The following is a 144,179-nucleotide window of genomic DNA, read 5'->3' on the forward strand; positions in this document are numbered from 1 at the left end:
CAAGGTGTCGAAAGCGTTCCACAGGGATGCTGGCCCATGTTGTCTCCAATATTTCCTACAGTTTTGTCAAGTTGGTTGGATGTCCTTTGGGTGGTAGACCATTCTTGATACACATGGGAACCTACTACCATGCCCCGTTCAAAGGGCACTTAAATCTTTTGTCGTAACCATTCATCCTCTGAATGGGACACATTCACAATCCATGTCTCAAGGCATAAAAATCATTATTGAACCTGTTTCCTCCCATTCATCTACACGGACTGAAGTGGATTTAAGAAGTGGCATCAATAAGGGATCATAGCTTTCACCTGGATTCACCTGGTCAGTCTGTCATGGAACGAGCAAGTGTTCCTAATGTTTTGTACACTCAGTGTATGTAGATGCATTGTTTGTCGATGAACAATAGTCATATAATAAATAATCAAAAAGGACAAGTAACATGCATGGATAGAATAACAATAAGTGCTTATTTATTGAATTCTAAAAATACATTTGTTAAGAAAGGGGTATTCCACATAAAAAACAATCCAAAATTTTCTCACTAACATTATTTTGTACCAAAATGTTTATTTATTTTTCTCCTAACCAACTGGAAGATAACCCCTGATAGTGTTTCGTTATGAACATTATAAAAACACAATAGGAGAACATAGTGCCAAACTAACTAGCCATCAAAGAGAGCATATGTAAACAATATTTTTCCGAGAGTATTAGTTTAAACTGGACTGCGATGACAGATCAATGTCTATTGACAGACGCTGGTCTATACAGAGTGTAATGCTTTAAAATTACAAAAGGAACAAAAATAAGAGCTTAAGAATAACATTAACTTCACATTAACTCTAAAATCTAACATTACTTGGAACAAAAAATGAAAACCTACAGTATCTTAGTGTCTGAGTGGTCTGCAACTAAAATAGTACTAGAAGAGGATATTTAAGACTGAGATTTAAGAAAGCTGGCCAACTACCAAAGAAACACCGATATCTCACACATCGACCTCATCCACACATGCCCAAACACTCACACATTGAGGTACGCAAATAACTACAACTTAGCCAGCCTTGGACATCCTTTTCGCAAGAATCAGATACATTTGCTCAGTTTGCACTATACACTTGAGCTAACTTGATTCTACCATTTTAAACATGACGCTGATGACAGGAACCAGAAATGCTGTGGATTGAATATCCTATTTAGAATTTGTTGCAAACCTTATTCTTAGGAGAATGAATGCAGTGCAATCAAACCCACATTGCAGTATTTACACTCCTATGCAAACATACCTTTTCTTACTTTCTATAAATTTACAGAATGGTTTGTACACTGTGGAGCCATCTGCATCCTTAACTCCTCCCACATGGCTCAGCGTTAGTTTACAAGTGCTCGCCAATGGCTTCAAAAGTATTGCAAGTAAATAAAATAATCTCAAAACCTAGTTACAAATACAAGTACAACGTTATTGTTCTAAAATAACAAACAAGTAATAAATGTTTATATTAATATAAAAGCATAAAACAAGACATCATGAGAGAACACCAAGAGAACATAGGGACACTCGACTACCGCCTCCTCCCACGTCCTCGTCCCCTCCCTCTCCCCCGTTTGGGGGTTGTTGTGACCTTAGTTGAAGCCTTCTCCGTTTCCTCGGTCTCATCCACTGTTATCTGTTCTCCCTCCCCTGAATCCAGCTCCTCCTCCACTTTAACCAGAATGGTATCTTCCAGAAATGGGACGTCCTCCTCCCCTTCCACTTTGTCTTCCTCTACAACTCTCTCCTCTGTCTCATGTTGTTTTTCTATTTGGACCACCTCCTCCTCTACCTCCTGGACACCTGTGCAGGTAGAACCAGTAGCATTGCTGGTATTGTTGCTCTGCTGTTGCTCTATGGCCTCCTCTAGTCGGAGGCGGTACTGCTCAGCCTCCTGCTCCTTCTGTAGGAGCTGTGTGCGGTACTCCTGGGCCTTCCGGTTGGCCTCCTGCAACTGCTTCTGGAGCTGCTCCCGGCTGCTGTCCCCTGACTTCGCTTTCTGAGAACGATGGACACACACAGTAAGAGGAGAGAAACTATTTCAGAATATTATGCCAAGCAACAAACATGGGGACCATTGCTGACCTTTTCTTTGGGTCTGGTTAGGATGACTGCAGGCTCTATTCTCCTCTTGCGTGCCAGAGAGGGATAAGGCTCCTGTTCCACCACCTCCTCTGTGATCTGACCAGCCGGGACTGCCACCACTACAGAAACAAAACATAAGCTCATGAATGCCTTCATTGTAATGGCTTGAAAAAGACTGACATGAGCACAATGTTAACTAAATAAATATACATTCAGTGGCCAGTTTATTGGGTACACCCATCTAGTTCTAAAGGTTCTACAGCTGCAACATCGAGAGCATCCTGACCGGTTGCATCACTGCCTGGTACGGCAATTGCTCGGCCTCCGACCGCAAGTCACTTCAGAGGGTAGTGCGTATGGCCCAATACATCACTGGGGCAAAGCTGCCTGCCATCCAGGACCACTACACCAGGCGGTGCCAGAGGAAGGCCCGAAAAATTGTCAAAGACCCCAGCCACACCCGGACGGTTCTCTCTACTACCGCATGGCAAGCGGTATCGGAGTGCCAAGTCTAGGACAAAAATGCATCTCAACAGTTTTCACCCCCAAGCCATAAGACTCCTGAACAGGTAACCAAATGGTTACCCGGAGTATTTGCATCGTGTGCCCTGCTGCTACTCTCTGTTCATCATATATGCATAGTCACTTTAACTATACGTTCATGTACATACTACCTCAGTTGGCCCGACCAACCAGGGCTCCTGCACATTGGCTAACCGGGCTATCTGCATTGTGTCCCACCACCCTCCCGTTTTACGCTACTGCTACTCTGTTCATCATATATGCATAGTCACTTTAACCATACCTACATGTACATACTACCTCAATAAGCCTGACTAACCGGTGTCTGTATATATCCTTGCTACTCTTATTTTCAAATGTCTTTGTACTGTTTTATTTCTTTACTTACCCACACACACACTTTTTTTGCACTATTGGTTAGAGCCTGTAAGTAAGCATTTCACTGTAAGGTTGTACAACACCTGTTGTATTCGGCGCACGTGACAAATAAACTTGAATTTGATAGGTCACTCATTTTGCCCATTCTAACAGTCTACAGCTGCAACATTAACTGAATGCCCCGATGCCTGTCTATCTGCATTTTATAGCAAGCCACGGCCACGTGACTCAATGTCTGTAGGAACCATTTGTGAACGGGTGGTGTGCCTAATAAACTGGCTACCAAGTGTATAAATGGCTATATATGGCTGTGGTTTCCTACTTACTTTGCTGCCCCTGCATAGTGACAAAGAACTGCTGTCCAAGTCCCGCTGGCTGCAGGTTGCCGTGTTGGTCCGTCACTATGGTGATGACCCTCTGACCTCCATCACCCACTACATGCTGAATGGCCGAGTCCACAGAATCTGCAGCGATCGCATCCTCAGATTTGCCTGTGGGAAAGATAGAGTTACTTACCATTGCAGTCTAAGAACTATAATACAGATCGTGTTAGCCCTAACGCACAGAGAGTTATCATAATTTTATAGAATATGATTTGATCAAAGTACTATTAATTGTAACATGAGTAGCTCAGAGTAATTTGTAGTGTTATCCTCATGGTTATGCATAGACATCACTTACCTGCATTGTTACCCATGGGACCGGAGGCTTCTGCCAGGGCTGCCAGTGTTGCCAGGACTGAGGTGGTAGAGACAGAGTCTCCTGAGATAATAAGACAATGCAAAACCTCAATCAAGTCATCCCATTTAGAAGTGTCTTTGGTGAGGTCAGGTGGTAACTAAGATTCCCCCATTTATATCAATTATAAATGTCAGTGAGTTATATTATATTTGATGTACCTCTACTTAAATTTGTACCTAACTTACTGTAACCAGTGCTCCAGTTGCCCATACCTGACTTGGCGGTGGTGTTGACGAGGTCAGAGAGGTTCACGACCCCAGCAGAGGAAATTATGAACTGGGGCTCTGGGTTCATGTTCACTTGGTTCTGCATGCCATCCTGTGTACATACACAAAACACACCTTGAAGATGTTATTTAACAATAACAACAGTTCAACCTTCAGGGTCTCAACACGCGCTACATAAACCAGCGATAAGAACACATACTTGCATGTGTTTAGATTCCCTTCTTATACAGACAAGGGCATTTTCGTGAAAACAAATGAACATCAGAGCCATATAAATACAAAACACACACACACAGTCCCTTCACCTGTAACAGTATCATGAGCTCAGTATTGCTGGTGTCCATGGCAATGTCAAAGGGCGTCTTGTCAAACTTGCTGAGGGAGTGGACGTCTGCTCCATATTTGAGCAGCAGCTCTGCCACCTCTCTGTGACCGTGCTGAGCCGCCCAGTGCAGGGCTGTCATCTTCAGCATGTCCTTAGCGTTGATGTCCGCTCCGCTCTGCTAGGGAGTACAGCACGCCCCACAGTGGTGGAAAAGAGAAAGTGAGATGGGTAGCCTAGATTCCAAAATGAGGGTGGTGAACATTCAACATGAATAAAATAATCAGTCACTTTACTAAAAATAGAACTGTTATGTTTTTCATATAAACTGCTGAATACTGTCAGCTTTACATTTGGTTGCCCTTACACTGACTAGCAGCTCCACTATATTGGAGTGGCCCTCTGTGGCCGCCATGTGGAGTGGGGTCCTGTCCACTTTGGTCCGGGCATCCCTGCTAACACCTGCTCGAAGGAGCACCTCAGCAGTGGAGTGGTGTCCGTACTGAGCCGCTAGATGGAGCGGGGATGTCCCCAGCTAGAACACACCGTTTGGTTTATGAGGACCCAGTCCCTACAACACTGTGTCTGGATTGTGTGAAAGAAGCCAGCACTGCAACATAGGTAGATTTGTGATGTACCGCAAGAGATCTGAGGAACAATATCTCTGTTTCAGGCTACATGAGGTGAGTAGATGTGAGTATCCCTACAGTGAGACCCTTACCCAATCAGTGGTGAAGGGAGCTCCATTGACCATGAGGGTCCTGACATCATCATCCAGCCCTGCCCGTGCAGCCTCCAGCAGCCGCTTCCCCAGGTCAACCAGTGACATCTACTGGGAGACAGAAAGAGTGCTTTTGTGTAAGTGTCAAAACAGTAAGACACCCTCTTGAGTGAATATAAGCCAGGCATTGCTAAAAAGTCTAGAGAATGTTTTTTTGCTGCCAAAATACTATTGTTTATGCTCTGCGAAACATGTTGCATCAATGTGTTTTATTGGTGTAATGTTGACGGTTGTATTGAAGGAAAAATTGCAGTACTAGGAAATATTCCGTTTTTGTAAATGTGAAGCAATCGTAGTCAGAACACATGTGAAATTGTGGCAGCAATAAGAATCATCTTGGCAAAAGTGAAATTATTTATTTTACTAAAATACAAGTGTCAAGTCACATGCTAGCTGAAGAAACACTGACTGAATGATCGCACAGTTCATTTAGCTGGGCTTGAACTTTTCTCGACAGCTAGTAATACATCTAATAAAGTAACAATCAACACTATATGCTTTGATACTTGGTTGGTGTTATGTTCCGGTGGAAGTCGAATATGAAACTACGGATGTCAAAGAAGTGGGCACCAAATCTGGCTACTTCCACATCCGCACTATTATTGCTAGCTAGCTAACGTTAGTTACTAGCATTCAGAACTGAAGGTGGCTTTGATTTCCACAAGACACATAATCAATAACATCTTAATAGTATTTCGCGTTAGCGTTTGTGGTATTTAGCTGCATTGCAAGATAGCTAGCTAGATAGACATCTAACAATGTCAATTACTTAGTTTTACAAGTAGCTAGCTCGTTAGCTTAACGTTAGATAGCTCGCTAAGTTGCAGAGCATTTCTACACGGTTTGTTATTTAGCTACAGCTAACTATGGATTCGACTTTCAAGTGTTGCTTACCTTAGAAAGTCGTTCGCTAAAAGTGCAACTCTTCTAAGTTGTGCCGCTGAATGTGTGTTTATTACACTTTCGTAACTTTGCTAGACAGCTAAACAAATATCATAATATTTATATTTTTTGCAGAATCAAATATGGCGGCCAGGCACACCGGAAGTGGTAATAGTATGTAGTGTGCAGCAAAAATGTTCCACAAATGTTCCCACGCTCGAACATGATGACAAAATACATTAGTATAACTTTAAAAAAGATATACTATTATGTCATGTAGTTATTGCCTAACCAAAGATACTGAATATAGCTAGATGTTTCAAATTCAAACCATCTAGTGAAACAAGTAGTCTGATCTAATATAGTGAACTACATTTCCCATAAACATTTGCGCACTGGAACATTCCTTCTGGCGTCACGTCCCTTAGCGTCCATCGTTTCCTGTTGAAGTGTAAATGGAGACATGACACAGTTGTTTTGGGATTATAAGAAACAATATATAGAAATCCACTGAATTAAAAACTGCTGTAGTGATATTTAAATTTAAGTAACTTTAACTCAGGCTCGGTGCAGTCGCTGGCCGCGATGGAGGCGGTCCCCCGTATGCCAATGATCTGGCTGGATCTGAAAGAGGCAGGGGAGTTCGAGTTCAGCCCGTCGGTGAGGCAGGTGAGATGGGTGGGGGAGTGGAGCAACAGGGCACTGCCGGGCGGTTGAGATCGGAAGTCAAGCAGACAAGGATTACGGAAGATAATCATACGTATCGAGCACATCTAGACAGTTATTAGCCTGACGCATCAAGTAAAGGTAGTTAACTAGCTCGTATCTGTTTAGCTGTGTCAGCCATGACAATCGCCTTTGTTTACAGTTAGCTAGCTAAGTTGATAATTAGTTAGCTATTTACGTCAACATGTAGTTAATGTGTCAGATACCCCAGTCACAACAAATAAACAAGCAATAGTAGAACTAGCGGTCTTGGTTTCTGTGCAGGCATGATAGTCTAGCTAGTTAGTCTATAAAATGATGTCATTGTCACATGCACCCTGGAATATTTTGCTTTGATGTAGAGGCAAGTCTGGTAGATTGGAATCCTATATGTTCACACCTTTGTCAGTGGTCATTAAAGGGGGGACATGGTAAAAAAAATAACCAAGACATTCAGAAATTAGTGCTGGAATGAGTTCAAATTAGAGAACAGCACTGTAACGTTAGGTGAAGGGTCATAGTGGAGCCAGGATGTGATCCGGCCAGGGAAAACTCTGCCATTGTCATCATAACATACTTCTGAGGAAATTCTCCCACACACCCACTACAATTGCGTCTTATGCCTTACGATCCAATCTCCTTTCTTCCTCCTCCACCTCATGCTCCAGATATTACTGGAGGACCTTTGCCCTCTCTGGTCCTTCTTTTTTGCTGCCTTAGTCCCAGATCACTTTTCTAGCAACGTTTGTCAATGAAGGTTACGATTTTTATCATAGCAGTGACAGATTGTTTATCTGGAAAGAAAATTAAGGATAACAGTCCATGGAAAAGTAATGGAAAGGAGGAGAAAGAGAGCTGGGAGATGAATGGAGAGAGAATAATAGAGTTTCTTTGTTTAGGCTAGCAGTGCAGCTGGAGTTTTGTAACAGGACAATCTCTGTCCTGTTGAAGCACAATACTGATAGACAACCGTGTGTTATTTATTTGGCTATGGCAGACATATATATTTTGTTTCAGGCGGATATTATGTTGGAGATGTGTGTGGCTTGTAATAAGGACTAATAATGGTCTCCTTTACCTCCAGACTGTGGCTCCAGTGAGTCTGACTATAAGTAGCTGCTTATTAGAGAGGCTCATCACTGACTGGAGAATACATACCACAGCAGGGCATGATGGGATTGCTCCAGAGCCATTTGGAGGCCAAATCCTCCCAGTCCAGCCAAAAGGGTCACAGACAATAATGACAAGGGAATGTTGATAAGATTCAGGATTCAATGTTAAGACAGATTGATCATGTATTCGTCATCCAGGTTCAAATTTAGCAGATTACATGTGATGCAGGTACAGTGCATTTGGAAAGTATTCAGACCCCTTGACTTTTCCCACATTTTGTTAAGTTAGCCTTACTCTAAAATGGATCAAATATTTTTTCACTCAATACCCCAAAATTACAAAGCAAAAACAGTTTGACATTTTTGCAAATTTATGAAAAAAAACTGTATTCAGACCCTTTACTCGGTACTTTGTTGAAGAACCTTTGGCAGCGATTACAGCCTCAAGTCTTTTTGGGTATGACGCTACAAGCTTGGCACACCTGTATCTGGGGAGTTTCTCCCATTCTTCTCTGCCAAGCCTCTCAAGATCTGTCAGGTTGGATGGGGAGCGTCGCTGCACAAGTATTTTCAGGTCTCTCCAGAGATGTTTGATCAGGTTGAAGTCCGGGTTCTGGCTGGGCCATGAAAGGACATTCAGAAACTTGTCTCAAAGCCACTCCTCCATTGTCTTGGCTGTGTGCTTAGGGTTGTTGGCCTGTTGGATGGTGAACCTTCGCCCCAGCCGGAGATCCTGAGCGCTCTGGAGCAGGTTTTCATCAAGGATCTCTCTGTACTTTGCTCAGTTCATCTTTCCCTCGGTCCTGACTAGTCTCCCAGTCCCTGCTGCTGAAAAACATCCCCACAGCATGATTCTGCCACCACCATGCTCAACGGTAGGGACGATGCCAGGTATCCTCCAGACGTGACGCTTGGCATTCAGGGCAAAAAGTTCAGTCTAGGTTTCATCAGACTAGATAATCTTGTTTGTCATGGTCTGAGAGTTCTTTAGGTGCTTTTTTGCAAACTCCAAGTGGGCTGTCGTGCCTTTTACTGAGGAGTGGCTTCCGTCTGGCCACTCTACCATAAAGGCCAGATTGTTGGAGTGCTGCAGAGATGGTTGTCCTTCTGGAAGGTTCTCCCATCTCCACAGAGGAACTCTGGAGCTGTGTCAGAGTGGCCATCGGGTTCTTGGTCAGCTCCCTGTCCAAGGCCCTTCTCCCCTGATTTCTCAGTTTGGCCGGGCGGACAGCGTTAGGAAGAGTCTCGGTGGTTTCAAACTTCATCCATTTAAGAATGATGGAAACAACTGTTCTTGGGGACCTTCAAGGCTGCAGAAAGGTTTTGGTACCCTTCCCCAGATCTGTGCTTTGACACAATCTTGTCTCAGCTCTCCTTACCATTCCTTCAACCTCATGGCTTGGTTTTTGCTCTAAAGTGCATTGTCAACTGTGGGACCTTATATAGACAGATGTGTGCCTTTCCAAATCATGTCCAATCAATTGAATTTACCACAGGTGGACTCCAAGTTGTAGAAACATCTCAAGGATGATCAATGGAAACAGGATGCACCTGGGCTCAATTTCAAGTCTCATAGCAAAGGGTTTGAATACTTATGTAAACAAGGTATGTTTTTATTTTTATAAATTTGCAAAAAATTCAAAAAACCTGTTTTTGCTTTGTCATTGTGGGGTATTGTGTGTAGATTGGTGAGGAAAGTTTTTAAAATTTTTATTTTGTTATAATTTAGGGTAAGGTTGTAACTTAAAATGTGGGAAAGGTTAAGGGGTCTGACACTTTCCGAATGCACAATATATATACAAAAGTATGTGGAAGCCCCTTCAAATAAGTGAATTTGACTATTTCAGACAAACAGGCTTATAAAATCGAGCACACTGCCATGCAATCTCCATAGACAAACATTGGCAATAGAATGGCTTTACTGAAGAGCTCAGTGACTTTAAACGAAGCACCGTCATAGGATGCCACCTTTCCAACAAGTCATTTTTTCAAATTTCTCTCCTGCTTGAGCTGCCCTGGTCAACTGTAATTGCTGTTATTGTGAAGAGAAAATGTCAAGGAGCAACAACGGCTCAGTCGCGAGGTGGTAGGCCACACAAGCTCACAGAACGGGACCGCCGAGTGCTGAAGTGCATAAAATCGTCTGTCCTCAGTTGCATCACTCACTACCGAGTTCCAAACTGCCTCTGTAAGCAAAGTCAGCACACTAATGCTCTTGTGGCTGAATGGAAGCAAGTCCCCGCAGCAATGTTCCAACATCTAGTGGAATGCCTTCCCAGAATAGTGGAGGCTGTTATAGCAGCAAAGGGGGGACCAACTCCATATTAATGCCCTTGATTTTGGAATGAGATGTATGACGAGCAGGTTTCCACATACATTTGGTCATGTAGCGTACATGAGTCAGTACTATTCAAATTTTGTTCACCACTAACCAGATTTTAATAAGTGTTTAATAATCCGTCTGAAAAAAATCTCTAAATTGATGACATCCTTCCAAAACTATACATCATTCATTATTAACATTTATCTACAGTACTGCTGTGTATGTATCATGGCATTGGTCACCTTTGACCTCAATGGAAATAGAAACACAGTAGGGTAAATCCATTTAAATTCAATCACTTTTTGACAGCATTCCTTTTGGTTTAAACAAAACTTTCCATACGTTTGCCCATGGAAGAGGTGGTCAGAAAGTTTTTTTTTTTTTTACCCGAATGCCAAAACATAAAAGATAAAGATAAAACTGTTCAAAGTACTCATGTTGCATACCCAACCATACCATGAGAGCCATTGTCTTCATCACTGGAAAATATAAACAGTTGAGTTTGATATCATTTAAAAGCTTACAAACAGGGTTGTCAAATTATTTCATATTTTCTAGATATAAAAACAGATTTGAACCTTTAACGTTAATTATCTAACTGCTTAAACGCAGGTATTGTTTTTCATATTCACATGTTGTAATTTAGACCCTACTTTCCATTGTCTGTTTTGGTGTTGTGCCTGTCATCAGTTGACACAACATGCTCTTAAGTACAAGGTGAGTGGCATTTGAATCATAGAAATACAATTCATAGAATGGACCTATCCCTTCAGACCACTGCAATTTATCTGGAACAGTGGTTACACCATTGAAATTGAATACAAATTTGAACTTCTAATTACTGCCACAAAGATGGCCGCCGGTCCACCCACCATTGAATCTCGACTTAAATGGTCATGTTTATTCTAGCATCTATACTTCCCTAAAACAGGAAGCACCAGTGACTCGGGCAATAAGAAAGTGGTCAGATGAAGCAGATGCTAAGTTACGGGACTGTTTTGCTAGCACAGACTGGAATGTTATCTGGGATTCTTCCAATGGCATTGAGGAGATCAAATCAAATTTTATTTGTCACATACACATGGTTGGCAATGTTAATGCGAGTGTAGCGAAATGCTTGTGCTTCTAGTTCCGACAATGCAGTAATAACCAACGAGTAATCTAACCTAACAATTCCACAACTACTACCTTGTACACACAATTTTGTACATAAAGATATACAGTGCCTTGCGAAAGTATTCGGCCCCCTTGAACTTTGCGACCTTTTGCCACATTTCAGGCTTCAAACTTAAAGATATAAAACTGTATTTTTTTTGTGAAGAATCAACAACAAGTGGGACACAATCATGAAGTGGAACGACATTTTATTGGATATTTCAAACTTTTTTAACAAATCAAAAACTGAAAAATTGGGCGTGCAAAATTATTCAGCCCCTTTACTTTCAGTGCAGCAAACTCTCTCCAGACGTTCAGTGAGGATCTCTGAATGATCCAATATTGACCTAAATAACTAATGATGATAAATACATGCTATGAGACTTGAAATTGAGCTTAGGTGCATCCTGTTTCCATTGACCATCCTTGAGATGTTTCTACAACTTGATTGGAGTCCACCTGTGGTAAATTCAATTGATTGGACATGATTTGGAAAGACACACACCTGTCTATATAAGGTCCCACAGTTGACAGTGCATGTCAGAGCAAAAACCAAGCCATGAGGTCGAAGGAATTCTCCGTAGAGCTCCGAGACAGGATTGTGTTGAGGCACAGATCTGGGAAAGGGTACCAAAACCTGTTTGCAGCATTGAAGGTCCCCAAGAACACAGTGGCCTCCACCATTCTTAAGTTGAAGAAGTTTGGAACCACCAAGACTCTTCCTAGAGCTGGCCAAACTGAGCAATCTGGGGAGAAAGGCCTTGGTCAGGGAGGTGACCAAGAACCCGATGGTCACTCTGACAGAGCCCCAGAGATCTTCTGTGGAGTTGGGAGAACCTTCAACCAATCAGGCCTTTACGGAAGCCACTCCTCAGTAAAAAACACATGACACGACATCGGCTGGAGCGACCTGGGGGGCCTGTCCAGAGCAGCAAAACACACAGTACAGAGACGTGGTTCAGTCTTTGTTGACCATGGCAATGATGCGCATGGCTCCCCTTCCCCTGTGGTCCTTGTATGCAGACACCATTAGATGCGTTGAAACGTTGACTGGTGTTCTAGTGTATTTGGCAGTGTGAACAGGGCAGCTAGAGTGGAAAGGGGGAGGAATGGAGCAAGCTTGAATAGAGTTGGTCCTGGAAGTCACCAATGGCCCTAGTGTGACACTCAGACACAGGATGATCAAACAGACTTTCCCTAACTGACTCCTGGTTTGGTGCAGGTCAGCCACCGGATCTGTATGAGCATGTGTCCCAATCAACAATCATGACGATAACACAACATTGATAACAACAACCGTCATCATGATTGTTACAAAGATCCTCATCATCCCTGTCATAATCTAAACATTGACAGGAATTTCATCAGTGATGCAATGAACAATCAGACAGGGAAAATCAAGACATTTGGGCTTTCAATCGTCTTAATCCATCTGGTCCACCCGTCCCCAAACAACCATCTCCAGATTAGGGGGTCGACCGATTAGTCGGAATGGCCGATTAATTAGGGCCGGTTTCAAGTTTCCATAACAATCGGAAATCTGTATTTTTGGGCGCCGATTTGCCAATTTTTTAAAATGTATTTTTTTTACATCTTTATTTAATTAACTAGGCAAGTCAGTTAAGAAAACATTCTCATTTTCAATGACGGCCTAGGAACAGTGGGTTAAACTGCAGGGGCAGAACAACATATTTTCACCTTGTCAGCTCGGGGGATCCAATCTTGCAACCTTACAGTTAACTTGTCCAACGCAATAACGACCTGCCTCTCTCTCGTTGCACTCCACAAGGAGACTGCCTGTTACCCGAATGCAGTAAGCCAAGGTAAGTTGCAAGCTAGCATTAAACTTATCTTATAAAAAACAATCAATCATAATCACTAGTTAACTAGTGGTTGATGATATTACTAGATATTATCTAGCGTCTCCTGCGTTGCATATAATCTGACTGAGCATACAAGCATATAAAGTATCTAAGTATCCGACTGAGCGGTGTTAGGCAGAAGCAGGCACGTAAACATTCATTCAAACAGCACGTTCGTACGTTTTGCCAGCAGCTCTTCGTTGTGCGTCAAGCATTGCGCTGTTTATGACTTCAAGCCTATCAACTCCCGAGATGAGGCTGGTGTAACCGAAGTGAAATGGCTAGCTAGTTAGCGCGCGCTAATAGCGTTTCAAACGTCACTCGCTCTGAGCCTTGCAGTGGTTGTTTCCCTTGCTCTGCATGGGTAACGCTGCTTTCGAGGGTGGCTGTTGTCGTTGTGTTCCTGGTTCGAGCCCAGGGAGGAGCGAGGAGAGGGACGGAAGCTATACTGTTACACTGGCAATACTAAAGTGCCTAGAAGAACATCCAATAGTCAAAGGTTAATGAAATACAAATGGTATAGAGGGAAATAGTCCTATAATTCCTATAATAACTACAACCTAAATCTTCTTACCTGGGAATATTGAAGACTCATGTTAAAAGGAACCACCAGCTTTCATATGATTTCATGTTCTGAACAAGGAACTGAAACATTAGCTTTCTTATATAGCACATATTGCACTTTTACTTTCTTCTCCAAAACTTTGTTTTTGCATTATTTAAACGAAATTGAACATGTTTCATTATTTACTTGAGGCTAAATTGATGTTATTGATGTATTATATTAAGTTAAAATAAGTGTTAATTCAGTATTGTTGTAATTGTCATTATTACAAATAAAAAACATTTTTAATCGTCTGATTAATCGGTATCGGCTTTTTTGGCCCTCCAATAATCGGTATTGGTATCGGCGTTGAAAAATCATAATCGGTCGACCTCTACTCCAGATATCTCCATGATTACCTGCCGGCTGTGGGAACCTCCACATCCTGGTCAGTTTGTGGGGTCTCTCATCTCTCCGCTGTCAGAAGATTCAGGCTCGGATCCAGACGGCACTGCTGCTCTTCTTCTCAACATCTACAGGAGAATAAAGTGGGGTCTTTTGACGACCAAATAAAACAAGAGACTAGATTTAGGCCGGGATTCTATTCACAGAGCAGCGAGCTGGGAAGCTGACGATGCGGCTTTTATTGGCATTTTCCCACACGTTCTCCATCTATCATTCACAGTAAAAGCTGTGCATGTTGGCTCAATCGGGAATAACCTTTGTATGTCAACCGCGCTATAACCAGAGGAGGCTGGTGGGAGGAGCTGTAGGAGGCCAGGCTCATTGTAATGGATTAAATGGAACGGTATCAAACACATAAAATATATGGAAACCACATATTAGACTCCGTTCCATAATTCCATTTCAGCCATTACAATGAGCCCATCCTCCTATATCTCCTCCCACCAGCCTTCTGTGGCTATAACGCAGATTTAACATGGACCTAACGTGGATTGGAACAAATCCCAGCTTTCAGCTAACAAAGACCAACAAAATAAATAAAACACTGTCTGCGAGATTCAGATCAATTTCCTTTGTCCACACAATAGATGCAGATCTAGTCGTTTTTTATTACATGGATTAATTGGATTGGATTATGGATTAATTATGACTGTCAGTGCTAAATTTGTGCTGGATCCTGCTGGAACAATGAGATGGTGGGGATGCAGGGCAGCATGTTGAAGTTACTTAGGATGGCATATAGTTCCAAAATGCTGTGGTAGCCATGCTGGTTAAGTGTGCCTTGAATTCTAAATAAATCACAGACCGTGTCACCAGCAAAGCAACATCACACCACGGTGGGAGCCACAAATGCGGAGATCATCCGTTCACCTACTCTGTGTCTCACAAAGACACAGTGGTTGGAACCAAAAATCTCAAGTTTGGACTCATCAGACCAAAGGGCAGATTTCCACCGGTCAAATAGGGCTATCTTCTGTAAACCACCCCTACCTTGTCACAACAAAACAGATTGGCTCAAACGTATTAAGAAGGACAGAAATTCCACAAATTAACTTTTAACAAGGCACACCTGTTAATTGAAATGCATTCCAGGTGACTACCTCATGAAGCTGGTTGAGAAAATTCCAAGAGTGTGCAAAGCTGTCATCAAGTCAAAGGGTGTCTATTTGAAGTATATAAATATAAAATATATTTTCATTTGTTTAACACTTTTTTTGTGGTTACTACATGATTCCATGTGTGTTATTTCATAGTGTTGATGTCTTCACTATTATTCTACAATGTAGAAAATAGTAAAAAATAAAGAAAAACCCTTGAATAAGTAGTTGTGCCCAAACTTTTGACTGGTACTGTAAATCTATTTCTGATTGAATGAATATACCTTATTGGTTAAGTAAAGGTTATTTGCTGAGCTCCCAATGGCCCCTCTTATCTGCTTTCCCTCTGTCCTTTCAGTTCATCCTGAAGAACTATGGGGAGAATCCAGACAGCTATAATGAACAACTGAAGAAGCTCGAGACACTGAGACAGGTATGAACTGGGACTGAGCGTGCTATGCAAATGTCATATGATGTGATTTATTTGTTATGTCGGCCATATACTATACTGTACTGTCTTTCTATCCTATAATAAGTAAGTGTTTGTGGCAGGGTGCGGTGAATGTGACGCGGGATTTTGAGGGCTGCAGCATTTTGAGGAAGTACTTTGGGCAGCTGCACTACCTCCAGAGCCGTGTGCCTCTGGGGCCTGGGCAGGAAGCAGCAGTACCCATCTCATGGTATGAGGCAATGAAGTACACATAGGAGCCCTATATTTACACACTTACCCATGAGATCCTTATCATACACACAGTTGCTTTCATAAACTCTTCCACAGACAGCTACGGAACGACCGGAAGAACACAAGCTAACACTTTTTATTTGGATAGTCCATCTGTAGATGCTCGACAGACTATCAGTAACATTTCAACTATCTACTAACCCTACCATTAACCCTCATCCTAACCCTAAACTTAACCCTAGCCCCAACCTTAACTCTACCCTAACCCTTATTCTAAACCCTCCCTAATTGGAACCTTAGCAAGCAGTTGCTTATCTGCAGATATCTCTAGAGCATCTACAGATGGACAATCTTAACAATCCAAATAAAGTGTGAGCACACACACACACACTTTCATAAGCTCTCCCTACCATACGTGTAGACACAGACCACACCCTCAGGTATGCAATACAGTGTGTCGCCAATTTCATTCTCTCTTACCAGGACAGAAATATTCTCTGGAGAAACAGTTACTGTGAAACAAAGATGAACGATAGTAAAAAGGTTTGGATCACCTTAAATACAGTTTTGTGCAAACTCAGTTCCATCATTCATTGAATCAGATGGCTCACTCATCACAAAACCCACTGATATTGCCAACTTCTTTAATAATGTTTTCATTGACAAGATCAGCAAACTTTGACATGCAAACAACAAATTCTGAACCTACACATCCATGCATAACTGACCAAATTATGAACGACAAGCATTGTAATTCTGTAAAGTGAGTGTGGCAGTGGTGAAACAAATATTGTTGTCTATCAACAATGACAAACCACCTGGTTCTGACAACTTGGATGGAAAATTACTGAGGATGATAGTGGATGATATTGCCACTCATATTTGCCATCTTTTCAATCTAAGCCTACAGGAAAGTGTGTGTAGTCAGACCTGGAGGGAAGCAAAAGTCATTCTGCTCCCCAAGACTATCAAAGCACCCTGCTCAAACAGCCGACCAATCAGTCTGTTACCAACCCGTAGTAAACTTTTGGACAAAATAGTGTTTGACCAGATACAATGCTATTTCACAGTAAACAAATGAACAGCAGATTTTCAAAACGCTTATAGGGGTGGGCATTCAACATGTACGCCACTTACACAAATGACTGATGATTGGCTAACAAAATAATAATGAATAAATAAAAAGATTGTGGGACCTGTTTTGTTGGTCTTCAGTGCAACTTTTGACATTATCTATAATAAACTGCTGCTGGAAAGGCATATGTGTAATGTAATGTTCCCTCAATTTTCTTCAGCCACTGAGCAAATTTCAGGTCTGCTTAACGTGACCTTTGAACGTTGTGAAGATTCTGTGCCACTTCCAGCGTGCGTTTACTGTGAACCCGGAGGCTTTACCCGCTTTAAGTTACAGTTTTAGAGGTGGCCATGTAGGCTACTGTGGCTATTTGATCATAATGTAGGCCTACCAGAGTGGCCAACATCAAAACAATTGAGAAAATTCATCCCATAACATTTTAACGTGGAAACAGCTGTTCTATCATTCAGCCTAACGTAGCAACCAATGTGCGGTGTTCAATGTAGGCCTACATTCCATGAGACTTTTGGAAAAAAAACATGCAGGGCTTGACATTAACCTGTTTATCCACTTGTCCTTCAGACAAGGAGGTGACTGAAAATGTTGTTGTATTGTTTGATGCAAGAAACCACTTTACAAAATAAAATGCATTATTATTCCCATACCATTATTACAGAGAATAAGACAAATTATTCTTCCCTTTGCCTAATGGCTATTTAGCTTATTCAAGCCTGTCTCAAAATACAACACTGCCCCTTTAAGACATAAAACAAAACGCTCTTTGCCTGACTCGCTTTTCAAAGACGTTGAGAGATGTATATGTTTTGTGCTCTTGTAGGAAGCAATCACTCCCCTATTGCTGACTATAACTGGGCTAATAACTCACTAAATAGCAAAGGATATGAACAAAATGTGCACAGCAGCTCTTACCTTGACTTCAAATTAAGCGCTGCAAACACAGTTCAGTTCAATGTAAATGGCACATATCCATATATGGCAATGAGCTATTTGCATATAGGCCTACTGCACCTCTGATTGTTTATACCGCACCAGGCTGAGTAGTACGTGTCAATGTAATAGAATCCTACTCTGATGCGTTCTGCCTACATCAAAATCTCTTGCATAGTTTGTTTTGTTTCGGTAATATTGCATTGATTTGATCACAATTGCCACAGTAAATGCAAACGTTGATAGTGTTAACAGGGAAAACTCTAGAACACTGGTCATCAACCTTATCTGAGTCAAGATCACTGAGTCAAAATGCAAGCCGAGATCTACTGCTCAGATTTTTTTTAACATGACTTTAAAAAAACGTAAGCCTATGCAACAATCAATTAATAATAGTTCTGTAGCAATGAGGTTTGTGCAGTAAGTCATAGGTCCAATACATTATCACTGCATATTGGCTTTGCTTCAATTGCCTTGCCAATGCATTGTTGTTTGGGCATTTTTTGGGGGATGGTGCCTGCATCTGATGGTCAGTCTCAGTGGAGGGAGAGAGCAGCAGACTGAGGATCTGCCTCTCAACATCCCTCCACTCTCCCTTTCCTCCACTAACACTGACCTGAAAGGGACACCATCTTCCAGCTAGCGAAACTCGACACGCACCGGATTATTTCTGCCTCATGCACAAAGTCATGTTGAACAGAAAAAGTGAAATATTCCTTGATATTAAAAAAGACCCAAGCCGCTAATAATAATGACAGCAACACAAGCCTATAGATACACTTTCCTACTTATTCATTACTGCTGCAGTGCTTGTTGTAGCGCTGAGTGGATATAGGAATAACGCGCATTTTATGCCTTATAAAAGTGTTGACAGTGCTGAGTAAGAACTTAAACATGAACTCAGTCATCAGCATCTCTTTGCTGTATTCGTTGACAGTCTCTCTCTCTCATCGTTTTAAACGTTTAGAAATCTCACAGTATCAACTTTCTGCAGCTTTATTTTTTGCCACGCTACGTTACGGCAGACACAGTCATCTGAGCCATCTGATTGGCCAGGGGTAGGCCTATAGTGCACTTAATTTGCTCTTTGGGCCCGCAGGGAAAGCAGGGACTTATAATTGGCCCAGAACAGGGCAGCACGGCTGGCTCTTAAATGTACACGAAGAGTTAACATTATGTCAGTCTCACCTGGCTCAAAGTAGAGGACAGATTGACTTCTTCACAACTTGTATTTGCGAGAAGCATTGACATGTTATATGCACCAAGCTGTCCGTTTAAGCTATTAGCACACAGCTCGGACATCCATGCATACCTCACAAGACATGCCACCAGAGGTCTCTTCACAGTCCCCAAGTCCAGAACAGATTATGGGAGGCGCACAGTACTACATAGAGCCATGGCTATATTGAACTCTATTCCACATCAAGTAACTCATGCGATCAGTAAAATCTGATTTAAAAGAAAACGGATAAAATACACCTTATGGAACAGCCGGGAATGTGAAGAGACACACACACTATAACATACTCACTATACACATACACATGTATTTTGTGTTGTAGATATGTGGTTGTAGAGTAGTGGCCCGAGGGAACACACTTATTAATGTGTTGGGGATCCATAATACATACAAATACAGACAGGCCCATACATGTAGACACACACCACACCCTCATGTATGCAAAACAGTGTGTCAACAAGTTCATTCTCTCTTATCAGGACAGAAATATTTTCTGGAAAAACCGTCACTCATGATGACATCAGCTATGAGCAAGCCTGCATCCTCTACAACCTGGGTGAGTTGAACCATTGAGTGGTGAAGTGTAAAACTGACCTTCGATCCGCACTGAGGGCCTAACCAGCTGTCAAACAGCTATTTCCTGATTGCCATGATGTTGTCTTCTCTGTAGGTGCTCTCCACTCCATGTTGGGAGCCATGGATAACAGGGTGTCCGAAGAGGTGAGCAGAAGCAACACGTTAACCTCTCTCTCCATGACATCTCACACGGACATTGTGTTGTCCTCCTCTTTCTATCACTTACCTCCTCACTCCCTTCTGTCTCCCTTCCTCCCCTCTCTGTCTCTCCCTCTAGGGGATGAAGGTGTCATGTACACACTTCCAGTGCTCCGCGGGGGCCTTCTCCTACCTGAGGGACCACTTCAGCCACAACTTCAGCGTGGACATGAGTCACCAGATCCTTAACCTCAACATCAACCTCATGCTGGTAACTATCGCACACACACGTGCGCACATGCATGTGTTCTCACAAGCATGAACACACACACTTCATCGTTATTATTTGTCTCCATTCAGGGTCAGGCGCAGGAGTGTCTCCTGGAGAAGTCCATGCTGGACAACAGGAAGAGTTTCCTTGTAGCCCGCATCAGTGCTCAGGTAAATTTCCCTTCTCTCAACACAAGACGTAGTAGCAGGGCACGATTACACCCTCTAGACCTCAGTTGCTGTAGAGCACTGTTGTTCTCAATAGGCATCAAAGGGGGGACTAACTGAACTTATCCAATAAGAAAATGCTAATTATGTTCTGTTGCAAAACGTTTCGGTACGGTGTGCCCTAATGAGTATGACCCAGGTGCGCGACTGTTCTGTTGTTGGCCTGGTCTAGGTGGTGGACTACTATAAGGAGGCGTGCAGGGCTCTGGAGAACTCTGACACAGCCTCCATGCTGGGTAAGATCCAGAAGGACTGGAAGAAACTGGTGCAAATGAAGATCTACTACTTTGCTTCCATCGCTCACGTGAGTTTGAGACAGGACAGTGAGTTGTGAGGGAGTGTATTGCGAATGTGTTCTCAATTTGGTTAACGGATACTCTGTTATTGAATAACATATATTTTTTCAGCTGCATATGGGGAAGCAGGCTGAGGAACAACAGAAATATGGAGAGCGGGTATGTCACCTTCTTGACTATCCCTACTCCCCCCGTGTATATTCCTCTGCATACCTCCATTCCTCTACATACTAATGTCTCTCCTTATACACCTGTTTTTCTAAAGCTGGCTTACCTGCAGAGCTCCTTGGACAAACTCAGTGAAGCCATCAAGTTGGCCAAGGTACAGTCACCTTCCAATTGACTCTTGTGTGTAACCTTTTTCATTTGCCATTCTGAAATGGATTCTTTTGCATCTGTTATCAAGCTTACAATAACAAAGGAACTGTCTTTATGCTCCTTCCCCTCAATCCCCTCTTCTCTCATTCTCTCTTGTTTGAACAGGGTCAGCCGGACAGTGTGCAGGAGGCCTTGAAGTTCACCATGGACGTGATAGGGGGAAAGTAAGCAGCTATATTCCCTACTGTATATTCACTTATGATTGTGGGTAGGTTGGTACAATCTTTACCCTTTGAGATTGGTAGACAGTCAGACACATTCTTTCTGCTCCGTCTTCTCCTTTTATTTTGATATTCCTTATCCCATGTCCCTTGTAGGTTCAACTCTGCCAAGAAAGACAATGACTTCATCTACCATGAGACTGTGCCCTCGTTGGAGACTCTTGCTTCCGTCAAAGGTCACATTGAACCCTGACCTCTGACCTATCCTCACACACAACCTCTCCTGCATTTCATATACTATATTTGGATTTTCATTGTCATCATGTCCTCTCTAGGTGCCCCCCTGGTGAAGGCCTTGCCTGTGAACCCAACTGATCCCAGTGTCACAGGACCAGACCTGTTTGCCAAGCTGGTGCCCATGGCTGCCCATGAGGCCTCCTCTCTCTACAGTGAAGAGAAGGCCAAGTTGCTACGGGACATCATGGCCAAGATGGACAGCAGGAATGAGACTCTAGAGTGAGTAGGAGAGTCGGAGGGGCTGTGTGTGTATTTGTGTCGTCTAGGTACACCTTTTACGATTTAATATAGTGACTTTGTGTGGTTACTGATGTAGCTCTGGGTTTACAGGCAGTTTATGGACTCTCTGGGTCTGGAGCCAGACTCAGTAGATAACCTGGACATGTACAGTCACATCCCCCCCGTACTGATGGAGAAGTGTGCTGCGCTCAGTGTCAGACCAGACACCGTCAAGAGCCTCATTCAGTCCATGCAGGGTGAGTGGTTGGGCCTGGGACACACACATACACATGTCACACATACAGTGGGGCAAAAAAACGTATTTAGTCAGCCACCAATTGTGCATGTTCTCCCACTTAAAAAGATGAGAGGCCTGTAATTTTCATCATAGGTACACTTCAACTATGACAGACAAAATGAGGGAAAAAAATCCAGAAAATCACATTGTAAGATTTTTAATGAATTTATTTGAAAATTATGGTGGAAAATAAGTAGTATTATTATTATTATTATTATTATTATGCCTTTCGATACTATCCCTATGTCTCTCTCCCTCAGTCTTGTCTGGTGTATTCACGGATGTGGAGGCGTCTCTGAGGGAGATCCGGGACGTGCTGGAGGAGGACGAGGCCGGGGTGCGGGCGCTGCAAGAGGCGGTGGGAGGAGGCCCCGCGGCAGAGCTGCACCCCCAGGCACATGCCCAGACCCTGGCTGAGATCCGCAGAGACCTGGAGAAGTACATGGAGGCCCATGAGAAGGCCAGCTTCACCAACACCGAGCTGCACAGAGCCATGAACCTTCACATCAGTAACCTGAGGCTGCTGGGGGGACCACTGGATGCCCTGAGAGACGCCCTGCCGAGGCCCCAACTCAACCAGGGTGGGTATAGGAAAGTGGAAAAGAGTTGTGGTGTTTATGGTGTCATTTGGAGTGTGTTTCTAAATGTGTGTGTGTGTGTGTGTGTGTTCCTACAGAGGAGGTGGCGGGGCTGCAGTGCATGAAGAGGATCCTGGGTAAGGTGCAGGAGATGAGGGACCAGAGGAGCACCCTGGAAAAACAGCTGCGTGACCTCATCCAGCAGGACGACATCACTTCCTCCCTTGTCACTACCGAGCGCACTGACATGAAGGTACAAGACATTTTGTGTGGGTTTGATCTTCAGGAAATTCTAGACTAACGCATGCCTCTAAACACACTATATGTAACATTTGCCTCTCTCTCTCTATCTCTCTATCTCTCTCTCTATCTCCATCTCCATCTCTATCTCTATCTCTCTCTCTCTCTCTCATCCCTATAGAGGTTGTTTGAGGAGCAATTGAAGAAGTATGAGCAGGTGAAGGTGTACATCGACCAAAACCTGTCTGCCCAGGAGAACATCCTCAAGGCGCTGACGGAAGCCAACGTGCAATACGCCTCGGTCCGCAAGGGCCTCACCGAGACGGAACACAAGTGAGCAAGGTCTTGGGAAGGGTTTTAGTGGGACACCAGTAGTATTTGTCAAAGGACGCTGTTCCAGTCCAAGGCCATAGGGACGGGGCCAATAAAGAGAATCAGAACACACATACAAATCGGAGCAGACAAATGGAAACACTAGAAACATAAGCATTAGCCTCATGTCACTGTTACTGAAGAAGTTATCTCACCTCTCTCTTCTCCTCCTTCCTTTCTCTCGCTCCAACTCTCAGGTGGAACGGCACAGTGCAGACCCTGGTGGCGTCCTATGAGGCTTACGAGGACCTGATGAAGAAGTCCCAGGAGGGGAAGGAGTTCTACGAGGACCTGGAGACCAAGTCCTCCCGCCTGCTGGAGAGAGCTAAAACTCTGTGTCAGGGCAGGGAGGAGGAGAGGAAGGCCGTGCTGGACAGGGAGACCCAGAAGAACCCCCCTTCTCGGCCCACTGCAGCCAAACCGTCCCTGGGGTCCAAGGGGGGCTCAGACGTGGACTCTGCCTGTTCTAGTCTTGAGGATGCTGAGCTAGCCCAGATCAACGCTGCTATACTGAGCCTGGGAGGAGACCTGCCTGACGAGCTTCGTAGTCTACCCCCCGACCACCCCTCCCTGCACTCTGCCCTTCGTCCGGGACCTGAGGCTTTCCTTCCTGGTGCCAATCTGGGTGGCAATGCTTCGTTACCCTGGCCAGGGGCACCTGGGGCACCGCTCTATACCCCTCAGTTGCCCCCAAACCTTCGCCCGCACCATTTCCCTGGCCCGCTCCCCGCCCAGGGTTTCCCTCGCGGACCCTTCACTCAGCTACCCCCCCAGCAGACCCCTGTTTCTGGCTATGGCCCTCCCCAGCCGCAAGCCCCCCAAACTGGGGGAGTCCGTGCCCCTTTCCGTCCCTCCACTACTACAGTAGATAGTATCCAGACCCCCATCCTCAGTTATAACTCAGCCCCACGCCACCCTGTACCACATACTGTCTCTGCAGGCTACGCTGTTCCCCCACAGATGGGTGTGTACCCACAGTACATGACCCAGCCTGGGGTGCCCATGCAAGCGCCCAGCCAGGTACCACACCAACATCCACAGCAGCAGTACCAACACCCTCCTGGGCAGCTGCCCCCTGGCTACCAGTCTGCCCCCAGGGCTATGCCCGGACCCCGACCCCAGGCCCAGCAGGGTTACCCACAGTACATGCCCCCCCAGCACCAGCCCCGGCCACCCATGCCCCCCCAGTATCAACAACCATATCCTGGTCAGGCCCAGCCACAACCCCAGCTTGGCTACCAGCCCCAGTTACCACAAGGCTATCAGCCTCAACACCCTCAGCAGGGCTACCCACCCCAACAGCCCCAACACATGATCCCAAGGGGCCCTCACCCACAGATGCCCCCCACTGCCCAGCCTATGCCCCCTGTCTCCCAACCATACATGCAACCTGCCAACCAACAGATGCCCCCGCACCCTCATCAGCAGATACTACCTTCCCAACAACAACAAATGCATCCCAACGCCCAGCAAATGCACCCTCATCCACATATGCACCCTGGCCCTCATCAGCAGATGCCCGCTAACAGCCAGCTAATGCCCCCAGTTTCCCAGGCTTACCTGCCCCCCACCAGCCAGCCCATGCCCCCTGGCCTGCACCAGCAGATGCCCCCTGCTTCCCTGCCCCATCATGTCCACCTCCCTCAGGCTTACCTGCCCAGGGGCCCCCTCCCACCTCAGGGGCCTCAGATGCCCCACCCTGGTCAACCCCCCCAACATGTCTACCAGCCCCAGTTACCACAGGGCTACCAACCTCCTATAATGCCTCATTCAGCCCCCCAACAGTCCCAGGCTCCCCAAACTGTAGCCCCCATGACCCCCACCATGTACGCTACTCCTTCAGGGGTGAACGGCCCTCCCGGAGCCCCACCACAGCCCACCTCTATGGGCCAACCTCGGCCTCCTCCCCAGCACATGATTCCACCAACTGCTGGAGCTCCTCCAGTGGCCCTCCCACCTAATGTCATCCTTCCCTCGCCCTCACCTTCTCCTTCTCCCTCCCCAGGCCCCTCTTCCCTAGGCCTGGTCCCCCAGAGGCCCTCCCCAGCCCCCACCCCTGGCGGTCCACCCTCTCTCCCTTCCTCCTCATCCCCCTCCCTCTTCCCGCGCCAGAACTCCATCACAGACGACCTGCTCTCCTCCAGCCCAGAGAGCCAGCCCGGTGGCCCCAAGGCCCCCGCCAACGTCCTCCAACCCACCAAGGCTGACCCTCAGGACGGGGAGCGCCGCAAGAAGAGCTCCGAGGGCATCCGGCTGATCCAGGGCGACCCGTACCAAGCCCCCGAACGCGTAGCCCGCCTCTGCGGCGAACTCGAACGCTTCCGGTTGGCCGTGGAGTCTCTGGAGCGCCCGTCGGTGGACGAAGGTGGCCTGTCGCCGCTGGATGCCCGCTGGAAGGAGCTCCAGGAGGGGCAGGAGAGGGACGCCAGGCAACTGTCCATCGCCATTGCCCGCTGCTACACCATGAAGAACCGTCACCAGGACGTGATGCCCTACGACTGTAACCGCGTGCTGCTGCGCTCTGGCAAGGACGACTACATCAACGGCAGCTTCGTGGAGGAGCTGTCGCCCTACTGCCCGCGCCTCATCGCCACGCAGGCGCCGCTGTCGGGCACGGCCGCCGACTTCTGGCTCATGGTGTGGGAGCAGAAGGTTTCGCTGGTGGTCATGCTGGTCTCAGAGCAGGAGTTAGATAAGGTATGAACACACACTCAGAGGAGAAGGAATGGGTCATTCTAGGGGTCGCTCATAAAGGCTTACTACTGTGGCTGGTAGATGTACCACCTGATGTTTGTTTGTTTTACCCAAGAAGGAATGAAAGGTAGGTAAGGAATTGGATAATGCAGAACTTTGATGAGATGGTTTATTTACTTCCAGACTAAACGTTTGTGAAAACACATTTATTATTTCATTGGAAGTTATCGGTCCATATTTTGATTGACACATTGTCATTTATTGAGAGAACCCCAACTCCTAGTTGTTTCTTGACTGTGTTTCCGTAGGGAAAGGTTTTGCGATATTTCCCGACAGAACGCGGCCAGCAGCTTGCTCAGGGACCAATCACAGTCACCCTGACTACGCAGAAGACCACGCCCACCCACGTGGAGCGAATGATTGGCCTGCAATATCGTGACCAGAGCCTCAAACGCACCGTCATACACCTACAGTTCACCTCCTGGCCTGAGCTGTGAGTCCACACAGTAACAACTGAATAACCACTGTATGCATGAAAATTAATATCTGGCTATCGAATACCATTTCACTTCTTCTCTCTCTCCCCCTCCTCCCCCTCCTCCCCCTCCCAGGGGTCTTCCTGAGAGCAAGAGCAATCTAATCTGCTTCATCCAGGAGGTTCATGGATACTACCTGCACCAGAGGCCCTTATACACACCTATTGTTGTGCACTGCAGGTAACATTATTTTATTAAGTTCACCAAACATCATGATGATTAATCAAAACCACGTGTATGTGAGTATTGCCACGAACCCGGTCTCTCTCCGTGACCTCAGCTCTGGCGTGGGGCGTACCGGCGCCCTCTGTCTGCTGTATGCAGCGGTACAGGAGCTGGAGGCAGGGAACAGCATCCCTGACCTACCTCTACTGGTCAAGAAGATGAGGCAGCAGAGGAAGAACATGTTGCAGGAGAAGGTTAGAGACACACACCTAACGACCTCATGCTTTACAAGGGGTTGAATGTGCAGTCTCGTAAGAGTGACGTCACATAGGCAAGTTCTCTAGTAAAGCTCAAGCCCAGTGCATTGAGTCAGTGTTGTTTGTTGGTGTGATGGCTCAAGTTGTCTCCTCTCTCTGGTGTCTGTCCACAGCTGCACCTGAAGTTCTGTTACGAGGCGGTGCTGAAACACGCTGAGCAGGTCCTCCAGAGACACGGCTACCTCCCTACTGCCCCCTGCAGCAAAACACCCAGCACTGCTGCCACCAAGGTGAGCCCAGTTTCTCACTGAGACAGTTTATGATCCTTTTGGCATTCAGGCTTTAGAGTCTCAGGCATCTGAATGGATGGTGAGTAGTGGTGATTGAAGTCGTAAATATGCTCCGATTGAAAATGTAGTTGGAAAAACAATTTTATTTGCACTCGATGTAAGCTAAAATTGAGAGGCCCTATAGATGGGTTAGCTGACAACGTCACGAAAACTATGTGCACGCTTCAATGGGGCAGAAGTATATGAGTTGTTGTGATTCTGGATGGCCAGATAGCTAGCAACAATGACAAGAAACTGCCATGTGGGGAGTTGTTTCAGCTTGTTTTATCTTGTTTTCACTGATTTCATGTCAATATGGCAAAAAAAATCGCTAGCTAACCAACATCTGTAATGATGTATTTGAGAGACATTGTGCACATTTGAGTGTTCATTGTGCACATTTATGTTTTCAATAAACATTGGAGACAAAATATAGTTTACATGTTGTCAACAATCTAAGCCAAACCTGTCTGTTTTGTCCCATAGTTGCGCATGTTTCGCTGCTGTTGCTTGACAACCAACCCGTCTATGCGACACTACTACTCACTCCTGTCTAAATATTGTCTGGTTGTCTTTTCCCTGTAGCCTTACTCTCGCCAGGAGTCGCAACAGGACATAGTTCTGGGAGGAGACATGACCATCAGCTCCATTCAGGCCACCATCGCCAAACTCAGCATCCGACCTCCCAGTGCCACTGACCCAGCCATGGACCCTGTCCTCGACAGTGGCGCTTCCTCTGGTCTGGAGGACCAACCCTTCAACCCCTCCACCGACCTGCCCTTGGATGGAGAGCCAGCCACCGCCCCGGCCCGGGACCCCTCTACCAGCAGTCCCCTACTCTCCTCCCCAGAGAATGTTCAGTCCCCATCACCCAATGGTGTGGATGCCACCGCCCCTTCCTCTCCCCCCACAGCCAATAACCATGCAGTCCCAGAGGTGACCCCTGATCCAGCCCCTCCCTCTGGCCCGGCCCCAAACTCCCTGGAGCTGCTGGCCTCTCTGACTCCCGAGGCCTTCTCCATGGAGGGTGGTGGGTGCAAGGGGAAGCACCGTGTCACTAAGCAGAGCTTCCTGCAGCCTGCCGAGGGCCAGGGCCTCCACCAGGGGCCCAGCGAGGAGGGAGGAGACGACCCCCTGAGCAGCCTAGACCCGCTCTGGAGCCTCAACAAGAACTGAAACACAGGAGCCACGATGCCCTCTTTCTTTCTCACTTCATAGCCGTGTCAAACTGACCTGTAGCCTTTAGTACTAGTTCTTCTTGATTCTCTGATTCTTAGTTAATGAACCAAAATGACTAGAATGGTGGAAACTCCAAGAATCACAACTAGAAGTGCTTAGTGGTAGGGGCAAGGGGTTGGTTTGAACCTGGGCCTTTCTGTTGCTTCAGGGGTCATACATTCCGCCTCCCATCACTGGTGGCCTGGCTGTGCTTCTGGGACCAAATCATGGAGCACTCGTCTTTTCTTTCCTTCGCTTTGTCTGTGTTTCTACCTGTACCAGATGGGACTGTTCTTCACTCCATGCTTCATAGCTGGCCACTTGGCATCACTACAATCCCAGCACGCCCTCCTAGCAGCAGTTTCTATGGTCCCCTCGTACAGCTGATCGCTCCAGGCACGGGGTTGGCTTGGGCTCTTCATGTGGACTAAGATGATGACGGTAGTGACTGATATGGTTGCACTAAGGTGACGCAGACAGAGGCCAAAGGGTGGGGGAGGAGCCTGCAGACGAAGGCGTCGTTATGGTAACCGCATGCATACATGAATCGGCAACGTCTTAAGATGTTTTTCTTGTCTTTCATTAACACTGTAAATATATCTTGAATAAATGTAGACTACCCTCATGTTATTACGTTGTCATGGTTTTTACTACTGTATTTAAAATACACACCCACAGCTTATGGAATATTTGAATTGATGTATGGTTTATTTCTCAAGTGAGTATCCACTTTTCTACAAAAATCAGACTGCAGACCACACGACAAGGTGTCAAAGCCTCTTTATTTGGAAATTAGTACAAAGTTTTGCTCCCGTGTTAAAAATAGTCCAGAACATTTGCTACCGCCACTACAGTCTGTGTACCAAAGCCAACCGAAGGGCGGAGGGGGGCAGAGCAGGCCTATGATTCCACAAAAACAATATTTACACCAGTTTCTCTCTGCCCCTCCCCCTGTCAACTATTTTGTAGGACCAAAAGGAACAGATCAAGGGGACATGGGCTGTGTTCCAATTATCTTAAATGCTTCCCTTCTCATCTCCTTTCATCACTACTGATAGTACAGTGGCAGAACGCTGGGAAAAATGTAAGACAGGTCCTGTTCCATAAACGTTCTAATGTTTGGAGCATAGTGCTCGCAACACCAGAGTTGTGCAGTTTAATTCCTGCATAGGCCACATATTGTGACTGAATGTGTGTGAACTGCTGCAATGGATGGATGTCTGTTAAATAACTATAACATTATTTGCAAGCAAGGAGATAAGGAAAGGCAGCTTAAAAGGACTTGGAACACAACCATATTTTACTGCCCAACACAGGCAGCACTGCCCAACACAGGCAGCAGCAACATTCATTCCTTAGAGACCCAAGAGTCATCATCATCAACCCCCACCCCCCACCACACTGCCAGAAAGAGACCATTTGGTCAGGAAGTAAAAAATGATCTTCAAATTATAAGTGAATCTACACACTCTAAAGCATTTACCTATTATTTACACAAAATAAATTAGAAATGTTACAATAGAACATGGGAGCATAACTCCAGTCCGTCTGAGTTTTTGTTTGTCTTCAATTCATGTTATTGATAAACCAGGAGACGTCGCAACACTTGAGGACTAAAGCTGTCCACCCTGCATTCACAAGTCTGATGTGTTTCTGAATGTCTTTCTATACATTGTGTTTCAAAGTGCCTGGTGTGTGTGTGCGCGCATTTCAGAGGGTTAAGAGTTAGTGCACAAGTTAGTGTGTTATATTTCTGTATGTAGAAGTTGAGGGGATTTGCTTTTCAATATCAAGCGTCACGGACCTACATTCAGCTATGGGTTTAAGTAACCAAGTAGGCTAATGTCAAGCCCATTACACGCTCTCTGCATTGCGTGTGTCTGCAGGCTAGCGCTACGGTCACTCAGAGCTAAGGGGCTGGAAGAAAGGTTGAGTTAGTAGAGGGGGTCCAAGCTAGAGGGTACCATCAAACTCCTCATATTCCTAGTCTGAGGCCCTCGCTGACTCCTTTGCTCACTTGAAAAGACTAGCTGGGCCAAGGTGGAGTTATCACCACATTACTGGTACACTACCCATCCTCACCTGTTATGCCTGATAGGGTTCTCAAACTCACAAGCAGAGAATTACAGAGATAAGAAATAAGGGAAAGTAAAGAGACCGTTTCATTGTATTGGGAAAAAACAGACAGAGAAACTCAGTTGTAAGATGTTTTTCAAGAGGAAGCCATTTTAGGCATTTAAAAAGTAACGTGATTTCCTCAATAGAACCTTTAGTCAGAGAACAAGACATACAAAGGTAGCATGACAATGTTACTAACGTAAAACAGTGCAATTGAATATATTCACAATCTCAAATGATCTGACATTTCTCCTGGGCCCAGTCAACATGGGAAGAGAGCAGCAAATGTAGAGCTACCACAACTTCAGATGCACATCTCAAATTCAAGCAGAAAGTGTAGAGGTATAGAGCCTCCTACAGCTAAAAGGGCTCTTAGGGGCCCAGATGGGTCCTCTTGCAGCAACAGTAGCCCTAAAGTCAGAGCCTGAGGCTTGGTAAGGCAAGGAACCTCTCCCCCTCAATCTCCAACTACAAGAAAACACTTCAGTTCCAAAATATTCATCATAACCAATGTTTAAAAAAAATAAAAACATCTACCCCTACATTTATGACATCTGCACATTATATTATGCACATCTCAAATTGTTACTTTAAAATGTATCACTAATAAATAGATTTAAACATAAAAACAACCCCCTCTCAAGGTGCATTTCATTACAGTAATCGTATCCAGTTCTCTCGCACACACACACAATAATGAAGGATTTTTGTCAGCAGTGTTTTCACCATAAAAGGGACTGTTTCTTTCCCAGGACACAAAACACACACATGCTAGTAACTGCTTAGCTTAGCCCAACAGCCCTCAGACCTCATGACATGAGCCTGCCACACTGATTGGCTGGCGTGGTATCAAACACTCCTCCAATGACAGCATCATAGAGTGCAGTGACAGACTGATTGTTGGATGGTAACCCCTTGGATACAACCCCCCTGAGCTACTAACAAGGTCAAGGGTCATCTTTCTGGTCAGACAGACCTCACCCTGTGGCAGGTTGACCACTTGTAAGTCTGTCTGTCTGTACATCTGTCTCTCCAACCAGACATTAGCTTTATAAAAAACGTTATGTATTGCTATAGAAATCCCCTCCCACCTAATCGGGTGAAGTGCTAACGATCTAAATTAGCCAATCACGTCAACTCTTTCCAAGAAGATTGTCCAACTGCAGCGTAGTGTAGGGCCAAAATGAGTTGCGTTTGCAGGTATCCCCATTGTCAGTACGGACCATTTCATCTACTCCTCCAGGCCACTGTGTGGCGCCTGCCCTAGTTCTGCTACTGCTCAGTCCAGCTTCTCCAGCACTGAGGGTACATAGACCAGGCTGAGCTCGGAGCCAAAGTCGCAGACAATGGCGGCATTGTTCAGCACCACGAGCTGGCGGACCCCCTGGCCGTCGCTGCTCTGGCCCAGGTAGACCGTCTGGAGGAGGTCCCCGAAGTTCAGGTCCCAGAAGGACACACAGCCCTGGCCCCCTGTCACCAGGAGAGACTCAGAGATCACCCCCAGACTAGCACCACAGCCCACCTCCTAGGGGAGAGGAAAAGAAAGGAAAATTGGGATTGAAGCAGACGAAGAGGCATAAACTATCGTTGAAAAACAGGAGACAAGTTTACACACACACCCACCCACCTGCTGTATGGAGTAGAGCTTGATACCCGTGCTGCGGTCCCAGATGCAGATGAGGTCGTCAAGGCCGCTGCTGATCACGCACGATGTGGTGCACACCAGCGAGGTCACGTCGCCGCGGTGACCGTACACGTGGCTCACCCGGCTGCCCGTCAGCACATCCCACAGACAGATTGCTCCGTCCTGCCCCCCACTGGCCAGAACCATGGTCTGCAACACAACAATGACAATGACTGATACTTCACATATTCATTAAGTACAAACAGAAAAAAGTGGACCGCTCTGGGGAGGGACTACCTGGAGTTGTTCATAAGAAATCCACATTTTCCATTGCAAAATGTTTTGCTACGATGTACCCTCCTAGTAAGGGGGGCTTACACTCAAACGGATTAGTGTAAAAAATATCAGAATTGGGCTGCCTGTGCCTTAGTGACTCATGCACACCCAGCAAGACTGGTACACAAGGTTCGGAAAAGGTGGTATTTTAGGAGCAAGGTGAGCCCATTGCTACATTGCATAACTATCCCTCTGGGGAAATTATTCAACGGAGCAGGTTTTGAGTTGGAATGCACTTCGCTCCGCAGGTAGTATAACTTTTTCATTACATTTCATTATAGTACAACGGTTGATTTGTCTAATCTTAGCAATTTCTTCTTAGCTAGCTACATAGCCGTCCTTGTATCAGAGATAATTGCATAATTATCGTATTTCGTCGCCCTAACGTAGCCTTCACTGCTATTCGCCCAGCAGCTAGCAAACGCCCACAGATTAGCATCACTGTAGTGCTATTACACTATTACACTCAACTGAACGACTTGATTAGTTTAGTGTTAGCTAGCTACATAGCTGTCTTTGTATCCAAGATAATTGTGTAGTTTAGAGTGTGTAGTCTTGGAGTGATTATCTTAATTTACCGAGGTTCGCTAGCCAGCTATTTGTCGTCCTTAACGTAGGAGACTCTGCTAGCTAGCCAACAGCTAACAGCTAGCCAACGTCTACTGAATAGCACTCAACAACCCGGTCGCAGTCACAGGTAGTATCACATTTTCATTTCATTTCATTACAGTACAACGGTTTGATTTGTTTGATCGTAGCTAGCTACATAGCTAGCTACATAGCCGTCTTTGTATCAAAGATAATTGTGTAGTCTAGAGCGATTTTCTAGGTTAGCTAGCCAGCTATTGTCGTTCTTTTAACGCAACGTAACGTAAACAACACTGCTAGCTAGCCAGCTAGCCCCCGAATAGCAGCACTGCAGAAACTATTACACTCAACGGAACGACTTGATTAGTGTAGTGTCAACAACGCAGCTACTGCCAGCTAGCCTACTTCAGCAGTACTGTATCATTTTAATCATTTTAGTCAATAAGATTCTTGCTACGTAAGCTTAACTTTCTGAACATTCGAGACGTGTAGTCCACTTGTCATTCCAATCTCCTTTGCATTAGCGTAGCCTCTTCTGTAGCCTGTCAACTATGTGTCTGTCTATCCCTGTTCTCTCCTCTCTGCACAGACCATACAAACGCTCCACACCGCGTGGCCGCGGCCACCCTAATCTGGTGGTCCCAGCGCGCACGACCCACGTGGAGTTCCAGGTCTCCGGTAGCCTCTGGAACAGCCGATCTGCGGCCAACAAGGCAGAGTTCATCTCAGCCTATGCCTCCCTCCAGTCCCTCGACTTCTTGGCACTGACGGAAACATGGATCACCACAGACAACACTGCTACTCCTACTGCTCTCTCTTCGTCCGCCCACGTGTTCTCGCACACCCCGAGAGCTTCTGGTCAGCGGGGTCGTGGCACCGGGATCCTCATCTCTCCCAAGTGGTCATTCTCTCTTTCTCCCTCACCCATCTGTCTATCGCCTCCTTTGAATTCCATGCTGTCACAGTTACCAGCCCTTTCAAGCTTAACATCCTTATCATTTATCGCCCTCCAGGTTCCCTCGGAGAGTTCATCAATGAGCTTGATACCTTGATAAGCTCCTTTCCTGAGGACGGCTCACCTCTCACAGTGCTGGGCGACTTTAACCTCCCCACGTCTACCTTTGACTCATTCCTCTCTGCCTCCTTCTTTCCACTCCTCTCCTCTTTTGACCTCACCCTCTCACCTTCCCCCCCTATCTCACAAGGCAGGCAATACGCTCGACCTCATCTTTACTAGATGCTGTTCTTCCACTAACCTCATTGCAACTCCCCTCCAAGTCTCCGACCACTACTTTGTATCCTTTTCCCTCTCGCTCTCATCTAACACCTCCCACACGGCCCCTACTCGGATGGTATCGCGCCGTCCCAACCTTCGCTCTCTCTCCCCCGCTACTCTCTCCTCTTCCATCCTATCATCTCTTCCCTCTGCTCATACCTTCTCCAACCTATCTCCTGATTCTGCCTCCTCAACCCTCCTCTCCTCCCTTTCTGCATCCTTTGACTCTCTATGTCCCCTATCCTCCAGGCCGGCGCGGTCCTCCCCTCCCGCCCCGTGGCTCGACGACTCATTGCGAGCTCACAGAACAGGGCTCCGGGCAGCTGAGCGGAAATGGAGGAAAACTCGCCTCCCTGCGGACCTGGCATCCTTTCACTCCCTCCTCTCTACATTTTCCTCCTCTGTCTCTGCTGCTAAAGCCATTTTCTACCACTCTAAATTCCAAGAATCTGCCTCTAACCCTAGGAAGCTCTTTCCCACCTTCTCCTCACTCCTGAATCCTCCTCCCCCTCCCCCCCTCCTCCCTCTCTGCAGATGACTTCGTCAACCATTTTGAAAAGAAGGTCGACGACATCCGATCCTCGTTTGCTAAGTCAAACGGCACCGCTGGTTCTGCTCACACTGCCCTACCCTGTGCTCTGACCTCTTTCTCCCCTCTCTCTCCAGATGAAATCTCGCGTCTTGTGACGGCCGGCCGCCCCAACAACCTGCCCGCTTGACCCTATCCCCTCCTCTCTTCTCCAGACCATTTCCGGAGACCTTCTCCCCTACCTCACCTCGCTCATCAACTCATCCCTGACCGCTGGCTACGTCCCTTCCGTCCTCAAGAGAGCGAGAGTTGCACCCCTTCTGAAAAAACCTACACTCAATCCCTCCGATGTCAACAACTACAGACCAGTATCCCTTCTTTCTTTTCTCTCCAAAACTCTTGAACGTGCCGTCCTTGGCCAGCTCTCCCGCTATCTCTCTCTGAATGACCTTCTTGATCCAAATCAGTCAGGTTTCAAGACTAGTCATTCAACTGAGACTGCTCTTCTCTGTATCACGGAGGCGCTCCGCACTGCTAAAGCTAACTCTCTCTCCTCTGCTCTCATCCTTCTAGACCTATCGGCTGCCTTCGATACTGTGAACCATCAGATCCTCCTCTCCACCCTCTCCGAGTTGGGCATCTCCGGCGCGGCCCACGCTTGGATTGCGTCCTACCTGACAGGTCGCTCCTACCAGGTGGCGTGGCGAGAATCTGTCTCCTCACCACGCGCTCTCACCACTGGTGTCCCCCAGGGCTCTGTTCTAGGCCCTCTCCTATTCTCGCTATACACCAAGTCACTTGGCTCTGTCATAACCTCACATGGTCTCTCCTATCATTGCTATGCAGACGACACACAATTAATCTTCTCCTTTCCCCCTTCTGATGACCAGGTGGCGAATTGCATCTCTGCATGTCTGGCAGACATATCAGTGTGGATGACGGATCACCACCTCAAGCTGAACCTCGGCAAGACGGAGCTGCTCTTCCTCCTGGGGAAGGACTGCCCGTTCCATGATCTCGCCATCACGGTTGACAACTCCATTGTGTCCTCCTCCCAGAGCGCTAAGAACCTTGGCGTGATCCTGGACAACACCCTGTCGTTCTCAACTAACATCAAGGCGGTGGCCCGTTCCTGTAGGTTCATGCTCTACAACATCCGCAGAGTACGACCCTGCCTCACACAGGAAGCGGCGCAGGTCCTAATCCAGGCACTTGTCATCTCCCGTCTGGACTACTGCAACTCGCTGTTGGCTGGGCTCCCTGCCTGTGTCATTAAACCCCTACAACTCATCCAGAACGCCGCAGCCCGTCTGGTGTTCAACCTTCCCAAGTTCTCTCACGTCACCCCGCTCCTCCGCTCTCTCCACTGGCTTCCAGTTGAAGCTCGCATCTGCTACAAGACCATGGTGCTTGCCTACGGAGCTGTGAGGGGAACAGCACCTCAGTACCTCCAGGCTCTGATCAGGCCCTACACCCAAACAAGGGCACTGCGTTCATCCACCTCTGGCCTGCTCGCCTCCCTACCACTGAGGAAGTACAGTTCCCGCTCAGCCCAGTCAAAACTGTTCGCTGCTCTGGCCCCCCAATGGTGGAACTCCCTCACGACGCCAGGACAGCGGAGTCAATCACCACCTTCCGGAGACACCTGAAACCCCACCTCTTTAAGGAATACCTAGGATAGGATAAGTATTTCTTCTCACCCCCCCCCCTTTAAGATTTAGATGCACTATTGTAAAGTGACTATTCTACTGGATGTCATAAGGTGAATGCACCAATTTGTAAGTCGCTCTGGATAAGAGCGTCTGCTAAATGACTTAAATGTAAATGTAAATGAATGCAGTTAGACAAGAGTTTAGCCATTGGAACACAGCTTTGGGTTACAAGGCTGTACCATCGGATGGGGGGGGAATACAGACTGTACCATTGACTAACCTGGTCTATGTAGATGGCAGTGATTCCCCCAGAGTGGCCCTGGAGCGTGAAGAGACAGCATGAGTCCTCCAGTCGATATACCTGACACACACAGAAGGGTTTCAGTGTGTGTGAGTGAGTGTACATTTCATTCTGTTTTAGGTTGGTGAATAATATAAACAAGAGTCCACATGTGTGTGTGTTTCTGTGTGCGTTTGTGTTCTCACTCACCCTGACCGTGTGATCCTGGCTGCCAGTGACCACTCTACCGGCAGCGGCTCGCAGCACCGTGATGGGTTTCTGGTGGGCACACTGCACCGAGCGCGTCAGCTGGCATGAGATCACATCCTCACTGCTGTAGCAGGGCGAGGGCGGTATGTTACTACGCCCGGGAGGACCTGGCACGCGCACACACACACACGTCTACAGTTAAAACGCTCCAAAAGTCGAGACGTCACAAAATGTCAAAAGTAACCATAGCCGGAGACACCTTACTTGATAATTAGTTAACTACCCAGTTGATAGCTACCGTAGTACTGCCCGGTCAATAACGTCTCCAAGAATGACCAGGTGACTCCAGTTGTTAACATTTTACCGATCGACTTTCCAAGCATATTAGACATACACTGAGTGTACAAAACATTATGAACACCTTCCTAATATTGAGTTGCACCCCCTGTTGCCCTCAGAACAGCCTCAACTCGTTGGGGCATGGACTCTACAAGGTGTCGAAAGTGTTCCACAGGGATGCTGGCCCATGTTGCCTAATGCTTCACACAGTTGTGTCATGTTGGCTGGATGTCCTTTGGGTGGTGGACCATTCTTGATACACACAGGAAACTGTTAAGCGTTGCAGTTCTTGACACACTCAAACCGGTGCACCTGGCACCTACTACCATACCCCGTTCAAATGCACTTAAATATTTTGTCTTGCCCATTCACCCTCGGAATGGCACACACACAATCCATGTCTCAATTGTCTCAAGGCTTAAAAATCCATCTTTAACCTGTCTCCTCCCCTTCATCTGCACTGATTGAAGTGGATTTAACAAGTGACATCAATAAGGGAGCATAGCTTTCACCTGGTCAGTCTATGTCAAGAGAAAAGCAGGTTCCTAATGTTTTGTGCACTCGGTGTATATTGACATCATTGGGTCGTTTGACAGTGTGTGTGAAGCTCACCTCTGTACTGCAGTAAGCCCAGAGGCTTGTTGATGTCGACAGTGAAGAAGTCTAGAGAGCCGTCGAGTCTGGCCGCCACGATCCTGTTGTTGAGGAAGGCCAGGGCCGTGATCCCCGAGACGCCGTCTTCATTACTGCAGCGTAACGAGCCCTCCACTGCATCCCACAGCTAACCACATAACACATTAGTGCACTTCCCCTGGCTTTTTCTCACTTTCCCTTTGCCAATTTCTCCTACTCTGACTCTCTCTCCTCTTGCAAATATTGTTTCCTGCTTTCTCATTATGACTAACTCCTCTCTTTCCCCTTCTCATCTCATCCACTCCCTCTGCACCCATCCCATTCTTTCTTTCTGTTCTACAAGGGAGCATCATAGTGACGGGGTAGGGGCTAGGGGGGGGTCGATTTAGGATTGGGTCTCACCTCCAGTTTGCCGCTGCTCCTCCCAGCAGCAATGAGGTTCCCCCGAAGCTCCATGGCCCACACGGCGCTTTCCCAGTCCGGGGTCCCCTGGCCCTGTGGAACAGTGGGCTGGATGTACCCCAGGCTGCGTCTCCTCTGGGGAGGGGGTCCCGATGGGGGGGAGGGGGAGGGGTAGGAGGCAGTGAGGCCCGGCGAGGGAGGCTCGTGCTCTAGGTAGGCTCTCTCCACCAGCCCACCGAAGTCAAAGCCATCCCTGGGCGGGGTGAGGAGGAGGTGGGAGGGGGGCTGGGAGTCAAAGTTGGTGTCGATGAGGGGGGTGAGGTCGGGTTGGTCCTCAAAGAGGGCCGGGCGTGGGGTGGTCCGCCGCCTGAGGGGATAGCCCTCATCCTCATCGAAAACCCCGCCCCCTGGTTCTGTCCCGCCTCCCAGATTTTCAGGTTCGGCCACACCCACGGCGTCCCAGCCATCCCGTTGTTCCCAGCAGCCACTGCTGCTACTCCGCCGCAGCCTGACAGAGAGACAGTTTAGTGTTCAGACCAGGAGGCTGGATATGCATATAGGAGAACAGGAGGGAAGACTATGTTGGAAGAAATAAAGGACATGGGAATGGGAAGAAGGGTGAACACAGACAAGAAGTTAATATTGTACATTTATTATTAAAATAATACAAGTTGTACTCCGAAGAGGTGGATGGTGCCAGGCTAAAAAATATAAACATGCATGAATACAAGCATGAACTGTCCATAGGTGTGTGTATGTAATCCTGTATTGGCCAAGGTGACCTTGTGTACATGGCACGTGTGCGTGTCTTACCCATGTTTAGGAATGACAGTGAGGCAGTCTCCAGTCTGAGCGTCCCACACACGGATCTGTCCTGCCAGACAACAACTGGCCAACAGCATGCCATCACTCGCCAGACACTCTATATCCTGGGAGGGGAGAAAGAAAGAAAGAGAGACAGAGAGAGGAAGGAAGAGAGAGAGGAGAGATACTTGTAAATAATCATGCAAATGAACAATGGTGTGTGTGTGTGTGTGTGTGCCCAGTCTTTCACCATGCTGTGTCCACGCAGCAGCAGGGGGGAGATCTCGCTGATGGGTGGCGAGTAGCCGTAGTCGTCGCAGGGCAGGTCACCGCGGCGACGGCGTCCATGGGCCACTCCGTTCTGGCCGTAGTTGCGGGGACAGAGGACCCGGTAGAGACAGAAGAGCAGCAGCACCAGCAGAACCCCTGCCGCCAGGCCCAGAGCTGCTACCCTAGAGAGAGAGAGGGGGTTAATAACCTGTTTGCTGCCTTCTCCATACATGCCAATAAAGCTGGTTTGGATTGCATTGAGAGAGAGCGAGTTAAGAGACAGAGAGAGAGTACCAATGACTGGGAGACCAAGTCATCTCATGACCCGCACAGAGCATCTTACAACGAAAAGACTTGAACCTTGAGAGAGGCGTGAACTACGCAATGACGTACCGACATAAATCCTCAGCTCATCAGAATGACATTCCATAACATGACCGACTGTTTATTGTCCCCCCATGAGGAAAGCCTGGAAAGCATAGCCGTATGTAATGGGTCCAGTGTGTCCCTCTAGTGGAGACGGTTGCAAAGGTAGAAGCCTAAAAAGCACCTGTCGTGTAGAATGAGTCACTGCCATGCCGCACGGGTGTGACCAGCTCGACGTGCAATACCAGTCCTGAAACCACGGCAGAGTCTGATTGGTCCAGCACACGTCCTCTCTCAAACATGCTCATGCATGGAGTCAGCGTGTACATACTGACTTTATTGTCCCCTTAGGGAAAGATTATACCCATGTGGTGTGCACAAACTGGCTGCACATAGCACATGTTCAAGCCAACCACACCACTTCAGCGGAAGTATGCTAATGTGCACCGTTAAGAGCCAGGAACAAAATGGTTGTTTTTCCTCACCTTATGGTTGCACTTCCATTCACACTACAACAGAAAGCAGCCATTTGAGGCTTGAAATTATGTTAGAAAATGATCATACTAATGTAATTCCATCACCGCCACAGGCCTAACATAATAAAATAGTGTCTAACATTGATTGGCAACCAGTTTATTTGTTTATGATTACCGGTATTATAAAACAGGCTGAGGGAGATTCTCTGACGGTTGCCTCAACGAAGTCTGTCCCAAAACAATATGATTTGCTGGTTTTATGCATTAAATGTTCAAATAGCTCTTTGTTGACTGTTACTGGGTGCTATCGTCCTCCATCAGCACCGGCCTGTACCCTACCTGCACTAAGCTCTCTCCTGGCCCCTTACATCCAGACCGGACACGTCGTGTGCGCGAGCATTGAAAAAGAAATGTAGAAATCCGTGTTACTCAATTATTGCACCCACACTGCTCGCTCGCGCGCGCCAACGAGCGTCTGCGTTGCCAAGGGCTAAAATAGAACTCCTTTCTTTTGCTGACGCAGATCGCACTGCAAGTCCTGCCTCTCCCATCTCCTCATTGGTTTATAGAAGCAGGTACCCACGTGCCATCGCCTTATTGGTTATATGCACGTGGGTGATTGAAAGAAGAACTGTTTTGCAGGTTATCTTGGTAACGCTATGAAAGTTTACCATATAAGTTCAAAGATGAAAAAGCCTGGAAGGAGGAGAGATGACTAGAAACGATATGGTTGACCGTTTTATGTGTAAAGGACCTTGTGCATTTAAGGTAAAATAACTACTCAATGTTTATATCCCAGGACAAATTAGCTAGCAACAGCAAGCTAGCTAAATAGGACAAATTAGCTGGCATGTGAAAGCTAGCTAAATAGGACAAATTAGCTAGCATGTGAAAGCTAGCTAAATAGGACAAATTAGCTAGCATGTGAAAGCTAGCTAGCTAAATTGCCCTACATGATTAATGCTTTTTGACCTGTCCCCAAATTAATGTAATTGGTTCAGAGTTTGCTTTGATATTTTGTGATCGCGTTTGGTGTGGGGGGACAAAATAAATGTATGCACGATGGCGCACGATGGCGCACGCGCGCAGCCGGTTTGGGTTCCGTGTTACACTAAGTCTGAATTTATCCTGCAAGGTGACCTAAACTGGGACATGCTTAAACCACCTGACCAAGTCCAAAAGCAATGGGACTCCGTAAATCTTTCTCACATTATCACCAATCCCACAAGGCATGACTCCAAACACCCAGAAAAGGCTACTCTCCTCAATGTTATCCTCACAAATAATCCTGATAGTTATCAGTCTGGTGTTTTCTGTAATGACCTTAGCGATCACTGTTTTACAGCCTGTGTTCGTAATGGCTGCTCAGTGAAACGACCTGTCCTGATTTGTCATAGATGCTAAAAAACTTTAATGAGCAAGCCTTCCTTCATGAATTGGTCTTTGTAAAATGGTATAGAATCAGATTGATCCCCTCTGTTGGAACTTATTATTTTTTATTTAATTTTCAGTGGTATTGTTAACCTTTTTGGGATAGGGGGCAGCATTTTCACTTTTGGATGAATAGCGTGCCCAGATTGAACTGCCTCCTACTCTGTCCCAGATGCTAATATATGCATATTATTGTTAGTATTGGATAGAACACACTCAGAAGTTTCTAAAACTGTTTGAATGATGTCTGTGAGTATAACAAAACTCATATGGCAGGCGAAAATCTGAGAAAAATCCAACCAGGAAGTGGGAAATCTGAGGTTTGTAGTTTTTCAACTCAGCCCTCATTGAAGATACAGGGTGATATTAGTTATGTTTCACTTCCCAAGGCTTCCACTAAATGTCAACAGTATTTAAAACCTGTTTTGACGATTCTACTCTAAAGGAGGGGCTCATAAGGGCTCTTTGATTGAGTGGTCTGGCAGAGTGCCACAGCATCGGTCTGGCAGAGTGCCACAGCATCGGTCTGGCACGCTCACGTGAAAGGTAGCTACGTTTCACTTCATTTGTACAGACAAAGGAATTGTCCGGTTGGAACATTAATTCAGTTTTATGTTAAAAACATCCTAAAGACTGGTTCCATACTTAGTTTGGCATGTTTCTACGGGCTGTAATGGGACTTTTTAAACTTTTTGTCCAACGTTCGGCGCGACCTGAACACGCTTTTGGATTTGTTTACCAAACGCCCTAACAAAAGAAGATATTTGGACATAACTGATGGACATTATCGAACAAATCAAAACATTTATGGTGCAACTGGGATTCCTGGGAGTGCATTCTGATGAAGATCATCAAAGGTAAGTGAATATTTAAAATGCTATTTCTGAGTAATGTTGACAACCCAATATGGCGGCTATCTTTTTGGCTGCTTTGTAGTCTAAAGGCTGTACTCAGATTATTGCATGGTTTGCTTTCTCCGTAAAGATTTTTTGAAATCTGACACAGCGGTTGCATTAAGGAGAAGTTTATCTAAAATTCCATGTATAATAGTTGTATCGGCGGCAGGGTAGCCTAGTGGTTAGAGCATTGGACTAGTAACCGAAAGGTTGCAAGTTCAAATCCCCGAGCTGACAAGGTACAAAATCTGTCGTTCTGCCCCTGAACAGGCAGTTAACCCACTGTTCCTAGGCCGTCATTGAAAATAAGAATTTGTTCTTAACTGACTTGGACTAGTAAAATACATTTTAAAAAATCTTTATCAATGTTTATTATGAGTATTTCTGTAAATTGATGTGGCTCTCTGCAATATCACCGCATGTTTTAGAACTACTGAACATAACGCGCCAATGTAAACTCAGATTTTTTAAATAAATATGAACTTTATCAAACAAAACACACATGTATTGTGTAACATGAAGTCATATGAATGTCATCTGATGAAGATCAAAGGTTAGTGATTCATTTTATCTCTATTTCTGCTATTTCTGCTTTTTGTGACTCCTCTCTTTGGCTGGGAAAAAATGGCTGTGTTTTTCTGTGGCTTGGTAGTGACCTAACATAATCGTTTGTGGTGCTTTCGCTGTAAATCCTTTTTGAAATCAAACACTGTGGCTGAATTAACAAGAATGTTATCTTTAAAATGGTGTAAAATACTTGTATGCTTGAGGAATTATAATTATGAGATTTTTGTTGTTTTGAATTTGGCACCCTGCACTTTCACTGACTGTTGCGGGGCGGAACCCCAGTCCTAGACAGGTTAAGGATGCTGCCCCTATCATCGCAAAGCCTATCTCCAACATTTTTAAACAGTCTCTCCTTTCTGGAGAGGTTCCCACTGCTTGGAAGGCAGCCACAGTTCATCCTTTATTTAAAGGGGAGATCAAGCTGATCCTAACTGTTATAGGCCTATTTCTATTTTGCCCTTGTCAATAATCAACTGACTGGCTTTCTTGATAGCTATATTATTATCTCTAGTATGCAATCTGGTTCCCGCTCAGGTTATGGATGTGTCACTGCAACCTTAAAGGTCCTCAATGTTGTCACCATTGCCCTTGATTCTAAGAAATAGTGTGCTGCTATTTTTATTGACTTTGCCAAAGCTTTTGATACGGTAGACCATTCCATTCTTGTGGGCCGGCTAAGGAGTATTGGTGTCTCTGAGGGTCTTTGGCCTGGTTTGCTAACTACCTCTCTCAAAGAGTGCAGTGTATAAAGACAGAACATCTGCTGTCTCAGTCACTGCCTGTCACCAAGGGAGTGCCCCAAGGCTCAATCCTAGGCCCACGCTCTTCTCAATTTACATCAACAACATAGCTCAGGCAGTAGGAAGCTCTCTCATCCATTTACATGCAGATGATACAGTCTTATACTCAGCTGGCCCCTCCCTCAATTTTGTGTTAAATGCTCTACAACAAAGCTTTCTTAGTGTCTAACAAGCTTTCTCTACCCACAGGGGTTGTCTGTTAGGAGAATGTCCTTCTCCCCACAGGTGTGATTACTACCTCTGAGGGTTTAGAGCTTGAGGTAGTCACCTCATACAAGTACTTGGGAGTATGGCTAGACGGTGCACTGTCCTTCTCTCAGCACATATCAAAGCTGCAGGCTAAAGTTAAATCTAGACTTGGTTTCCTCTATCGTAATCGCTCCTCTTTCACCCGAGCTGCCAAACTAACCTTGATTCAGATGACCATCCTACCCATGCTAGATTTTCGGAGACATAATTTATAGATCAGCAGGTAAGGGTGCTCTCGAGCGGCTAGATGTTCTTAACCATTCAGACATCAGATTTGCCACCAATGCTCCTTATAGGACACATCACTATACTCTTCTGTAAACTGGTCATCTCTGTCTACCCATTGCAAGACCCACTGGTTGATGCTTATTTATAAAACCCTCTTAGGCCTCACTCTCCCTATCTGAGATATCTACTGCAGCCCTCATTCTCCACATACAACACCTGTTCTGCCAGTCACATTCTGTTAAAGGTCCCCAAAGCACACACATCCTGGGTCGCTCCTGCTAGCGATGGGAACAAGCTGCAACAAACACTCAAGCTGGACAGTTTTATCTCAATCTCTTCATTCAAAGACTCAATCATGACAGCTGTGGCTGCTTTGTATGATGTATTCTTGACCTTTGTGCTGTTGACTTTGCCCAATAATGTTTGTACCGTGTTTTTGTGCTGCTACCATGTTGTTGTCATGCTGTGTTGTCATGTTTTGCTGTTATGATGTTGTCTTAGGTCTCTCTTTATGTAGTGTTGTGTGTCTCTTGTGATATGTGTTTTGTCCTATTTTTATATTTTTAATCCCGGGCCCCCGTCCCGCAGGGGTCCTTTTGCCTTTTGGTAGGCCGTCATTGTAAATAAGAATTTGTTCTTAACTGACTTGCGTAGTTAAATAAAGGTTAAATAAAATAGAAGCAAGAGTTTCAAAGGATTCTGTCCTTGATTGGACAACCATAGAGATACGATAGATTGTACTTTATTCTGGGAGAACCATCCAGGCCCCTCCTCCTTGACTTGACCTAAAGATTCTAATAGATAAATCTCCATCTGTGCCTGGCCTGTGTTCCAGAGATGAACTTCACCACTGTGGCCTTTATCTCAAATATGAACCGTGAACACGGATCTGGGTTTCACAGATGACCATGACCTGATGAATATGATTCAAACCTTCCACTTCAAATGAAAAACCTCCCTGGCGTTACACATCACAGTGGACACAGTTCCAATGTTGGATCCATTTTAATATGCTATTGGTCAAGGACGTAGTATACTGCAGGAAAAACACTGGTGGTCTGAAGCAACACAGCACCCCCTCTGCCCAATTCTGTTTGTTCTAATAGAAACATTAACGTTGGCACTACTGCCTGTTGCTTTGAGGAACCTTTGCCCCCTACTACCAACAACATAGAACTAGGGAAAACAACAGTTGAGAGACTGTTTCAGTCCCAAAACCACACCAAACATCATCCACTCCACCATGACATCGTCAACCCACGGACGTCAACCCACGGACATCTTAAGAGTAACCTGACAGCCAATCAGATGAGACGGTAGACAGGAACAAAGTCTGTGAGTCAGTGAGGGGGTTCATTTTGCATGGCCCTGTGCCCCAGATGGGTGGGGGCACCGATGCAAAACGAACCTCGCCCAATATCCAGTCAACTCAACTATAGAGATAAGAGAAAAAACGATTTTCTCTTTCTTCCTACCGTTTTTGAGATAACCATTGACACAGTGACAGACTGTTTGGCTTACAAGGTTAGAAAGAGGAAGAAAAGAGAGGTGTGGGACTAGCGTTGCAAATCCTGGTTGGACAGTTCTGGATTTCCTGCTTACTCCTTCCTGATTCTGAGATTCTTCCAACCAGGATTTGGGGAAAACCATTGAATTTATTGAAAGTTTCCGGAATTTTGCAACCCTACAATGCAAACATATTCTGTATGAGATGTGGGTTTGGACTGTGTGGATTATCACTGAATCTCTTGGCCTTGACACCATAATCGTTCACTATAACATTGATCTTTCGCCTGCACAGGAGCATTAGCATGGACTTTGAAGTGGTGTGCACTGTGCATGGGGGTGTGTGTGTGTGTGTGTGTGTGTGTGTGTGTGTGTGTGTGTGTGTGTGTGTGTGTGTGTGTGCGTGCGTGCGTGCGTGCGTGCGTGCGTGCGTGCGTGCGTGCGTGCGTGCGTGCGTGCGTGCGTGCGTGCGTGTAAAAAACATGAAGTGCATGGATTGTAGTAGGGGGAATGTTAGTCAATCTGTAGTTTGAAGGCGTTGGAAATAGAGGTTGGTGTGTGTGAGAGTGTGTCGGTACTGACTTGTAGAGCGTGAGGTCTGCGGGTAGGTCGTTAGTTTTGAGGCTGGGCAGCGGGGGGTGACGTGTGTCCTGGGGGTGGCGCGTCTCAATGGCCTCCCGGGGGCTCAGGTGAAGCGTGACGGGAATGACAGGCAGGATGCTGATGTATCTGTGGGACAGAAAGGTAACAAAATGACATTTCCTACATTAATCAATTAATTTGACCTTTCTTCCCTTCCATAATCCAAAAGCATGGCAAGTAGGGTCAACAGTGGCACAAACACTATGCACATACACGTGCACTCACACCCAATAAACACACACAGTAACTCATTCCAACTCCCCTGACCTACCTCTTGGCCAGAGTAATATTATAGTAGCTGAAGAGCGAGGGCCAGTGTCTGAAAGACAGCCTCCTCCAGCCCTCCTCATCCTCCGCCCCCCAGCTGATCTGGGGCACCAGGGGTGGGGCCTGGGCCTGGTGGGGTACTCCTTCCCTGGGGGCCCCGTGGTGACCCTGGGACTGGTTCTCTGGAAGTGGGGTGGGTTCAGCGGGGGCAGGGAGGACACTGAGGGTGCTGGCAGGGTCCCCTCCTGGTCCAGGGAAGACCGAGGCTACTCCCAGGTGGGGGGGCAGACCCCCGGCCCCGCCCTCCCCCAGGGGGCTCTGCTCAGACACCTGGGCTGCCAGGTAGGTACGGAGGCCAGCGGGGTCCGTGTAGGCCAGGATGCCAATCCAGATCACTGTACCCACCTACAACAATACAGGGATAGAGGGACATGTCAATGCATACAGAGAACTACTTCAAGGAAGTACTGAAAACGTTCACACAGTCATACAGAGACAGACAAATACTGACAGGCGAGACAGAAGGTAACACACACAGACACGACGGCCCAACAGGCAGACTCTCTGTGAAAAGGCCTTGAGACAGTCACCCTCAAGGCTTTTTTACACTGCATGTTCTTAGCCCAGTGCTAACTCACCCTCCTTTCACACAAGCATTTGTTAACACTGGCCTATGTGAAACTGGGGTCGGAAGATTCCGGTAACTTTCCCCAAATTCCCAGAAAATCCAGTTGGGAAGATTCCCGGAATCAGATGGGAATAAGCAGGAAAAATCAGGAATCTTCCAATCCTAATTTCTGAAAAGCCTGTGCATTTAATCGTGCAAAATAATCGTGCAACCCTAACTTAAACTGTCTTTTCAGGAAGTGCCTCTAGCCAGTCTCACCATGATGAAGCGCTGGGCCAGACGTGTGCGGGCCAGGAAGTAGACCACACGGAGCCTCTTGGGCAGACGCAGGTTCCTGAAGGCGGGCGTCTGCAGGGTGATGGTGTAGGGCGAGGGCCGTGGGGGAGGAGGCGCCTCCCGAGGGCGCAGGGGGCCCGGTTTGGGAGGGGGCATCCCCGCCTCGGCCGGTAGACGGCGGTTCAGATCGGCCAACTGTGTGTGTGAGAGGACAGTTTTAGGGTGCGCGGGTATGTGGGAGTGTGTAACATGTTTGAGAGTACATGTGTATGGTACATGTGTATGGATTAGTGTTAGAGTATGCATGTATCTATGACTGTAACAGAGGAACAAGGTGGATAAGAGGAACAAAGGTGGATAAAGAGAGACTGTCAATATTTTACTGAGCACTATAGACTGAGGAAATGACTCATGGATCAAGAGACCTCGCCATCACGTGGCAAATGTGTGTGTGTGTGTGTGTGTGTGTCTATGACCTCACCTCCATGCTGTAAATTACTAAGGAAAGCACTGTTGACAGTGTGTGTGTGTGTGTGTGTGTGTGTGTGTGTGTGTGTGTGTGTGTGTGTGTGTGTGTGTGTGTGTTCACCTCCATGCGTCGGATGTCAATGGAAAGAACTGTGGTGAAGAAAAACATCTGAAGGAAGAAGTCAGACACCAGCCCCACCACAGCAAACAGACAGAACTCCTGGAAACACAGAAATAAACAGCAGGCCACTCATAACATACACAGTAGAAGTGTGTGTGTGCATGTTCTGTGGCAGTACGACCTACTCTGTCTATGTGAATGAAAGTGTGCGTCGACCTGTGTTCATACGCCAGTGTGTGATAGATGTGTGTGTGTGTTACCTGGATAGCAGGCACCAGGGTGAAATATCCTATGAGGATGATGCACAACTCTGTGGCCATGTTCTTCATGATAGACCAGCTCTCATTACTAAGGCCTGGAGAGGGACAACACAATACCACATTAACAAATGCTTGGATTTCACGCACACACACATTTTGTTCTTATATCCTCGTGGGGATCTAAAATCAAATCCTATTTTCCCTATCCCTAAAACTTACCATAACCCTAAACCATAACTCCTTACACAAATTATTTTTTCATGGTACTTTTTTACCCCTTTTTCTCCCCAATTTTGTGATATCGTAGTTAAAGTTTTGTCTCATCGCTACAACTCCCGTACGGACTCGGGAGAGGCGAAGGTCGAGAGCTTGTGAAAAGCCGGGTGTATGTGTCGAAAAATGACCCGCAAATTTTTGTTTTTCTAGTTAAGCTTTATTTTGACATATTGCATGTGTATTTTCAAGAATGTTAAATATTTACAATTCTGTAGTTTGAATTTGGCACCCTGCAATTTCACTGGATGTCCGTCCCATCTAGCCTAGAGAGGTTAAACCGCTGCGCCTTACAGGAGGCCCCCTTGCACTAATTCTAACCTTATAATAGCCTTTGTCCTCATGGGAAATGTCCCTACAAGGGAGAAATTGCCTTGCTTTTATTTTACCATCCTCTTGGGGACTTTTGGGGATTGTAGGTCCCCACAAGGATAGAAGAACCAGCCCACACACACTCTTACCCTGAGCGATGCGTAGTTTGACCTCCAGGTCAACAGGGGTAGACACCACAGACTTGGTGAGAACCAGGACGTTCTCCAGCCCTATCACCACCACCAGATAGGGGAAGATCTCACTGACAGAGAGAGAGACACAAGCAGAGATAACATGATTACAAAGCTGTTTATTCGTGGATCAGGTGATAGATGCACGTTTGGATGTTAGAGTGGGAGAGAGGTCAGGTTTTTCAATTTGATAGTCGCACAAATAAAAAACAGGTTAAAAATAGAAAAGGGGATATTTAGTAGACAAGAGTACAGATGAAAGAGAGAAGGGACGATTGAAGACAGACAAGGTTTGACAGACAGTAAACCAGAGATATGCTATCATTACACGTGAAGATAAGGGTTGGAGGTCAGTACGTAACAAAACTACACCACAGAAGATTAAGACCAAACACACGTGTTATTACTTCAACAGACTTTATTGTGTGGCCATTGTGTCAATATGCACGACAGTGGGTATGTAGGTCTGTGTGCGTGTGGACCCTGGAATCTTTTTATTTATTTATTTTTTATTTCACCTTTATTTAACCAGGTAGGCAAGTTGAGAACAAGTTCTCATTTACAAGTGCGACCTGGCCAAGATAAAGCAAAGCAGTTCGACAGATACAACGACACAGAGTTACACATGAAGTAAAACAAACATACAGTCAATAATACAGTATAAACAAGTCTATCTTGATTGATGGTTGGTGAGATTTGGATGGTGTGAGATGGTCACGCCATCCTCTACATTCCAATAAGCTGGGTGTGATTGGCCAGGTACGCCACATCAATATCTATCCCCGCCCTCTTAAGAATCCCTCCTCCCCTTTGAGTCCACATATGTTGCCCTTGGTAACACAGTCCCCTGTCACTCACTGTACATTAATGTCTGCAGTCCCACAGTAGTCCATACAGATCAATGAGCAGGAGAGGGTCAGGGGCTTTTAGGATATATGTAGAGTGTGTGTGTGTGTGTTTCTTACCCTCCATTGAGTGTGGGCGTCAGGCCGAACAGGGTGCAGAGCCCCACAGACATAAGCAGAGAGCTGAGCACTGTTACCACGGCAGCCAGCGCCAAGCCCCATTTTGACTTCACCATGTCAATCTTACCTGGAGAGAGTAAGAAGTAGAGTTAGCATAGACAGAGTTTACACACACTGGGATGAAAGAGTTAGCATAGACAGAGTTTACACACACTGGGATGAAAGAGTTAGCATAGACAGAGGCTACACACACTGGGAGGAAAGAGTTAGCATAGACAGAGTCTAGATACATTGGGAGGAAAGAGTTAGCATAGACAGAGTTTACACACACTGGGAGGAAAGAGTTAGCATAGACAGAGGCTACACACACTGGGAGGAAAGAGTTAACATAGACAGAGTCTACATACACTGGGGGGAAAGAGTTAACATAGAGTCTACACACACTGGGAGGAAAGAGTTAACATAGACAGAGTCTACATACACTGGGAGGAAAGAGTTAACATAGACAGAGTCTACATACACTGGGATGAAAGCGTTAGCATAGACAGAGGCTACACACACTGGGAGGAAAGAGTTAGCATAGACAGAGTCTACACACACTGGGAGGAAAGAGTTAACATAGAGTCTACATACACTGGGAGGAAAGAGTTAGCATAGACAGAGTCTACATACACTGGGATGAAAGAGTTAGCATAGACAGAGGCTACACACACTGGGAGGAAAGAGTTAGCATAGACAGAGTCTACACACACTGGGAGGAAAGAGTTAACATAGACAGAGTCTACACACACTGGGAGGAAAGAGTTAGCATAGACAGAGGCTACACACACTGAGAGGAAGTAGTTAGCATAGACAGAGTCTACACACACTGGGAGGAAAGAGTTAACATAGACAGAGTCTAGATACATTGGGAGGAAAGAGTTAGCATAGACAGAGTCTACATAGACTGGGAGGAAAGCATTAACAGAGTCTACATAGACTGGGAGGAAAGAGTTAACATAGGACTCTGTCTAACACCCACACTACAAAGAAGAATGTCTCTCAGCATGAGAGTTTATGCAGCTTTTAGTTGAAATGAGGTTTGTGCACTGTACATATTGCATGTGTGTGTATGTGTGTGCATGCCAGCATATTGTTGGTGTTGGCACACATTGGTGAGTCTTATCATGGTAGATTATTATGGTGGACTACAGTGTTTCTGTGTAGGAGATTATCCCTGGACGAGACAGGACCAGCCTTGGCTATGACTCAGTCACACACACACACACAAATCTGGACCTTGGCTCTGTGGCCTTGACTGGGCACCTGGGAACAATATCCCAGTGAAAACGAGACGCCCACAAAGCAAGACATCCGACTTCAGCATTTCTTTTGAAACCAACCCCCCCCCCCCCGGCTTTAGTAATGGGACACATTACTTCAAAGAAGAATGGATGGAAAGAAGGATGCATCTTTAACTAAATGAAACTAAGCCAACTCTTTCAGATCAGTGCAGATGAAGGGAAGCTCTTTAGACTATTGAGATGCCCCCGTGGCGCCCAGACTCAGAGACTTACGTGTGGAGAAGTAGATGTAGGCGAAAAGTATGATGTAGGTGGTGACCAGGGGGATGAGCTCGGCCATGCCTATCTCCTCCTTGAAGTGCACGTGCACCATGTGGTCCTCGCGTAGGCTGCAGTTCACCGAGGGGTGTAGCTGGCGGAGACGCGCCCGCAGGCTAGACAGGAACCTGGCGTCGTAGCTGCCCAGGACCATGGTGATGGTGTAGGTGACCACCCTCTTCCTGCTGTACAGACTCACCCCTGTGTGTTTCACCGGGACGCCAAACAGCAGGTCTAACACACACACACACACACACACACACACACACACACACACACACACACACACACACACACACACACACACACACACACACACACACACACACACACACACACACACACACACACACACACACACACACTTAGCATTGAACAATATCAGCATTACCAGTCTGCCTGACATTAGTTGGGGCCAGAGTTTGCGAGCAGTGAGGAGCGTGCCCAATTTGACTGGAGCACGGAGCGAGATTCCCAAAAGGCTGGAGCGTCAGCCATCTTGCCCACTCTAATTTCGCTCCAAAAAAGTAGCGCTCACTTCAGGAGCTCAGGGCATGTCCATCCCAGCATGCATTTGCAGTCTACTTGTGTGCTGCTATAGCCCCATGCTTTAGCTACAGCCACGGAGTTCACTAAATGTTTTTTTATAAAGAAACTGATAAAACACACAGGTGCAAAATCAAGTTGACTTACAAAGATGAAGACCAAGAGAAGGAGTTTGTTGATGTAGTGTCTACAACTAGAGAATCATTGTGGAATCTGAAAAGATAGGTATCCCGAAAGCATAACCGTATACTACATCCACATGCTAAAAGAAAGGAACAAGGTTTGTAACTAACTAACTGTGTCATTGTAGCAAAGTATTTATGAACAAAAAAATCTGATCCCTTAATAGAGATAAATTAGGCCACAAATATTTTGGCCCAATAGGCCTGGTACATTCCCACTTTCAAGGAGTTTTCTGTTTTGATTGGGTTAATTTGCCTAAAAACCTTTAGGCCTACCTATAGAACATTTTTAAAACAACTCTACATCTCAGCTCAGCCTGGCAAGAGTGGCCAAAAGGGTGTTTAGCTTCCCCAGTTGCTCTGCAAGTGTGGAGAGGATATTCTCCGCTGCTGGCTCGCTCTCCAGGCTCCATCACATGAGCCTGAAGCCACAGACTGGCGTGTATTCAAAACATTTATTAAAAAGCACTGGAGACAGACTAATAAGGCATTTTTCATTTAGTTTGCATCTAAGTAAGTCACAGCCTAAATGCCAAATTTATAGACTACAATGATTTAATACAACTAAATGTTGCTTAAATGCTGAGCACGATGTTCCTACCAGCCTGTGGGGTTGCATTCACAAATGCTTCACAATGTATTTCTTTGTAGGCTGCAGCCTTGAACTAATTGAAATAATAGCCTAAATAATTAGTTCCTTCTTAGGCTCCATGTCTGGCTCCTGACCTGTTTAGAGTGTTTGTATGCGGTTTAATCTGACATGTAGCCTATTTGGAATGATGTTCACTTCTTACATTCATCTTCACATGTTTATTCAAACAGCTTTCAGTCAAATCCCTATGGTTTGGTTTCAACACTTAAAAAACAATTGGTACACCATAGTGTCCCCAAAGCTAATCACTAAGCTGAGGAGCCTGGGACTAAACACCTCCCTCTGCAACTGGATCCTGGACTTCCTGACGGGCCGCCTCCAGGTGGTGAAGGTAGGTAACAACACATCTGATCCACGCTGATCATCAACACGAGGGCCCCTCAGGGATGCGTGCTCAGTCCCCTCCTGTACTCCCTGTTCACCCATGACTGCATGGCCAGGCACGACTCCAACACCATCAATAAGTTTGCAGACGACAGATGTAGGCCTGATCACCGACAACGATGAGACAGCCTATAGGGAGGAAGTCAGAGACCTGACCGTGTGGTGCCAGGATAACAACCTATCCCTCAATGTGATCAAGACAAAGGAGATGATCGTGAACTACAAGAAAAGGAGGGCAGAGCGCGTCCCCATTTTCATCAAGCAGTACCGGAGTGCCAAGTCTTGGTCCAAAAGGCTTCTTAACAGCTGCTACCCCCAAGTCAAATGTCTACCCAGACTATTTGCTTTGAACCCCTCACCACTACCACCTTTACGCTGCTCCTACTCTCTGTTTATTATCTACGCATAGTCACTTTACCTCTACCTACATGTACATATTACCCCAATTACCTCGACTAACCAATTACCTCGACTAACCAATTACCTCGACTAACCTGACTAACCTGTATATAGGCCGTCACTGTAAATAAGACTTTGTTCTTAACTGACTTGCCTAGTTAAATAAAAAGGTTAAATAAAATACAAATAAGTAAAATATAGCCTCGCTACTATTATTTTATTGTTGCTCTTTAAATTATTTGTTATTTTTCACTCACTAGCAAATACTTGAACACTTGTTTTTCTTAAAACTGCATTGTTGGTTAAGGGCTTGTAAGTAAGCATTTCACTGTAATCTGTTGTATTCAGCGCATGTGACAAAAACTATTTGATTTGATTTGTAGATCCAGGTAGTCACAAAAATAGACGGGTGTTGGTTAAATTGTGATTTTAATGAATGGAGCGAATTTGGCGCGGGTCTTTAGTGGAAACGACATGGAACGCAAGCACCACTCCATTAGTGATGAGCGGCTCTGCTCACACGCTCTGGTTGGGGCTCAATGAGCATTAGCCAAATGCTCATTGAAATGCTCTGCCCTCCATTTATCTCACCCCTCCCGTCCCTTCCTCCCCTCTCTACCTCTCAGTGTGGCGGAGGTGTGCAGTCCTTTCGGTTCGTGCTGGTGGACGGTCTTCAGCAGGTCGGGGTCAGAGTCAAACAGCTCCCGCTGGTTCTGCCAGTAGTTGCCGGGGGAGACCAGCAGACAACCGTGCTCCGGCAGCACTGTCTGCATACGCCGTAACCCCGGCAACAGGTCCGTCACCTGCAGGCAGAGCGCCTCCAGGCTCCTGACCCCAGAACTGCAAAGAGACGAAAGGTAAGTCCGGTCAAGTCAAGGTGCATTTCAAAACGGTAGAGAAAGCTCGAGGTGGGGGAGAGACATCGGATGTGTGTGTGTAGTTTCCCATACCCGTCGTTGTGTACATGGTTGCGGATCTCCTCCAGCAGGCTGAATACGCGGCCCAGTGGGGAGCGGAACACGTCCACAGGGACCAGCGTACTGTCCCAGGGAGACACAGCTGCCTTCACCAGGACCTGCTGGATGTAGGCCACCGGAGGACCCCGATACTGGAGGAACAGAGCCATAGAGGGTTTTGAAAAACATGGCAGAGAAGCGGATGAGTTTGTTATTTTACAGTCCCTTTTTCAGCTGGTATTTCAAACACTCAATTCAATTGGTAACAACCTGGTACCAAATGGTACTTAGTGGTGTTAGGTTTCTTTTTTAAAGATCATGATAATACAAATGTACCATGTAAACAGTCAAGCCATGTGGGTACTGTAAGTGGGGTGATCTTTTGACCATGAGTCTTACCCAGTCAGGCCGCTCGCCGAGGTCTCCCTGGGGCTCATGGGAAGGGACAGTATAATCTCGGACCCGTGTGGTGAACTCCACCGGCCCGGTCCCCGGCAGAGGCAGCCGCAGCAGGGGGTAACTGAGAGAGGGGGGAGAGAGCGATGACTTGGGAGAACATGGGAGTGGAGAATAAGTGACAGTGTAGTCTGAATATTAATTACAGGCTTGAGTATTGTGAATTATTATCCCAGCACTAAAATACACACCCTCTACCAAAATGATAATTTCCTTACAGTTAACAAAAATAAACGCAACATGCAACAATTTCAAAGATTTTACTGAGTTACAGTTCAAATAAGTAAATCAGTCAATTGAAAAAAAAAATATTAGGCCCTAATCTATGGATTTCACATGACTGGGAATACAGATATGCATCTGTTGGTCACAGATACCTTAAAAGCAACGGTAGGGGCGTGGATCAGAAAACCAATCAGTATCTGGTGTGACCATTATTTGCCTCATGTAGCAAGACATCTCTTTAGCATAGAGTTGATCAAGCTGTTGCAAAGTTGCTGGATATTGGCGGGAACTGGTACAAGCTGTCGTACACATCGTTCCAGAGCATCCCAAACATGCTCAATAGGCGACATATCTGGAGAGTATGCAGGTCATGGAAGAACTGGGACATTTTCAGCATCCAGGAATTGTGTACAGATCCTTGCGACATGGGGCTGTGCATTATCATACTGAAAAATTAGGTGATTGCGTCGGATGAATGGCACAATAATGGGCCTCAGGATCTTGTCACGGCATCTCTGTGCATTCAAATCGCCATCGATAAAATGCGATTGTGTTCATAGTCTGTAGCTTATGCCTGCCTATACCATAACCCCACTGCCACCATGGGGAATTATGTTCACAACAGCAAACCACTCGCCCACACGAAGCCATCTGCTGGTACAGCACAAGGTGCACCTGTGTAATGATCGTGCGGTCAATTAGCTTCTTGATATACCACACCTGTTAGGTGGATGGATTATATTGGCAAAGGCGAAATGCTCACTAACAGGGATGTAAACAAATGTGTGCACCAAATTTGAGAGAATTTCAGGGATCTTTTATTTTAACACATGAAACCAACACTACATGTTGCGTTTATATTTTTTGTTCAGTATAATAATACATGTATGTGTATATAAGCATCCCTGAGTGTGCAAGTGTGTGAATGTCTGTGTAAGTGAAAAAAATAAGTCGGTGCCACTGCCTCCCCTGTCCTTTGTTGGCAGATTTAGCATTAACTAGAGACCGACCACCCGTTTCCCTGGGAAGTGGTTGGCTCTTACGAAACACACTGAGATTTACAAGATTTAGTAGACCGATACACTCGCATGTGCACAATTGCAAGCCCCACACACTGACACAGGAACGAACACACACACATACACACACTTAATGAGAAAAGGATTGAAGGGGTTTAGCGCGTAATATGTATGCCGATACCATATCCACTCATGAATGTGTGTTTGTAAAACATGAGTCTACTAATGCTCACTAATTCCACACTAATGCAAGAGTAAGTAACTACAACCTTTCATCCCAGGTTGTCATCGTCTTCACTCAACCATTCTCCTAGAAATGAACACTTTCTAGTGCCCATTTGCCCTGTGAACAAACTCATTTTAAATGAGGGGGAAAAACTAAGAAAACCAATAAGTGCATTAAGTTCAAGGGCGCCTCCAAAATTCATGGAAAGCTACGAGGGTACTGAGGCTAAGACAAACAGCCAGAGTGACAGTGCTGCATTTGTCTGTCTCTGTTAGGCCATTGGGTACACTTTACCACGACTGGAAATGATGGCGACAGCCTGGCAATACTGTAGCAAAGGGATGAATGTAGGTACAAATTTGGAGGACGCCAACCATAACCAGTTAAAATCTCTTAAAATCTTATTACCCCTCGTGAGGAGACTACCCCACTGTGAAGGGTATAGGCCTTGCTCTGTTGCCTTTGAAGTTGAAGCCCACTTCCATAGACGAGCAAAAGCATTTCAAACCTCTTGAATAATTAACTAAAGATTCCAACAGGGCATTGGGAAATTGATTTTCAGGTGAGGACTGAACACACTGAAACGTTTATGGGTGTTCTATACACTAAACACTGTCAATACTGACTCAGTATCCCTGACCTGCCCCACATCAAAATGTGCAGTTTGCATAGTTCCAAAGTATAGTACAATAAATACAATATTTTTGGTCACATACACATATTTAGCAGATGTTATTGCAGGTGTAGCGAAATGCTTGTTTTTTTTTAATAGTGACGTGACTGACAGTGTTGCTCAGTATCTAAGTGCTTGAACACTCTTTCATCCTGGTTCTTTGGCAGCCTGTCAGGCCACGGGATACAGATTTCTCTTTGAGGACACTACACCCTCTCTCCCTCTCCCTCTCTCTAAGGTCACTGTACTGCCACAAAGGGCTTTTGTTTTGCAGCAGGAGCCCCCACCTCCTGGGAGGCAGATGGAGGGCCAGGAACACACAGATAGGCCTATTCTCCAGGGGTCACTTTCTCACAGCCCTCTGCTGTGTCTCTCTTTTTAACTCTGCTTCCACCCCTTTAATTCCCTGCACTCAGTGCAGCCGCCAGCCAGCCGTGCTTTTGGCAGTGCACTGCTGCCTCCACGGTTCCATGCTGTACCGTATTCGTTCCATCCTGTCCTGACTTCTCATCTGTGACCTTTCAACTGTGACGGGGTTGACCTCTAATGTGGAACTCTGAGGTGGAAAAGTGTGTGTTCTGTTCCGAGTGCTGATTTATGTGTATGGCTATGGCCATTTCATTTAGTTGACTGGGTTTTGCTGGGCCTGCTCCTTTTTCTCCCACCTCTGTTGTTGACCTCTTTTTTGTTCATCCATCTGCTTCTCTTCTATTTTACTGACCTACCATCTCACCTCTGCCCATGTGGATAGAAAAAATACATACAATCCTTTCAAAAACCTGCCAAAAACATGTTCAGAGAAACCAGTACAAGAACTCTCACATATAATCTCTTGAAGATGCACACGCCCATCCCCAGAACCCGCTTCCCTCATAGACACTCCCCTTCCTCAGACGTACCAGCAGGCGAGAATACTGGCAGAGGTGAAGAGGATGATGGGCACCGGATAGGAAGCGCAAAGCAGCCCATGGCGGTAAAACGCCGCCGAGATCTTCTCTCGCAGCCGCTCTCTCACCGTCATCCTGGGGGGCGGGGTCAGCTGCCGGCCATCGGGAGGGCGAGCGAGGACGGAGTGCCGTGGGGCATCCAGGGACCTAGGGAACCACAGAGACGAGAGGTGTGGGTTAACACAAACTCAGATACCATGGTTGGGGTCAATTCAAATGGAATGCAGTCAATTCAGGAAGTGATTTGAATTGAAAATTAACAAATGGAAAAAGCTTTGAATTAAAGCATAGAACATAGGTGCCCTTTTTAAAATTATTGACCTGGAATGTCAGTTTACTTCCTGAATTGACTGCCTTCATTTTGAATTGACCTCAACCCTGGAGGATACTCGGCACTCACCACATAATCAGCTGCTGCTGAATGTAGCCTGTGTTCATGTTGCTTTGGACGAGTCTGCCTTATTACCAATTTATTACACAAAACACCTCAAACCTATATATGGTCACACACTGCAGAAACCAAAGAGAAGCCCTAACTAACTCCCTGTCCCATCAGAAACACCATAGATATCACGTCCACATTTCCCATCCCTAACACCACCACAAGATATTTGGTCTTACCGGTACATCCCAAGTACAACCTATATTTAGCGACAACCTTACCAGATTGGGTAGGTTACATCACAGTATCTTCTACCCCCCACCCTCAGACAAATGCAGCCCTGCCACAGCATCTATCTAGCTAGTCTAGTTACTGTCCCAGACAAACTCAGCCCTGCCACAGCATCTATCTAGCTAGTCTAGTTACTGTCCCAGACAAACTCAGCCCTGCCACAGCATCTATCTAGCTAGTCTAGTTACTGTCCCAGACAAACTCAGCCCTGCCACAGCTTCTATCTAGCTAGTCTAGTTACTGTCCCAGACAAACTCAGCCCTGCCACAGCATCTATCTAGCTAGTCTAGTTACTATCCCAGACAAACTCAGCCCTGCCACAGCATCTATCTAGCTAGTCTAGTTACTGTCCCAGACAAACTCAGCCCTGCCACAGCATCTATCTAGCTAGTCTAGTTACTGTCCCAGACAAACTCAGCCCTGCCACAGCATCTATCTAGCTAGTCTAGTTACTATCCCAGACAAACTCAGCCCTGCCACAGCATGTATCTAGCTAGTGTAGTTATTATCCCAGACAAAGTCAGCTCTGTCCCAGTTGCCTTTCTTTAAATCGGAAAAGGTGCCTTTCTGTCCCAGTACCTGTTCAGGGGGAAGTCTGGCTGCCTCTCACGCTCTCTCGTGCCTGTTTGGCCTAAGTCCTCCAAAAGCACCGGATTTTAAAGGTTTCACGGAGATCCCTGGCTTAAAACAACAGTGCCCTATTTCAGGCACCACAGTCAAAGTGTGACTGACTGGCTCAGCTCTACCCCCTGAGTACTCTGGAAACATTCCTGGGGGAATTTAGCCTACCTCTGGAGGGGCTTGATCTTCCACTATAAATACTCTATATACAGTAAACACAGCAGGCAGCAACACACACACATACCAACAAATGGCTAGAGGGTAAACCGACGGTTGAATTTAATCAGAGGCCTCGAGTGCCGTGACTCACCCCATTTCTACGTTGCTCTACATTTTGACCTGATATCTAGCCTGTAGGTCCCATTATGCCCTGTTCGTCCATCTCCTCAGTCCTTCCCTGGTGTTGTGGTGCAGGAAATCGAGGCCTGAGTTGGCAGGTGCTCAACAACATCTCCGTCAGTGAGTTAATCCGGGATAGGAAACGCCACAACGAGGCTCACAGGTCTACGCCCCCACACTCTCTACCTCTTTTTCCCTAGTCTCTCCATCCTGCAGCTACATGGGTGAGGCAGACTTAACAGGTCTGTACACACGTCAGGCAGGCAGTCAAGTCAGTCTGCACATGACAGTGAGTTTATTTTTATTTTACCTTTATTTAACTAGGCAAGTCAGTTAAGAACTAATTCTTATTGTCAATGACGGCCTAGGAACAGTGGGGTAACTGCCTTGTTCAGGGGCAGAAGGACAGATTTTTACCTTGTCAGCTCGGAGATTCGATCTTGCAACTTTCTGGTTACTAGTCCAATGCTCTAACCACTAGGCGACCTGCCGCCCCAGTCGTCAGTGCATACCTCAGACTAAGGCATTTTAAGACAAAGAAAACGACTGACCCAGCCAGCAATACCACAGAGACTTTATGATGCCAAGTCTTGAGACATGTGCCACTATGGATTCCAGTAGCCCAGCTCAGGGAGGGGGCAGCAGTTTACCTTCAGTAGGCCTACCTGCTTAACCACGCATACAGCAAACAATACAGCTTCTGACAAAACAGAGCATGTCATTATGTTCCAAAAGCACTTTTGCAAGAACATCAACAAGAACAGGGACAAAAATGCCTCCCAAAACTATCAACCTCTTTTTACATAGTAGCCTGTGTACTACATGTTTTTCTAGTTGCAAGTTCCCAGGAAATGGAAATAAGATTATAATTTAAATGGTGCGTACCGGTAGGCTACATTTTCCCAAAGATTTGCACACGCTTCTCTCAGAAACATGTTTGTTAGCTCATGGAGGAATTGGTAACAGAGTTACACAAGGCTAGGCTTAAGATTTCATCATATGCTGCTCGGAAGAAGAGTGTGCCTGAAGAATAATAAATAATAAATGCTTACCTCCTAACGATGCTTCCTAAAATCCCCATTTTGAAGGCATCGCTGGATCCTATACAGTCCATTGCCATGATCCACACCTGTGTAAAGGGTCTTAAAACCCAATGTAAAAAAGCTAAGACTCCTGGCAAGTAGCACCATAAATGCAGGGATTTTAGGCTGCATTGAGAAGCAGCATGATTGTATTTCAGCTCCCTTCTCCCATAGTGAACTGAGCACTTGCTCCTCAACTCTAATGCCCCATAACTGTACAGACCATTCTTGAGTCAATGTCAGCTGGGACTAATGCCTGAAGGCTTTATTGCGACAACTCATTTACAGCCACCCATTTACAAACACACAGGGAGCAAATTGGCCCAGTCAATCAGTAACCACTATTATGTCATCGAAAATGGCAAAAACCCGGTCCAAAAACTACAATGAAAACGTTGAGTGACCCGTCACAAAGGCTTTAGTGATGAGACACAATGAACATTTAAATGAGAAAAATCAGTGGGCCTATGTGTATTGTGCACAAAAAAAACCTTAACATTCACATACTGAGTTGAATTAAATATCAGCTTTTTTTTAATGAAAATTGTATGTAACGTGAATGTGTGGGCGTGTGTGGTTTGAACATGCATGAAACATACAGTAGGTGAATGAATGTGAGAAGTACAAAAATGTGAAAGTACACAGAGTGTCAATAAGTCTATATTTGACTTTGAGTTTCGAATTTGGACGGCAGATGGTTTGACTTCAACTAACCAAGTTTTAAGCAAAGATATAAAAATATAAAAATAGATTGATTGTCTTTGCGACTACACTTGAAGAAACTTTCAAAAGTTAACATTTTCCATATTGACTGACCTTCATGTCTTAAAGTAATGATGGACTGTCATTTCTCTTTGTTTATTTGAGCTGTTCTTGCCATAATATGGCCTTGGTCTTTTACCAAATAGGGCTTTCTTCTGTATACCATACCTTGTCAAGACACAACAGATAGGCTCAAACGCATTAAGAAATTCCACAAATGAACTTTTAACAAAGCACACCTGCTCATTTAAACGCATTCCATTCCAGCTGACTACCTCATGAAGCTGGTTGAGAGAATGCCAAGAGTGTGCATAGCTGTCAAAGGCAAAGGGTGGCTACTTTGGAGAATTTGAAATATACAATATATTTTGGATTTGTTCAACACTTTTTTGGTTAATTCATGAGTCCATGTGTTTTTTAATAGTTTGGATGTCTTCACTATTATTACACAATGTAGAAAATAGTTTTAAAAAATAAAGAAAAACACTTGAATGAGTAGGTGTCCACCCCAAATGTGTTACTAGTACTGTGTATACACACACACACACACACACATACACACATACATACACACAGTTGAAATCAGAAGTTTACATACACTTAGCTTGGAGTCATTAAAACTTGTTTTTCAACCACTCCACAAATTTCTTGTTAACTTCTCTAGGGTAGGGGGCAGCATTGGGAATTTTGGATGAAAAGCGTGCCCAAATGAAACTGCCTGCTACTCAGCCATAAAAGCTATAATATGCATATAATTTGTAGATTTGGATAGAAAACACTGAAGTTTCTAAAACTGTTTGAATGATGTCTGTGAGTATAACAGAACTCATATGGCAGGCAAAAACCTGACTAAAAATCCAACCAGGAAGTGGGAAATCTGAGGTTAGTAGTTTTTCAACTCTTGGCCTATCAAATACACAGTGTCTATGGGGTCATATTGCACTTCCACTAGATCTCAACAGTCTTTAGAACCTTGTTTGATGCTTCTACTGTGAAGTGAGGGGGGCGAATGAGAGGGGATTGAGTCAGAGGTCTGGCAGATTGCCACAAGCTCAGTCTCGTGCACTCACGTGATAGTTAGCTCTGTTCCATTGCAATTCTACAAACATAGGAATTCTACGGTTGGAACATTATTGAAGATTTATGTTAAAAACATCCTAAAGATTGATTCTATACATCGTTTGACATGTTTCTACGGACTGTAATGGAACTTTTTGACTTTTCGTCTGCTCCTAGTGATCGCGTCGTGAGTTTGGATTGTGTACCGAACGCACAAACAAAAAGGAGGTATATCGAACAAAACAAACATTTATTGTGGAACTGGGATTCCTGGGAGTGCATTCTGATGAAGATCATCAAAGGTAAGTGAATATTTATCATGCTATTTCTGGCTTCTGTTGAATACACAACATGGTGGATATCTGTTTGGGTTGTTTTGGTCTCTGAGCGCCGTACTCAGATTATTGCATGGTGTGCTTTTTCCGTAAAGTTTTTTTGAAATCTGACACAGCGGTTGCATTAAGGAGAAGTGGATCTAAAATTCCATGCATAACAATTGTATCTTTTAGCAATGTTTATTATGAGTATTTCTGTAAATTGATGTGGCTCTCTGCAAAATCACCGGAAGTTTTGGAACTACTGAACATAACGCGCCAATGTAAACTCAGATTTTTTTATATAAATATGAACTTCACCGAACAAAACATACATGTATTGTGTAACATGAAGTCCTATGAGTGTCATCTGATGAAGATCATCAAAGGTTAGTGATTAATTATATCTACATTTCTGCTTTTTGTGACTCCTCTCTTTGGCTGGAAATATGGATGTGTTTTTCTGTGACTTGGCTCTGACCTAACATAATCGTTTGGTTTGCTTTCGTTGTAAAGCCTTTTTGAAATCGGACACTGTGGTGGGATTAACAAGAAGTGTATCTTTAAAATGGTGTAAAATACATGTACGTTTGAGGAATTTTAATTATGGGATTTCTGTTGTTTTGAATTTGGCGCCCTGCAGTTTCACTGGCTGTTGACTAGGTGGGACGCTACCGTCCCCCGTACCCTAGAGAGGTAAACAAACTATAGTTTTGGCAAGTCGGTTAGGACATCTACTTTGCGCATGGCACAATTCATTTTTCAAACAATTGTTTACAGATTATTTCGCTTATATCTGTCTCACAATTCCAGTGGGTCAGAAGTTTACATACAGCCAACTTAGTGTGCCTTTAAACAGCTTGGGAAATTCCAGAAAGTTATGGCATGGCATCATTTGAGTCAATTGGAGGTGTACCTGTGGATGTATTTCAAGGCCGACCTTCAAACTCAGTGCCTCTTTGCTTAACATCATGGGAAAATCATAAGAAATCAGCCAAGACCTCAGAAAGAAAAAGTCTGGTTCATCCTTGGGAGCAATTTCCAAACGCCTGAAGGTACCACGTTCATCTGTACAAACTATAGTACACAAGTGTAAACACCATGGGACCACGCAGCCGTCATACCGCTCAGGAAGGAGACGCGTTCTGTCTCCTAGAGATGAATGTACTTCGGTGCGAAAAGTGCAAATCAATCCCAAAACAGCAAAGGACCTTGTGAAGATGCTGGAGGAAACAGGTACAAAAGTATCAATATCCACAGTAAAACAAGTCCTACAGAGACATAACCTGAAAGGCCGCTCAGCAAGGAAGAAGCCACTGCTCCAAAACCGCCATAAAAAAAGCCAGACTACGGTTTGCAACTGCACATGGGGATAAAGATCGTACTTTTTGGATAAATGTCCTCTGGTCTGATGAAACAAAAATAGAACTGTTTGGCCATATTGAGCATCGTTATGTTTGGAGGAAATAAGAGGGAGGCTTGCAAGCCTAAGAACACAACCCCAACCGTGAAGCACGGGGGTGGCAGCGTCATGTTGTGGTGGGGGGCTTTACTGCAGAAGGGAATGGTGCACTTCACAAAATAGACGGCTTCATGAGACAGGAAAATGATGTGGAGATATTGAAGCAACATCTCAAGACATCAGTCAGGGTTAAAGCTTGGTCGCAAATGGGTCTTCCAAATGGACAAGCATAATTCCAAAGTTGTGGCAAAATAGCTTAAGGACAACAAAGTCAAGGTATTGGAGTGGCCATCACAAAGCCCTGACCTCAATCACACAGAGAATTTGTGGGCAGAACTGAAAAAGCGTGTGCGAGCAAGGAGGCCTACAAACCTGACTCAGTTACACCAGCTCTGTCAGGAGGAATGGGCTAACATTCACCCAACTCATTGTGGGAAGCTTGTGGAAGGCTACCCAAAACGTTTGACCTAAGTTAAACAATTTAAAGGCAATGCTAGCAAATACTAATTGAGTGTGTGTAAACTTCTGTCCTTAAAACAAGTCAAAATGAGGCTCAGTAGTGTGTGTGGCCTCCACGTGCCTGTATGACCTCCCTACAACACCTGGGCATGCTCCTGATGAGGTGGCGGATGGTCTCCTGAGGGATCTCCTCCCAGACCTGGACTAAAGCATCCACCAACTCCTGGACAGTCTGTGGTGCAACATGATGTCCCAGATGTGCTCAATTGGATTCAGGTCTAGGGAACGGGCGGGCCAGTCCATAGAATCAATGCCTTCCTCTTGCAGGAACTGCTGACAAGACCCACTCCAGCCACATGAGGTCTAGCATTGTCTTGCATTAGGAGGAACCCAGGGCCAACCGCACCAGCATATGGTCTCACAAGGGGTCTGAGGATCTCATCTCGTTACCTAATCGCAGTCAGGCTACCTCTGGCGAGCACATGGAGGGCTGTGCAGCCCCCCAAAGAAATGCCACCCCACACCATGACTGACCCACCGCCAAACCGGTCATGCTGAAGGATGTTGCAGGCAGCAGAAGGTTCTCAGAACTTATTTTCCACCATAATTTGCAAATAAATTCATTAAAAGTCCTACAAGGTGATTTTCTGGAATTTCTTTTCTCATTTTGTCTGTCATAGTTGAAGTGTACCTATGATGAAAATTACAGGCCTCTCATATTTTTAAGTGGGAGAACTTGCACAATTGGTGGCTGACTAAATACTTTTTTGCCCCACTGTATATACATACATACATAAATACACATATATACACACTGAACAAAAATATAAACGCTACATGCAACAATTTCAAAGACTTTACCAAGTTATAGTTCATTTAAGGAAAACAGTTCATTTAAATAAAAGGATTGGACACTAATCTATGAATTTCACATGACTAAAGTATCTGGACACCTGCTCGTCAAACATCTCTTTTCAATATCATGGGCATTAATATGGAGTCGGTTCCCCCTTTGCTGCTATAACAGCCTCAACTGTTCTGGGAAGGCTTTCCACTAGATGTTGGAACATTCCTGGGTGGAGCTGGGGACTTGCTTCCATTCAGCCACAAGAGCATTAGTCAGGTCGGGCACTGATGTTGAGCGATTAGGTCTGGCTCGCAGTCTGCATTCCAATTCATCCCAAATGTGTTCGATGGGGTTGAGGTCAGGGCTCTGTGAGGGCCAGTCAAGTTCTTCCACACCGATCTCGAACAACCATTTCTTTATGGACCTAGCATCATGCTCTGAGGCATTGTCATGCTGAAACGGGAATGGGTCTTCCCCAAACTGTTACCACACAGTTGGAAGCACATAATCGTTTAGAATGTCATTGTATGCTGTAGTGTTAAGATTTCCCTTCACTGGAACTAAGGAGCCTAGCCCGAACCATGAAAAACAGCCCCAGACCATTATTCCTCCTCCACCAAACGGGTGTGGCTGAAATAGCCAAATCCAGTGATGTTAAGGGGTGGCCACATAGTTGGTATATATAGAGCACCTTTGAAAAAAAGTTATGGTGTGGATCAGAAAACTGGTCAGTATCCAGTGTAACCACCATTTACAGAAAACTGGTCAGTATCCAGTGTAACCACCATTTATTTGCCTCATGCAGCACAACATCTCCTTCTCATAAAGTTGATCAGGCTGTTGATTGTGGACTGTGGAATGTTGTCCCACTCCTCTTCAATGGCTGTGCAAAGTTGCTGGATATTGGTGGGAACTGGAACACGCTGTTATACACCTTGATACAGAGAATCCCAAACATGCTCAATGGGTGATACCAATACCATAACCCCATCGCAACCATGGGGCACTCTGTTCACATTGACATCAGCAAACCACTCGCCCACATGTGGTCTGCGGTTGAGGCCGGTTGGACGTACTGCCAAATTCTCTAAAACAGAAATTCTCTGCTTATGGCAGAGAAATTAACATTAAATTCTCTGGTAACAGCTCTGGTGGACATTCCTGCTGTCATGATACCAATTACACGCTTCCTCAAAACTTGAGACATCTTTGGCATTGTGTTGGGTGACAAAACTTGCATTTTAGAGTGGCCTTTGGTCCCCGCACAATGTGCACCTGTGTAATGATCATGCTGTTTAATCATCTCATTGATGATTTCTTATTACTGTCAGGTGGATAGATTATCTTGGCAAAGTAGAAATGCTCATGAACAGGTAAGTACATTTGTGCAGAACATTTGAGAAATGTGTACATATGGAACATTTCTGGATTTTTAATTTCAGCTCATGAAACCAACACTTTACATGTTGCATTTATATTCTTGTTCAGTGTCGATGCTCTTTCAGATCTAGAGGAGAGGAGCTGTTCAAAACATTGAACCTGTTTATGTGAAGAGAAGTAGATCTTACAGAGTAGGCAACCCTGTTCGGTTTCAGGCACCACACCTAACCAACTGAGCTGATTGATCAGTTCAATGATTGCCTAAATTCAACACACCTGATCTTTCAGGTCAGTTAAATTACAAACATGAAGTGCCTGCAGCACTCCAGGACCAGGGTTGTCTAACTCTGTTCTAAAGGGTGATGCTTTGTCATTAATGTTTCTGTACGATCACTGTTTCCCTCCTCTACGGCTGCTCAGATGGCACAAAGTAGGACAAAAAAAACACCCCTCCCCACCCAAGACAATCGCCCCTCATCATCCTCCTGGTCAATCTCCATGGGCAGAGAAATCCCAAATACTCAGTTACTTGTGTCGGTGTTGACCAATCAAATTGCATTTGGTCAACGTTAACCAACTGGTGTGGCGCAGCTCTGTAACAATATAAATTCCCCAGACAGAAAAAAAAGTTTACATTTTAATTTCACAATTTGGTATCAATTACAGATAGTACTACTGCTAATACATAATTCAGAAACAGAGTCACCCTCGTCTGTGCACAGTAGGTAAGGATGGTGATGCCACGCCGTAAATATCCCTACACGTGATCTCATTCAAATCAATTGTGTAACATTTTGCCCAATGCTTAAATTAATTACATAACAGAAAACAATTTATTCACCCGTGCGAACAAACTTTTACAGGCCTCCCGAGGGCGCGCTGTCGGCTGTCAAACGAGTCACCAGTAGCGTTAGCTTTAACAGATGCTAACGTTCCTTAGCGAGCTAACGTTAACGAACACAGTGCAACTTCACTTGAATTCCACTACCTAGCCACCAGCTAGTCGCCATTTACTTTCGTATTAACATATACACCTGATTCGACCAAAAACAATGTTAATCCATAATTCTGCAAAATCAGCTTGAATCAAGCGTAACGTCGTTAGCTAGCTTTACTGTTAGCAGATATGGTAAATGCTTGTTAACACATTGCTGAATGCCAACCAACGTATCCATGACAGCAAGGTTGTTGACCTTACGCTGATAATAGGGAAGGCAGCTAGCAATTAGATAATCACATTAGCGTTGCCGAGTAATGCCAGTGACATCGTCTGTCAATAGCTATTAGTTAAGCGAACTTAACTGGCTAGCTGCTACCACCAAAAACACCTAACCGCGAGTCCCGCGTTCATCTGCCCCGCCAAACCCAGAGAAGTTCTACACTAGGTCGAAAAAATATCTTCATCCTAGGTTCTTCGCGTCTAACTTCGTTAGCTAGCTTAAAGTTGATTATGGTCCGGTTTGCTAACTAATCGAGTAAATTAGCTACCTAAATTAACACACACCAAAGCTAGCGTTAGCTAGTTGACTAGCTAGCTACTACGTTACACTTGCCTGGCTGAATAACTTTGTGTCTTCGTCGATAGTGCTGGTCCTGCTATCGAGGAGCTAGTCGTGTACCGTCTTAACCTCCTTATTCTAGTAGCTAAAATTGAGCTAATTTAACTGGAAAAACTGACTGCATCAACAGAACCATGTCACTACTGTTTTAGCAGCAGCGTGAATTGTCGACCTCTCACCCTTCATCCAAGAAAAGAAAGCGTGAGGATATAGCGACACGCGCTGGCTAGATTACTGTAAACCACAGTATTTTACCTCCATGATCAACAACGCCCCAAAACGCACACACTGGTGTTTGATTTAAATATGCTGTTTATCGTTTTTTTTTTTTGTATAACAAGTCCAATTTAATTAGGTCAGTTCCCATGTCACTTGAGAAATTACCTATTCACCCAGGTTTCCTATATCAGCTTTGCAATGCATGTGTCCAGTTGGTTCTAATGCAGTAATCCAATGTTCAATTCAATACCACATCTCCAGTTCAAAACGAATCCCAACCTGTTTCATGACCATAATCCAGCACCTTGATTGTCCTAAATTGCAAACTTCCCACCTGTGTGTTGAGCCCATAGAGATAGACGACTCATCTTTCTAGCTGTGCCATTACAACGTCTATCACAGCATTGGCAATCTCCATTTTAAAGTAGTCCATTGTCTTCTTCACGGTTGGCTGATCCCTCCTGATGATCCGGTTGGACATGATTCCAACAGATCCGGTTGGACATGATTCCAACAGAGTCACCAGGAGGGATCAGCCAATGAAGTTGGAAATTCCATGAGGTTGACTACTTCAAAATGTTGGAAGCTTAATAGCTGCCCATGCTAATACAGCCTTTTGGCCACTAGAGGCCTCTATCATTCTCTGGTTGAGCTCAGAGAGCCATGTGACTGAGATGTGAGGGACTGGGGATCGACACTAGGAAGGGAGGCAGAAAGGATCCATTGAGGGCTTAAAGGACTGCACTGGATGTCCTCCTGACGAAAAAGGAAGCACCCTTGTTGTGGACCTTATACTGGAAGAGTTTCTTCTGGGTCTGCTGCCTGTCACATTGTCCTCGCCAGCACACTTCCACCTGAAACACACACACAGTACGGTTCAGCTTAATGCGTTTAACAGTGCTCTTTCGCTCTCTCTTTTTTTCCCACTCTCACACACAAATAATCTAATCCATCTGACTTGTCCGTGGATGTCCCTGCAGTAGCCGGTGGGGAGACCCTGTACTTGGAATGTGAGGCTGCACTGGTGTATAAGGCCCCTCAGGAGCCACTGAGCATTCATCATCACTCTCTTCTTCTGCCTCACATCGCACCAACATCACCATGCTGCCCAGCAGATAAAAGAGAAAAGGGATAGTAGATAGAGGAATGTGTGTGATTATTTGAACAGAGACAGTGAGCTTGTGATACCGTGCGCCTCCCATGTCACACCGCTCATCCGCCAAAGCTCGCATCCACTACAAAATCATGGTACTTGCCTACGGAGCAGCAAAAGGAACTGCCCATTTCTACCTTCAGGCTATGATCAAACCCTACACCCCAACCCTGTAAATAGCCCATCCAATCTACCTCATCCCCATACTGTATTTATTTATTTATGTATTTATCTCGCTCCTTTGCACCCTAGTATCTCAACTTGCACATTCATCTTCTGCACATTGTACCATTCCAGTGTTTAATTGCTCTATTGTAATTATTTGCGACCATGACCTATTTATTGCCTTACCTCATTTGCAGATGCTGAATATAGATTTTTCTACTGTATTATTGACTGTATATTTGTTTATTCCATGTGTAACTATTGTTTTTGTATGTGTGGAACTGCTTTGCTTTATCTTGGCCAGGTCGCAGTTGAACATGAGAACTTGTTCTCAACTAGCCTACCTGATTAAATAAAGGTGTAATACATTTTTAAAAATAAAACTGAGCTCTCCGTTCAGCCTCCTCTGGTCTCTTGGCCCTCCCACCCCTACGTGACAGCAACTCCCACTCATCCTAGTCCAAGCTCTTCTCTGTCCTGGTACCCCAATGGTGGAACCAGCTTCCCCCTGAAGCTAAGACAGCAGAGACCCTTCCCATCTTCCAAAAACATCTAAAACCCTACCTCTTCAAAGAGCATCTTAAAATCATCCCAAAGCCCCCCCACCCTTCCAACTTTGAGGAAAAATGTACTTACTATGACTGTGTAATGTGGTTGTCCCACCTAGCTATCTTAAGATGAACGCACTAACTAAGTTGCTCTGGATAAGAGCGTCCGCTAAATGACTAAAATGTAACTGTAAAATGTGATACTGTATTATCTGACCTGCAGCTCGGAGCGGACCAAAATGCACTTTCAATGGAGCTTCTGCACTGAATGAACATGCTTTTTAGACCAGTAGGCTTGATCAGAGTCAACGCTACAGACAGGTACCTGAGGAAGTCCAGTGCCTGGGTTCCTTTGCTGGACTCCCCCTGAAGCAGTACCCCCAAGGATTCCTTCAGTCCCTCTAGGAACACCAGCTGCCCTTTCTCCCTTGCCTGGGCCAAACTCACACCCTGATTAACATGGAACACAGTGAAAGAACCCATACAAAATGTAGTTAATACATCTCCACCAAGCAACAGCAAACCATACACAACTGTAAAGACACATTTACTTGCACAGTATGTATAAGAGTGGCTGGGGGGGACGTTTAACCCAGCATTTTGGAGGATAAGTATACTCACCAACCGTTGACTGATTGCACTGTAGTGACTGAAGGACTGCACAAGACCCAAGAAACACCTTACATCTGAGCACGTCTGGCCTCACCAGATTTCATTTTTGACCACTTATGAGAGTGCATCAAAGTAGTACACAACTTGGCCCCATATGTTCCCTCTATTACTGACTGTCAATGTTTTTCACCTAACACTACAATCAACAGCAATAATAGAGGGAACGGTGTTACGCACACGTTTCAGTCAACTAGACATCAGTCCACTCACATAAATCCTCACCTCGTAAATAAAGAGAGAGGAAATGGTGAATGAGGAAGGACCCATCTGTCTGTTTGTCAGACACCACGATAAACTCTCCCTGCAGAGAACAGACATAAATCCACAGATGTTAGGATTAGGCATAGGGATTTAAATTGGTAACGGTTAGGGTTGAGGTTAGGGTTACCGGCTTGAAGTTGTCGGGACTAGTATTGAGAATATTGTTGAGCACTGCAAACATATTGAGAAGGGATGAAGACTTATCTCATACGAATATTTGGAATGTCTTCTGGTGAGTTGCTAACTTATAGCTACCTAGTTAGCTAGATAAATACTAACATCGATTGATATAAATTACTTTATTAATAACTGGCTAGATATTAACCAATGACTGTATATATATATATATATATATATATGAACGCTTAACACTCCCAGGAAAATACATTTAGCTAGCGCAGACTGCCGAGGGAGGCTATGAAGTTGGCTAGATTGTTGACACGAATTTTAGCGTTATCCAGGACAAACCCCAACAGCTCAAAGTACTTGTGTCAATAATAACCACATTGTTTAAAACAATTCCGCATTCATAGCTATTTCATTTTCCGAATGTTTGTTGTGAAAAAGTAGCATGGGTGCAAGATCGTAGTTTATACTGCACGAAGAGAGGGACAATCTGAGCATGTGAAAAGCGTTTCGACTTCTTCCTTGATGAGGTTTAACGGCGGTTGGCATCCGATAAATGTTGCATTGCCGCCACCTACTAGACTGGAGTACAACTCCCTTATACTTTGACAAAATAAACAAATACCTTACCATCTAACACTACACTCACAAAAAAAATCCCTCTACTCTACTATTTAAATCTATTCAGGCCAACAACCTGAAAGGATGGGACACCACCACGTAACACACCCTGTAACTCTTCTGATGTCAAGTCTCGCACACCCAAATACCTCTCTGCAGCTGCCACCACAACCTCAATTTTCTGCAACTTACGTTCCATCCCTGCAGTACAGTTTATAACCATTGGTATAAATGCTAAAAATCCAATCTTACTGAAAAATATATCATTTGTTGGCCTATTCCTCTGTGCTGGTACAGATCTACTACTCACACCACTCCTCTCAGGATCCCTCCCCCTTGACCCATCTTCCTCTCCTTTCTTCACTGCCTCAGCATATGACAACTTCTGCACTACTCTAACCCTGTAAACCTCAACCTGCCTCTCTCGCACGGGACATTTCTGATCCCCAGCCCCATTGGCACCCATACAATTAACACATACCACTACTTTCCCCAATGCTACACATTCCTTTGTCTCATGCCCTTCTGCACACTTCTCACACCTAAGAACCTCCCTCCTACACACTGCTGACACATACCCATAAGTTTGACATCTGTAACAACATAATGTATTCGGCACAAAAGCTCCTACAGGATAACTTATATATCCTAACATCACATTGTCGGGCAAAGACTCAACATCAAAACTCAAAAGAACAGACAATGACACTTCTGTGTTGCCACTCAAGCCACCCTGTCTGCGTCGTACCAAACGACGAGCATCACAAACACCGTCAATCTCCCCTTCAGTTGGTCAACTTTTACATTTACTGCTACCCCAGTAATCACTATTTTCAATGACGTCCTTTGCTTGAGAGCAAAACAATTCACATTTCTTGCTCCCATTTCGTTAAACGCAGAGTGCCTTCTTCCTCTGACCTGCAGAAATACAAACAATTATCACAAGACCACTTCTGGTTACCCTCGGCGATTCAACAGCACCCAACTCTGTTTTCACCCACCCTGAAACCACAAATGGATCAGCCAAAAGGCAAGGGTCTACTTTTTCCAAAAACTTCACTCCTACTGTCACAGACTCATCTTTATCCTGACCCTTGGTGCAAGGCTCAGGCTCCGAGAACTTCACCACACCGACCACCTCCGATACTACCACCTCATTCACTTCCATTTTGCCTCCTGTCTTCAGCTCACTCTACTTACGCTTTTTACTATTCTTCTTTAAGGGAATGGTTAGGTAAAATGGTTCGGGTTTGTGGAAGGGTTAGATAACATGCTAAGTAGTTGCAAAGTCGCTAAAAAGTAGTAAGTTGCTAAAATGCTAAAGTTGTCCGTGATAAGACCTAAAAAGTAGTAAGTTGCTAAAATGCTAAAAATGACCTGGCCGTCCCTCTAAACTTTCAGCTCATACAAGGAGAAGACTGATCAGAGATGCAGCCAAGAGGCCCATGATCACTCTGGATGAACTGCAGAGATCTACAGCTGAGGTGGGAGACTCTGTCCATAGGACAACAATCAGTCGTATATTGCACAAATCTGGCCTTTATGGAAGAGTGGCAAGAAGAAAGCCATTTCTTAAAGATATTCATAAAAAGTGTTGTTTAAAGTTTGCCACAAGCCACCTGGGAGACACACCAAACATGTGGAAGAAGGTGCTCTGGTCAAACGAAACCAAAATTTAACTTTTTGGCAACATTGCAAAACGTTATGTTTGGCGTAAAAGCAACACAGCTCATCACCCTGAACACACCATCCCCACTGTCAAACATGGTGGTGGCAGCATCCTTTTCTTCAGCAGGGACAGGGAAGATGGTTAAAATTGATGGGAAGATGGATGGAGCCAAATACAGGACCATTCTGGAAGAAAACCTGATGGAGTCTGCAAAAGACCTGAGACGTTTGCGTTATACAGAATTTTTTCCCATTCCTCCTTGCAAAACAGCTCGAGCTCAGTGAGGTTGGATGGAGAGCATTTGTGAACAGCAGTTTTCAGTTCTTTCCACAGATTCTCGATTGGATTCAGGTCTGGACTTTGACTTGGCCATTCTAACACCTGGATATGTTTATTTTTGAACCATTCCATTGTAGATTTTGCTTTATGTTTTGGATCATTGTCTTGTTGGAAGACAAATCTCCGTCCCAGTCTCAGGTCTTTTGCAGACTCCATCAATACTGTGGTCCTTCTGTAGCTCAGTTGGTAGAGCATGGCTCTTGTAACGCCAGGGTAGTGGGTTCGATTCCCGGGACCACCCATACGTAGAATGTATGCACACATGACTGTAAGTCGCTTTGGATAAAAGCGTCTGCTAAATGGCATATATTATTATTATTATTATCTTTATGTTTGAAGCCTGAAATGTGGCAAAAGGTCGCAAAGTTCAATGGGGCCGAATACTTTCGCAAGGCACTGTATATATATCAGTCCATTAACATGACCTTTATGATTTATGAAGCCTTTGTGCTTGTTTAGATTACATGAATGCAAAACAAATCTCTAAAAACTGATGAAGATTATCTCCAGTGGCGTGCAGTTTAATAAATAATCTCATGCGATTCTAACATTTGTCCATGAGGCTGAGAGAAAATGTTGCTGTTTTAAAGCTAATCTCCTGCAATTCTACACATCTTGCCACATACAGTGAGTAGAACAAGTATTTGACTAATTACAGACCTCTACATGCTTTGTAAGTAGGAAAACCTGCAAAATCGGCAGTGTATCAAATACTTATTCTCCCCACTGTACATCGCTGCATGTAGAAAATTAAGAAAAGTAAACTTAGATATGTGTTTTTGGTTGTAGAGTCAACTACATCATGCCAATTTCAAAAATATAAAGTTAGTTCAGAATATTTATGCAAGATACAGTAGTTGACTAACTGATCTTGCTTTGTTGTATACCCTCTGAGCCAGAGGAGGCTGAGTAAGAAGCTTGTGGGAAGCATGGAAGATCCACCCATGAAATAATGTTTTTTGTTGTTGTCTTAAAGACAACTGAGGAAGGTTTCGATCCATCGACCTCTGGGTTATGGGCCCAGTGCGATTTCTCTGTGCCAATCAGCTACAAACCACTCAGATTGACCCAAACCCACAATCCATGGCTTAGAAAGAAAGCACTGGGGCTTGATGACACAAGTACAGACTGTATGAACTGAAAGAAGCAGTGAAACTGTGATCCCCTGCTCCATATGCTTCCCATGCCGTATGTCTTCGTCCTGTGGTTATGAATAGAAAAGTAATCTTTAGAAAGCCACACAGAAACCCACACGAAACAGTTCATGTTAACAGTGAAATTGTTTTACTTTATTGTATAGAAACAATTATTTTGTTTATATCATAAAAATATAAGCATTGAGTATAATTTCACAGTTATTATAGTGCATTCAAAAATAATTCAGACCCCTTTACTTTTTCCACATTTTGTTATGTTATAGCCTTATTCTAAAATTGATCTAAAAATCAATCTACACACAATGATAAAGCAAAATCAGGTTTTTATAAAATTTCGGATATTTATAAAATGTTTAAAACTGAAATTAACATTTGCATAAGTATTCAGATCCTTTACTCAGTACTTTGTTGAAGCACCTTTAGCGGCGATTACAGCCTGGAGTCTTCTTGGGTATGACGCTACAAGCATGGCACACCTGTATTTGGGGAGTTTCTCCCATTTCTTTTCTGCAGATTTCAAGTTCTGTCAGGTTGGATGGGGAGCGTTGCTGCAGAGCTATTTTTAGGTCTCTTCAGAGATGTTAAATCGTGTTCAAGCCATGGCTCTGTCTGGGCCACTCAAGGACATTCAGAGACTTGTCTCGAAGCCACCCCTGCATTGTCTTGGCTGTGTGCCTTGGGTCGTTGTCCTGTTCCTGAGCGTTCTGGAGCAGGTTTTCATCAAGAATTTCTCTGTACTTTGCTCCGTGCATCTTTCCCTCAATCCGGACTATTCTCCCAGTCCCTGTCACTGAAAAACATCCCCAGCATGTTGATGCCACCACCGTGCTTCACCGTAGGGATGGTGCCAGGTTTCCTCCAGATGTGACACTTCGCATTCAGGCCAAATAGTTCAATCTTGGTTTCATCAGACCAGACTTGTTTCTCATGGTCTGAGAGTCCTTTAGGTGACTTTTGGCAAACTCCAAGCGGGCTGTTATGTGCCTTTTACTGAGGAGTGGTTTCCGTCTGGCCACTCTCCAATAAAGGCCTGATTGGTGGAGTGCTGGTGAGATGGTTGTCCTTCTGGAAGATTCTCCCTTCTCCACAGATGAACTCTGGAGCTCTGTCAGAGTGACCATCGGGTTCTTGTTCACCTCCCTAACCAAGATCCTTCTCCCCCGATTGCTCAGTTAGGATGGGCGGCCAGATCTAGGAAGAATCTTGATGGTTCCAAACTTCTTCCATTTAAGAATGATGGAGGCCACTGTGTTCTTGGGGACCTTTAATGCTGCAGACATTTTTTTGGTACCCTTCCCCAGATCTGTTCCTCGACACAATCCTGTCTCGGAGCTCTACGGACAATTCCTTCGAACTCATGGCTCGGTTTTTGGATGATCAATGGAAACAGGATGCATCTGAGCTCAATTGATTTAGAGTCTCATAGCAAAGGGTCTGAATACTTGTGTAAATAAGGTATTTCAGTTTATTTATAATTAAGAAATTGGCGAACATTTCTAAAAACCTATTTTCGCTTTGTCATTATGGGGTATTGTGTGTAGATTGATGAGGGAAATGTTGTATTTTTTTAAATCAATTTTTGAATAAGTCTGTAACAACAAAATGTGGAAAAAGTCAAGGGGTCTGAATACTTTCCAAATGCACTGTATGTGTTCAATATATCCATGGTGAAATAATATTTTTGTCCTTTCACAATGTTCAATGGTAGCTGCTCAAGTGACTGTTTGTTTTAAAATCAAGTATCCTCATTGTGTCTGAGACTACACACTTGAGTTGTGTCACATTCATTTGCCAGTGTTCAAGTTTGCCGCGCATTTACAGCCACTGTTACGTAACTAACTATAGTATCCACCAGATGATGTGAGGTAGTATGAAGTCACGGCGACCAGTAACCTAAATAGTCTGAAATGGCTTACTCTCCCAGATCAGCGCAATAGATGAAGGAGAAGAGAAAAGAAAGCCATTTTGGACTATTGAAATACAGACCAGGGTTTTTGATGAATATTTCAGCTGCACTGTTATGGAAGAATCCACCTTTTTATGTTTTGCAACTCGCCAACAACCCACTGATGATGGATAGAAAGTTCAGTATGACTCTGTCCACATGAGTATTATTTCATTGTTTGTCAGGACATTCTTTCAGTCTCCAGTTCCAGTACATTGCAACACTCTGTTTTAGCATGTATACTGTATGTCAGTATAGTCCTGTACAGTGATAGAGGTGTGGCGATGTTTGACCCTGGGCTTAGGGAGTGCACACCTTGGCTGTCCGTGGTCGTGTCCTATAACCACGGGGGTCAATGGTCGGTAAGGACCGTGTACTAAGGGGGCTGTACATAGGACAGGGTTGCGAAGGGGGGTACATGTCATCCTCCCACCTCAGTACCTTACCCCTGGCCCTGGCCCCTATCCGGTTGACAACAGGTGCTTTGGGTACCTTGTAGAGGTACACATCATAGTGGATCAGGGGACTGCAGGGGGGCCTTGGCTTGGCGTTTTTGGGACGGTAGAGCTCCATCTCGATGGTCACCTCACCCTGTAAGAACACACGCACGCACACATACGCACATACACACACACACACACACACATACAGTACAGGGTTGGGGAGGAACTGATTGCATGCAATCAGTACATGTAATCTCATTAAATAAAAACTGTAACTGTAATCAGTTACGTTACAAGAAATATATTCCACTCAGATTACAGATATATTTTTTAAACTAGATGATTACTTCTTGGATTGCTTTTAAATCAGAAAGGATGCAAAACAAATACATTATGACACCTTTCTGTTTACTCAATGACATTCAATAAGCCTTGAAAAAAGGTGAAAGTTTAAGTTTGTTCCACCTGAGCGAGTCTGACTACAAATCAGAGACCACTATGATAACACACTAAAATGTGTTTGATGGATACTTTTTGTCTCTTCTAATGCCTCTTAAGGGGAAAGTAATCCAAAAGTAACTGAAAGTAATCAGATTTATGTTATTGAGTTTGGGTAATCCAAAAGCCGTACACTGATCTACACAGGATAACACATCAGAGAAAGGCCAAAGGCCAATCATTTAATCTTTTTCCCCTCCCTCCTTTCTTCGGGGAAAGGGGGAGTAGGATTGGCCTCAGTGTGGTAACATATGGGCACATTTCCATCAGAAAGGCTTCTCTGATGATCGTCTGCATTCCAGACGTCCTCATTAATAAACCAGAGTAATGGCAAAATGGTTCAATCACCCTGCCTTTAAGTTTCAACACTTGCTTCCCAAGCTGCTCTGTGAGCTTTTCTGCAAGTGTGTGTGCGTGTGTGCGTGACTGCGTGCGTGACTGCGCGTGCGGGCGTGCATGCTTGTCTGTGCATATATGTGTTTGCGTTGGCCAATCCTGAGGCTCCCTGTGGAATTCACACACCATCGTTCCACCACATCCTCAGCCAATGACAGTGTGCGGATGAATCCAACATCCCAGCAGGCTTTGGGAGGCAGAGAAAAATCTTGACACGCCCTATTTGTGCCCTCTCTTCACCCCCTGCCCCTCTCTCCTTACCTGAAGTGTGCCCTTCCTCTCTCCTCTCCAGATAAGGTGAGCAGGAGTGCATTCATTGTCAGAACATTGTAAAAGCGCTATAAGAACACAAAGTGGTATTTAGGTCAGCTAAAGAGAGAGAGGGAGTAATGTAAGAGGGTTATGTGGAATCAGAGTGTATTTAACATCAACATTTCATGTTTTCCTTAGATGACATTAAATCTCCATAATGCATTCTGATTTTATGTATCTATTATACATAATTTTCTGAGTCTCAGTACAACGCGATTGTGTGTGTGTGTGTGTGTGTGTGTGTGTGTGTGTGTGTGTGTGTGTGTGTGTGTGTGTGTGTGTGTGTGTGTGTGTGTGTGTGTGTGTGTGTGTGTGTGTGTGTGTGTGTGTGTGTAAGAAAGAAAGAAAGAAAGGAATAGAGGTCCTCTCAGGCTTGGACCGTAGCGACATAATTGGTTTCCATGGCAACGGCGCCCCCTCTGTCTGAGGTTGCATTTGTAAAGACCCTCCAGCAACAGGGAGGAGAGGAGCGATAGGAGAGAGATAGAGGAGAGAGAGGACTGGTGAGTGGGAATAAGCCAGAAAGAGAGGGGGAGAGGTTGATGCCAGAAAGAGATATAGAAAGAACAAAAGGGAGCAAAAGGGAAAGAGGGAGGGGTGGGGGGTGTATGAAAATATATTTAGAAAGGGTGACAGGGTTTTAGAGGAATAGTGATAGACATCTATCTCAGTGCCCAGCTCTCTCATCCACACCATCACCTCTTGTCCTGTGGTGTGATGGACACTGTGCTCTCTTCCCAGAGACAAGCCTGAACACACACACATACACACAGACACACACAGAAACACACACACAGTCAAACCCAGAGTGGCCCCCAGGGAAGGGAGGCTTTCTGGTTGAGTCCTCAAGTGTCATTGGTGTTGATTGGAGATAAAGTGAAATAGGGGGGGTAGAAACATAACAGATTCATTGGAGAGTTCTTCGGTCTGCTAAAATGCCAAAGTACAATTCTTAATGTAACGGACGTCAAGCTCTTACTTAGGAAGTACCACTTTCTCCTGATTGGTCACCAAGGCTCGAACCCAGGCACAATTGAGGAGCAAGTTGCTTAGCTATAGCTCATGCAGGCTAATTGATTTTATATTCTCTGTCCATCCCAAGGACACACAAATGTTTCCGAGTGTGAGTGTGTGTATTTGTGCAAAGCCGTTAGGTTTTCTCCTTTGAACCATGAGTGCTATGTGGTGTCTTGCATACCGGCAACATAACAGAGACTAGGGGAGAGAGAGAAAATGTGTCAATTGCTGTTGTAGCTGCTTGCCTGCTGTTCATTCCCATAGCCAAACTTTTCCTCTGTAGTAGTTTGAATATTTCTGTCCCTATTGATGGGAAAGGGGTCCTCCATCCCCCATCCACCCAACCAAAGGCCCCACAGCTTAAGAAGGGCCCTACAATACCAGACTCTGTCCAATCAGTCTAGAACTCTCTCAATGATCACTCCGACAAAGGCATCGCATCGGAGAGGCCTTCTTCGAGATTAATTGAGAATGCAGGGCAAGGTATGAAAAATGATGTGTGAACGGGGAATGTAACAGAGGGTGTGTGGGTGTGTGTGTGCGCGTGTGTAAGAAAGAAAGAGTTATGTGTGTGTTTGGCCTTCTGAATAAGGCTCTTTCTGAAATGAGTGGTGAAAGAAGAGTTTTCGTTTTGTGTGTTTCAGCTGCAGTTTTGTGAGAAAGCAAACTACAGGATCCATGCAAGCTGCAGGTAGTGTGTGTGTGTGTGTGTGTGTGTGTGTGTGTGTGTGTGTGTGTGTGTGTGTGTGTGTGTGTGTGTGTGTGTCTGTGTCTGTGTGTGTGTGTGTGTGTGTGTGTGTGTGTGAGAGAGAGTGCAACCCAAGGAGCTACCAAGCTGTAATAAGCCATGCAAGAGTTTGAGAGGGAAAGGGACAGTCTTGTTCAGGAAAACACAGGGACAAAGGTGTCATGTTAAAAAGGTTTATTTCAACAATTGTTAGATTTTGTTCTCTGTTTTGAAGTCTGTATTCCCAAAAAAGTACAAAATAAAACAAGTACATCAAAGGATTAGAAATCACATCAATGAAAACGAAGACACATTGTGTTGTTTCTTTTATATCAATCCAAGCATTTTTTCCATATATTTATACACACTCACTTAATTAGTCAGACAAACATCAAAACCTCTCAGTAACTTTTATATTTTTTACAATGTTTAACTTCTTTTTTTAAACTCCATATGATTTTTTTCTTTTTACAAAATACACCAATGCAGGCAGGGAATTATGAGTGTATATGTGAGTGTGTGTTTGTACATATGTGTGTTTGTGTGTTTTGGTGTGTCTGTTTGTGTTTTCTGGTGTGTGTATGTGCGTGCGGGCAGGGGGTAAGGGGAAGAGAGTGACAGCAACGAAGGGGCAGGGCAGCGAGGCGGGGGAGCGTGATTGGGCGTAAGGGGTCGCTATAGGCGGTGGCAGGTTGGGGAGGAGTTTCAGCTGGGGTGGTGAGTTTTTTTTTTTTTCAGCGGCGTTGCCCGCTTGGTGGCAGTGTTGCCGTGTTGTAGACGGTGGTTGGCTGGTGGTAGCAGTTGTAGGCGTGGTGGCTGGGATAGAGAGCAGGACTGGAGCTCTCATCCCAACCCAGGCTTCTACATCATGTTGTTCTGCAGTGAGTTTACCTCAGAGGAGTTCTCCTCGCCCAGTACCTTGTGGTTCTCGTGTTTGGGGGTCAGGGAGTTGTGGATGTTCAGGGAGTCGTCCTCCTTGGGCACCGGGACCTTCACGGGGTCCTCCAGCTTGTTCTGGGCATTAGGATCATCCTGCCAGGGACGGACGGACAGATGGACGGAGGGAAGAGAAAACACAGTTAGGCCCACCCAGTCAGACCGCACAAAACTGTTATAAACCAAACCCTCCCTCTAGTCTACCATGTGGTCTTTTGTTGCATCCTGTCATAGGGACCGTCACAGCATTAGCCAATAGATGGCCTTCAACCTCTGAAAATATACATTTAGAGCCCCTTATAGACAGACCATTGCTATTGCATAAAGTCATTCCCCTTAAAGAGATGAGAATATCTGAAATATCACCTTAACATCTCAAGATATTTGAGCCTCTAACTCCACCTGTTACCACCCCTCTCCCCTCCATCCCTCTCTTTAATCCCATTTAATATATTGTTTGGATATAAATATCCCAAAATCCCATATTATCCTCACACTACCTGACTATCCATCAATGGAAGAGAGCTGCTAACCGTTTAAACAAGACCCATTGTACAGTGGCTAACCAATTGTTTCAGCATCATGCTCACTTTGCACATTTGTTTTGGTTGAAGGGACATAGAGGTGATTGGAGAACTGTATGAGCGACTCCCTCCCACCCTTCATAACCCACCAACAAGCACCCCATCCAGGCCAACCAGGAAGTGCATGCATATCCACATGCAAGAACCTCCCCCCATCACTCATCCAGCCCCCTTCACCCCGCTACTGTCCCAATTAAAACACAATGAGCTGTGCCCCCATTGGCATTAAACACATTGTCTGTGGAACCACCTTCATACATACCTACAGTACAGCTGGAGCTGGAAAAACAATGCATTAGGAGACAACTATGTTTCACTTCAATTCATGCTTTTGGCTGCATTTAATTAAGGTCAAGAACAAGAATGGATTGGCATTCATTTGAATCTGTTTTTCCCAGCCTGTTATCCTCATGAATATTGCATAGCTTCATCGACCCTGCTGTGTTGAGGTAGAAGTGTCTGTCTGTGCTCAAGCTGACTGACAGACACACACATGCATACACACATACATACAAACACGCGCATATACACACGTGAGCACGCACGCACACACACACATACACACGCAAGCGCACGCACACACACTGCAGACCCTGAGGGCTGTGCCATTACGAAACAGAGCTGAATGCTTGTTATGCAATGGCACACAAAAGGGGTGGCGAGAGCATTTACCCATTGGCTGATGGCCTAGATAGTAACTTCGGGCAGGACGTGGGGATACGTCACTTCCATGGTTACAGGATAGGGGCCATCTTTCCTTCCGTCAGCGTGAAACTGGAAAATGTGTTTGTTTGTTTGCTGTTGTTTTCCATTGTATTGGGGAACGAGGGTGAGAGGGACTTTGTGGGGAGTTTTTGGAACAGAGATATACGGGGTGTTGAGATGAAGATGAAACATGGACAGATCTTTGTATCCTTCCTGCTGTGTGTGTGTGTGTGTGTGTGTGTGTGTGTGTGTGTGTGTGTGTGTGTGTGTGTGTGTGTGTGTGTGTGCGTGCGTGTGTGTGTGTGTGTGTGTGTTCAGAGTTGATGTGAGTGTGTCTGGATCTGCATCTTTGTGTGCATGATATAAAACGTGTGTGTGTATCTGTGTGTGCGTCGTGGAGGAAGGACACGAAGAGGGTGGGACAGGACTGAGTCAAACGATTTGTTACAGATAGAGAGCCTCAATGCTCTTCACTGGCATGGCACAGTACAGTATGGCTCAGCACAGCACAGCAAAGCACAGCCTACGGGGCAGGACTGGACAATAGGGACATCGGTACTATACATCCTGGGACTTTATTCCACAGGACTGGCAGTGTTGTGAACACATGTCACTATGTATCAGTCTAACCCTTCCATAATCACTTCATCAATTTAATATTCATTCAATCAATACAGAGAACATACACATATACATGTATTACTTACTCTAAATATAGACTTTTACTTATCCTCATTATCATTTTGTCAATTGACTGAGTTAGAATGGAATTGACACAAGCCAAAGTTAAATACATGCTGTAAACCAGCATGGTCCATAAAAGGACAAGTATTAATGTTGATAGGAGATTAAGGATAAACGGATACAATCCACTGTACTCGGTCCATGTAATGCTGAAAATAAAGAAACTATTCTCCCAACAACAATATTTCACTCTCTCGTTGTATTATCTGTGTTTCTGCATATATGATTGTGTATTTATACATGTTGGAGTGTGTACCGTTTCTGACAGTGTGTCTATCTGAAGAGAGAGTTTCTGTCTAACGAGATTTCTCTGGTTTCAGTCTACTGCAGTGTTTTCTCTTCTGCTAAGAACTCATGTGGGAAGGGTCGATATCCCCTTTCTGAAGGACCCTACAAGGACAACAGCGTACTGCTACCGGACTGCTACAACGTTTATCCCTGTGCCATTTAACCTAGATAAAAGTGTACATTTCATATTTTAAATTATGTTTATTTTGAAGTTGTTATTTTAAGAGCCCACAATATGTAAAGATATGGATCATGTCTAAAATTAGCATTTACTCGAACCCCTTTATGGATCATTTCCGGATAATGGCTAACTTAATTTATAAACAAACTTTAGATATATATATGAGTAACAGCACTCGGTTCTGAATAGCCAAGTTTGGGGCTGTGGATTGGTCCGTTGAGTTGAGAGAGGGTGACTGACAGGGTCACAGTACAATGAGAGCCGTTTAAGGGAGAGGGGGGCGGGCCATCTGAGGGGGTTTATCTTACCTCACTGACGGGCTCCTCTTTGGTCTTACACTCCCAGGTGTATCTGCTCATGGTTTTCTGGGGGGCAGGAGGAGAGGGTTATACTCCTCAAAGATCCATAACATCCTCAAACAGAGAGAGAGAGAGCGAGAGAGTGAGAGAGAGAGAGAGGGAGACAGAGAGACAGAGAGAGAGAAAAACAGAGAGTGACAGAGAAATAGGTAGTTGGATAGAAACCAAGAGAGTTGGCGGTAGAGAGAGAGAATGAAAAAGCAGAGAGAGAAGACCTACTAAGGGGAACTTCCTAAGGATGATATCTGATATTCCCAGCTCACATTGAGAGGTAGAGACTGTCTTGCCCATATAAGGACACTGAAGGATTTGTCTCAGTAACTATGGTGTTTTGTGGCCTTGACATTACCATAGTAAATATTGAATGAAATATTTCTGAGGGTAACGTGTTGACATAGAAACACAAGGGTTTTAGTTCATGAACTAGACGGAGGGATTTGAGGTATTGGTATTATTAGTTTATGTTTTCTGAGCTTTTTTAGTAAGAAGTACGTCTCTATGGTGTTGGCTGTTCTCTGCAGATGAATCTACGTAGTATTTTAATGGACCTTTTCTCCAGATACTCTGTACTGGTGCTCTAAAATCGACTCGTATGGATAGAGAGATGTACAAACACACTGACTGTGGACCTATGGATGTCAACTGCGAACCCAGGTTGAGACTCAAAGAGCAGAGCTATCCTGTTTCAGAGATCAGAAGATGTCTGGAAGATGGGGGTGTTGTATGGTGTTTTATTTGGTCGTGGATGGTGTCGGGTAGCGGTTCTGGTTACGGTTAGTAGTGTTCTGATAGGTGATTCTGCTAACTGTCTCATGTTATGAAGCACTGCAATATGATGCCCCCCAAGTTGTCACTATATTATATTTACGAAAACATTATCGCAACTAACCCAGAAGGAAGAATAACGCAAAATAAACTAACGACAGACAAACAAAGAAAACGAGCAAAATAAATCTAAGTGAAGCAATTTGCTTGTGGTTATACCATGTATGATGACCAGAACTATTTGATGAGTAGTGAGAATGTGGCACCACATCTTATGTCGTAGCACTACTTCTACTCATGCTGCTACAACCATGTTAGAGCTATGCTACCCCCATGCTTCCGTTCGTTGTGCAGCTCGGTCTATGCTCTCCCCCGCCACCTACAGGCAGCAGGGGGACGTTGCATCTCAGATATTTATCCTGACTTAATAGCCCCGCCCACCTTGCACACATCTCGCACACCAACCTGATAATAACCCCATAAACAAAATACATTTCATGCCCCCAGATTCCCCGCCCCCCCCCCCAAAGCCCTATTATCGACCAATCAAGAGACCTTCTTCACTTTTCCAACCTATCCAGCCCAAGTCAGGATAAATGAGTGCAACGGACGGACAGAGATGCGGAGACAGAGCGACAGACAGGCTGCTGCAGTGGCTGACATGGCCACCAGGGGGGGCCACCATGTGAGCCACCATGTGAGCGATAGAGCAGGCATGCAGTGACATACCAATGCACAGGTGATTAAAGGGAGAGCAGATCAGGGATAGATGGGGTGGAGGGGTAACAGTGAGGGCTATAGGAGTTCTCTCTTGGTCAAGTCTTAGCCTGGACAGAACTGACCACACCACACCAATGGGTCAGGCAGGTGTATAGGTCAGATAAACTTATTTCCTTGCTCCATCTTTCACATTTATAAGCATTTCGCTACACTCACAATAGCATCTGCTAACCGTGTGTATGTGTATGTGTATGTGTATGTGTATGTGTATGTGACCAATACAATTTGATTTGATCTGCAGTGTGTGTACATGTGTGTGTGTGTGTCACCTTCAAGTACGATCAATAGCTAACAAAAAACTCAACCAATAACTGACAACGAGGCAATACACAGTAAAGACTTTACAGCCACGCTGTTGCCATGGTAACAGTATTGCCTGCCTATCTGGCTGTAGACTTGTCCCATAGCGAGAGAGAATGCCCCCACTGTAACACCCCGTCTTGTAACCCCGGAGAGGTGACACTCAAGCCCATGCGGAGGAGGGAAGGAAGGAAAGGGTGAGAGAGAGAGACGAGAACCACGTTACCTGACAGATAATGTTATCATAGTAAGCCAAAGCACGGGCATGAGGGACGTTAGGAGGGGTGTCGCACAGTTTCCTTACATTTGGGTGGGAGCCCTCAGCGATGGTGGACAGGGAGAAATTATCATTGTGCTGCTCCGATGGAGGCCGGTACTTACTGCTGGGAAGAGGAGGAGGACAGGGAGGGGACCAGAGACGAGAGGAAGGGAGGACAGGGAGGGGACCAGAGACGAGAGGAAGGGAGGACAGGGAGGGGACCAGAGACGAGAGGAAGGGAGGAGGGAGAACAGGGAGGGGACCAGAGACGAGAGGAAGGGAGGACAGGGAGGGGACCAGAGACGAGAGGAAGGGAGGACAGGGAGGGGACCAGAGACGAGAGGAAGGGAGGACAGGGAGGGGACCAGAGACGAGAGGAAGGGAGGACAGGGAGGGGACCAGAGACGAGAGGAAGGGAGGACAGGGAGGGGACCAGAGACGAGAGGAAGGGAGGACAGGGAGGGGACCAGAGACGAGAGGAAGGGAGGACAGTGAGGGGACCAGAGACGAGAGGAAGGGAGGACAGGGAGGGGACCAGAGACGAGAGGAAGGGAGGACAGGGAGGGGACCAGAGACGAGAGGAAGGGAGGACAGGGAGGGGACCAGAGACGAGAGGAAGGGAGGAGGGAGAACAGGGAGGGGACCAGAGACGAGAGGAAGGGAGGAGGGAGAACAGGGAGGGGACCAGAGACGAGAGGAAGGGAGGACAGGGAGGGGACCAGAGACGAGAGGAAGGGAGGACAGGGAGGGGACCAGAGACGAGAGGAAGGGAGGACAGGGAGGGGACCAGAGATGAGAGGAAGAGAGGACAGGGAGGGGACCAGAGACGAGAGGAAGGGAGGACAGGGAGGGGACCAGAGACGAGAGGAAGGGAGGACAGGGAGGGGACCAGAGACGAGAGGAAGGGAGGACAGGGAGGGGACCAGAGACGAGAGGAAGGGAGGACAGTGAGGGGACCAGAGACGAGAGGAAGGGAGGACAGGGAGGGGACCAGAGACGAGAGGAAGGGAGGACAGGGAGGGGACCAGAGACGAGAGGAAGGGAGGACAGGGAGGGGACCAGAGACGAGAGGAAGGGAGGACAGGGAGGGGACCAGAGACGAGAGGAAGGGAGGACAGTGAGGGGACCAGAGACGAGAGGAAGGGAGGACAGGGAGGGGACCAGAGACGAGAGGAAGGGAGGACAGGGAGGGGACCAGAGACGAGAGGAAGGGAGGACAGGGAGGGGACCAGAGACGAGAGGAAGGGAGGACAGGGAGGGGACCAGAGACGAGAGGAAGGGAGGACAGGGAGGGGACCAGAGACGAGAGGAAGGGAGGACAGTGAGGGGACGAGAGGAAGGGAGGACAGGGAGAGGACCAGAGACGAGAGGAAGGGAGGACAGGGAGGGGACCAGAGACGAGAGGAAGGGAGGACAGGGAGGGGACCAGAGACGAGAGGGAAGGGAGGACAGGGAGGGGACCAGAGACGAGAGGAAGGGAGGACAGGGAGGGGACCAGAGACGAGAGGAAGGGAGGACAGGGAGGGGACCAGAGACGAGAGGAAGGGAGGACAGGGAGGGGACCAGAGACGAGAGGAAGGGAGGACAGGGAGGGGACCAGAGACGAGAGGAAGGGAGGAGGGAGAACAGGGAGGGGACCAGAGACGAGAGGAAGGGAGGAGGGAGAACAGGGAGGGGACCAGAGACGAGAGGAAGGGAGGAGACCAGAGACGAGAGGAAGGGAGGACAGGGAGGGGACCAGAGACGAGAGGAAGGGAGGAGGGAGAACAGGGAGGGGACCAGAGACGAGAGGAAGGGAGGACAGGGAGGGGACCAGAGACGAGAGGAAGGGAGGAGGTAGAACAGGGAGGGGACCAGAGACGAGAGGAAGGGAGGAGGGAGAACAGGGAGGGGACCAGAGACGAGAGGAAGGGAGGACAGGGAGGGGACCAGAGACGAGAGGAAGGGAGGACAGGGAGGGGACCAGAGACGAGAGGAAGGGAGGACAGGGAGGGGACCAGAGACGAGAGGAAGGGAGGAGGGAGAACAGGGAGGGGACCAGAGACGAGAGGAAGGGAGGACAGGGAGGGGACCAGAGACGAGAGGAAGGGAGGAGGGAGAACAGGGAGGGGACCAGAGACGAGAGGAAGGGAGGACAGGGAGGGGACCAGAGTAAGGGAGGACAGGGAGGGGACCAGAGGATGGGAGGACAGGGACGGGACCAGAGACGAGAGGAAGGGAGGACAGGGAGGGGACCAGAGACGAGAGGAAGGGAGGAGGGAGAACAGGGAGGGGACCAGAGGAAGGGAGGAAGGGAGGACAGGGAGGGGACCAGAGACGAGAGGAAGGGAGGAGGGAGAACAGGGAGGGGACCAGAGGAAGGGAGGACAGGGAGGGGACCAGAGGAAGGGAGGAGGGAGAACAGGTAAAATAGGATTAAATGAGGAGGAAAGTAGGAGGGGTCACATTGTGGAGGAAAAGGAGAGTGTCGATGGGGGGGATGCAGTGAGAGGTGGAGAGAAGAGAAAAAGAGAGACGAAGAGAGAATAGAGAGGGCAAAATCAGGATTCAAGGATGAGGGGAAAGTATGTGAAAACGTGGGATAAAGGAGGTAGAGAGAGGAGGAAGGAGGGAGAGAAAAAGCAAGAGAGAGCAGCGTTAGTTACAATATAGTGCAAGTGTAAGACTTCAGTTTGCAGATGACAGACAGACAGATACCCTCTGTGATGCAACAAATCAGCTGTGAATCAAAACTTGACTACAGCTGTGGCCACTTTGACACCCAATCCTGGGTTGCATTCAATGGGGTACACTGTTTTGCAACTGAAAACAAAAATGAAAGTTACTTTCCAAACACAACAATGACTCACCATTGACCTACCATTGAAGCACTGTGATTCACTTTGTGTAACCAATTAAACACTTGGGGAAACTTGATATCCAAAACAGACTTCCCAAACAGTCATTTGTCATTTTGTGTTATTCCAGAAACATCTGCTGGCTGGAAAGAGTTTCTCAGTTTCTCTGTCTCTTCTCGACCTCCTTCTCTCCCTCTCCTCATCATATCCATAGTTAAACATCTTCTGAACTCGACCCATCAGTACAGCCCCAGCACTTCCTACTACTGTCTGATTGAGATGCCACTCCAACATTTATATTTCATATGACAGGCCAATCAAAGCTCAAGTAATAAGGAGGGAGGGTGTGCTGGAGAGATGCAGTAGAGAAATAAATAAATAGGGAGACAGAAATCAGTTGACAATATTGATTCAAATAATTTTAATTATGTTAGTCTTGTAAATCTCCAAAGTAAGCTTCGGCAACATGTGCATTGTTAAGTCATGCCATTAAAGCAAATTGAATTGAATTGAAAGGAGGATACTGCAGGGCTTGGATACTGATTGTATGTGTGTTATTTATGTCCATAATTGAGAGAGAGAGAGAGAGAGAGAGAGAGAGAGAGAGAGAGAGAGATATGTGTGGTTTCTACGCCGTGGTACAGGGGAAAAGGGACTAAAACCAGGATGTGTAAGTTTAAATCTGCCACTTCAGCCAGAACACACACTCTCCTCTCTGCAAAGATAACGTTACCTGCATCTCTCTCTCTCTCTGTCCTCTGCCACTCTTGTCACCCCTCTCTCTTTCCCTCCCTCAATCCCTACTATTTTTTCCTTCCTCCCATTCATGACCCCTCTCTTTCTCCCCCTTCCCCCAGCATCTCCCTCCCTCCATCTCTCTCTCACTGCATCTTTTTCTCTGCCTCTCTCTCTCTGACAGGGAAGCAGACCCCATCTTGACTGCGGCACAGACACTGTGCAGCCCACTGCAATTATCTGCAGCAGATGGAGGGAGAGAGCGGTGGGCGTCTCATGTATACATGAGCCTCGTCAGCAGTGCCCTATACACGCGCGCACATGCACACACTCTCTCTCCCTCCAACAACATGTCCTTCCAACAACAACTGAGTTTTTCTCTTGGTAAAAGCTCTTTCCTATTCCTGCCCTCCCTCTACTCACCATACACATTTCCACTCTCTCTCCTTCACTCTTCCCGCCCCTCCGTTTTCCTGTTTCATTCTGCTCTCTTCTACTCTTCTGTTTCTCCTTCCTCCTCTTTTTGGCTAACCACTTGATGAGGCTGTGGTGTCTCTCCTACGCTGCATGCTGTCCATCCCCACCCCCCGCTCCTCACACACACACCCCTCAGGTCGCACAGCTGTATGTAGGTCAACTTCGCCTCCCCTGCCTTGTCCCCCCCCCCCTCTCATACACTCCTGATCAGACTGCCCTACTTTCAGCTGGAACCAGAGCAGCAATGACATCACTATTTTCAGCTAGCACCGCGCGCTAGCCTTCAGCACGCTATCCCCCGCACTGACTGCTCCACTTTTCTTCTTCATCATCATCATAATGCTAACATCATCATCCTCAGCTAAGAAATGTGCATTGCTGATGGAAGCATCCACATTCATCCACCCTCCTACGTGACTTCACTGTTGCTAGGCAAAACGACAGGCGAAGGCACAGCTGCATCTCATACAGCACTCGTTCTAGCTATCCTCATCCCGTTCTCTCTCAATGCAAACTCAATCCCTCCCTTTTCTCTCTCTCTCTCTGCTTTATCTCTTGTCTCTTTTTGTGTTTCCTCTCTCATCTATCTTGTCATCGTGTTTTCCTCCCCCTCCCCCTCCTCCTCCTCCGCATTCCTTCATTGTCTCCTTCGCTCATTTAATATCCTCCCCCCCTTTATCTGATCCATCCAATTCTCCCCCTCTGTGTATCTTATCTATCGCCTCTTCTCTTTGTCACTCCCCCCCATCCTCCTCTTTCCAGTCCAGCCTCCCTCACTTCCCTCTCTCAGCCTCTTCTCTCTCCTAAAGTTATCCACAACCTTCTCAGGTATCTCTAGCTTCAGCTCTCTTCCTCCTCCTCCATCTCCTGTCCTTTTGTCCTGATCCTTTGCCCCCCCCCCCACACTACTCTCTCCACCAGCCCCCGGGTTTCCCCCTGAACGGAGCTTTGTTTCAATGGAAGTAGTTGTAATGTCGTTGTAATTCACAGGCCCACACATGTCCAATAGTCATGTAAAACTCCAGTCGAATACTAAATATGTTCATTTCCAATAGTGCTAGAGATGCTTATTTCACATACATATGCTGTGAGAATACAAGAGGTCAAAAACCTGTCTATCTGCTGCCTGGATTCTCTAGTCCATTGGCTCACCTGCGTTTGCGCAGCCAGTTTCCCATGGGTTCTATGATCTCTGGTTTCACTGCCTGGTTTTTCCTGGTTTTCTTACACCTTTGTGCTAACTGGTTTCATCTGGTCCATATTTGGTCCCCTATATTTGTGCAGGTTTCCCCAGGCCCCCGCCGTAAGTTTACCTGCGTTTGCGCAGCTTGCTGTTCTCGGTCTTGAGCACGTGGAGCTTCTTGGCGAAGCAGACGGTGATCATGAAGAGCAGCAGCACCATGAGGGCCGACGCCCCGATGGTCAGACACAGCACCTGGAACTCTGTCACCACCGACTCACAGCGGGAACCCTTGTGCCAGATGTAGTCCTGGACGTTACACCTGCATGGAGCAGGAGGGATGGAGAGAGAGAGGGGAGCAAAAAGGAGAGGAGAGAAAAAGAAAACCAAGATGAAGAGGGGAAGTAGTAGTAGTGGAAACAATGAGGCGTGTGGAATGGAATACGGAGAGGAGAGAGAGAAGAGCAGCCAGGGGAATACAGATGGGTGACAGATGAAATGGCCAGATAAGGGAAGAGTGGAGAAAGGCCATGAGAGGAGGGTAAAGGGAAACAAATTAAGGATGGAGAGAAAAGAAGGGTGGGTGAGAAATGGAAAAGGGTTTATTCACCAAACATAACACTTTAACAAAATTGTGTGTGTGTGTGTATCTCTGTCTGTGTGTATCTCTGTCTGTGTGTGCGTGCGTGTGCAGGCTCTAAATGATTTAGATTAGGGTGAGGCCAATACCACTGTGTCATTCATAGTTCAAGCTTGAATGGTTGGCACACATTTCAATCCAGATTGCTAGGTTTAAGAAAATCAAGAATTTCTGTTTATAATTATCCCAAGTGCTTCATTATGTGAGTCTGAAAGCTTTCAGGGCTGGATTCAATCCGTATCGCGGAAGTATCGTGGACAATCTCAATTTAAATCGAGCTATAACGCGGATCTTCCACGATACTTCTGCGATACGGATTGAATCCAGCCCTGAGTGTGGGGGCTAAAAAAAAGTGTCACCAGCAGGCTTTCAACATGGCTCTATTTGAAGGGATAATGTGATCATTCTGTCTGAACAGAAAATAGAAAAAAACTGAAAACCAGAGGCTGTTTTCCACACACACACACACACACACACACACACACACACACACACACACACACACACACACACACACACACACACACACACACGCACACACACACACGCACACACACACACACTTGCCGCCATCTGAGCCCTAGACTCTTTTTGCTCCAGGACAAAAATGACAGAGGCAGATGGCTTCGTCTGCTGACTGGAACCTTACTAATCAAATGCTTGAAACCACTACAAGAATGAATGGTACTGCATGTAGAATAAGAAATAAGACTATAAACTGGGTCGATCACACTAGTTAACAAAAGGAAATGGTAATGACTGGTCTCATAGTAACCAGATACTATGTATATTTCTGCTAATATCTAGAACCTAAAAGGATTCTTTGGTTGTTCCCATGGGAGAACCCTTTGAAGAAATCATTTTGGTTCCAGGTTGAACCCTTTTGGGTTCTATGTACAACCCTTTACACAGATTTTTACATGGAACCTAAAAGGGTTCTCCTATGGGAACAACCAAATAACTATTTTGAAACCTTTTTTTCTAGTAGTAGAAGTGTGATCACTGAGAATAAAACAGGCTGTTTAAAGAGACTGAATGTGTGAAGTAGTTGGAACTCGGGAAAGCATGTGAATGTGAATGAAACTCACTCACTGAGAAGAGCCCATACAGGCTAAAATAGGTACGAGAATGAAAAGGTTCACACTCACTCCTCAAATGTCTGCATGTGGATTTTAGAGGGAAATCACCACTTACGGAAGGACACAAATTCACTTGGAAGAATTTGAATGTGAAGAGCAACATAAATGCAGCTCTCCCTTCCCCTGTTCCCCAAACACAGGCCAAGAGACCTACAGACTCACACAGATGAATGTAAATGTGTAGAATGAATGGAGGTGTGAGTATGGCCTTTCAGATTCACAGTTTCAATTCAGCCCAGTAAGTGGGTGATGGGGGGCTCGGTTCCTTTCAGTGCCGCTTCCTGCATCCTGCCCTCTTTGTGCCCGTGCCGAAAGTGCCAACCGAGGGGCGTTGGCTCCGTGCCAGGGGGCATTCTCTAGCAGGAGAAGGTGTGACTGGACTACTGATACGCCATTCGCCATTTCCAAGGGGACTTGAATACGCTCTCCCCCTCTAAGGTACTGTATGTTGGTACAAAGAGGTAGTTTATATAGCGAAGAGAGAGAGAAAGAGAGCACATTTAAGGAGAGGGTAAGGAGGATGGCTGGTTGCCATGGCGTTCCAGCTGAGCCGCACAAGAAGCAGATGCAGTACCGACATGTCATTCCATCACACACACACACACACACACACACACACACACACACACACACACACACACACACACACACACACACACACACACACACACACACACACACACACACACACACACACACACACACACACACACACACACAGAGCTCTCATGAGACTCTCTCTCGCTTAGTAATCTCTTTATTTTTCATTCTCAATGTCCTCTTACTCCCTCTATCACTCTGCCCCTTGAGTTTCTCCATCGCTCTAATTTATCACTGATTTTCCACCTCTTCTTCTCTTCCTCCCACTATCCTTATGTCTCTCTCTCCCCTTCCGCTCTCCTGCTCTTTGCCAGCTGCCTCCAGGAGAGTGTAATCTTGTTTCCATTTAGCTGACTGACTTTGGTTTTGACATTGTATAAATGGTGTCCTAAAACAGCAGTCCTAAAAACCCTACAATTTGACTTGAAGATTTTGGTTGCAAGTTTTCTCAAGTGTTAAAATCAAACCGAAACAATCCAACTGAAATAAACCCAGTAGAAACATTCATTAGCCTTAAATCGACCACATTGTGTTCCACCCTGAAACCTGTAATCCTACAATCCAAAATGGCTGTTTGTTTGTTTTACCTTAAAAGGCTTGGATCTTGCTAGGCTTGGTTCTCTCTCTCTCTCTGAGCTCCTTCGTTTAAACACTCACGACTCCCACAGCTTTACCCTAACCAGTTACCCAGTGTAACCACAGAGCCTTCCCTCCCTACCCCATCATTAACTCAATCAAGGTTTACCACCACAACCTCCAATCGCCACCAAATACAGTCCTCTAACCCAGCGACACAATGGAATTACCCGAGCCTGGGCCACATCACAAATCCCCTCAATATTTACTTGATTAGGCTTGGAAGGGCTGCTCGACTGCCAACTCCCCTGGGATAGATAACCTAACCTGGCCAAGAGGAGGGGGGAACTGAGTGGGTTGGAAGGTAGAGGGGGGCACAGATGGGACATATTGGGAGGCCCCCCACAGTGTTGTAGGGTGAGGTCGAAGGGGGATGAGGGTAAACGGGGGATGGGGTGGGGGGGTACTGTACAAAGGGAAGGAGAACGAGGGATAATGAAAGGGTAATTGAGGGTCAGATCAGCAACGTTAATCAGAGCCCAGCGTGACTGTCACAACATTGAGCAGTGTTTCCCCTAGTTTTACAACTAGAGTCCCAGCCTAGTCAGCCCCCAAATAGATACTGAAATAATCAATTGAAACTCATGACAAATGAAGGTGTGGGAAGTCATTAGGTGGGTGGCACCATGATCGGGAAAATGTTATCGGTAGAGGAAACAAATCAGTCAAACTATCACCCATATACCTCCTCTGGCAATACAAAGCCCATTACCCTGCTGGGTAACACTTTACCTGACCTGACACCTGGCGTCATAACATGTAATGACACGGCCATAACCATGTCATAATAGCTGACATAACTTGTCATAATATGGACATAACACTAATTACACATATTCAGACCAGTTGTGACATATATAGCATTATTTTGTGGCTGGTTATGACACCTACATAAGAGTGTCAAAACTCCATTACACCATAGCCAACTTGTCAACAGTATTTTTATGTTATATAACATTTTCAGAAATTGTAATTGGTCACACATTGATGTCAAGACGTGCACCTACACCAATGCTCTGTTGCTGATGACTGGGATGAATGCATAAACAGATTTCAGGAGCAGGACAAGACACCCTCTTTTTGACTAATGACTGACATAAGGGCATGTACGTGATAGGTCTATCTGGCAACATGATTCTGATGGTTATAATTCTTAGTCCAAGTAAAGTGACACAGTATTGTCATAATGCTTCATGACAGTGTCATAAAGTGTATTTTCTCCAAGTTCTTTAAAATACGATGAAAAAAAACATGACTGTAAAGAAATCAATACTAGAACAACGGATTTAAGAAACCAACTTCCAAACGAAAGGAAACTTCTTGGCAGGGAATAACACATTTGAATAAATGTGGGTTTTGACACTCATATTACACACTACATGACCAAAAGTATGTGGACACCTGCTCGTCGACCATCTCATTCCTAAATCATGGGCATCAATTGATTGGAGTTGATCCCCCTTTGCTTCCACAACAGCCTCCACTCTTCTGGGAAGGCTTTCCACTAGATGTTGGAACATTGCTGCAGGGACTTGCTTCCATTCAAGAGCATTAGTGAGGTCCCACACCGATCTTGACAAACCAAAATGTTATTTTTTTTAATGATTTTTTCTACCCCCTTTTTCTTCCAAATTTCGTGCGACCCAATTGCGACCCAATTACAATCTTGTTTCATCACTGCAACTCCCCAACGGGCTCGGAAGAGGCGAAGGTCGAGTCATGGGTCCTCTGAAACATGACCGGACAAACCGCGCATCTTAACACCTGCCGTTTAACCTGTAAGCTGCACCAATGTGTCGGAGGAAACACTGTTCCAACACTGTTCAACTGACCGAAGTCAGCCTGCAGGTGCCCGGCCCGCCACAAGGAGTCACTAGAGAGCGATGTGCCATGTAAAGCACCCCCGGCCAAACCCTCCCCAAACCCGGACAACGCTGGGCCAATTACGCGCCGCCTTATGGGACTCCCAGTCACGGCCGGTTGTGACACAGCCTAGGATCAAACCAGGGTCTGTAGTAACGCCTCAAGCACTCCGGTCCAGTGCCTTAGACAGTTGCGCTACTCGGGAGGCCTAAACTAACCATTTCTGTATGGACCTTTGTGCACGGGAGCATTGTCATGCTGAAACAGGAAAGGGCCTTCCCCAAACTGTTGCCACAAAGTTGAAAGCCCAGAAAAGTCTAGAATGTCACTGTATGCTGTAGCTTTAAGATTTCCCTTCATTGGAACTAAGGGTCCTAGCCCAAACCATGAAAAACAGCCCCAGACCATTATTCTTCCTCCACCAAACTCTACAGTTGGCACTATGCATTGGGGCAGGTAGTGTTCTCGTGGCATCCCCCAGACCCAGATTCTTCTGTCAGACTGACAGATGGTGAAGTGTGATTTATCACTCCAGAGAATGTGTTTCCACTACTCCAGAGTCCAATGGAGGTGAGCTTTATACCACTCCAGCCGACGCTTGGCATTGTGATCTTAGGCTCGTGTGTGGCTGCTCGGCCATGGAAACCCATTTCATGAAGCTTCCGACCAACAGTTATTGTGCTGATGTTGCTTCCAGAAGCAGTTTGGAACTAGATGTTTCCACTTCACAATAACTACACTTACAATTGACTGGGGCAGCTCTAGCAGGACAGAAATTTGACGAACTGACTTGGTGGAAAGGTTGCATCTTATGACAATGCCACATTGAAAGTCACTGAGTTCTTCAGTAAGGCCATTCTACTGTCAATGTTTGTCTACAGAGATTGCATGGCTGTGTGCTGAATTGTATACACCTGTCAGCAACGGGTGTGGCTGAAATAGCCGAATCCACTAATTTGAAGGGGTGTCCACATAGCAGGTGTAAATATATGACCCATGACAGTGTTATGACCATATTATGACAGGTTATGACCGTGCCATAACAGATTGTGACGCTAGATGTCAAGTAAAGTGTTGATGAACCATGAACCCTAATTAGAAATACATGTAGTATACCTGCCCCATGTTCCATTTAACTGCTGTGTGTGTGTGTGTGTGTGTGTGTGTGTGTGTGTGTGTGTGTGTGTGTGTGTGTGTGTGTGTGTGTGTGTGTGTGTGTGTGTGTGTATGTGTGTGTGTGTGTGTGTGTGTGTGTGTGTGTGTGTGCGTGCCCCAAATCAACAAACCAGACTCTACTGCCACAAAATGGCTCATCGGATACATTGGACGACCTTACTGTGTGTGTGTGGGTCTATGTGTGTGGGTCTGTGTGTTCGGATCTGTGTGTTTGTGCTTGTGTGTGTGTTCCCTGATCTGAGCCCTCTCACTAGATCTTCATCTCCTGTGTCTGACCTCTTGAATGACCCTGTGCTCTCCTACTTCTTCTTATTGGTGGAGGGGGTCTTAATATAGCCATAATCCGAGAGGGTGTGTGTGTGTGTGTGTGTGTGTGTGTGTGTGTGTGTGTGTGTGTGTGTGTGTGTGTGTGTGTGTGTGTGTGTGTGTGTGTGTGTGTGTGTGCATGCGCATGCATGTTTATTTGTGTGTATGCTTGTCATAATGCAACCCAAAATTCTAAATCGCCATGACTACATGGGACTCCTGGTGGTAATACCTCTTCTTAATTATATGAAGCTGCAGGACACACACACACACACACGCACATGCACATATACACACACACACACACACACACAAACACAGCTATGACTGTATACACACAGACACACACACACACACACACACACACACACACACACACACACACACACACACACACACACACACACACACACACACACACACACACACACACACACACACACACACACACACGCTCACAGTTAATTCAACCTGGCTCGTCCTGATCTGTTTCCATACTGGCAGGCAGGACGAACTCTGACTCATTTTCTCTCTCAGTCCCTCCTACTCTCTTTTTTTCTCATTTTCTTTGCCATGTCTATCTCATCCATCTCGCTCTCTTTCCCTCCTACACTCCATTTTACAGTGTTGTCCTCCAGCTATGGGGGAAATTATTGCAAATGTTAGTTAGGATAGTAGAGAGAGGTAAACTATTGATGACGTTAGGTAGATCAAACATTCAAATTAGCCACTCCATGACCGTTACAGACCGTTACAGACTGTAACTAGTCTAACCATATCCAAACCAACGCACACATGCGCACACACGTAGTATGCAAACGCTTACAGTACACACATACACAACAGGACATGGCTTTTGTCGGTAAACCCCAGAAAGAGATATTGAGGGCAGACCCAACCAACTACTTGTAGGAAGGAGTGTGTTATAACAGAGGGCAGAGCCCTTTGCATTCATCCCACTGTGATTCAATTGGCCTGGTGTATGAATCAGCCTCAGTTCACCATTACACACAGACACACACAGATACTTGTGCCAGAGCTCCACTGACCCATATTGCCTCTTAGCCCAACCTCAGACAGAACTTGGACTTGGTCCCTCAGTGTAACACAGATCTTCACTGACACTGACAGTGTCATCTAACATGGACTTCTCACAGACATCAACATCAGTATGTAGTGCATTGTTTACTGTTTGTTTATGGTTTACTATGATCTCTTTAAGCCCACCAAAGACCTTGTCTTATAGTGATAAGCATTTACATTTGAGTCATTTATCAGATTCTCTTACGCAAAGTGACTTACAAGAGCAATTAGGGTTAAGTGCCTTGTTCAAGGGCACCTTATCAGACTTTTCAACTATTTCGAACCAGCGATCTTTCATTTATTGGCCCAACGCTCTTAACCACTAAACTAGCTACCTGCAGCCACATTGCTCTAGTATCCGAGTTAAGTTTGATGGGAGTGATTTGCGATATTGCTCTTGGCTTGCCTACTCTATGGACTGTTGCTCCAATGATTATAAACCAGTATAAAGGATAAGACCAATCTCTGCAAGGATCAGGCATCTGCCATCTCAATCACACACCTCATCTCTGACCATTAGGCCTGCTGGGAGATTACCTACTGCTGGCCTGCAACAGGAAACTGTCAGTGTCAAGAGGTCAGCGTCAAGATCACTGAACAGTTTAACTGTATAGCTGCACACTGGTGAGAAACGGTGTGTCTGCAGGGGGAGGAGAAGACCGGGTCATTATGTCATGATTAGGGCCTTGAGTTGGGAGAGGTTCTATTGGGCTCATGGTAAAAGCAAAGCGTGTGTGTGTTTTTGTGTGTATGTGTGTGTCACGCCCTGACCTTAGAGAGCCTTTTTATGTCTCTATTTGGTTTGGTCGGGGTGTGATTTGGGGTGGGCATTCTATGTTTTGTTATCTATGATTTTTGTATTTCTATGTTTTGACCGGGTATGGTTCTCAATCAGGGACAGCTGTCTATCGTTGTCTCTGATTGGGAACCATACTTAGGTAACCTGTTTTCCCTCCTTTCTTTGTGGGAAGTTGTCTTTGTTCATGGCACGTAGCGTTTAGCTTCAAGGTTAGTTTTTGTATGGTTTGTTGTTTTTTGTCAGCGTCATTCTTAAATAAAGGAATATGTACGCCCACGACGCTACACCTTGGTCCTCTTCCTTCAACAGCCGTGACAGAACTTCCCCCCACCAAGGGACCAAGCAGCGTGGTAAGGAGGAGCAGCGTGCTCGGGACTCCTGGACATGGGAAGAGATCCTGGATGGGAAAGGACCCTGGAGGCAGGCTGGGGAGTATCGCCGTCCATGGGAGGAACTGGAAGCAGCTAAAAGCTGAGAGGCGACGTTATGAGGGAACATGGCTGGCAAGGAAGCCCGAGAGGCATCCCCCAAAATATTTTTTGGGGGGGCACACGGAGAGTGTGGCAGAGTCAGGTTGGAGACCTGAGCCAACTCCCTGTGCTTATCGTGGCGGGCGTCGTACTGGTCAGGCACCGTGTTATGCGGTGGAGCGCACAGTGTCTCCAGTATGTGTTCTTAGCCTGGTGCGCTACATCCCAGCTCCCCGCATCTGCCGGGCTCGGGTAAGCATCCAGCCAGGACGGATGGTGCCAGCCCTGCTCTCCAGACCTCCAGTATGTCTCTACGGCCCAGGATATCCTGCTCCGGCTCTGTGCACTGTGTCTCCAGTGCGTCTGCACAGCCCAGTGCGTCCTGTGCCTGCGCCCCGCACGTGCCGGGCCAAAGTCATCATCCAGCCAGGACGGGATGTGCAGGCTCTTAGCTTGAGGCCTCCAGTGCGCCTCCACGGCCCAGTGTATCCGGTGCCTCGGCCAAGGCATCCTGTATGTCTCCCCAGCCTGGTGAGTCCTGTGCCTCGGCCAAGAACTAATCCTCCTGTATGTCTCCCCAGCCTGGTGAGTCCTGTGCCTACTCCCAGAGCGAGGCCTCCAGTGATGATCCATGGCAAGAAGCCTCCAGTGGTGATCCATAGCACGAAGCCTCCAGTGATGATTCATGGTACGAAGCCTCCAGTGATGATCCATGGCAAGAAGCCTCCAGTGATGAACCATGGCACGAAGCCTCCAGTGATGATCAAGGGCAAGAAGCTTCGAGTGATGATCCATGGCACGAAGCCTACAGTGATGATCTATGACAAGAAGCCTCCAGTGATGATCCATGACAAGAAGCCTCCAGTGGTGAGACATGGCACGAAGCCTCCAACGAGGGCCTCCAGTTCGGAGCCTCCGGCGATGCCCTCCAGTCCGGGGCCCGCGGCAACGGCCTCCAGTCCGGGGCCCGCAGCAACGAGGGTGCCCAGTCCGGGCCCGCAGAAATGAGGTTGCCCAGTCCAGGGGCATAACCAAAGCAGGGTGAGCCAGAGGTGGAGCGGGGTCTGCGCCCCGCACCTGAGCCACCACCGCGGATAGATGCCCACCCAGACCCGCCCCTTTAGGTTCCGGAGTCCACACCTTTGAGGGGGTACTGTCACGCCCTGACCTTAGAGAGCCTTTTTATGTCTCTATTTGGTTTGGTCAGGGTGTGATTTGGGGTGGGCATTCTATGTTTTGTTATCTATGATTTTTGTATTTCTATGGCTGGGTATGGTTCTCAATCGAGGACAGCTGTCTATCATTGTCTCTCTTTGTTCATGGCAAGTAGCCTTTAGCTTCACGGTTCGTTTTTTGTATGGTTTGTTGTTTTTGTCGGCATCATTCTTAAATAAAGGAATATGTACGCTCACCACGCTGCACCTTGGTCCTCTTCCTTCAACAGCCGTGACAGTGTGTGCGTCCGTGTGTATGTGTAAATGCGTGTGTGTGTGTGTCTCAATTTGAGCATATGTGCACACATACATTTGTGTGAGCTCTCCTGTTGTGTGAACATAATCACTTTGGCATGGGGACCCTGTCTATTCGATTCATCTGCGCCAGCTCTCATTGCCATCATCATCTCCATCAGCACCAGTCAGGAGGCGATGGCCATCCAGGGACTTGCTACCACGCATACATTTGCATGCTAATCCACACAGATGTTTGCTGATTTCTGATCTTTCCCTGCTGATTGGTTCGTTTGGTTAGTTACAGGATAAAGGGAAATACATATCTTAGCATAGCTCTGCATAATGATCCGAGGGGGTTTATAACAATGGGTTGGATGAGTTTGGGGAAGGGATTTTTCCTTCTCATGTAACCTGGCTTACACTTTCTCCTCATGGTGAGCTCTATAAAGATCTGAACAGGTATCAATGCACCAGGAACCTTGTAATACACACAAAATCACAGTAAATTTAAAATAATCTGACAATGAGATCAGAGATATACTGTATCTAATGCATCCCCTATACTGTGAACATACATGAGGAGAACAAGTATTTGATACACTGCCGATTGTGCAAGTTTTCCTACTCACAAAGCATGAAGAGGTCTGTAATTTTTATCATAGGTACACTTCAACTGTGAGAGATGGAATCTAAAACAAATCACATTGTATGATTTTTAATTATTAATTAGCATTTTATTGCATGACATATGTATTTGATACATCAGAAAAGCAGAACTTAATATTTGGTACAGAAACCTTTGTTTGCAATTACAGAGATCATACGTTTCCTGTAGTTCTTGACCAGGTTTGCACACACTGCAGCAGGGATTTTGGCCCACTCCTCCATACAGACCTTCTCCAGGTCCTTCAGGTTTTGGGGCTGTCGCTGGGCAATATGGACTTTCAGCTCCCTCCAAAGATTTTCTATTGGGTTCAGGTCTGGAGACTGGCTAGGCCACTCCAGGACCTTGAGATGCTTCTTACGGAGCCACTCCTTAGTTGCCCTGGCTGTGTGTTTCGGGTCATTGTCATGCTGGAAGACCCAGCCACGACCCATCTTCAATGTTCTTACTGAGGGAAGGAGGTTGTTGGCCAAGATCTCGCGATACACGGCCCCATCCATCCTCCCCTCAATACGGTGCAGTCATCCTGTCCCCTTTGCAGAAAGGCATCCCCAAAGAATGATATTTCCACCTCCATGCTTCACGGTTGGGATGGTGTTCTTGGGGTTGTACTCATCATTCGTCTTCCTCCAAACACGGCGAGTGGAGTTTAGACCAAAAAGCTCTATTTTTGTCTCATCAGACCACATGACCTTCTCCCATTCCTCCTCTGGATCATCCAGATGGTCATTGGCAAACTTCAGACGGGCCTGGACATGCGCTGGCTTGAGCAGGGGGACCTTGTGTGCGCTGCAGGATTTTAATCCATGACGGCGTAGTGTGTTACTAATGGTTTTCTTTGAGACTGTGGTCCCAGCTCTCTTCAGGTCATTGACCAGGTCCTGCCGTGCAGTTCTCGGCTGATCCCTCACCTTCCTCATGATCATTGATGCCCCACGAGGTGAGATCTTGCATGGAGCCCCAGACCGAGGGAGATTGACCGTCATCTTGAACTTCTTCCATTTTCTAATAATTGCGCCAACAGTTGTTGCCTGCTCACCAAGCTGCTTGCCTATTGTCCTGTAGCCCATCCCAGCATTGTGCAGGTCTACAATTTTATCCCTGATGTCCTTGTGGAGAGGTTGGAGTCTGTTTGATTGAGTGTGTGGACAGGTGTCTTTTATACAGATAACGAGTTCAAACAGGTGCAATTAATACAGGTAATGAGTGGAGAACAGGAGGGATTCTTAAAGAAAATCTAACAGGACTCTGAGAGCCAAATTTTATTCTGGCTGGTAGGTGATCAAATACTTATGTCATGCAATAAAATGCAAATGAATTCCTTAAAAATCATACAATGTGATTTTCTGGATTTTTGTTTTAGATTGATTGCGCACGTGTGGGTCGCGTGACTACCACACCAGAACCGGATGGTTGAAATTGATCTGGCTCTAAACGTCTCTGTAAAGCATCCAGGAACACGTGTTGCTTTCTATTCTCTAGTCTGAAATCACTGAGCTGCTTCATATGGGAGCCCAATTTTTATTTACATTTACATTCTCTCTTGCTCTAGCTCTCTCTGTCTCCCTCTCTATCTCCATCTCCTTCTCTATCTCTCTCTGTCTCCCTCTTTCTCCCCTACCCTCTCTCTCTCTCTGTCTCCCTCCCTCTCTCGCTCACTGTGTGTGTGTGTGTGTGTGTGTGTGTGTGTGTGTGTGTGTGTGTGTGTGTGTGTGTGTGTGTGTGTGTGTGTGTGTGTGTGTGTGTGTGTGTGTGTGTGTGTGTGTGTGTGTGTGTGTGTGTGTGTGTGTGTGTGAGATGGGGAACTGTTTTCCATCCTCCATCTCATTCACTCATCAGGCTAGCTCATACTTTCTAAACACATTGTCCAGGGTGTAGATATCTGCTATTGTAATGCAGACAGAGATAATGGGTTTTATTGGGTTCAATGTTTATCTCTGATATGTTAGTAAACTAGATTTCTTCCATCTGGATGCCTTGCCTATGATGTACAGTATGTGTGATGGCTATGTGTGCCAGAGTGTGTGTGTGTGTGTGTGTGTGTGTGTGTGTGTGTGAGATGGGGAACTGTTTTCCATCCTCCATCTCATTCACTCATCAGGCTAGCTCATACTTTCTAAACACATTGTCCAGGGTGTAGATATCTGCTATTGTAATGCAGACAGAGATAATGGGTTTTATTGGGTTCAATGTTTATCTCTGATATGTTAGTAAACTAGATTTCTTCCATCTGGATGCCTTGCCTATGATGTACAGTATGTGTGATGGCTATGTGTGCCAGAGTGTGTGTGTGTGTGTGTGTGTGTGTGCGCTCATTCCATCTCTCACCTGCAGAAGACCCCCATTCCATCCAGTAGGTAGCACTGGCCTCCGTTGAAGCAGTAGTTGGGCAGTGTGTCACAGGGGGAGCGGCAGGTTCCATTCTGCTTCACGTAGCCCTGGCGGCAGCCACCGGCTCCGTCTGAGCCATCCACGGGTAACGCTGGAGGGGCTGCCGCAGGGCCCTCTGGTGCAGCAGCAGCACCCCCACTGGGCAGCCTCTTGTCTGGGGTGAAGGAGCCGGAACCTGGGGGAGCCCTGGGCCTGGAGCGGGATGGAGGCTCGGCAGTTAGCCTCAAGTCGTCATCCCCATCCAAGGTATCAGTAGTGGTGCCATAGGAGTACTCATCAGGGGTGGGTGACGCACCCTCCTCGTACGGCGTGAGGTAGTCGTAGTTGTCTGGCATGGCCCAGGAAGTGGGGTCGCCTCCCTGTAGCTCGTGGGCCAAAGAGGAGGGAGAGGGCGGGGCTAGGTCCAGGCCACGGCCGCGAGAGGCGGGGTCGAAGAAGTCCACGGTGAGGACGTCCGGGCGAGAGGGGTTAGCGGCGGCAGGGGGAGGGGCAGTGGTGGTGGCCAGATTGGCTACTCCTTCTCGGAAGTGCCGGTCCAGGTCGAAGACGTTGTCTCTGGCGTTCAGCCACGGTGGGTCGGTGTGCTCCTCTTCATCCTCTTTCTCCTCTGTGCCACGGGGGTTGCTAGGCAGAAGGAGCTCTGTCTCTGCTGAGTCAGGGCTGATCCTGGGCGGGGCCACCACCTCCTCCTCGGCTGGCAACACCCCTTCTCCCAGCATGCCGCTGCCCTGCTCCTCTTTGGAGCGGGGCATGCGGCCGGCCCTCTGGGTCACCGTGACGACGGCGCTGACCCCGGTCACCTCGATAACAACATCATTCACTTTGGCCACTTCCTCGACCTTACTGGGCAGGGATGTCACGTTGGCTGTGGTGTCCAACTCAGGGACATTGGCCCTCAGAGTGTTCCCTGAAAACATACAAGAAAACAATGTTGTAAGGTCTCGTAACCACACACCGCCATGAGTGAATATCCTTTTATCAATCTGTCCACTTAATGTCATTCATAATACAAAACACGGACACAAGAACTAGACCTACTCTAAGCGGCAGAGATACAGACGTAGGATCTTAATTTGAGCCAGTTTGCTACGGCATGAAAATAATCCTGCAGCAAAAGGAAATGTGAATTATTATGTGCATTGGAACATTAGAACATTTGTTTGTAGGGGTTGATAGATTTTTTGTTAGGGCAAGTCAAGTCTGAGATGTTTTAAATGTAAATTACCAACAGAAGCCTTTTTAAACCTCAGATACACTACACGTTTGCATTTCCTGCTGTGAGGGAAATTCTCAGCAACAAAAGAGTGGTCAAATTAACATCCGACCCCTGTAGTAAACAAACACCAACCGAACAAACTATCAGATGACCAGTGACTTTCTTGCATTGAGGCTTCAGCCAAGAATTACGAGTTGTGTCAATTGAATGACTGAACATATCGTGACTCAAGTCCCTAGTCATTGGGCGGTATCTGTCTCCCAAGACGGCTCAGCAGTCCAGCATTGCCCTGAGGCTAAAATGCTAAACAAATTAAACCAAGATGGACTGGCCATATACTTATCCACCGGTCAATTACATCGGCCAAGTGTAGCTCCTTATTCCTCTCCTAAAGCAGATTTGGCGAACCCCGTGGATTATGTGTAATAATAGACTAATGTACTTGAATGGCAAGGAGCTGGGATTAGGGATTATGGTTTGGGGTTTAGGGTCTCCGGGGCTCCCTGTGGGAGGTGGAGTGATCTGGAGGGGAGACGGTCTGCAGTCTCACAGAGAGCAGCGCTGAGAGAAACACAGGGAGACACATTACTTTAACCAGACACACATGTCGTTCAGTGAAAGAGTGTCGGATTTACTTGTCAGTAAGAGATGTTTTCTTCCACAGAAATGACGTCATCATACTTGATAAGCGCTGTGCCATTTGTGACGTGGTGTCTAGGTTTCAGAGTGGTGTCCAAGAATAACATTCAAACCCACACAAACCAACATCTCATATCAGATAATATAACAATTTCTTCATTAAACGTGGTGCGTGACAACCAAGTAACTCACAAAGCTTCAACAAAACCAGGCGCTGCTATGCTAGAATTATTTGTAGGAAATATACAGTTGGCCTATAGAGTATTACATTACTAAGCAGATAAAGGCTGTTAATAGGGAGCAGCCAGGTGGAATCCTGGGCTTATTTCTGCTGCAGTCAGAGAAACAGAGGCTTTTGAAATGAGGGTGAATTTTGGGTTAATCCATCCACCAGAGACACTCATTCTGCTGCTCACACTGCTGTTAACGACGTCATCTGACATTCTGAGCAGCGTTGCTTCTGCCAAAACCACTATGGTCCGCCACGCTTACACACATATTCAGGGAATATACTTTAAAAGGAATATACTGTACACACACAGACACACACACACACACAGAGAGACGCATGGACACACACGCGCACGCGCACACACACACACACACACACACACACACACACACACACACACACACACACACACACACACACACACACACACACACACACACACACACACACACACACACACACACACACACACACACACACACACACACACACAGCTCATTCCCTCATTAAGTGATTGGCTTTACAGGGAACAGAACAGGCTATCTAACTCTGTGTGAGTAGTCCCCAGGGGAGCAGGCTACTCAACAGACAGCTCTGTCCGACGGTAAGGAGACACTGTAGTCACACTTCTGTGTTTGTTCAGCTCTAACAATCACTCAAGTCACTTTACATCTTGAACAGTTGTATGTCTGGAAAACAAACAGAGACGGAAAGTAACGTTCCAAAGACAAAGGTCTGTCTCGTTGTTTCTGTCAAAATGGCCAAACACTAACCTTGGCCGAGTCTGGTTTCCCTGTTGTTTTCACCATCCACATCTATATCAGTATCATTCAAAGTGTGGCCAGTGTAGTGGGCTAACAGCCATAGAAATATTTTTGTGATGCACGGCCGTCATTTGTGTGCAGTATAAATGTCTAGATTTCATGAATGTCGGGTTTATTGAGTCAGGAATACTGGAGTTGTACTACATTTGGCAGTAACTAGTTCACTAATTAAAACATTCCATACATGTGGTTCTCTCTTCTAAAAGGTCATATAATCCCCATATAAGCAATGTCACATCATGGAGAATCATAGGCTGTCCAAAATGTGAATATTCAAGGGAATACCTCAAGGTAAAATCATTTTCAAAGGCTTCTTAAAACCTTTTACTGCAGTGGGCTAAATCAGGGTCACACAGAGTGTTTCTTGGTGGTCTTAAGCAAATCTACTTTGAAACAAAAGTATACACCTCACACAGATGGTTATGGGCTTAAGACACCTGTACAATGTCAGATATAGAGTTGAAATGTATTACATTTGAGTGTGCATACCAATATAACACTTTATATACTGTACATCACAGAAGACTGAAATATAACAACACCGTTTGACAAAGAAACACCAGATTTTCAGCAGGTTTTTTAAAATAATGTTAATTAATTATGAAATTACAAAAAATATGAATAACATTCCACCCATGAGGCCACTAGGGGGCGATTTGGTTATTTGACTGCAGGAAAGGTTATTAATCACTCACCTACGTAGAGACTCTCTCTCTCTCTCTCAACCCCTTCCGTTTCTCTCACTCTCTGTCTGTCTCTCTCTCTCTAAGGAGGACACCAGTGGTGCTCTTGAAGAGCCGCTCTATTGGAGAGCTTTGCTTTGCTGATTCTCTGAAGTGAGTTTCAATTAAGAATGTATCCTCACATAGTGTTGTTAACCTAATTGGATTAACAAGGAGACTTTTGACAGTCCGCTGACTTCGCTAGGCACCACCGACCAGGAGTAGGGTTGTAAAATTCCGTGAACTTTTAATAAATTCCCTGGTTTTCCAGAAATCCTGGTTGGAGATTTCCGGGTTCCGGGAATCCTCCAACCGGGATATTGGGAAAACCAGGGCATTTATTAAAAGTTCACTAAATTGTGCAGCCTTAGCCAAGACCCATAGATTGAGAACCACTGTGAACAGCAGACTCGTATCTCCCACTGGTACACAGCTATCTCCTCATCACCTGACCAAGCCACAAATAAATACTTTTTGATTCAATAAGGAGAACTGAAGTTTAGTCATCGAGACTTCTGCTCACATGCAGGGAGAGTGGGCCTGCCCGTATATGTGCAGCTGTTTCTGAAGTCAAACGAGAACACATGAAGGCACTTACACCATTCTTGGAGTTACTCGAGTTGAGGTTTGCAATGAAAGACTTGTATACACCAGAGACAAATAGCAGTCTCATTCTCTTTAAACAATGTGAAGACACTGATTTGATTTATCCAGTTGCAAGGCAAGACTATTAACACCAGTCTAAAAATACTTCATATTGCAGTTGAGACTGTTTATGATCAGGCAAAGTTTTAGGAGATCAGAGAATATTAAAAAGGTTATTTGAGGCAGAAGGACAAAGGTGAAAATGCAGTGTAATTTAACGCCTACCCTGAGGTGGGCCTACAGATGCAAAACGTGTGTGTAAATCATGGATTTGATCTCAAAGTGAGACTTGTGTAAGATAGAGGAAGGTGACTTACCTATTCAGTATGAGTAACCATACATCCTGAACGCCAACCCAATCCCAGCCAACAAGCTACACTGTGCCCACTATGACACAGAGCCTGTCCAACAAAACGGACATTAGATCCACAGGTCCAGCAGGGTGGCAGCCTGGCATGATGCCACAATGGCCTGAATGGAGATTGCCAGGGTAGGGTCAGATCCCTGTTTAGACCTGGCCTTCTCACCGTTCCTGGCCTCCACTGCTATTTGTCCCCCTGGCCCAGATGGAATGAGGCTCACGGGGGCCACAGTGGACCCCCGGCCAAGGGCTGTTGGAGAGCAGTGTGTGGCGGCCTGGGAGGGTGGGGGGGGGTGGATAAAGTGGTCTTTGTGCTCCCCTTTCAGACGGTACTATCAGACAGTGTGACATAAGGAACCCCTTCACCCCTTAAAGAGTATTCTGAGGTGTTTGGGGGGTAAGGGGGTATTTAGCATTGCCAGGGACAACAGGGTTGGTGTTGGCTAGCTGCCGTATCTTTTGTTTCCTGGTTAGTTGGGATGCGTTGCCTACCTCCAAATGAAACGGGGGATTGTGATTGGCTATGACAGACAGTAAAGAGGGCGGGGATTGGTTGTGACAGATTTTAGCTCCCAGGCAGTGTCTGCTGACCCAGACAGAAGGACATAGGGGTGGAGGGTCAGAGGTAAGGGTGGCCAGAGCAGTGAGATAAAGTACAGCACAGCTGGCTGTAGCTTCAAATAAATATATCTGTTTGTATGTCTCTGGGATTATGAGGTTGTGTGTGTGAGAGAGTGAGCCTGACTGATCACTCGTTTCCATCCATTTTACAGTGAGCTCCCTCTAAACAATCCTCAAGAGAGGACTTTCATACTGTATATAGACACACACATACACACATATGCACGCGTATAACACACACACACTATATAACCATTATGAATAATGCATTAACCTTTTTCTCTTTACTCAACACCACTCATTAATATCTATGAAAGTGGATATGCATGGGTCTGCATTCAGCCTTAATTGAATACCCCTGCATTGATTTCCACCCACCACTCTCTCCATCTCTCTCTCTCCTCTCTCTCTCTCCCTTCGTCCCTCCCTCACATAAAAGCTTTCATTTCTGTGCCCAACAGGTGGCAGGCTGGAGGAGGGATGGGTTGCCATGGCAACAGTCTTGCCCTCACTGTGCAGAGGGAGAGTTGATGCAGCGTTGCTAACCTAACAGATCTGCACACAAACACACGCCTGCACGCACACACCACAAGGACAAAACGCTAATACTCACATTTTCAGACATAAATATTAAGGGCGTAAGAACAAAGGGTGTGTGTGCAGGTGTGTGGTTTACAGAACACTTGCTATTTGTGTGTGCCTGGTCGTGTGTGTGCATGTGTGTTATCAAAATGCAGAACAGGGAGCCTGTCCTCTCTAAACATGCCCCTCCGGTGTCCATACTCCATACACTACTCCTTTACCTTCCTGCTTCTACCTGATTGATTCAAGCCAGTGGTACTCGGACCCCTGGGGTACTTGGCCTATCCATAGAGGGTACTTGAGACTCATGATACCATAAAATGCCCATGAGAGGGTACCACAGGGGTACTCCGGGCAGAGCTAAATTGGGAACCACTGATTTAAGTGATTAGCCTTCGATAAACTCCGAGCTTTGAAAGGCATCACACAGACCACATGAATCCAGCTATCAGTAAGATTATTATCCCTTCTTTATCTTTCATTTGGTTCAGCTGAATGTGGTGGATTTCTTTATTAATATATGTCATTTATCCAAAGTGCATACATACATTTTACATATGGGTGGTCCAGGGAATTGAACCCACAACCCTGGCAGTGCAAGTGCCATGCTCTACCAACTGAGCTCCAGAGGACCACCTCTTTGACAGGGGGAGGTAGGGGAATGACTGCTAATAGGACAGGGCTCAGCTATGGACGCCGTCTTGGTGATGTAATACACTCCGCTCGCATTGCAGAGCACGCGGTTCGCTTTGAGGAGGAGACGAGATGTGCGCTGACACATTAGGAGGCGCGTGCACTGACATGAACTCGCTGACACGCACACAGACTACTAGAACGTACAAGGACACAAAGATACACACTTATTCTTAACACTATCACAACCTATGGGAATGCTCACACACACATTTAAATGGCTGGCCAGGTCAAGCCAACCGACACCTATGTTAATGGTCCCCTGCTGGCAACTGGAGGCAGAACCTTGGAGCAGGGGGGTGCAGCGGGAGGAGCTGCTTGGGAAGGAGGGTGTGCCTAAAGCGGGTTTCATGTTACACATGCAGAGGCGTCTTTGCGCTGAGCAAGCCATTGTTTGAGATGGAAGGAGGTGGAGTGCAGAGGTTCTACCAAGCAGCATGTGAGGTGCTGGGGTTTGAGGTCATCCACCCAAGGTTCTAATCATTTCAGCTCTCCATTGGTGATGTGTTCAACCTAGCAGTGAACAAAGCTCATTGTGTGACTAATGTGAAATGAGTAATGTATACTTACTACTGGGACTAGAGAAAGGAAGGTTGGGACTACACCCATTGGCAGGTGTTTTCTAATGTAAGAAGGATATGTAAGTAGGCTGTCTAACCTGGGTCACATCTGACATTACACAGAGCACATACCAGTGGCATCATGACAGACAGACAGACAGACAGACAGACAGACAGACAGACAGACAGACAGACAGACAGACAGACAGACAGACAGACAGACAGACAGACAGACAGACAGACAGACAGACGTGCACTATTTCTCCAATTTACTTTAAATTGATTTTAAAATGACTGTTATCATCAAAATGTGTGTTTTTTCCTAAACTGCTATAAAAAAGGCTGGGGGGGATTTGGTTTGCAGATTAACACACTGCGCTTCAAAGATAATCTGTCCGCGGCAGATGTGTGTCAGCAGGCCAGAGGAGGGCAGAGGAAAAGAAGGGAGAGGCAGGCAGGAGGGAGAGGCAGGCAGGCAGGCGGGCGGGGAGGTCCATCATTCCCAGAGTCCATCACTGTGCTGGCCCCAGGGACATAAATCCTGGAAATGTGGCTGAGCCTTGACTACTATTACCCCCTCCATCACCCGTCCAAACCCGCTCACACAGCCATCATTCTGAGTGGGGGAGGGGAGATGCCTCTACATCCCTCACTATTACCCCCTAACCATCTCTTCACTTCATTATGGATGACTGAAAATGCCACCAAGAAGAGGAGCCCTGACATGTAATTAAGTGTCATTGTTAGGGACATCATTCTTTGGTCACCTCAGTGTTCACAGTAGAAGGAGCAGGTGGTGCCACTGCCACAGCAAACCGGTGAAGCAAGAAAATGAAGGGGATGATGGAGGGCTCACCCTCCCTACAGGAGTATTAAAAGCCTAGTTCGCTAATTTTGTGGAACTAATGTTTTAAATTGTATTCTTATCAGAGGGTGCTGCACCCTCAGCCACCCTACTTTCCTGCAGCCATCATTGTATATATTTGACATGGCTAATGTTATATGAAATATTCACCCATTTAATCAGGGCATTTTGACAATGTTTGAGCATGTCTTGGTGCATTGGTACCGTCTTCAGTGCCCTGTTGCTGGGCGGTGATGGGCATAAACGGATCCTCTTTTTGCCGGTTGGACAATAGCGCACCAACCCGGACCAGTCTCCAGAGGCTACACAGACGGGTTTTTTTTAAATACTGACATATGGATAAATAAATATAACCTAACATCCCATCCTTCCGCAGACTACATTGCCTGTAAGTAGGGAACCAATTCACGCTCCCATTCCTACAATCACTGGACATCATTGTTATGGGTGTCCAAGCAGAAGTGGCCAAACATAAAATCTAATGGTTATGGCGACCGAGTAAGGCAATTTAAATAAAAAATGAATCGACTAAATTAGGTAGCCTATATCCCCATGATGTCACATTGATTCTAATCCCTGGGCTATGCATAGCCAACAACATTATTAATATGTAAGAAGTGCTGTGATTCAGCATGAGACAAATGAGGATAGAGAGTTTTCAGTGTCTTTTCATGTTTTCTATAAAAGCCAAGGCGCGCTGTATCAGAATGTCTGTTCGGATTGGTTGATGAATAATGCAACAGGGACTCCGACCGTAATCCTGCTTTTGTGTCGCCTGGCTCCATCATTGCCATAGTGACAGCAGCAGCCTCGGGGGAGCAATCTTGGTGCATCGGCTCGCCACTATTACCCCGTAACACCGATACAGAGAGTGGGTCATTGCTGAAAGGCAATTGTGCCATCCGGCTCTCCAAAAACCAATACAACTTCCATGCAATTGCCTCTCTTTGGAATTGACCCATTGCCCGACAATATCCCACCCATAATGTCATCTCATAACCCAAATAAAATATCGGTTAACGTCCTGGGAAAAGATAGCCTATGTGCTCAATGACACTATTCTGAGAGTGAGCGCATGACCAGTCGGCTCTAGCCTACAATAGAAGACTCACTGCCCCCCTTTGTTGGGACTGACTCTCTGTGCAAGTGTGTTTAGTCACTGGTTTCACAGTGGTCAGCCTATCATACACATGCGAGGGGAAACACAGAGACAACCCTTGCTTTCTTGTGAGTAAAAACGTATACGATGTCTTACCATGTACAAAGAGGGGAATCAAGTGTAGAACCAGAATGATTGACAGCATCATTTGCCTCCAGCATCCCGTGCAAAACCGCGCTTCCTTTCCGTTCATTCCTGCGTGTGATAATGGTCAGAAAATCTGATGAAAATCCCTCTGAAAATGAAGTGTTCAAAATAGAAATAATCCGAATTGTAAATCTTTTGATTTGATTTGTGCCCCCTATCCACGTTAGACTCCCGCCTCCCTGCACTTCCCCATAGTAACTTCGTCTTGAGTGGTGTGCTAGTATTTACTTCTCCCGCTTCTTCAATTAGCCACAGTTTAATCGTTCAAGGCCCCGTCGCCACCGAATATCGGCCAGACGGAGACCTCGCACAGCCAAGGATGGACGTTCCGTACTGGAGCTGAGTTGAGCGCAAGCGAAAGCTGCGGCTCCGTTTGTTTTTGATTAGAGCGATGGCACTTCACCATAGGACGACAGGCAACGCTCCACGGAATGTGATGCTATCCGCACTGCTCTCACCATATGGGAAGGGGAAAGAATTGTTGCTGCCCCCCTCCTCCCGTCTCCTACTCCTACCCCTCCTCTTCCCAAGGCTTTTTTCCTTTCAATAATTTGAACCAATTTGCTATTCAACTGAGACTATTAGATTTTGCCAGTGCACACACTCAGCTCGGCATTTCAGCAGCCTTTTAAACACAATTTATCAACAGAGACTTAAAATAAAAATATATATAATAATTGGCGTGAGTGCGCAGGCGTATGCTTATTTTCCACTGTCAAACGTTTCAAGCATTTCCCTGAAGAGATTGATGCTTTGGCCAAATGTTTGAATAAATCAATTGAAAAATAAATCATGGGTTTTAAGCACTGTGCTCAAACTCCGATTCGGTCCATGGGCCACATGCCACATAACAGTTGGATGAGAAGGAGATTTAAAGTTAAGTAGTGTTTCAATGCTTTATAAACAACATGTTTTTTGTTAATTGTTTGTTCAGATAAAGAAACAAACAGCAGAGAGGGGGCGGGGTGTGAGAGACTTTGGGATGCAGTGATGAATGCATGAGGGCGCAGAGTACTGACGGTGGGGGTCCCACACATTCTTTCACAAGCTACTAGCTCTCACAGTCTCAGGTCAGAATTAGGCTACATGTTCAACCATGTTTGTCAAACGAGAAATTTCGAAGTTCTTCCAAAAGTGAAATTTCAAGGGTAAGTTTAGATATTAACTGGATTTTTACAGTTAGGGTTAAGTTTAGATATGAACTGGATTTTTACACTTAGGGTTATGTTTAGTTATTAACTGGATTTTTATGGTTAGGGTTAAGTTTAGATATTAACTGGATTTTTACACTTAGGCTTAAGTTTAGATATTAACTGGATTTTTATGGTTAGTGTTAAGTTTAGATATTAACTGGATTTTTACGGTTAGGGTTAAGTTTAGGCATTAACTGGATTTTTATGGTTAGGGTTAAGTTTAGATATTAACTGGATTTTTACAGTTAGGGTTAAGTTTAGTTATTAACTGGATTTTTACGGTTAGGGTTATAAGTTTAGGCATTAACTGGATTTTTACGGTTAGGGTTAAGTTTAGATATTAACTGGATTTTTATGGTTAGGGTTAAGTTTAGATATTAACTGGATTTTTATGGTTAGGGTTAAGTTTAGATATTAACTGGATTTTTATGGTTAGGGTTAAATTTAGATATTAACTGGATTTTTATGGTTAGGGTTAAGTTTAGATATTAACTGGATTTTTATGGTTAGGGTTAAGTCAAATCAAATCAAATCAAATTTATTTATATAGCCCTTTGTACATCAGCTGATATCTCAAAGTGCTGTACAGAAACCCAGCCTAAAACCTCAAACAGCAAGCAATGCAGGTGTAGAAGCACGGTGGCTAGGAAAAACTCCCTAGAAAGGCCAAAACCTAGGAAGAAACCTAGAGAGGAACCAGGCTATGTGGGGTGGCCAGTCCTCTTCTGGCTGTGCCGGGTGGAGATTATAACAGAACATGGCCAAGATGTTCAAATGTTCATAAATGACCAGCATGGTCATTTATAAGGCAGAACAGTTGAAACTGGAGCAGCAGCACGGTCAGGTGGACTGGGGACAGCAAGGAGTCATCATGTCAGGTAGTCCTGGGGCATGGTCCTAGGGCTCAGGTCCTCCGAGAGAGAGAAAGAAAGAAAGAGAGAAGGAGAGAATTAGAGAACGCACACTTAGATTCACACAGGACACCGAATAGGACAGGAGAAGTACTGCAGATATAACAAACTGACCCTAGCCCCCCGACACATAAACTACTGCAGCATAAATACTGGAGGCTGAGACAGGAGTGGTCAGGAGACACTGCAAGTTTAGATATTAACTGGAATTTTACGGTTAGGGTTAAGTTTAGGCATTAACTGGATTTTTACGGTTAGGGTTAAGTTTAGGCATTAACTCTGGATTTTTACAGTTAGGGTTAAGTTTAGATATTAACTGGATTTTTACGGTTAGGGTTAAGTTTAGATATTAACTGGATTTTTACGGTTAGGGTTAAGTTTAGATATTAACTGAATTTTTACAGTTAGGGTTAAGTTTAGATATTAACTGGATTTTTACAGTTAGGGTTAAGTTTAGATATTAACTGGATTTTTACGGTTAGGGTTAAGTTTAGATATTAACTGGATTTTTACAGTTAGGGTTAAGTTTAGATATTAACTGGATTTTTACAGTTAGGGTTAAGTTTAGATATTAACTGGATTTTTACGGTTAGGGTTAAGTTTAGATATTAACTGGATTTTTACGGTTAGGGTTAAGTTTAGATATTAACTGGATTTTTACAGTTAGGGTTAAGTTTAGGCATTAACTCTGAATGGATAGGCTTAAAACAATAATATCAAAAACAACTTTCCATTGCTGGATTCCAACATGCAACCTTTGGAATCAGAGGCAGATGCTTGAAGTTACTTAACATTGCTCACTGTTGCCCCTAGTGGGCGTTTTACACTTCATCTCCCAACGTTCTCAGACATGGGTGGACTTAGAATACTGACTTGTATCACAGGTGACCTGGCTGGCCACCATGGAAGGTGACCATGGAGGAAGATGGGAAGTAGCCCCGGCAGCAGGCTTTTATGTTGTGTGTGTGTGTGTGTGTGTGTGTGTGTGTGTGTGTGTGTGTGTGTGTGTGTGTGTGTGTGTGTGTGTGTGTGTGTGTGTGTGTGTGTTACAAGTTAATACAAAATAAATACAAAATTGGAAAATGCTACATTTGTTAAATTAATTGTGAAAAGTAAGTCAAGTAGAAATGCAGTGTGAAACAAATGAATGATTGACTGTCCTATTTCAAATGAGACTATTCAACGTTTTCACGTAAGCAGAGTTCAGCTAAATTAAGGATGGTACTCACACATCCTACCTCTCCAACACACCTGACCTGACCTGAGAATAATCACTTTGCTTTCCTGTGAGGGCTTTGTGTGAGTTTGTGTGTATATGTGTGTGCTCGCGCCCTGCAGATTGCCTCAAGCAGTCTGCAGCCCCCCTGCCTACAAATAAACCTCTTTGGGGGAACAGACAGACAGTACAGTACAGTACAGTACAGTACAGTACAGTACAGTACAGTACCCTCAGACCACTCATTCTCCCCTCAATGGACTTTGCTGAGATCTTCAAATCATCTATCAGAACTATCCTTCATCAACTGTTCTCATAGTTTGCAGTCTCCATGCTTTTTAAACAAATTAGAGACTTTGTTAGTATCCTCTATGTTCTGAGTGACTGTGTATATATAACATTTTTAGATGGGGTCTATTAGGTCAGAGCGACTTGACTTTCACTACCTCCTCTACTCACGGGATAACCCCCTTTATTTTCCCTTAAGAAATGTATCCACCCGGAGCTGAATCAGCCATTTGACTATGTGCGAGTCAGGTTGATTGGTTAGAAGAGGGGATTCTCCCAATGCCCAAATAGACCCCCTAAACCACCTCACCCCAGATCTGTCTCTGAGCGTCATGTACTCATTTTGGGGTTAATGCCTCTTACAGCTTTCATGTCTGCTCAAACCAGGACTGTTGTTATGACAGTCTCACCAATCGGTTTAATTTTGAACACAGGGTCGTCAACAACATTGGGATTAGACATAAATCCTTACTCTCCTCTCCCCAAAAATATGACTGACCCCCCCACTTATTATCCGGTTGCGGTGACACAGGGTTACTGGGTACAGGCAGGCAGGCACGCACACAATAACAAAACAAACAATGTAACAACTAGGCAGTTTCTCAGACACCTTGGGGCAAGACTGAGGTCATCGTAGGTCAGACTGGAAAGGTGGGAGGTTCAAAGGTCATACCTACCCATCTAACCAAAAAAGAAAAACTGAGGCTTTTGGATTTTCCCCACTGATTCCCGTTTTCTTCAATGTTCTAGAAACACCTCCGTTCAGCTCTGTTGTTGGAATGTTCTCAGAATGTTTCTAAAGCTATTATAGATTATACCGTTGACACACAGACATTAGACCATTATCTCTAACCTTTATCTAAGAAACACTGCAAGATGTTTGCTGTGTGGGTAACATATCCTGTGTCAGGTATGAACATGATAAAGTAAGATTGGAGAAGAGTTTAACAGATGACCCCAGGTCATTCAATGACCAACATCACTGTATATACTTACTAATAATATCTCATTATGGTTTCAATATTACAGCTGTGTGTCAGATAGTACTAATGAGGCCAGACAATGACCTTTTAGGCTGCTTCTCTTCTGAATTCCAGCTATATATGCCCAGTGAACACGCTCACGTGGGAGTTTGAGACAGAGGGAGAGACAGTGTGCGTGTGGGGGGCGGGGGGGTGTCTATGTGTGTGTCTGTGTGTGCACCTACTCGTAGTTGTGAGTGTGGTGTGGCATGAGGTCTTTATTAATGAACTGGAGAAGAGTCAGTGGTTCTTTTTCTCGTGCGGCTTACATTGTTTCCTGGATGAGAGTGCATAGTAACATGCATGGTACTTCTGGTTGTGACATGCATACGAGTCATACAATGCATATTCGGATGGACAGACACGCACAGATTTAATTTTACAGATCCATGGTCCAGATGTATTTTACAATCCACTTCCAGACCAGTTAAAACACAGACTGCCACAGCCTTCCCTTTTTCTCCATCCCTCTTTGTCCTCCTCCTCCCTCCTCCCACCTCCCACCTACTCCTCCCTCCTCCTACCTCCTCCTCCCTCCTCCTCCTCCTCCCTCATCCCTCCTCCTCCCTCCTCCTCCTCCCTCCTCCCTCCTACTCCTTTTTTCCGTTGCTATTCCTAGTGCCGGGTTGGGCTTTGGGGAACACAAGCTGACGTGCTGCTAACCAGAGCAGAACTAAACTGTTTGTGCCCCCCCTTTTAAACCAACCCCCCTCCCCCATCGCTTAAACCCCAAACATAGCACGTTGCACTGGCCGCCAATCATCCAAACCATCGTCCCCCTCCTCCATACGTACTGTACATAAGCTTCAGCCTCACCCGTTCCAATCACCCCCCCCCTCCCCCTCTCTCTGCACTCAGCAGCAACATTTTCCTCATCCTTCTCTCTCTCTCTCGCACGCTCTCTCTCTTCCTCCCTCCTCCGGCAGAAAAGCTTCAATAATTTGCAAGAGCGTTTGTTACTATGTACATAGCCAAGGCTAACCACCCACACACAGGCTCCAGAAACTAAGATGGGAGTATACAAGAATGGTCTAATACACAGATGGAAACACACACACACATTAACAAACTGACTTCTCTTTTTTTCCTTGTTAACCAGACATACCCTGGACCAGTTTTCCTCTCTGCATATTTACCCGTGTCAAAATAAAGCACCGCCTGGCACGTGTCAATATTTGATCGCCTCTCGTACGTCAATTCCAGTAAACCATTGAGATCAATTTAGCAACATTGGCTCCAATGAGACTGGTGGATGTTAGGCACATGAACCAGTCAGCCGAGGCCAATAACCAATATGAGAGTGAGAGTTGAGAGGGACTGGCGACTCATGACTCCACCATTCCTAATTCTACAGACTCCACGTTGACATAGTAAGTCAGTAAATACAAGGTTCATACAAGGTAAATACGTGCTTCAACACCTGCATTGCTTGCTGTTTGGGGTTTTAGACTGGGGTTTCTGTACAGCACTTTGAGATATCACTTTGAGATATCAGCTGATGTACGGCTTTATAAATACATTGGATGTGATTTGATTCATGAATAAACAAGGCATGACAGTGTCATCAACAGCAAAGTAGGGCCTGTTGAAGCGTTGGCGTGGGGGGTCTGGGTAGAGAGAACAATGTAAGTAAGTCGCACACAACACACATACACTTTGACAGTATCAGACTGCATTTCTGTACTTTCATTATATCACATAGTCAAAGTGGGCCGTGGATATAGAGGACAATCCTAGCCACTGTAGCCTACTGTCGAGCCACTGAGAATTTCTTCTTGCATAATTTGAAGTTTGAGACAGTAGCAGACAAAATGGATGCAGGTAATGAGGGAGATGGAGCGAAACGGAATGTTTATGTATCCGTCGCCCAGGACGCAATGAAGCGTGGGAACGCAGGTAATAATAGCTTGTGTGTGTGTGTGGATAGAGAGAAAGAGAAAGAGAGAGAGCTCTATTGTCATTGTCCCCTCATGTGTTCACAGCTAATGCGTTCTCATCAAATACCCAGCAGAAAGATGACAGAACTGCAGGAATCCATGCGGGGGCTGCCAGAGTTGCTTTGCCCATTAGGAAGCACTGAAACCTCTTGTCGACAGCACTTTTACAGCCTATGACTGGGATAATTAGCTAAGTACTGCTCAGCAATGGCTTTCACTCAATCAGTCGAGCGGAAGAACATAATCGGAGCAATTGAAAGGAACATTTGGTAGCCCTGTGTACAACTAAAAGCACGGTAAGTGAGGCTGATTGTGTGTGTGTGTGTGTGTGTGTGTGTGTGTGTGTGTGTGTGTGTGTGTGTGTGTGTGTGTGTGTGTGTGTGTGTGTGTGTGTGTGTGTGTGTGTGTGTGTGTGTAATGTTACTTTATGCATGAGTCATCCATTGCCAGTGTTTACATTGCATCTGGACAACTGAATGGCATCTAAATGTGATTTCAGGGTAGTTCATACTGGCCTTTTTCAGTGTCATTTAGGTCACCGTTGACTTCATAGGGGAGAAGGGAGAGATGGGCGACTGCAGTACAACGACGGACAGGTTTTTTAAAAGCTTGTTTGACCATTTCCCTCCAAAAATACAGTAAATATTGAGTAATAACTGAGAATTGTTGGGCAATACTAGCGTAAGTGAATATGGTCTGATACCTGCGTTGGAGTAATTACAGCAATGAGATGAGAATGTCTGTGAGGAGAGAGGGATGGTGGGTGAAGGAGATGGAGAGATAAGGAGAGGTTTGAATATGTCACTCCTTTCCCCATCACCCCCCCTGGCAGTGTGAACCGCCGCCTGACTTTAACATCCTCCATCTTTAATAAACCCCTCGCTCGCATCCCCCTCAGCGCTTACAGTATGAGACATCAACCTGTCAGACAGGAGCACAACACACACACACACATAAGCATGCACACACACACACACGTGACCAGTATGTGCACACACACGCGCAACACTTGTATTAGCGCAAAAGCTGATGTGTGGTGAAGTCTCTGGCACAAAATGGCTGCCATGCACCACCTACTCTAAGTGGATGCTATGTATTGGTAGTGGATGGAGTTAACCATACAGAATGTGAAGTGCTTGATGCATGGTGAAAGCGCTGTTTCAACGCAGTCCATGATTATTATCATTATAGCACTAAGCCACTGTTCTCTGACACTAACCAGTGTGATAGACTGCCCATGGCGCTACTTGCTCTGGGGCTCTACAGTGAAAAAATGTCGCCATGGCAACACCCTCCGACAAAGGGCAAGGACCCTCTGTGCGTCAGATAGAGATGGAACCTACCTGTTACACAGGCACAGGCGTACGCACACACACACACACACACACACACACACACACACACACACACACACACACACACACACACACACACACACACACACACACACACACACACACACACACACACACACACACACACACACACACACACTTTTGAAACACGCTGCTAAAAATAAAAAATAAACAGATGTTGCTCACACAGGCTGGCATTATTTGCTCCATCCATCCCTACATTTGAATTGCGCTGGTAATATGTTTTCAATGGCACAGAGCATCTACTGCATCCACATAGAAAACTGGGAAATGACGCCTAGGTTTGTATGCATTATGGTAAGGAAATGTTTGGGAGGACACTTCTCTCCTCTTCCCAATAACCTATTCATAGACCTGTTTAAGGCCTGTCAACACAAATCACTTCATATTCATGAATCTGTTTATGGATGATACTTATGCATCTGTTTATGTTTACAGACACTAAATCAAGCACATAGAGCTGGACTGTCGGTCCAAAGGGAAGGATGAAATTGATACACTATTGACATTACTAGCAAGCAAGGCAGCTGGGCTGAGGCTAAAAACAGTTTGAAACAATAGCAGCGTGTTTGTCTACTTCAATTACTAAGGGTCCTTCATCTGTTGCCTAAGCAACCAAAGAGAGGAACCGGAAAGACGGGACTACAACGAGAGCAGAGGGGAAAAAGAAAGAGTAAAAAATCAAGGTAAAGGTAAAATGAGGAGAATGACAAAGGGGGGGAATCCGAGGAGAGAAAGGGACTGTGAAGTAGAGCCATGCTTCAGCTGTGAAGAGTAACGCTCATCGGTGGTGGCAGAATTGGCACAGCTGTGGGAGGGCAGAGGGAGACACTGTGCCAATTATGAAACATCTCAACTCATCCAGGGAGCAGCTCGTCTCTATCCCCGTGCCCATCAGCAGCACACTCTCTCGCTGTGTCTATCTCTACCACTCACTCAGTTGGGGAAGAGGAGGGAGAGTGTATGGGGGGACAAAGGGAGGAGTGTGGATCGGGAGGTTGATCCCCTTGTCTTCTTTCCTCTGTGACCACTGATAAACACAAGGACTGGATAGGTGTCCTGTCCACCATATTGCCATGCTTTTATACTGAACCAAAATGTAAACGCAATACACAATAATTTCAAAGATTTGACTGAGTTACAGTTCAGATAAGGAAATAAGGAAATTGAAATAAATTTATTAGGCCATAATCTATGGATTTTACATGACTGGGAATACTGATATGAATCTGTTGGTAACAGACACTTTAATTGAAAAAAGGTAGGGGCGTGGATCAGAAAACCAGTCAGTATCTGGTGTGACCACAATTTGCCTCAGCGCAACATCTCTTTCACATAGATCAGGTTGTTGATTGTGGCCTGTGAAATGTTGTCCCACTCCTCTTCAATGGCTGTGCGAAGTTGCTGGATATTAGCGTAACACGCTGCCGTGCACGTCAATCCAGAGCATCCCAAACATGTTCAATGGGTGACATGTCTGGAGAGTATGCAGGCCATGGAAGAACTGGGACATTTTCAGCTTCCAGGAATTGTGTACAGATCATTGCGACATGGGGCTGTGCATTATCATACTGAAACATGAGGTGATGGTGGCTGATAAATGGCACGACCATGGGCCTCAGGATCTCAGCACGTTATCTCTGTGCTTTGAAATTGCCATCGATAAAATAAAATTGTGTTTGTTGTCCGTAGCTGCCCATACCATATCCCCACCACCACCATGGGACACTCTGTTCACAACGTTGATATCAGTAAACCGCTCGCCCACACAACGCCATACACGTGGTCTGCAGTTGTGAGGCCGATTGGACGTACTGCTAAATTCTCTAAAACCACTTTGGAGGCGGCTTATGGTAGATAAATTAACATTCAAATGTCTGTCAACAGCTCTCATGCCAACTGCACGCTCCCTCAACCGTGGCATTGTGTTGTGTCCCCAGCACACGGTGCTCCTGTATAATGATCATGCGGTTTAATGATCTTATTGATATGCCACACCTGTCAGGTGGATAGATTATCTTGGCTAAGTAGAAATGCTCACCAACAGGTAAGTACATTTGTGCAGAACATTTGAGAAATGTGTACATATGGAACATTTCTGGATTTTTAATTTCAGCTCATGAAACCAACACTTTACATGTTGCATTTATATTCTTGTTCAGTGTCGATGCTCTTTCAGATCTAGAGGAGAGGAGCTGTTCAAAACATTGAGCCTGTTTATGTGAAGAGAAGTAGATCTTACAGAGTAGGCAACCCTGTTCGGTTTCAGGCACCACACCTAACCAACTGAGCTGATTGATCAGTTCAATGATTGCCTAAATTCAACACACCTGATCTTTCAGGTCAGTTAAATTACAAACATGAAGTGCCTGCAGCACTCCAGGACCAGGGTTGTCTAACTCTGTTCTAAAGGGTGATGCTTTGTCGTTAATGTTTCTGTACGATCACTGTTTCCCTCCTCTACGGCTGCTCAGATGGCACAAAGTAGGACAAAAAAAAACACCCCTCCCCACCCAAGACATAATCGCCCCTCATCCCTCTCAATAACATCCTCCTGGTCAATCTCCATGGGCAGAGAAATGCCCCCTCCCACCAGATTACAGTGCTGGCTGCCTGGGAATAGGGCTTAAATGACATCAGGATGAATATATGCTGGTATCATTTTTCCTCATATGCATTTGCAGCTGCTGCATAAGAGCCTAAGCAGCAAAACAACCACACAAAGACCATCTCTCCCCTGTAGCACTTTGCCCTAGACCCCTCACCAGTCAAACGCTGATTGTTTTGCTCTGAGGTGTGGTTTTGTGTCCGACAGTGTTCAATATGAACTATGGCTTTAGTTATTTTTTGCTAGCATAATAAATATGTATAGAGAAAGATAGGAAAGAGAATATTCTGAACTTCCTATTTCCCAGGACAATATGACCATTTCGTCATGCTCTAGTCTAGATATTGTAGTCCCTCCCTGAAATATTACAAATCTATAAATTCAATCAAGTGTAAGCACCAAATCCAACATTTTGTTCAGAATAAAATGAACTACTGAAAACAGACATCACTTAATACAAAAACAATTTATTAGACATTGTCCAGGTCCAAGTACCAACAGACCTGAAGAAACAATAAAAAAAAAATGCTACAAACTTCCAAGAACAAAGATAACTGAAATCTACACAAAGTTTATTCTTAAAAATACATGACCATAAAACAAACAAAAAAAGATACAAGATGTAAGGGGGTTCTCATCATTTGTGATATAACAGACTGGAAAGACCTTGAATGAGGAAGTGTGTGAGAGCGCGAGAGACGCTGTGTGTATGTAATATTCTACCTGAGGGGGTAATAGTAACGCAGCAGTCACGTGGGCAGCGAATGAGAGGGGTACTAGAGGTAGCAGAGGGGTGCGCAGAGCAGAGAGGTAGCTAGCAGAGAGCAAGAGCAGTTCTAGAGAGGTAGCAGACAGACAAAGAGAAAGGAGGCAGAGGTAGCAGAAAGGTGTAGAGGGGTGTTGAAATGAACAAAGATGGATGAAGAGAGGTAGCGCTAGCAGCTACATTATCAGCACCAGAACAGCTAGACGCCCACTCCACCACTGAGGAGGAGCTCATGGTTTTTAACTTCAACTATATCACCATATCTAGCTCACTAAAAGGATGGATGAACATCAGTGGGATATTAGGCCTGTGTGTGAGCAGCCTCCAGTGTACTAGAGCAGGGTTCAGCTAAGTGTGTGAGTAGTACAGTGCTATGCCTGGCTGGTGGGGGCTATGAGTTATGGGCCCTCTGGACACCCCCATCGATCGGTGGTTTGACCCATGTGATAGGAGGGGCGGGGGGCAGAGCAGCCGAGCAGACAGTCAAACACCGGTCTCAGCTGTACGCACATTCTGCTCTTCTGACACACCAACAACGTACACACAAACACATGAACACACACTTTGGACTACAGTGTTTTTAGCTTCAGAAGAGCAAAGTGGAGAGGTAGATTCTCAGTGAGTGTGTGTGTGTGTGTGTGTGTGTGTGTGAAAATGGAGGGTTACTGGCCCCTCTGTGTGTGTCGAAGGAACCTTCATGATCCCATTCATTACAGTACACAACACACGTCCCTAAACGATCAACTAGCCCTCAAACCCAACTAGCTCCCCCTGGTGTTGTGTTCGGGGAAGACGTGAGTAGAAGAGGTGGAGTTGGTGTTGCGCTGAAGGAGAGGAAGAGACTACTGTGTCATTCTAAAAAGGTGAGAGGGAAAAGTGGGAGTTTTCCGATTTCCTCCAGGAATATCAGCTTCATATTCTTTTAAAATAGAGAACACACAATATATTCTTAAAAATGACTGGGAGGAGCCCATCTGATCTGCCCCACACCAGACTGACTGAGGAGAAAACAGTGTTCTTACTAGGAGGGCCAGAGCCACAGACCCCTTGACGCTGTGCCCTGAGAGGGAGGTGTGTGTGTGTGTGTGTGTGTGTGTGTGTGTGTATGTGTGTAAGCCAGGATGAGTTTTTGGAGCTGAGAGAACACTCAGCCAGTAGCAAGGCCATTAATGAGCTGAGGTTTTATAAGGGGTGAGTGTGTGTTGGTGTGTGTTTGTTTGGGGGCAGGGATCTTAGCTGTCAGCAACTCGTGCTGGGGCTGCCGCTTGAGGTCCCACAGATGCTGGGGGCATACCATCAGCCTGTACAGGCGAGGGGCCAGGGTCTGAGGACAGAGAACACACTGGTTTGAGAATGGGACACACCAACACACACACTTTTCTGGCTGAGTAGGATCTGGAAGGCGGATACGGATAGTGTACTCACACATGCCGTTGGGGGCTCCAGGGTGGCGGGGACCCATCATGGGAGGCATGCTGCCAGAGGGGGGGCCGCCCGGCATCATGCGTCCTGGCATGGGTTGACCGGGCCCTCCCATTGGTCCTAAACAGAAGGAGAGGCTTGGTGAGACTCTTGGCCTATCACAGAATCAGTGTGCTGGAACATGTTTTTGAAAACAGACTAATGTTTCTGAGCTGATATTTGGTGTTATTCCCTTGCCTTGGATATAGTTCCAGGACTTTCGGGGTCTTTGTGTGCTTCTTTGCTGAGAAATTGTGTGCTCCAGTGTGTGTGTCCTTACCGGTCTGTTGCGGGTGGTGGGGACCCATGGGGTGGAACCCGGGTCCGGGAGGGCCGTGTCCGGAGTGCATGGCGGGAGGGGGTCCGTGGTGGGAGGGTCCGTGGTGCATGCCTGGCCCTGGGGGACCATGGTGGGGCGCGGGGCCCTGGGCCACTGTGTTGGCCTGCTGCTGCTCCATCTGCTGGCGAGCCTTCATCTCAGCATACTTCAGCTGCTCCATGTGGAAGGCCTGGCGCTCTGTCAGCAGCTGCTGCCTCTGCAACTCCAACTGGGGGGGGGTGTCATCCTGTTATCATACTATTAATCAAGATTATCATTCCCCTTCACTTCTCAAAAGCCCACTGTCCAAAAGTAGAAGGATGATCATTACTCATAGTATCACTTTGAAAAGATAATTTAATCATGTCAATAAAGCTCATTTCATTGGACAGGGAGAGGATGATAAACCAAGTCAACAGTGGTATATGGAGCAGGGTGGTGATACAGAAACAGATTCATTTCATGGATTGATAAATCAAAGAATGAAGGAGAGGAATAAGAAGAGAAAGGAAATCATTTAAAAAAAGAGTATAAGCCATAAAGACAAGCTGATCACGATAGTGGACATTATGACAGAAGGGAAGAGAGGAAAAGCAATGGAATGAGACTGTGGTGAGGGAGAGGGGGCAGTGAAACAGGACCACTCTGGAAGCAGGAAGGAGAGAGGGAGCAATGGCTGGAAATGTCGATAAAGGGATTGATTTGCATGCAATAAACCACTAACACTCTCTCTGACACGGAATCAATGGGGGGAATTCCATTACCAAAACCCTACAGAGACACAGGGATGGAGAGATGTGGAAAAAGAGATGGAAGGAGGTGAGGAAGTCTATTCCCTGTGTAAGTACATTTGTAGTGGAGGGAGAGTATGAAGTACTAAAGACAGTGAGGAGTGCCCTGATTTAGTGTTTGTATATATATGTGTGTAAGACAGAGACACAGTGTGTGTATGAGTGTGTGTGTGTGTGTATAACCCAGTGTTTACAGCCTGTGGTAGCGGTAGGAGGGAGGCAGCCTGGGTGCTGTTCCAGAGGGTTATGTAATGACTGGCTGGCCTTTTCATGCACTATTTATCAGGCTGCTCAACTAGGCTGCGGTCCACAGCAGCTCCACGCTTTACAGAGTTTTACACTCCTGACACACACACACAAACACAGCCTGGACTAGAGGCCCACTATCACCCAGCAGTTAGTTGACTAGCTTATTGTATTGCTCTTAAACCATGTGTATCCAAATGGGCACAGCAACGATGCCTGACCCCTTCGCAAGTGCTTTCCCTTCATATGCTTACATGCTCTTTACTCTACTATCCTCTGTGTACTCCGCAACTACCCCGCAAAATTACCACCCATTATTAATGCAAATGTTGTATATTGACACTTCACTTCCTCTGCTTATGTTGTATATTTTGGCCCACTCCCAAAACCTTCTATTTGTTCAGCCAAGTTATCCATCTGCCATTGGCTCTCCCTCACACACATCTCTGAAATGCCTGGATGGGTGACAACTGATATAGATACCGCTAGAATCCAGATGCATATCCATTCCTTTCAACACCCCAAAGGGATCTGAAACTACAAGCACCTTCAACCCGCATGCAGTCTCCCATTGAACTACAATTCCCACAATCCACCGCGGGGCGACTACTTACAGCCTCTTTCTCTCGGTCCATGATGGTCTCCAGCTCCTCAAAGTGTCTGAGCTTGATCTCCAGCTTCTTCATCTGAGTCTCCACCAGCAGAGCCACCAGAGACTTGATCTTCCTCTCCTCCACTGCCGCCAGGTGCTACAGGGAAAGCGAGTAATACAGAGGAAAAAGATGTAACGGAAATATAAAGCGTCGCCTTATGGCCAAACTAGACTGGCCAGCTAGTATAAGCGTAGCGCAAGAGCTTTTGAGCCGTGGGCAAAACTGACACCGATCAATGAGATGCTACACCGGCAGCACAAGCATAGCATGAGTGAATGGAGCTGTCGAAGCATCTGTTAAGGCTTCGGATCTATTTCATGCATTTCGAAAAGCCGGCTCACGCTTTCGATATCTGCCTCAGTTTGCTACTTCTGGTTACGAACGCCAAAAACAGAGCATTCCGAAAAACAGCGCTATGCTTGCGGTGTGGTTTCGGGTTTCGATATACAAAGTGCTATCCCCTTGGGCCTCTGGAAGAAGCAAACCTTGGCCTTGGTGGCAGCTGAGGCGAGGGCAGCGGCGGCTGCAGTGGCAATGTTCCCCTCCCCCCCGTCCGGCTCAAGCTTCTTCCTCTCCTCTTCCTCCTCTTCCATCGCTTCCTGCTCCGCCTTCTCTTTGTCCTCCTCTGAGGTCTCCATGGCCACCTCCTTGTCTTTGTCTGAAAACGTTGCGAAAACATTATCATTCAAGTCGATGCAGGACTTCGACAACCCAAATACAAAACGTATATTCTGCTTAGATCTACTCTACCTGCTGTAGCCTTGCCCTCTCCTCCCTCACTCGCTCCCTCCTCCCGTTCAGACGGTTCGGCCATCTCGCTCTTCACCTTCTGTCCCTCGGCCAGCTTCTCAGCAGACTCACTGGGCTTCTCCGCCTCGTCCTTAGACTCAGCCTGAGACAGAGACAGGTAAGACTAAAGTGTTACACAGCTGATTATATTAACAGTGCCTTCGGAAAGTATTCAGACCCCTTGACTTTTTCCACATTGTAGTACGCTACAGCCATATTCAAAAATGGATGAAAAATACAATTCCTTCGCAAACAGAAAAAAAAAAAACAGAAATACCTTATTTACGTAGGTATTCAGACCTTTTGCTATGAGACTTGAAATTGAGCCCAGGTGCATAGTGTTTCCATTGATCATCCTTGGGATGTTTCTACAACTTGATTCGAGTCCACCTGTGGTTTATTCAATTGATTGGACATGATTTGGAAAGGCACACACCTGTCTATATAAGGTCCCACAGTTGACAGTGCATGTCAGAGCAAAAACCAAGCCATGAGGTCAAAGGAATTGTCCGTAGAGCTCCGAGACAGGACTGTGTCGAGGCACAGATCTGGGGAAGGGTACCAAAACATTTCTGCAGCATCGAAGGACCCCGAGAACACAGTGGCCACCATCATTCTTAAATTGAAGAAGTTTGGAACCACCAAGACTCTTCCTAGAGCTGGCCGTGCGGCCAAACTGAGAAACCGGGGGAGAAGGCCCTTGGGTCAGGGAGGTGAACAAGAACCAGATGGTCACTGACAGAGCTGTAGCGTTCCAGAAGGACAACCATCTCTGCAGCACTCCACCAATCATGCCTTTATGGTAGAGTGGCTAGACAAAACCACTCCTCAGTAAAAGGCACATAACAGCCAGCTTGGAATTTGACAAAAGTCACCTAAAGGACTCATGAGAAACAAGATTCTGTGGTCTGATGAAACCAAGATTGAACTCTTTGGCTTGAATGCCAAGCATCACATCTGGAGAAAACCTGGAACCATCCCTACGGTGAAGCATGGTGGTGCCAGAATAATGCTGTGTGGATGTTTTTCAGCGGCAGGGACTGAGAGACTAGTCATGATCGAGGCAAAGATGAACAGCACAAAGTACAGAGAGATCCTTGATGAAAACCTGCTCCAGAGTGCTCAGGGCCTCAGACTGTGGTGAAGAATCACCTTCCCAAAGGACAATGACCATAAACACACAGCAAAGACAACACAGGAGTGGCTTCGGGACAAGTTTGTGAATGTCCTTGAGTGGCCCAGCCAGAGCCCCGACTTGAACCCGATCAAACATCTCTGGAGAGACCTGAAAATAGCAGTGCAGCGACACCCCCCATCCAACCTGACAGAGCTTGAGAGGATCTGCAGAGAAGAATGGGAGAGACTCCTAAAATACAGGTGTGCCAAGCTTGTAGCATAATACCCAAGAAGACCAGAGGCTGTGATCGCTGCCAAAGGTGCTTCAACAAAGTATTGAGTAAAGGGACTGAAGACTTACGTAAATGTGAAAATAAAAATAACTTTTTTTAAAATACTTTTGGGAAAAAATTATTTTAAAAACTTGTTTTTGCTTTGTCATTATGGGGTATTGTGTGTCAACTGATAATATTTTTTATTTTTTTCAATTTTAGAATAAGGCTGTAACTTAACAAAATGAGGGAAGAAGTCAAGAGGTCTGAATACTTTCGAATGCACCGTACATACAGGTCACACAGAACTGAGAAACACAAATGTAGGATGATATAGAGCTGAGAAATACCAAACTGAAGACTATTGCCAGACAGCTCTCAATTACCCAAGGAGAAAAATATGCAAAACCGAACGAGGGTCAAAGCTAATGCCCTTCATTTCAATAAGCCTGCAGTAAAGCCATCAGGACTAGAACCGGTGTGGATAGGCGATGGCTAATGAAGGTTAATGAACATTTCAGCCTCTACAGTGGTCACTGATGCATGGCTGACTCCTGCTAATGTTATCTGTGGCGTTACATTTGCCCCTTGGCCTTCCTAAACACAGACAGATAGGGTGGATGGATGGAGAGAGAAGAATAGAGTAAGCGAAAGATGGAAGGAGAGTAGTAAATGGAGGGGCAGACTGTACGACTGCCAGCTTTAAAAAAAAATAAAGTTAAAAACAGTTTGCCGTCTTCGGTGCACATATGAATGTATCCTACGATGTAACTGCAACGACATGGATGTTGTTCTTTGTTTTATCATCTCGATGTCATACTGTGTTCAAACGTGTTCGATTTTGCCTTGCCATCTGGTTTCAAGAAGACCACAATGGAAATAAGTCCCAGACTCTGTGTGTTATCCTCCATGATTTTACTCATGTACATAAACTCGGCAAAAAAAAGAAACATCCCTTTTTCAGGACCCTGTCTTTCAAAGACAATTCGGAGAAATCCAATTAACTTCACAGATCTTCATTGTAAAGTGTTTAAACACTGTTTCCCATGGTTGTTCAATGAACCATAAACAATTAATGAACATGCTTCTGTGGAACAGTTGTTAAGACAGTAACAGCTTACAGCCAGTAGGCAATTAAGGCCACAGTTATGAAAACTTAGGACTGCCTGAGTTACACCAGGAACACACAATCCCTCCATCAGTGCTCACACTGTCCGCAATTTGCCGAGAGATGCTGGACTGGGGGCGTGTAGGCATGTTGTAAAGCAGGTCCTCACCAGACATCACCGGCAACAACGTTGCCTATGGGCACAAACCCACCGTCGCTGGACCAGACAGGACTGGCAAAAAGTGCTCTTCACTGACGAGTCGCGGTTTTGTCTCACTAGGGGCGATGGTCGGATTCGAGTTTATCGTCGAAGGAATGAACATTACACCGAGCCCTGTACTCTGGAGCGGGATCGATTTGGAGGTGGAGGGTCCGTCATGGTCTGGGGCGATGTGTCACAACATCATTGGACTGAGCATGCGGTCATTGCAGGCAATCTCAGCGCTGTGCGTTACAGGGAAGACATCCTCCTACCTCATGTGGTACCCTTATTGCAGGCTCATCCTGACAGTGCCACTAGCCATACTGCTCATTCTGTGTGTTATTTCCTGCAAGACAGGAATGTCAGTGTTCTGCCATGGTCAGCGAAGAGCCCAGATGTCAATCCCATTGAGCACGTCTGGGACCTGTTCGATCGGAGGGTGAGGGCTAGGGCCATTCCCCCTAGAAATGTCCGGGAACTGGCAAATCTGGTGCAGTCCATGAGGAGGAGATGCACTGCAGTACTTAATGCAGCTGGTGGCCACACCAGATACTGACTGTTACTTATAATTTTGACCCCCCCCTTTGTTCAGGGACACATTATTCCATTTCTGTTAGTCACATGTCTGTGTCAATTGTTCAGTTTATGTCTCAGTTGTTGAATCTTTTGTTCATACAAATATTTACACGTTAAGTTTGCTGAAAATAAAAGCAGTTAACAGTGAGAGGACGTTTTTTGTTGTTGCTGAGTTTATGGCTTTTTCAAGTTGTGAGCTGTATTTTTTTATGGTCGAATTAATAAACTATGCTAAAGGCCTCTCTCGCCCGTGGGCTTTCTCACCTTGTCAGGCTGCTGGGAGTCGGAGTCTGTGTCCACCTTCTCGGTCTCTGCTGGCTCTACAGTGACAGAGAGAGAAGGAGGGGCTTAGAGTAGAGGGATAGACAAAGAACAAGACATTTCTCAGAGAAAATCAAACAGATTATGCATCATAAGTAGATGCTCGCCATGACTCAGACATTATTGTGGTTAGGAATGAGTGTGTGTGTGTGTGTGTGTCTGCAAACGTGGGAGAAAGCGAGCGAGTCGATGTGGAGTGAGAGTGCATGAATGTGTGTCAAAAAGCATGCACGCATGTGCATTTGGGCACAGTTTTTACTATGCGAGTATTGACCTGTATGAGAGATGGTAGACTGCTTTGAGGAGGGTATTGAATGCATTTAGGCCATTTATTGGTTGTTGATGCATGTATGTGTAACATGCATTTATTCATGTGTAATTGCCGATTGAGCGATTGCTGTGTGTGTACCAGGCATTGAGGCCGTGGCACATGGCATAGTGTGTTGACCCAGTTTCAACCCCTTCCCCCACGCCCCATCTGCCATTCTAATCCACTGGACACCACGACAGCCGGGCACAGACATATAACACACTCTGAAGAAACCTCTACTTTGCCCCCCCCCCCATTGGCCATTTCAGCTGGCACCTCAAAATGTTCTGGTGAGAATACACATCTGGGTTTACCCACGCGAGCGCGCACACACACACATGCAGGAGGTAGCAATAAGGTCTAGGTGACCTGCGGACAGCTGGCTACTAGCAGCCTCGCCCTAACCTGTTAGCTGTGGTCTGTGTCTTGGCGATTTGCTGCCCTCCACTGGTAAAACTCAGTACTCCATCTAGATGTGGGGGTGTGTATCTGGGTGAGTATTTTGTGTGAGTATTGCATGCATGAGTATGTTTGATGTATGTGATGAGAGAATGTTTCTGTATGTTTATATGAAGGCCTGTGTGTTTACACAATTCTATATGTATTGCTATTTGATACTGTGACTTTATTGAGATGTTCCAAACATATCGCTCACCATATGTCTTCTGCAGAGGGACCAGAGAGCCATGAGAAAACAAGCTTTGACAAGTCATGGAAATAAAAGTGCGAATATCAAAATGGCTCCCTATTTAAAAAGATGGCGAATGAGCTATGAAGGAAAAATACTGGAGTTTTGGTGCAGGTACAACCAACTGTGATAGTTTTGAGTACGCTCAAGAGTATTTTTTAAATTTACCTTCGCTAATGTGCGACCGTGTGTGTAAGTATATCTGAATGCATGTGTTCTGTTCCAAGTGTGTGTGTTACCGGTCTTCTCGGGCTCCTCGGGGGCGGTTCCTGCGATGCCGCTGCTCTCCAGGCCATAGGCGGGGTCTACCTTGCCCGTGCTGCGGGCCGCCTCCTGCACCTTCTTCACATGGGCCTCCACCAGCTCTGCTGGCACCTCCTCACGCACACGGCTAAACTCCTCTGGAGAGAGAGGGAGACACGGTGGTTAGCTACAGACTCACACCTTGTGAGAGTCCCTCCACACACACACACACACACAGATATGTTCAAACACACTGCGATATTACACACACACAACCATACCATTACGACACACTACATGCAGCGTGATATTACATACAAATGAAAACACATTTTATTTTGTTAATAAACACATTGTGATAAAACACCCTTGCAAATGACCCACGTACCCAGTCCCCGCAACACATACCCAGTCCCCGCAACACGTACCCAGTCCCCGCAACACGTACCCAGTCCCCGCAACACGTACCCAGTCCCCGCAACACGTACCCAGTCCCCGCAACACGTACCCAGTCCCCGCAACACGTACCCAGTCCCCGCAACACGTACCCAGGGCTGCCTTGGCAGCGGCAGAGGCCACACGGGGATCCACCACGGAGGCCAGGAAGGCCACGGTGCTCATGACAGGGTTGCCTGACTGGCTGAAGGGTACCGGCTGGTAGGCCAGGGGGCCCAGGGACGACTCAGAGGTCTCCAGGTAGGGGTCCTCGATGGGCAGACGCAGGAAGTGCAGGATACACTCGTCCTGGGTGCGCGAGCCCACGTGCTCAGACACCTTGTTCCAGTCGTCCTTGTACATCTCCAGAGCCTGGTAGGGAGGCGATAGAGGAATGAGAAGGGCTCTGATAGGCTGGTAGGCTGGTAGGTTTTAGATTATGTCTGTTGTGACTGACGTACCTCCAATAGGAGCAGAGTCTCCTGCTCGGTCCACTCCCGGCCGCCGCTGGTTCCTTTACTCTTGGGGTTCTTCTTGGAGTAGAGGTCGTTACGCAGGCCGAAGTTCTGCATGTCAGAGGGCTTGTCTTTGCCCTTCTCTGGGAAGTTGATCATCTGCTGGCCAGAGGGGATCTAGAAGGACGGAGGAGAGACAGGGGAGGAGGTTGAAAGGAATTACACTGTGGTCAGAGGATGCAGTGAACACTCACACAAATCGCTCAACATTTGTGACCCATTAAATCATCAAAAATCAATGGCTACAGACACACAACACCTGTATGTGTATTTGGATAGAATTCGCTATCGGCACTAACAGGCTTGGGTTTAAAGACCCTTCCCCTAGCCCCTACTCCCGCAGTATCCAATGACCTGAAAGGACTGGACAGGTGAAAGCAATGTGGCCAAAGCTCCATGTAGTTTTCTAACCTGTGGGGGACGGTGGTGCATCGGCGTCAGGCCAGAGGGGGTGTCAGCCAGCACGTTGAAGTGGGGGGTGGGCGGGGGCCCATGGGGAGGGGCCGGCTCTCAGCATCCACCTGGTAGTTCACCAGCCCCCACTGCTCCAGGAACGCATGCACCCTAGTAGTTAGATACATGCAAAGAATATACTCCACAATCATCACTCTTGATCAGTGATCTAGAGCAACACAAAACAGTCCAACTATACCTGGGTCTTATTCATTAGGCACCAAACAGAAAGAATCTGACTGGAGCAATAAGGAACAACCTAAACAAACTAGTCATATTTTTAAAGAAACGCATATTACAAAGCGTTTTGCATACGTTGTGCCCTGACAAACAATGACCTAGCTTCTGCCCTAAGGAATCCATTTCATGTTGACCCTTCACCTCATGACAGCACACACGTCTCCGGTTAGGTTCCTGCGGCAGGAGGTGGAGGTCAGGTACTCCTGGGGGTTGAGCCGGTACGTGTCGATCATGAAGTTACGGTAGGCCAGGTATCTGACAGGGACAAACACATTTTACAAACAAACCACTGAATCGTCAGAACAAATAAGGACATAATGTGTGTGTGTGTGTACAACGAAAAATTATTAGTGAAAGCGTGCGTCTGCGGTTCTTTAATGGGTTGAGTGAGTTGTGTGTGGGGCAGTGTTCTTTGCGGACTCACATTTCTGGGGACTTGGACTTGTTCTTGCCGTTGAAGAACTCTGGCAGTGCACGCCTCTCAATCTCATGGATACTGAAAGGGATGGGGGGGATAAACGCAGACACAAACATAAAATACAGCCCGACACCCCCACCCAAGACACACACAATACACTACCCACACACTAAGAAAAGTGGGCCATCCTCACCAGTTGTAGTCGAACCAGGCTGCGTAGCTGGGGATGATGATGTGGTGGGTCTGCTCGGTCACGTTGTCCTCGCTGGAGTCGATGAGGCGGTTGACCTCGGCCTTGCCCTGCTCCTCCTCCTCCTACAGGGGGAGACAGAGTCACACAGATGAGATCTGTTCTCCTTGCTTGCCTATGTTGACCTGAATTTTGGCTTTATTTGCCCTCCCGCGTCACTTCTAGACCTCCGCTAAACATAGACTGATAAACCATGTGGGTCTATGTGACCGCCGATAACTTCAGAACACAGTTGACTACAAATACGTTGCCAATATCTCTGCGATGGACACAAACAAGCGACATATAAAAACCCAACTGAGTTATATTTTGCTACTCGAAGGCTACTGTCTAATTTGCCTCAATATATTTCATGATGTGTAGCCTAACGATGTGCCAAATTGGTGACTTAGTGCATTGTCATTGGATAAGCATTATAATAAGTGGACTCAATATTTGCAGCCGTAGGTGGTAATAGGAGCTGATCCATCATCAGTATTGTGAAATAATTATAATTTTAAGGAAAGATTTTAATGGAGAAAGCTGATCCGAGACCAGCACTACCAGGCCTAAGTTCCATCTCTTTCGGGAAACCGGGCCCAAATCTACAAATGGGTAGACATTGCTTCTAAACACTGACACCAGGCCAGATATTTTTCCATCCCTCTTCTGGATATGCTAAGAAGTGGGGGTTAGGATAATCTGATCCTAGATTTATCAATGACGACTATGGTTGTGGATGAATAGGGAACAGTTTACAATGAAGATAGAAAAGAGACCGCATTTAGAGGCAATCATTAAAGGTTAAGAAAAAACAGGCGTTACCTTGCCTCCGGAGACCACAGAGTCATCCTCCAGATCATCTGGAAGACCGAGAGGGGACGTTATGACATCAATCTATCCATTGCTTGATTCAATAAATCTCGGTGATTGACAGTTTAGTACTGAGACAGGTATATCCTTAAACACTGAAATAGTTCTGCACACACACACTTACCCAAGTCAGCCACTGCCCCTCCCTTCACTGGGGTGTTCTCACTATCTTTCTTAGGGTTCACTGAGGACAGGGAAGAAGAAAAATAGGCTGAAGAATAGCCAGAGAGTATAGTACGGGTGAAATACACTGACAGTACCCAAAGGCTCTCTTTTCGAATAGCACTCCATTCAATACACCACTGAAGAAAGTCCCCCCCCCGGGCAATTCCATGCCACCTTGGCAAGGACAGAGTGTACATGTGTAACAATTATTTATTTTCTAACTCAGAGAGGAACAAACTGCAGTTACTACAGAGAGGAATAAACTGCAAGTCAACATGGTGACAAGCATAAGATGGATGTACTGAGAGAAAGAAACAGGACCATGAGAAAGAATGGGAGATTTACAACATGTGATTTAGAGTGACTGAGCCAATGAAGGAGGATGGAGGGGGGGACCACGGGGAGGTAGGGGTGAGAAAGAGGACAGAGTGAAGGATCGAGAGGGAGGAGAGCAGATGTGGGAGAGGGAGACAAGAGGGATGAGTTGGACAATCAACTGACCGTTCTTGGGCAAAGTGACCTCCTCCATGCTGGGAACAGGCGAGGGGTCCTCCATGTCCTTGGTCAGGTCCTCTTCCTCCTCCTCCTCCTCGCCACGGTGGCCACGACGCTTCCAGTGAGACCCAGGATTCCTGGGGACAGGAGAAGAGGTCAAAAGGTCAGTGAAGTTTGCCCAAGACAACGATCCAGGGTCAGTTTAGTGTTTTTCTCCCCAATGGCTCAGGTTATGATTTGAGAAGGTTACGCTTGTCCTAGATCTGTAGTTATTGGGGGACTCACCCCTTCTTGCCACCCTTCTTGCGAGACTCGGCTGGGGTGGTCGGGGGAGATGGCGAGCGCCTCCTCTTCTTCCCGGCGGTGTTGGCCTTGCGCTCCTTACGATCGGGTGTACGGGAAGACTGATCAGAACCACGAGGGATGGCCAGATGAGAGAGAGAATGAGAAGATGGAACAGTCTCACACAGAGGGGAGCGGGGGAGGAGGAGAAGAGGGAGGATGTGGTGGTGAGGAGAGGAGAGCTTGAAAGGATGGGTGACACGAGACAGACAAGACAACAATCCACCATGCAGAGCCCTGTGGTGCAGCAACTCACCGAGACACACACTTCCTAAGAATCCATAACACACACCTCAAGAGTTTGGCCTACCTCCTCCTCCTTTGGGAAGATCCTCTGGCGGAAGCTCACAGTCTTCTTGTTCTCGTCCACCTCATAGTCTTCCTCATTCATCCACTCGTTGAAGGCGTCTGTGTCCAGGACCCACTTGGCATGCACCTGGGAGAGGAGTCGAAGCTAATCCACTACTCAAGGGTGGTGTTGTCTGCTAGTACTATTCAGGCTGGAGGCAGGGGTTCATTTGGCGCATATATATAAATAAAAAACATTAAAACATGACAGGATGCTCGATCCTCACCTTCCAGGGCTTCTCAGAGATGGGTGGGTCCTCCACATCCCCTTCCACGTCGCTGGTGGACACCCAGGTGTCATAACTGACCACACAGAGAAGAGGGGTTAAAGGTCAGTAACAGGTCACAGTGGGTGGACGTGTAAGAGGGCAGAGTGGACCAGCAAAGCTGAACGGTGCCAATCTCTCACCTGTCTGGGTACATCCCCCAGTGTACCAGCACCTGCTTGTCCTTACGCATGACCGGACGCAGCCACTCCTCTGCAAGACAAACACACAGCTTGTTATCAGCATATACACACACATCCTCAAGTAATGCATAGCGACTGCTGTATTAATAACAGTATATTACTTTATACACACGTCACTTTCTTTGAAATGTTATATGAGAGTAGAGTAAGCCTCAGTAACGTGACCATAAGGAATTAGATTCAAAGACTACAGTACAACCCCGCCTATACCAGTATATATATATATATATATATATATATATATATATATATATATATATATATATATATATATATATATATATATATATATATATGCTCAAAAAATAAAAGGAACACTAAAATAACACATCCTAGATCTGAATGAATGAAATATTCTTATTAAATACTTTTTTCTTTACATAGTTGAATGTGCTGACAACAAAAATCACACAAAAAAGATCAATGGAAATCAAATGTATCAACCCATGGAGGTCTGGATTTGGAGTCACACTCAAAATTAAAGTGGAAAACCACACTACAGGCTGATCCAACTTTGATGTAATGTCCTTAAAACAAGTCAAAATGAGGCTCAGTAGTGTGTGGCCTCCACGTGCCTGTATGACCTCCCTACAACACCTGGGCATGCTCCTGATGAGGTGGCGGATGGTCTCCTGAGGGATCTCCTCCCAGACCTGGACTAAAGCATCTGAGCGAGACATGATGTCCCAGATGTGCTCAATTGGATTCAGGTCTGGGGAACGGGCGGGCCAGTCCATAGCATCAATGCCTTCCTCTTGCAGGAACTGCTGACATACTCCAGCCACATGAGGTCTAGCATTGTCTTGCATTAGGAGGAACCCAGGGCCAACCGCACCAGCATATGGTCTCACAAGGGGTCTGATGATCTCCTCTCGGTACCTAATGGCAGTCAGGCTACCTCTGGCGAACACATGGAGGGCTGTGCGGCCCCCCAAAGAAATGCCACCCCACACCATGACTGACCCACCGCCAAACCGGTCATGCTGGTGGATGTTGCAGGCAGCAAAACGTTCTCCACGGCATCTCCAGACTCTGTCACATGTGCTCAGCGTGAACCTGCTTTCATCTGTGAAGAGCACAGGGCGCCAGTGGCGAATTTATCAATCTTGGCGTTCTCTGGCAAATGCCAAACGTCCTGCACGGTGTTGGGCTGTAAGGCCCTCGGGCCCTCATACCACCCTCATGGAGTCTGTTTCTGACCGTTTGAGCAGACACATGCACATTTGTGGCCTGCTGGAGGTCATTTTGCAGGGCTCTGGCAGTGCCCCTCCTTGCACAAAGGTGGAGGTAGCGGTCCTGCTGCTGGGTTGTTGCTCTCCTATGGCCTCCTCCACGTCTCCTGATGTACTGGCCTGTCTCCTGGTAGCGCCTCCATGCTCTGGACACTACGCTGACAGGCAACTTCTTGCCACAGCTCGCATTGATGTGCCATCCTGGATGAGCTGCACTACCTGAGCCACTTGTGTGGGTTGTCTCATGCTACAACTAGAGTGAAAGCACCGCCAGCATTCAAAAGTGGACAAAACATCGGCCAGGAAGCATAGGAACTGAGAAGTGGTCTGTGGTCACCACCTGCAGAACCACTCCTTTATTGGGGGTGTCTTGGTAATTGGCTATAATTTCCATCTGTTGTCTATTCCATTTGCACAACAGCATGTGAAATGTATTGTCAATCAGTGTTGCTTCCAAAGTGGACAGTTTGATTTCACAGAAGTGTGATTGACTTGGAGTTACATTGTGTTGTTTAAGTGTTCCCTTTATTTTTTTGAGCAGTGTATACATATATTTTTTAATTTGAGTAATTTAGCAGATGCACTTATCACGAGTTCTCTGCACTGGTCCCCCGTGGGAATTGAGCCCACAACCCTGTCATTGCAAGCGCCATGCTCTACCAACTGAGCCTCATGGGATCAAGCAACAAAGTAGATGATATATACATTGCAAGGGGGTGTTTTATTTCCTTTCTCAGTAGAGCACATCACTTACCATCCTCCTGCTGGGTTGGAGAGGGGTAGATATGATGGGTGGCCTTAGACTTGTCGTCACTGATGGAGCCCTAAAGTAAAGAGTTAGGAATGGCTTACGATGCCATTTGAATGTCTAGCAAGTGGTGACACAATCCTACCATTGGTTGGTGTGATTTGGGTGGGCGTGTCTTACCTGGTGTCTCTTGATGATGTCCTTCAGCTTATTGGCCTGCTTCTGCTCCATGTCATGCACCAGGAATACGGTTGGCCGAGTCAGGCAGTTATTCTGAACCAGGGTTTTCTCTACATTCAAGAACATCTCTACATTCCTGTCCATCCTGGAGGGGTTCTGCAGGTCAAACCTACGCCTGCACAGATAGGAGGGATAGAACATGTTTTTGTTACTTACAGTGTCAACTCAACAGGGCATCTTATTTCCCCTCCCTCTCTTGAAGCAACCACTACCTTCTATGTGATTCCATAGGAGAAAGAACATTTCAACTATTCATTCTACAAATCATATAAGTGCTCTTGGTCCAAGGTGGGAACGATGCATTTTTTATAATATTTTTTTTAGCCCCCCTTTTCGCTGCCGGCTGCGACAGAGCCTGGACTCGAACCCAGAATTTCTGGTGGCACAGGTAGCACTGCGATGCAGTGCTTTTAGACCACTGCGCCACCCGGGAGACCTTAATGATGCATTTTTTAAGTATTCAATCAAGACCCTACTCACCAGCCCTGCTCGCTCTTAAACTTGTAGGTAGAGCCCAGGATGTGACACAGAGCACCCCCCGCCTTGAAGTCCAGGAAGCTCTTGGTCTGATGAGGCAATACAGAAGAAAATGTGAGGGACGTTCCCACAAGCTGGCTCAGATAGATAAAGACAGGGCAAACTACTGTGACACAAAATGGGCAGAAGTGATCGGGAAGCATATTCTTCCCTTGCCCAAAAAAGGTATTGGATTCATTTAAATTTCACTGTGTGTGTAGGTCCCGTCCCTGTCCCAACCTGGTCAGGTGTAAAGATGTGTGTGGAGGAGATACTCACAGGTAACTTGGTGAGGGCAGGGTTGTTGACCCTCCGTCCAAAAGCATCTTCCTGGAACTGAAGCAGCTGCACCACCAGCCCTGCCAGGGACTTATTGGAGGGAGAGTCTGCCTGGACATACTGAGACACCACAAGGCCACTGTGTTAGTCAGGGCGGCACACTCATGTGTGACAAAGGAGGGATTGAATATTGTGAGACCACAGAAGTGTTAGGCTACATAGTCAGACAAACACATGGCCAATGCAGGCACACACAACATCTCATGAGTAGATAGCACATATTATAAGACCGAAACAGCAGCTTTTCTTAGGTATATGCAGGGTGATTTGACATCACCTTTTCTTTCAGTGAAGCCCCTTCACTGGTCACTGAAAAGGGTCTTCCTGGTTTCAAGAAAAGCAATAAAGTAGAAAATAGTTTATAGTAGCTAGCTACTTCTTTTCAATAAAGTTGTTTTCGGAAATACATGACCGCGCGGAGATGATTTGATGGTTTGCTGCTGTCAACAAAGGCATCCTTTGCTTGGTTATGTGGTCTCCGAGCGCAAAGTAGTTCAGTACACGAGGTAGTCGAAGTTTCCCATCAAGACGATTCAGCTAATTAGCTAGACAAATGTAAGACATTAACGGCCCAATGATCCGTTTGCTATTATCT

At 46.0% G+C, this 144,179-nt stretch overlaps 5 protein-coding genes and 1 pseudogene across 18 annotated transcripts in view; 1 reads left to right on the forward strand and 5 right to left on the reverse strand.

Annotated features, from left to right (window-relative positions):
- Positions 1–446: 446 nt before the first annotated feature.
- Positions 447–6,142, reverse strand: LOC118367510 (GA-binding protein subunit beta-1-like). 3 transcript variants are annotated; one of them, XM_035751060.2, is made up of 9 exons: positions 5,982–6,142; positions 5,028–5,135; positions 4,674–4,841; positions 4,290–4,487; positions 3,970–4,075; positions 3,698–3,778; positions 3,343–3,507; positions 2,117–2,235; positions 447–2,030 (listed from the first exon to the last, which is right to left on the reverse strand). In XM_035751060.2, exons 2-9 carry the CDS (start codon positions 5,133–5,135, stop codon positions 1,563–1,565), a joined length of 1,413 nt encoding a protein of 470 aa, XP_035606953.1. In that variant the 5' UTR covers positions 5,982–6,142; the 3' UTR covers positions 447–1,562. The 3 variants fall into 3 exon arrangements, with proteins under 3 accessions (XP_035606953.1, XP_035606955.1, XP_035606954.1); XM_035751062.2 differs by having other exon boundaries at positions 4,290–4,484; positions 5,982–6,140; XM_035751061.2 differs by having other exon boundaries at positions 5,028–5,138; positions 5,982–6,129.
- A 261-nt stretch (positions 6,143–6,403) lies between these two features.
- Positions 6,404–29,057, forward strand: LOC118367509 (tyrosine-protein phosphatase non-receptor type 23-like). Its single transcript, XM_035751057.2, has 23 exons — positions 6,404–6,638; positions 15,591–15,665; positions 15,785–15,912; positions 19,657–19,733; positions 19,848–19,897; positions 20,031–20,162; positions 20,252–20,332; positions 20,562–20,693; positions 20,797–20,844; positions 20,951–21,007; positions 21,169–21,227; positions 21,381–21,460; positions 21,560–21,740; positions 21,852–21,997; positions 22,299–22,619; positions 22,715–22,869; positions 23,038–23,189; positions 23,426–25,925; positions 26,231–26,415; positions 26,534–26,638; positions 26,739–26,877; positions 27,054–27,170; positions 27,795–29,057. Exons 1-23 carry the CDS (start codon positions 6,555–6,557, stop codon positions 28,383–28,385), a joined length of 5,595 nt encoding a protein of 1,864 aa, XP_035606950.1. The 5' UTR covers positions 6,404–6,554; the 3' UTR covers positions 28,386–29,057.
- Positions 29,058–29,190: 133 nt separating this feature from the next.
- Positions 29,191–69,915, reverse strand: LOC118367511 (sterol regulatory element-binding protein cleavage-activating protein). 6 transcript variants are annotated; one of them, XM_052489594.1, is made up of 21 exons: positions 69,787–69,915; positions 58,629–58,823; positions 55,530–55,650; positions 55,125–55,282; positions 54,794–55,014; positions 51,967–52,245; positions 50,411–50,537; positions 49,404–49,516; positions 48,670–48,764; positions 48,410–48,508; positions 47,803–48,015; positions 46,921–47,321; positions 46,590–46,736; positions 39,469–39,670; positions 39,228–39,343; positions 38,415–38,922; positions 37,992–38,160; positions 37,041–37,207; positions 36,831–36,911; positions 32,173–32,379; positions 29,191–32,070 (listed from the first exon to the last, which is right to left on the reverse strand). In XM_052489594.1, the coding sequence occupies exons 1-21, from the start codon at positions 69,801–69,803 to the stop codon at positions 31,825–31,827; spliced, it is 3,882 nt and encodes a 1,293-aa protein (XP_052345554.1). In that variant the 5' UTR covers positions 69,804–69,915; the 3' UTR covers positions 29,191–31,824. The 6 variants fall into 6 exon arrangements, with proteins under 6 accessions (XP_052345554.1, XP_052345557.1, XP_052345556.1 ...); XM_052489597.1 differs by lacking the exon at positions 69,787–69,915 and adding an exon at positions 69,618–69,767; XM_052489596.1 differs by lacking the exon at positions 69,787–69,915 and adding an exon at positions 69,228–69,377.
- On the reverse strand, positions 66,286–72,449 carry LOC118364459 (elongator complex protein 6-like; annotated as a pseudogene).
- Positions 72,450–81,681: 9,232 nt separating this feature from the next.
- On the reverse strand, positions 81,682–116,029 carry LOC118364052 (chondroitin sulfate proteoglycan 5-like). 7 transcript variants are annotated; one of them, XM_052489601.1, is made up of 6 exons: positions 115,065–115,794; positions 105,787–106,756; positions 92,765–92,953; positions 87,448–87,526; positions 85,248–85,304; positions 81,682–82,533 (listed from the first exon to the last, which is right to left on the reverse strand). In XM_052489601.1, exons 1-6 carry the CDS (start codon positions 115,159–115,161, stop codon positions 82,363–82,365), a joined length of 1,563 nt encoding a protein of 520 aa, XP_052345561.1. In that variant the 5' UTR covers positions 115,162–115,794; the 3' UTR covers positions 81,682–82,362. The 7 variants fall into 7 exon arrangements, with proteins under 7 accessions (XP_052345561.1, XP_052345562.1, XP_052345559.1 ...); XM_052489602.1 differs by having other exon boundaries at positions 87,448–87,523; positions 115,065–115,791; XM_052489599.1 differs by lacking the exon at positions 85,248–85,304 and having other exon boundaries at positions 87,370–87,526; positions 115,065–116,029.
- A 10,084-nt stretch (positions 116,030–126,113) lies between these two features.
- Positions 126,114–144,179, reverse strand: part of LOC118364460 (SWI/SNF complex subunit SMARCC1-like) — an 18,866-nt gene continuing 800 nt past the window's right edge. The window contains 26 exon segments of the mRNA XM_035746012.2: positions 126,114–127,756; positions 127,858–127,974; positions 128,174–128,441; positions 129,864–129,998; positions 130,388–130,560; positions 130,653–130,794; positions 134,230–134,285; positions 135,524–135,685; positions 136,076–136,334; positions 136,424–136,594; positions 136,889–136,971; positions 136,974–137,041; positions 137,312–137,425; positions 137,595–137,666; positions 137,782–137,903; positions 138,643–138,680; positions 138,815–138,874; positions 139,357–139,487; positions 139,636–139,754; positions 140,003–140,128; positions 140,268–140,343; positions 140,450–140,519; positions 142,496–142,565; positions 142,670–142,844; positions 143,210–143,295; positions 143,525–143,644. Coding sequence (XP_035601905.2) covers positions 127,665–127,756; positions 127,858–127,974; positions 128,174–128,441; positions 129,864–129,998; positions 130,388–130,560; positions 130,653–130,794; positions 134,230–134,285; positions 135,524–135,685; positions 136,076–136,334; positions 136,424–136,594; positions 136,889–136,971; positions 136,974–137,041; positions 137,312–137,425; positions 137,595–137,666; positions 137,782–137,903; positions 138,643–138,680; positions 138,815–138,874; positions 139,357–139,487; positions 139,636–139,754; positions 140,003–140,128; positions 140,268–140,343; positions 140,450–140,519; positions 142,496–142,565; positions 142,670–142,844; positions 143,210–143,295; positions 143,525–143,644 — 3,105 coding nt within the window. The 3' untranslated portion in view covers positions 126,114–127,664.

The sequence above is a fragment of the Oncorhynchus keta genome, chromosome 31, assembly GCF_023373465.1.
Source record: "Oncorhynchus keta strain PuntledgeMale-10-30-2019 chromosome 31, Oket_V2, whole genome shotgun sequence".
Taxonomy (NCBI): domain Eukaryota; kingdom Metazoa; phylum Chordata; class Actinopteri; order Salmoniformes; family Salmonidae; genus Oncorhynchus; species Oncorhynchus keta.

Bases quoted from the DNA above. Each gene is read 5' to 3' on its own strand.
- LOC118367510 (XM_035751060.2), bottom strand. From the start codon at position 5,135: ATGTCACTGGTTGACCTGGGGAAGCGGCTGCTGGAGGCTGCACGGGCA. The intron at 3,508-3,697 runs GTAAGTGATGTC...TCTTTCCCACAG, and splicing joins TCCCATGGGTAACAATGCAG to GCAAATCTGAGGATGCGATC. The intron at 2,031-2,116 runs GTCAGCAATGGT...CATCGTTCTCAG, and splicing joins TAACCAGACCCAAAGAAAAG to AAAGCGAAGTCAGGGGACAG.
- LOC118367509 (XM_035751057.2), top strand. From the start codon at position 6,555: ATGGAGGCGGTCCCCCGTATGCCAATGATCTGGCTGGATCTGAAAGAG. The intron at 20,694-20,796 runs GTGAGTTTGAGA...ATATTTTTTCAG, and splicing joins ACTTTGCTTCCATCGCTCAC to CTGCATATGGGGAAGCAGGC. The intron at 27,171-27,794 runs GTGAGCCCAGTT...TTTTCCCTGTAG, and splicing joins CCAGCACTGCTGCCACCAAG to CCTTACTCTCGCCAGGAGTC.
- LOC118367511 (XM_052489593.1), bottom strand. From the start codon at position 61,429: ATGGCAATGGACTGTATAGGATCCAGCGATGCCTTCAAAATGGGGATT. The intron at 48,509-48,669 runs GTAACACACACA...CTGTGTTTCCAG, and splicing joins CCCTGGTGCCTGCTATCCAG to GAGTTCTGTCTGTTTGCTGT. The intron at 48,016-48,409 runs GTGAACACACAC...TCACACACACAG, and splicing joins TTGACATCCGACGCATGGAG to TTGGCCGATCTGAACCGCCG.
- LOC118364052 (XM_052489599.1), bottom strand. From the start codon at position 115,161: ATGAACGGAAAGGAAGCGCGGTTTTGCACGGGATGCTGGAGGCAAATG. The intron at 92,954-105,786 runs GTGAGAGATGGA...TGCTCCATGCAG, and splicing joins GGAATGGGGGTCTTCTGCAG to GTGTAACGTCCAGGACTACA. The intron at 82,534-87,369 runs GTAACGTGGTTC...CGTCCCTGGCAG, and splicing joins ATGATAACATTATCTGTCAG to GATGATCCTAATGCCCAGAA.